We start from the raw sequence: 121896 nt of genomic DNA, 5'->3' as shown, positions 1-121896 counted from the left end.
TAATAGAAAAACAGTGGTCCTGTTAAATATTTCCAGCTGTTTCTTTGAAGAGTTTCATCACTTCCATGCTTTGGAGCGGGAACTTGAAATTTGGAAGGGGGACACCTCAGGGAGGTGTATTTTGCTGTTCCCATTAAAATCCACCCACAGTTAGCTCAGCTATAAACCTCTGAAAACTACCATTTTCATAGGTGTAGTTGAGTTTATTAGCAGCTTACTGCTCAAACCTTTGAACAATCTTAATCTACTGAGCATGTTCTCAGGCACAGAGGTAAAGGGCTAACACTCTTATTATTTATAATTTTTTTATTATTTTTTCCAAATACAACAAATATACCAAAATATCAGATTCATCATAATACAGTGTAACCCTTCTACCCGTCAAGAGTTGGAAGCAACAAGGGCCGGGTTCAATATCTAGGGGATCCATTCCAATAACACAATGCAAACCGGCTCGAGCCCCCACCCAGTGACCTGGGACAAATATATACCACCCCCATTGGGTGCCTCCAAGAGGCAATACTTCCCCTCTCGCAAGCACATAGTCTGAGTGTAGCAAAAAGCCTTTTAATTACAGAGAAAGACAATGTGGCATTATGTTGGGAAACACCACCAACAGGATTCATAACACAACCCATGAGCAAAACAAAACCCACCCCAAGCAAGTTGGGGCATGCCCTTTCTCTTTGGTTCTTGAGTCCAGCAACCCCAAATCACCCAAAGTCCCAAAAGTCCAATGACCCAAAAGTCTCTGTCCCTGGTCAGGGCAGCCCCAGAGTTCAAAATTTTTTCTATAGAGCTTTACCTCCCAACCTGGGTGGAGATGGAGGCGGAGGTAAGAGGCACCTTACATGATCTGAAGCTGACTGCCCCACAGCTCCATAGGCCTTCGCTCCACCAGCCACCCCACGAACTCCTTCCCTCAGCAGCCCACAAGCAGCTCCTGCCGTTCCACGAACTGCTCCGCATCCCACCGGCAGCTCCCGCCGTCCTATGATCTGCTCCACCAGCCTGTCCACAAGGCACTCCAACCATCTCGCAAACTGCTCCACAGTATATCTTCAGGTTCCCCCACTACTTAACACAACGCTCAGTGATTTCAGCTCTTAGTCAGTTCAGCTCTTTGGTGAATTCAGCTTGTAGTAGCGGAGCCTCAGTGCTGTTGCACTGTTAGCCCAAAGTGAGCTCAGCAGTCTGTAACTAGACTTCTAATGAAAACAAAATCAGCTCTGATATTCCACAGTGGAGAGAGGAAGAAGTGCAATTAGCATATAAGGCCCTCACCGAGGGGCCCATGCCACCAAGTATTAATACTTGTCCCCAGCCTCTCTCAATTCACAGAGTTTTGGAACCCATGACCCTTGCCTAGTGAGTGCTACTTAGTTGATGGTGAGTCCCTCCAGCATAACAAAAGGCCAAGTACAGTTCCAAGTACAGTTCCCATAATCAGGGTAATAACAATTTATTCTTCCTGCCCCAATAACAGAGACACTGGGGATCCCACAGCAGCCAAAGTGACCATTTGGGCAGCTATGGCCTCATTCTAGGCGGGGTGGGTGTGTCTATGCAAATGAGATCGGCCCCTGAAGTTCTTTTCCACAACTTGCCACACCTCACCACCAGATGTCAGGGTGGAGCTCATCCTGACACTGCTTACAACAGAAAGGAAATAAAGAGGGTTAGGCTAATGGAAGGGGAAGGAAAGCGACATCTCTCTCTTCAGGGTCTATGTTAATTCCAGACCTCTAAAAAGTCAGCCCAAATTGCTTTGAATTCCCTTTCTGAAGAATGCCAGTCATTTGTTAGCTGTGAGGTCAGCCACATCACTGGTCGGGATAGACTTTTCCATTTTTGCAGGATTAATTTTGTAGGGACCAAAACTGCATGTTAAAACCATGCCGCCTTGTTACTAGCTAATCTCCAGGTATCAGGAATATATCCAGGAATTAAATGTAAGGAGACAGGCTCCAACTTAGCATCCAATATCAAATTGGTCCTTTAACCCACTTCATACAGGAAGTCTTGATGAAGGATCATTCCCAAAACATATGAGCTCATGTAGTACCAAAGGAGTTACATTTTCAACAGGAGTCCGCATTTATGTGGCCCATAACCAATAGCCTATGCGGGGACCAGAGTACTGGAAAAAGCTTTTGGTTAATAAGTTGTAGGCTCAGGTCTATAGTTGCTTTTTAAAGATTAGAGACAATTGTTTTCCAGTGGGTCGCAGATAGTTGTGTATCCAAATTTCTTTTCTAAGCAACTTTCAAATTATCAATCTTCAGCTGAGTTTTTGGGCCAAAACACTGGATACCATTGGCTGAGAAAATCCAGGAAGTTTCCTCCAAAATAATAAAAGTTCTGGAGGTCCCAATGCATCTGGTCCAAATTCATTCCTAAGTAAATGCTTTAACTGAGATATTTCCATGCTCTGGAGCAGGGCAAGCCAAATTGTGGCTGAAGATCTACAATGTTTTAAAATGATCATTGTCAATTAGCTGTGACAGTGTCATAATTCCTCCATGTCAAGGTTTTGTCACTAATGTTTAGGACAGGATTACTCCATTGGACCGTCTCTACATGGAAGAATGGATGGAAGCAGAGCCTTTTTTACCAAGCTCGCCTCACAACTGTTATTGCGAAGCGCGAACGCTGTTGATGGGGATGGTGCAGCAGCTGCCGTTTTGTTCTTATTTTGACTTTTATATTTGGTGCACTCTCGCCAGCTCAGTGACTGGGAGTGTTGAGTTTCGTTTGAAGGCTAGTTTTAGATGGAGGGGGACCCAGCAGGAAAAGCACAACTGACTTTTGAAATGATAAAAATTATTTTTAAAAAGTATGCAAATATAAGCAATAAACAGCAAACATTTTTGGAACAAAATTTCTATTTTTGTATCAGATTAGAGGATTAACATTTTTCTCTCTGTGAAATATTTTACAAGGTGAGATTGTCTTACTTTTGATAGTAAAGGATTATGTCCCCATCCTTGTACTGTTTGTGTACTGTGAACAAGAATTAGTGGTATGTGTATGTAGAAATGGATTTGCATGTGATTTACATTTTCTGTGTAGTATAGAGTTTGTCGCACTAACAAGAAAATGACAGGAGGGTAACACAGAAACTTTATAAAATGAGTGACAGAAATGCGGCAGGACCCTTGCACGATTGAGATTTGTGAAAATATGTGACAGATTCAGGAAGGATGAGCATCCCAGCAGAAAAACACTCCACTCATATAATTTTTCAGTGCAATCCCCATACTGGGATATTTATGTATAGTACCATGCTATGAATTATCAGCAAAATATGAATCACTGCCAGCTTCTGTTTGACCACATACGTGGGACATCTGCAGACTCAGCGATTGCTCCCATGTCTGACTTCACTCTGTAGTTTAACTGTCACATGCTTTTGAAGTATTAAAGGGACACTATCAACTTGAAGCATGATTAATTCACACCCCCGCCACCCCACATGCTCCACAGATAAAATAAATTTCATATTCTACACCTATATACCCCTGCCAGACTTTAGGGTGTTACAATCAGTTTCCTTATTTTTTAGACAAGGTTCTCCCCTCCTCTGTGTGAAAGCATACCACAGCAGAGGAACTCATTATTTATACAGGAGAAACTATGAAACTGGTTGTGCAAAAAGTGCTGGCAAATGCATAAACAAGCAGAAAAATAGAGAAAAAAGTGTATTTTTCACTTGCAGTTACATGTTACTTGTAACAACAGTACGTAAACAGCTTTCTGGCAGTAGTCTATGAGGGTTTTTTTTATGTTGGTATTGCTTTAAATGAGGGGGTGTAGTATGTTTGGGAATGCACACTGCAGATTTTCCAGGTCTTTCCAGGAAAGGGAACCAATGATATAATACCTGCCCTTGGCCCCATCTGAACCAGCGGGAAAAATACTTCAGCATTCAAAGAGTTTAAATAAGGACTTATTTCTTATTCCAAACCTTTATTTTACTGTTGTTTTAAACTAGAACAGGTTGAAGCCTACCTTCTGCAGCCCATTGATTTCATGGGAAAAGGAAATGTTTAACAGACCTGCAGTCTAAGACTTATGTTACATATGGATCCAGTAGCAAAAATGCATGCATGGTACATTTGTTTTAAACAGAGAAATCACAGAAGCAAACAATTGCTCATTAATGGCTAGTAAGATTCAGGACTAAGATCAAAGAGTTTTGCCAAAGTTATTAATTGGTTTTGGTCAGGCTCCTCAAACTTGGGTGTCTGTAGTTGAAGATCTCAATAGAAGACGCCTGATTTTCAGACATGCTGAGAAACCAGTTTTCACAGAATTCAGTGGGAGCGCTGGGTGTTCAGCACCACTGAAAATCAGGCTACTCCTATTGAAATGTCTACCTTTAGATGCCAAAGCCTTAGCTTCTCACAAACTTCAGCATGTACCTAATGAGTGCATGCGAGGGGTCCCATCAACTTCAAAGCAACTCCTCACATGAGTAAAATTAACAAGTGTACCGGGGGGCCAGGGGGATTAGAGCCCAAGTTTGAAAAGTTGTCCCTTTTACTTTAATGTGCTCTCTCTTCAGCCATTCCTTTAAAACCAAACCAAAACAAAAAAACTAAACACGGTTAGGACTTCTCTCCTTAATCCATTTGTATGAACAAATACATATATTTTCTAAAAGTGGGAGACTGAGTCCTTACTGTACATTTGTATGTTGCTCTTAATCCAAAAGTGCAAACAGAGTGGTTCACAAAAGTCCTCTTTTCCCCAGTCCCAGAGATTGCTTTGTAGCTGCTTCCGACTGCCCTGGTTTCTGGAAGGAGCAATGGCCTGCTGGATCTGTGTAATTGTGGATCCATAAGTCCTAGCTCCTCTCCTCTCCCATATTTCCCCCTCCAAAACCCTCTCACATAGAGCTCTGCTCGTTGGTATGCAGAGAATGTGGACACTCTGCACAGGCTTCAGCAGCCTGCCTCCTCATGCAGAAGAACTGCACTGGTTGTGCTGTGTCTAGGTCCCTCCTGCCACCAAATGTTATTACCAGGAATTGCACATGTGTAATTGAAAGCAGAATTTGGCTCTAACACGCCTGCAGGAAAAAGAATGAACAGGGTGGGAGAACAAAGTTCCTGACAGGCACTGGATAGATAGATGACAAGACAATCATGATAGACAACGTGAAGTCATAAGGAAAATGCGTGGAGGGCTAAAGAGAGAAGGTGAAAAGTGTGGATGCTACAGATTGGTGTCCCAAAAACTTAAATGGTTGGATCTTTTGGGGCCTTGCCCTCTTCCCCTCACTTATTTTAGCAAACTACCAGGTTCTTTTTTTGTCCCGGTATCAGCTCCAAGAAAACTTCATAGTTTTCAGCTCAACTGGCTGGAAATCTTCAGTTCCTGAGGCAAACCGTGGAATCTTCTGTAGCAGTGATGCACCAGCCAGCTCCGTGGAATCCTAGGTGTGTCTGAGCTGCAGCTACAATGGAAGCAATGAAGTCTTTTCAGGGATGGAACTGCAGAGAAAGTTTCTGTAGGTAACAGATCACCTCCAGAGACAGACAGCACCCACAACAGTGTATATCTCTAAGCACTTTTATGGTTGAAGGGGGAGTCTAGAGTGACCTCTAGAAAGTGCTGGCTCCAGGTGCATGGAAGTGGAGAAAGAGTCATGGTCATGGGAATTTCAAATGTACTTCCTAACAAATCACCATAAACTTCAAAATTAATTATTTTTCTGTTATTTTAAAGCATCCTCAGGAGGTGTGGTGAAAGCTTGTCTCTCTCACCAATCATGGTTGACTTGAAATACGCCATTCTAGTTTGCTGCGAGATATTCCACTGATCATTTTAGCAGCACCATCTAAAAGGCTGTTTCAGTGTCTGAAGAGGTCTGAACAAAGATAAATTCAAAGACTGCCTAGTGACTATAATACGAATAAACAAAAAGTCTGAAGATTTAATCTAGAAGGTTTTAGGTATTTGGTATAATAATGTGGAAAAGCAGCCACGAAAAACAATGAACAGAAAGTTTTCTTTTTTACACTTATGACAGAAACTTCTCAAATGCTTCAAGGAAATCTGTGGAAGAGTTAAGCCCATCTATGTCCAACAAATTATTCTTGCCATGAAAGTGGAATAAATCAGTCTCTTCTGCCTCTCCATTTTCATGTTCTTCTTGTCCTTCAACGAGGTTGGTCTCGGAAGTAGGAATAACAATGATGCGTGGGATTGCAGTACTAATGATGGAGTCCAGGCCTCTGTTTATGTGAGTTTCCCTTTGTGAGGTATCTGAGCCTCTTCCTTTGCTGATGCTGTTCAAGCCAATGGGAAGAGAAGCTGCTTTTAAGGAACTGGTCACAAGTGCTGTAGGGGAATTCTGTAGGACTGACCTCCCAAGCAGCTTCTGCAGGTAGCTGGAGGAGAGCAAAACCTAGGGTAAAAACAACACTAAATCTTTAGTACCATCATGTGACATATAACAATTGTAGGTTCTCTCACCCCACGGAAACTAGCATTTGAACTCTCTTGTACCAGTCCATTACATTTTAGGTGCCAGTTCTCTTGAGCGGTTTCCCCATTAATATTTGAGCCCATGCCCCGAAATAAAATCAGTATCATGTGATCAATGTATTAAAATTCACCGAACTGTCAGTTTTAGAAATGCACAACATATACAACAAAATACTAAGTGAAGTAAAGAGACACGTATTTGGTCAAACATTTTCAAAAATTTGTAGGTAATGGACACGATCCCATTTTATGGAGCAGCACATTCTTAAACACATTAAAGCATTATTTATCCATTACTAATCTGGAACTGTATTGTACCCATTCTGCCATAAGTTTTTATGGTTACTGGGCTAAATCCTCAGCTGCTGCAAATCAGTACAACTCCATTGTCTTCCACTGGAGCTGTGACAATTTACACCATCCAAGGATCTGACCGACTTCCTGTTTAAAAAAAAAAACAACCTTCCAAGGAACACATTTATATATAAAAAGGGAGAATTTTTTTTCAGGCGTCCCAGTAGTGACACAGCATTATGCTGCTGCATGAAAACTCTTTGGGGATGAAAGCAGAAACTTCCATGTGCTCACTCTCCAGAGTGAGTTTATTTCACAGCATCTTCTATTCTTTCTGTTCTATACAGGCTCTAATACTGCTCTCATCACTGTAATATCTGAGGGTACATCTACCCTGCAATAAAAGAACTGGTGCACAGACCCAGGTCAACTGAATTTGGAGCATGTAGCTTGGACTATGGGGCTAAAAAGTTGCAGTGTAGATGTTCAGACTCAGGCTGGATCCTGGGCTTTGAGACCCTGTGGATGGGGTGGATTTCAGAGCCTGAGCTACAGCTTGAGCCTAAATGTCTAGACAGATATTTTTAGACTTGCAGCCTCAGTCAGATGACACAGGCTCTGGGACTTGGTGCTGCGGGATTTTTATTGCGGTGTAGACATACCTTCAGGGTTTTAGAATAGCCTCTGCCCCCACCCTTACGAAAGTTCCAATCCTGGATCAGATGCCTCATATATGCTTTACATGTTATTTCTCAAACATTTTAACACATGAAACCTGTCACATCCTGGAACCTTTTTTCTGTATAATGAACAAAGAAGGATCTCAGATTAAATATTAATTCTAACAGTTTGATTCTTCGTATCTTTATTTTCTTAAAATTCCATTTTCCCTGTCACAACCACAGTAACAATTTCAATAGTTATGTCCTTGGATGTTTCCCATGTACCTTGTCCTCCCAGTAGGTGGCTCTGTAACCACAGGAAATATAGATAGTACCATATTTAACAAAAATTAGGGAAAAGAAAAATAATTCCACTTCTTTGGCTTCAGAAGCTCTTCACTTTCTGTTCACTCTGATCGATTTATAATTTCATGATGACCATTTTAGTTTACCTGGGACGCTCAAAAGATCAATCATCATCAGGAGAATAAAAATCATAAGAATCACAAGAATGCAAAGAGCAGGGAGAACAGAAGAACGGTTTAATGGGGTGACAACAAAGACATTCGCGCCAGCAAGATACCTCACTGAATGATAGTGTTGTATCAGTCCTTGTCTTTGAAGGCTCATGACTTTCCAAGACTAGGGGGAATTGTTAAAAAAGTACCATTTGGACTAGTGTTAAAATATGGACCTTCAGTATTCCTATATGACAGGTTTCAGAGTAGAAGCCGTGTTAGTCTGTATCCGCAAAAAGAACAGGAGTACTTGTGGCACATAAGCATAGCCCACTTCATCGGATGCATAGAATGGAACATTTAGTAAGATATATATATAGAGATATATATACACACACACACACACACACACACACACAAACAAACACACAGATAAGTTGGAAGTTACCATACAAACTGTGAGAGGCTAATTAGTTAACATGAGCTATTATCAGCAGGAGAAAAAAAAAACTTTTATAGTGATAATCAAGATGGCTCATTTACAGTTGACAAGAAGGTGTGAGGATACTTAACTTAAGGAAATAGATTCAATATGTGTAGGTCTTCTATATATTATTGTTTCTCTGCCACAGGTATTTCTGTAGTGCCTATCTGCATTGTATGTCAGCTAACAATATTTGCCTTTTAATCTACAGATATATAGGAACAGTAGATATTGCTATCTTTTGGGAGCATAGGTGTGCAAAGCAGGTATGGGGACTGCCCTGTGAGATCATCGTAACTGTCTGCATTTTATGATTAGAGCCTCATTTCATACAACCCACATAGCCTAGTCACTGTCACATGACACATCTACTTTCCCGGACCTGAGGAAAAGCTCTGTGTGCCTCGAAAGCTTGTCTCTCTCACCAACAGAAGTTGGTCCGATAGAAGATATTACCTCACCCACCCTTGTCTCTCACATGTTTTACTGTCATTCTAGATTTTATGTGTAATCATGTCAGTCCATTGCCACAGGCCATTCGTATCATTCCTCCCTAACACAGCAAGCACGCTCTCCCAACGGGCTGGCAGCTCTGGGAGGCATTGCCCCTGGGGTGGTGATGAACTACCACACTCTGGCCTTGGCTATATGTCAGCACCCCGCAACAATTTTGCATTTGAATCAACTTACGAAGATAGCTTAGGATACAATAAGTTTCCAGATCTTGACAGGATGGGCAGGTTTTTCTTTCTTTTTTTTTTTTTTTAAGGAGGAGTAGAGGAAAGTGAGATGATTCTCTGCCTCAGAAACTTTATTATATTGATAAATACAAGGACTAAATGATCCTCTGACCTGACTACAACTCACAGCAAGATCAATAATAGGTTTAAAGTGTTGCAACCAAAATCTGTTGTCGACAATCTGGTCATGCTATCTAGAAATCTAAAGTAAATGCCTAAAAGATCAGCTTTGTATTTTTAGGGCAACCAGAAGACCTGATGTTGAAGTGCTCTCATTGATCTTGACAAGAGGATACATGCTGGAAGCTATTGAAATATGCTTGTGCATGTAAGCATCACAAAGAAGCGCTTCACACCCTGCACCTGGGACACTCAGTGTGAATATTGTGAAAGCGCCTATCTGCAGCACTATAAACCCCATATGTCAGTGAATAGTACTGAGAACAATAGAGTGCAGGAACCCAATCAAGGGCTACTTATCAGAACTACCTGACAGCCATCCTTCGAGGACAAAAATCAGCATAGCCTCTGATTCTTCTTGTGGAGAACAGTGTGGCCAAGTTACAGTCATTAAAATAATGAATTACGATGGGTCAACATGTCTATGAAGAAAACCTCAGATTTCTACCCCCCCCCCCACACACAGCTTCTCTCTCAGGAAAAAAAAGAAAGATGGGGGGGGGGGGAAGAAGAGAAGAGATTGAATTTGGAGTTCGGGGTGTCTGGAGGGAATCCCGTAATCCTTCTTCCTCTCCACTGTCTTAGGTGTTATGTCCTGACATGGATCTAGCAAGGGAGCTCTGAAGCAAGGTGAGGTCACCCAGTTTGGGTTCACTCCTTCTGGCAGGAACTGAACATTTCAGGCACCCAGCCCTGTGACTGAGGGTTAGATGGAGACTTCACAGTCAGGCCCTTTTCCTACTTTCTTCTGCACAGAGGCTCTGATCCTCGACTGTTTCCATGGCTTCCAAAGCCAAGGCCTAAATATAGCACCTCTATATAAAACACTAGCTCCTTCCTCACAAAGAGACAGGAACAAACTGGAGGTCTGGGCACAGAGGAACAAATCCTCACCTGTTGTATATCAAAGTAGCTCCATTGATTTAAGCGGAAATATGCCAATTCACAGCAGGTGAGGGTGTGGCCCATGGTGCTGACCGAGGTGGGATTTGGCACCAAATCTCTTGCTCCCAATAGGTCCTTCACTGACACCTGAGGAGCAGACCTACTCATTGTCCACACTGGCTCACCAAGCTGGAGAAAGCTGGCCTAAGTGGTGGCTCTTGATCTCTGTCATCATTGTCTTTTTTTGGTTTTAAAGTGATGAAACTGGTTGATGTGACTTTTGCAGTGGCACTGCCTGGAACGAAAGAAAGTGAGGATTATTCTGTCAATAGAAGGAGGTATCACACCACACTAAATTATTTAATTTACGTTGCCCAAGATTTCATAAAGCCTTAATGTTACTCTGCAGCCAGCAGCAATGTTTTATTGGGCCAGATTCCCATTTACATTAAGGTCCCTTTACACCATCCTAGCAGTGTAAAAGGGCCTTAAAGTAGAAACAAACTGCATTTACACTCACTTTAACTCCCTTTTACATTGCTTTAGCAGCATACAGGGGCCACAAATGTGAATGAGGATCAGGCCCATTATTTATACAGCAGCAACTTTGTGGTGGATACTTTCACGGATGAAAGTGGAGGTCCCTGCCTCAGAGAACATGCAATCTAAACAGACAGCACATAGATGAAGTACAAAGATGGGACTCAAAAGCACGAGCTGACAATATCGTACAACTTGTCAGTGACAAAATCATTCTTATGCTGTTTTATTGTTTTTTTCAAAAACTATTTTCTACTGCCTGCTTTGTCAACATTTATAAAGGGGAGGACTAAGGTTTTCCAGGCCTTGTGGAAGAAGTGACATGAAAGAGACACCTGAAGGTAGAGTCAGTGGATGCGTTCAGGAGTCAGGAGATCAGTTTGCTGTGATTCCCAGGATAGCTTCTCACTTAAAACTATGCTGTCTCTAGAAAAAAGAACCAGAGATCCAGAAGAAAAGAAAGGTGACTGAATCAGGTGACACTTCTTATGGTGTATTGTTCGTTCAGTTAGACATGTCGTAGGTATTGCCATGAAGAGCTGGGTACTGAGAAACCTGGGGGTACTAGCCAACCTATTAGTAGGGTGGGTATTGAGAGTCTTAGGCCTTTGTCTACTGAAGGTGTAGCATTGGCATATTTTCCCATGTGATTCACAGCAGTACTGTATCTGGAAGTCCAGTGAGACTGAAGTGTTGGTAAGAGCTGATTCAGGGGTGATCTGAAGTCATCTTCCGAAGTTGCACCTCTGGAAAAGTGACACTTCTGAGAAAATGACATCAAACTGCAGCAGTTTGGTTTGTAGTTTTATTGCATCCACAAGAGATGCGCTCAGTACTCACCATCTCCAGTTTCAGGGAGAGAAGGGGGGCAAGCTGCCAGACTTTCCCACTCTCAGGGAGAAATGGGAGTTTCTCTCTCCTCTTCCCCCTCAACAAAGATAAAACATTTTTTTAATGTATACTAAAATGAGGGTGCAAAAAAAAGTGGCTTCCACTACTTCTGAATCTGACTTGAAACCCTGATTTTGTAGCAAATGGAGTCGGTCACAACATGGAGGTGGGTTCCTTAGATTTGGGAATGGGATGAGATCAACCAGGGCTGGAGGAGGTAAACATGCTGAGATGAAGCAGTCAGGTTCTTAAATTCATCCCCACTAACTGCGCTACAAGTCAGCATTTGATCTGGCTTTGGAATGGCAGGTTGCTTTTCCAGCTGTCTAAATATAAAGGGAAGGGTAAATCCCTTTGAAATCCCTCCTGGCCAGGGGAAAACTCCTCTAACCTGTAAAGGGTTAAGAAGCTAAAGGTAACCTCGCTGGCACCTGACCAAAATGACCAATGAGGAGACAAGATACTTTCAAAAGCTGGGAGGAGGGAGAGAAACAAAGGGTCTCTCTGTCTGTTGGTATGCTGCTTTGCTGGGGACAGAACAGGAATGGAGTCTTAGAACTTTTAGTAAGTAATCTAGCTAGGTATGCGTTAGATTATGATTTCTTTAAATGGCTGAGAAAAGAATTGTGCTGAATAGAATAACTATTTCTGTCTGTGTATCTTTTTTGTAACTTAAGGTTTTGCCTAGAGGGGTTCTCTATGTTTTGAATCTAATTACCCTGTAAGGTATCTACCATCCTGATTTTACAGAGGTGATTTTTTTTCTTCTCTTTACTTCTATTTCTATTAAAAGTCTTCTTGTAAGAAAACTGAATGCTTTTTCATTGTTCTCAGATCCAAGGGTTTGGGTCTGTAGTCACCTATGCAAATTGGTGAGGCTTTTTATCCAACATTTCCCAGGAAAGAGGGGGTGCAAGTATTGGGAGGATTGTTCATTGTTCTTAAGATCCAAGGGTCTGGGTCTGTAGTCACCTAGGCAAATTGGTGAGGCTTTTTACCAAACCTTGTCCAGGAAGTGGGGTGCAAGGTTTTGGGAAGTATTTTGGGGGGAAAGACGTTTCCAAACAGTTCTTCCCCAGTAACCAGTATTTGTTTGGTGGTGGTAGCGGCCAATCCAAGGACAAAGGGTGGAATATTTTGTACCTTGGGGAAGTTTTGACCTAAGCTGGTAAAGATAAGCTTAGGAGGTTTTTCATGCAGGTCCCCACATCTGTACCCTAGAGTTCAGAGTGGGGGAGGAACCTTGACATGGTGGCAGAGTGGTGGGATTAACCTGAAATCATTTTGAGATCCAGTTGAGATTTTTTGAACTAGAAATACAGATTTCAAAAAGGAATTTTTTTTTCCTTTGTGGCTGCTGGAAAGGAAGTCCAGAAAGCAGCTGAAACTGAAAGCAGCTTGTTTTTTCTCTGTTCGGGGAAAGAGCAGAGACAAAAGGGGATTATCTTTGTGAATTGCAGGTTTTCTTTGCCTGGAGGCAGGGTACTTAACTCCTGCAGGGAAATTCACAGTCTTCCAACCCAGAGTTTTTTTCCCCCTAAAAGTAAATGGGGGGGGGGGGGGTTCTACCCATTTGCCTGGAGACAAAAGTGGCAGGGGCTTTTTTTTTTTTTTTTGGATTTTGATTTTTTTACAAGGAGCACAAGTTTGAAAAGGAAATTTTTTTTCCTTTGGGCTGCTAGTAAGCAGGTTTCCAAGTAGTTGGAGGTTTTTTGCTTTGATTTGGGGCCAGAGCAGAGACAAAGGGACTTGTCTTTTTCTGTAGGCTGACAATCACTATCAGAGAATAGGTATTCTATTCCAGCACAGCAAAATTTTACAGCCAAGTTTTGTTTGTTTATTTCTAAACCTCGGGTGTAAAGTTAGTTAAAAACAGAGAGGTAAAGAAGTCAGGCACAAAGGCACTACACAAATTGGAGTTAGCCAAACTGGAGACATTGAAAGAAACCGAAAAAGCTCTAGAAGCTGCTCACAGGAGAGCAATGGATGCAAAGGAGAAAGAAAGGGAGGCAGCGAGAGAGGCAGAACAACACCAAGCGGCTGCTCACAGGAGAGCTATGGAAGCAAGGGACAAAGAACTGGAAGAGAAGGAAAAAGAGAGGAAACATGTGGAGGAGATGGAGAAGATAAAGGCTCAGCAGAATATCCCAACAAACCCTAGCAATCCTTCTCCAGGTACCACTTCCCATCCCAGAAAGTTCCCCACCTACAAGGCAGGTGATGATACTGAGGCCTTCTTAGAAAACTTCGAAAGGGCCTGCCTTGGGTACAACATCTCTACTGACCAATACATGGTAGAGCTGAGGCCGCAGCTCAGTGGACCCTTAGCTGAGGTGGCAGCTGAAATGCCTAAAGGACACTTGAACAAGTATGAACTGTTTAAATCCAAGGCGAGAGTCAGAATGGGGATAACACCCGAGCAGTCTCGTCGGAGGTTCAGAGCCCTAAGGTGGAAACCAGATGTGTCATTTACCCGACATGCCTAGCACTTTGTGAAACATTGGGATGCCTGGATATCAGGAGCAAGTGTTGAATCTCCAGTAAATTTGCCCTTCCTAATGCAAATGGAACAATTCTTAGAGGGGGTTCCTGAGGAAATAGAAAGATACATCCTAGATGGGAAGCCCAAAACTGTAATCGAGGCAGGAGAGATTGGAGCCAGATGGGTGGAGGTGGCAGAGAAGAAGAAAACTGGTCGCAGTTGGAGCGGAGACCAGAAGGGACCACCCCAGACCACACCCTATTACCGGGGGCCGCCCAAATCCCCACCTACCTCCCAAAGAACCCTCCAGACACCTTATCGTCTCACCACCCCATTCTCCAGCAACCCACCTCACCCCAGTGACCCGTCAGCTGGACGATGTTTTAAATGTAACGAGCTGGGGCATGTAAAGGCCAACTGCCCCAAGAACCCCAACAGATTACAGTTCATTGCACCGGAATCACACCCCAGGTCCGCAGGCCCAGATACCTCCCAGATACCCTTGGAGCGGAGGGAAACTGTGAGTGTGGGCGGGAAGAAGGTCACCGCGTGGAGGGACACCAGAGCACAAGCGTCAGCTATCCATGCTTCCTTAGTGGACCCCAATTTAGTCAACCCAGAGATCCAAGTGACGATTCAACCCTTCAAGTCCAACTCTTTCGATTTGCCTACAGCCAAGTTGCCTGTCCAGTACAAGGGCTGGTCAGGAACGTGGACTTTTGCAGTCTATGATGATTATCCCATCCCGTTGGGGGAAGACTTGGCCAATCATGTGAAGCGGGCCAAGAGGGAGGGAACGGTCACCCGTAGCCAGGCTAAACAAGTCGTGAGGCCTAGCTCTATTCTGGAAACTTCTATCAGGACCCAGTCAGAGGTGATGGACCCGGATCCCAGGCCAATGTCTGCAACAGCAGTAGTGGATCCAGTCCCAGAGACCCAGACGGAACCAATCCCAGAACCGGAACCAGCCGAACAACCAACACCAGACCCATTGCCAGCACTGAATCCAGTACTTGCAACCTCAACACCAGAGGGCCCCACCGAACCTGAACTGGCAGCAGCCGATAACCCTACACAAGAGGCTCAGCCGGAGCCTGAATCCCAACATAGTGCACCCACGGAGAGCGGTTCACAGTCAACAGAAACAGCTCCATCCCCTATATCGCTTCCAGAGGGACCAAGCATAGGTCCACAATCCAATGAGGAACTGATGTCTCCAGCATCAAGGGAACAGTTTCAGACTGAACAGGAAGCAGATGAAAGCCTCCAGAGAGCTTGGACGGCGGCACGGAGCAACCCACCGCCTCTCAGCTCTTCTAATCGATCCAGGTTTGTTGTAGAAAGAGGACTTTTATACAAGGAAACTCTTTCTGGTGGACACCAGGAAGACTGGCATCCTCAGAGACAGTTGGTAGTTTCAACTAAATACCGGGCCAAGCTCTTGAGCTTAGCCCATGATCACCCTAGTGGCCATGCTGGAGTGAACAGGACCAAAGACCGTTTGGTGGGGTCATTCCACTGGGAGGGAATGGGCAAGGATGTTTCTACCTATGTCCAGTCTTGTGAGGTGTGCCAAAGAGTGGGAAAACCCCAAGACCAGGTCAAAGCCCCTCTCCAGCCACTCCCCATCATTGAAGTTCCATTTCAGCGAGTAGCTGTGGATATTCTGGGTCCTTTTCCGAAAAAGACACCCAGAGGAAAGCAGTACATACTGACTTTCATGGATTTTGCCACCCGATGGCTGGAAGCAGTAGCTCTAAGCAACACCAGGGCTAAAAGTGTGTGCCAGGCACTAGCAGACATTTTTGCCAGGGTAGGTTGGCTCTCCGACATCCTCACAGATGCAGGGACTAATTTCCTGGCAGGAACTATGGAAAACCTTTGGGAAGCTCATGGGGTAAATCACTTGGTTGCCACTCCTTACCACCATCAAACAAATGGCATGGTGGAGAAGTTTAATGGGACTTTGGGGGCCATGATACGTAAATTCGTAAATGAGCACTCCAATGATTGGGACCTAGTGTTGCAGCAGTTGCTCTTTGCCTACAGAGCTGTACCACACCCCAGTTTAGGGGTTTCCCCATTTGAACTTGTATATGGCCGTGAGGTTAAGGGGCCATTGCAGTTGGTGAAGCAGCAATGGGAGGGATTTACACCTTCTCCAGGGACTAACATTCTGGACTTTGTAACCAACCTACAAAACACCCTCCGAACCTCTTTAGCCCTTGCTAAAGAAAACTTACAGGATGCTCAAAAAGAGCAAAAAGCCTGGTATGATAAACATGCCAGAGAGCGTTCCTTCAAAGTAGGGGACCAGGTCATGGTCTTAAAGGCGCTCCAGGCCCATAAAATGGAAGCATCGTGGGAAGGGCCATTCACGGTCCAGGAGCGCCTGGGAGCTGTTAATTATCTCATAGCATTCCCCACCTCCAACCGAAAGCCTAAGGTGCACCATATTAATTCTCTAAAGCCCTTTTATTCCAGAGAATTAAAGGTTTGTCAGTTTACAGCCCAGGGAGGAGACGACGCTGAGTGGCCTGAAGGTGTCAACTACGAAGGGAAATGTGCTGGTGGTGTGGAAGAGGTGAACCTCTCCATGACCCTTGGGCATATGCAGCGACAGCAGATCAAGGAGCTGTGCGCTAGCTACGCGCCAACGTTCTAAGCCACCCCAGGACTGACTGAACGGGCATACCACTCCATTGACACAGGTAATGCTCACCCAACTAGGGTCCAACCTTACCGGGTGTCTCCTCAAGCTAAAACTGCTATAGAACGGGAGATCCAGGATATGTTACAGATGGGTGTAATCCGCCCCTCTGGAAGTGCATGGGCATCTCCAGTGGTTCTAGTTCCCAAACCAGATGGGGAAATACGTTTTTGCGTGGACTACCGTAAGCTAAATGCTGTAACTCGCCCAGACAACTATCCAATGCCACGCACAGATGAACTATTAGAGAAACTGGGACGGGCCCAGTTCATCTCTACCTTGGACATAACCAAGGGGTACTGGCAGGTACCGCTAGATGAATCTGCCAAGGAAAGGTCAGCCTTCATCACACATCTCGGGCTGTATGAATTTAATGTACTCCCTTTCGGGCTGCGAAATGCACCCGCCACTTTCCAAAGACTTGTAGATGGTCTCCTAGCGGGATTAGGAGAATATGCAGTCGCCTACCTTGACGATGTGGCCATATTTTCGGATTCCTGGGCAGACCACCTGGAACATCTACAAAAAGTCCTTGAGCGCATAAGGGAGGCAGGACTAACTGTTAAGGCTAAGAAGTGTCAAATAGGCCTAAACAGAGTGACTTACCTTGGACACCAGGTGGGTCAAGGAACTATCAGCCCCCTACAGGCCAAAGTGGATGCTATCCAAAAGTGGCCTGTTCCAAAGTCAAAGAAACAGGTTCAATCCTTCTTAGGCTTGGCCGGTTATTACAGACGATTTGTTCCGCAATACAGCCAAATCGCCGCCCCACTGACAGACCTAACCAAAAAGAAACAGCCAAATGCTGTTCAGTGGACCGAAAAGTGTCAGAAGGCCTTTAACAAGCTTTAAAGCGACACTCATGTCTGACCCTGTACTAAGGGCCCCAGACTTTGACAAACCGTTCCTAGTAACCACAGATGCGTCCGAGAGTGGTGTGGGAGCAGTCTTAATGCAGGAAAGATCGAATCAAGAATTCCATCCTGTCATGTTTCTCAGCAAGAAACTGTCTGAGAGGGAAAGCAACTGGTCAGTCACTGAAAAAGAATGTTAAGCCATTGTCTACGCTCTGGAAAAGCTACGCCCATATGTTTGGGGACGGCGTTTCCACCTGCAAACCGACCATGCTGCACTGAAGTGGCTTCACACCGTCAAGGAAACTAACAAAAAACTTCTTCGGTGGAGTTTAGCTCTCCAAGATTTTGATTTCAACATCCAACACATCTCAGGAGCTTCTAACAAAGTGGCTGATGCACTCTACCGTGAAAGTTTCCCAGAATTAACTGGTTAAAATCGTCCTTGAGATGTGGAAAATATTGTTAGTCTTTATGTACTTGGTAGTATATTTAGAGATGCATGTCTCTTATTAACTCTGTTTTTCCTAGAGCTCCAGGAAGAAATCCCAGCCAGTGTTTCACCCTAGCTGAGATTTGGGGGGCGTGTCATAAATATAAAGGGAAGGGTAAACCCTTTTGAATTCCCTCCTGGCCAGGGGAAAACTCCTCTCACCTGTAAAGGGTTAAGAAGCTAAAGGTAACCTCGCTGGCACCTGACCAAAATGGCCAATGAGGAGACAAGATACTTTCAAAAGCTGGGAGGAGGGAGAGAAACAAAGGGTCTCTCTGTCTGTTGGTATGCTGCTTTGCTGGGGACAGAACAGGAATGGAGTCTTAGAACTTTTAGTAAGTAATCTAGCTAGGTATGTGTTAGATTATGATTTCTTTAAATGGCTGAGAAAAGAATTGTGCTGAATAGAATAACTATTTCTGTCTGTGTATCTTTTTTGTAACTTAAGGTTTTGCCTAGAGGGGTTCTCTATGTTTTGAATCTAATTACCCTATAAGGTATCTACCATCCTGATTTTACAGAGGTGATTTCTTTACTTCTATTTACTTCTATTTCTATTAAAAATCTTCTTGTAAGAAAACTGAATGCTTTTTCATTGTTCTCAGATCCAAGGGTTTGGGTCTGTAGTCACCTCTGCAAATTGGTGAGGCTTTTTATCCAATATTTCCCAGGAAAGGGGGGGTGCAAGTGTTGGGAGGATTGTTCATTGTTCTTAAGATCCAAGGGTCTGGGTCTGTAGTCACCTAGGCAAACTGGTGAGGCTTTTTACCAAACGTTGTCCAGGAAGTGGGGTGCAAGGTTTTGGGAAGTATTTTGGGGGGAAAGACGTTTCCCAAACAGCTCTTCCCCAGTAACCAGTATTAGTTTGGTGGTTGTAGCGGCCAATCCAAGGACAAAGTGTGGAATATTTTGTACCTTGGGGAAGTTTTGACCTAAGCTGGTAAAGATAAGCTTAGGAGGTTTTTCATGCAGGTCCCCACATCTGTACCCTAGAGCTCAGAGTGGGGGAGGAACCTTGACACCAGCCAAGGCAAAGCAGCCGGGAAAAGAGTTAAAGCATTCATAGGGCCTCTAATGGTGGGGTGGGAGAAACCTTCATACGGGTGAGGTTTTCAAGATGTATCCATCTGAGCTTCAAGGCTGAGTGGGTAAACCGGAGAAGACTTGCCAAAGAAAGATTAGACAATAAAAACAAGAAGCAATTAAGTCCTTCTTTTACCTTTTCTTCAGTTATTGCATTGCAGCTGTGTGCCTTCAGAAGCAGTTCCCTCTTCTCCTCCTGTCTCGGACACGATGAAAAAGAGTTACTCCTGGAAGGCTGCAGTTTCTTATGAACTGGCTCCACTGGCTCAAGCTCTACATCACTCCAAGCCTAAACACCAGGTGAGAATTATTTCAAACAATTATATTCTCTCCAGCTTTCTATATTTTCTTTTTCATCTGCTGGTAAGCAGGTTGTTTTTGCATGTAGACAAAATGAGTGTATTCTAAAATGGGTCTCATACCCAGCCCAGATGAATCTCCCATTAGACAAGAATTATTCCACATACTTTTGATTTTCAATCTTTCTGCTCCCCTGAGATTTGTTTCTTTGGAAGCACAGAGCTTGTAACACACACAGTGCATCCATTTTTACCCAGATTTTTTACTCACCTTTGATCTCTGTAGTATAGTGATGCTTGTGGCACCTAAGTATTAGATATCTAGTAGCAGAGAGAGAGTACAGTCTGGAATGTGAGCAGATACTTCACTTATTTTTCCTGTGCCTCACTAGGAATGGAGCTCAGACCTGATTTGCTACAATCTAACTATTCCATTTCTGGACCTATCTTGTGCAAAGATTGTGAATCATGACAAATTATATGTTGATTTTGTGATTCGGACAAAAGGTGGAGACCAAACCGTTTTCCACATGCACTTGTTAGGATTTGAAATGAGGTCTATGAAGGTGTGAAACTAATGCATGAACCTCACTGGATAACTTCGTTCCCTCAGCTACGAACAGTCTTTTCATTTTTCCTTCCTTGTATAATTAAAACTACAGAGGCAATTTTATTTACGTTAGAAACATGCACACACTCAGACAAGAGAATGTGTTCCGTGGAAACAGCTACATTTTCTACTTGGTGCTGCCAACTTGTGCATTAGCAAGTGTGTTCCAAAACTGCCCCACGAACTGCTACCATGCAACACGCAAAAGCCACTGAGTTAAGCTTTTATTTCAAAGGGCATCTACACAGCTGCACTAAACGGGCATTTTAAAACCATGTTTCCTGTCAGTCACGGAAAGAATAATTGCCTCTGGCAGTGTCCGATCAACCCAGCACTGCATGACAACAGCAGCAGTTTTGCTTGAGACCTGTAAGCAAAGGTTAGGCCAAGGGCTGACACCATTAAACAACATTATCCCATGCCTAGAAAGGAGAATACTTTAAAAACAAAACAAAAAAAAATGACTCCACTGAGTTTACAGAAAATTAATGATGACTAACCGAACAAAAGAAATGGCTCAGGTCAGGACATGTCAGGTGCTATAGCATGACTACAGTGAACCTCATTTAGCATCCACTGATCTCCTCATCCATAAAAAAACTTGTTGAGACGGAAATAAAGGAGAAAATGAGAGTCAAGGAAAATGGAAAGGTGAAAGAAACAGGAGGATGCATAGGAGAGGAGAAGAGAAATGAGTTAGAAATCTTCCTTTTTTTTTTAAACTCTTATTTTATCATCTCAAGAAACAACACATTTCCAGTGCCACCATTGCATAAGCGCTATGTACAACTAGTGACGTAGGTCTTGATCTAGCAAAGCACTAAAGCAAGTGCTTAACTCTAAGCATGTAAGTAGTCCCAGTGACTTTGCTGGATATGTATCTTACAGCAGAAAATATACCTGATTTTCCTATCCGAATGCTTCATATATTTTATACAATAGCCTAGGTTTCTGAGAATAATCGTAATGCTTCCACAAAATTTGCTTCAGTGCAATTACATTACCTCAACCTCATGAGCAATACCTTAACGTATCATCCCTATTGTCAGAAACTTAATGGCCGGTGAGTGTAAATTAGCTCAAAGGGCAAAAGTTTCCAAATTGTATTTACATTATTACAGAATTACTTATCCTTTTTTCTAAAACAGCTTCAGTTGCCATAGCATCCGTAGCACTGCACCATAAATACAAAAACAGAAAACGAGTGATTCACAGAGATTGTTCAATAAACAATTGCTGCAGTGTTTCTGCCTGCAGTGTTAAGGTCCTTCATCCTAACATAGTGACAATCAGTTAAATGCCTGGTTGAACAGGGAACCCTTAAAATTTGGCCTGAAGGCTGAAAAACTCTGGGTCACATAGACTTATAGACTTGAAGATCAGGGCCATATGAAGGAGCAAGTTCCCAGGGGATGGTGTTCTGCAGACAATACTACTCCTGGAAAGTTCTGTTCCATTCAGCAATTGTAAAAGCACTGGAAGTAACTGTAATTGTTGCAGTGAGGCATTCAGGGAGAGGCATTCTCTCAGGTAGCCCTGATCCAGACCAGTTAGTGCTTTTACATGATAAAATTTTTGTATGCCCGCTAAAACTTTTCATTTAGCACTGAAGCAGGAAGATTTTTTGACCACACACAAGAATCTCAAAGGGTACATATATTCTCAGTTCAGTGTACGTGGATTTAGGTGTGTAGTTTCCTGTGGCTATGTCTGCGCTAGCGTTTTTCAGACAACTGGTGCAATTCCACTGGAATCAGCTACATATGACAGATTGGTAATGTAAGGAGGGGACGGGTTTTTACTACTTTTTTGTCCTGATTTTTCAGAAGACTGAAACGTTCCCAGCGCACTCTCCTAACAGTTTGGCTCAGGGCAGATCTAAATGACAGAATGATAAAATGACTGTGCCCTGTTTACAAAAGCAGGCACTCCACAACCTGCTACCTGTAACGGTGGGAGGTTCCGCCCAAAATACTAGTGTAGGCAAAGGTTGTGTGTCAAGGACAAACCAGTGTAGAATACTCTCAAATACAACTCTTAGCCTGCAAAATAACAAGAGGAGAAACAACTGCAAGTTGGTGATGCTATGTAATTTAATTTTTAAAATATAGTAACTTAGCATCTGTTGTTCATTTTAATTAAAAAGAAATTTTGCAGTCAATACATTATATAAAAGCTAGGGGAAAAGGTTACCACTTATGTATTACTGAATGTATAGTTCTACAATGAAGTAGCGCTGGCCAACAAACAATTAGTTGTGTTCTATTATATCTGTCACCATGATATTTGAATGCCCTCCAAGAGTGCATTAAGTGATGAGACTAGTGTATGTCACTTGTGGGTCTTGCCATATTATTATTTATTTGTATTATGGTAGCATCTAGGAGCCCCAATCATGATCCAGGAAATCATTGTACTGGATGCTGTACAGAAAAAAAAAAAAAGATAGTCCCTGACCCAAAGAGTTTACAATCTAAGTTAACTGTACTACTGAAAGTACCTCATAAGACAGAATTTTCCATTTCAGTTGGAGGTCCAATTAAAATAACTGCATGGTCTGTCTGGAAGAGCTGCAAAAGGAATGGGCTTCACACATACCTTAATCTAGTCCATAATTTGAAATATGACTGATAGGTTTATTTGATTGTGGTTTTAGATCTTTTCTTAAGGGAAGAGACAAATTATTTCACTATCTGTTCTGTGTTTAGTTTTTAAAAAAGATTGTGACAAATTAAAGGCCTGATCTTGCAATTGACAGTCCATGGGCAGAGTGTTTTGCAGTCCAGAACCCTACTGACTGGGGCTCTAAGCAGATTCAGCAGTCTGCCTGTGCTCTTTCAATTCAGAATCAAACCATGGTGTCCATCATGGATTTAAAGAGAATAAAGAATGTAAGATGCACTTAATGTCAAATATTTGGATCTACAAAGCATTAATATAGACCTAGCTTGAAAGCAAAATGATGGCCAGTCAATTTAGTCTGGAACACCAATGAACAAATACTTTGACTACTCTGAGTGGTTTTCAGAACTGGTTGGAATGTGGGAAGAGAGGATCATATTTTGTAAAACAAAGGAGGATTTGGACTGTGTTAGAAAGTGCAGAGGAATGGTTTCTTCCAATGCTTGGTGCTAACCTCACTAGCTATAGTCACAACAACCAAACACAGCTTTTCTGTTAGTGCTTATGAAGTTACACAGTAGTTCAGTGTGTGCATGGGAAGGTGGGGGGGGAAAGGGGGAGGGAATTCCCTTTGATAGGTGACCAGGAATCTATAACAAAAGGTTTTGTTCATCTCTGCACCCTTGATTAGGATTTCTTCAATATGCCAATGAGTACTGTCTTTTTGCTCATTTTTTGTTTATTTTACCATTTGTTTACAACACAGTTGTTTAAAAATCTTTCTGGTGCTGAGATCAGTTCACTGAGAAGCAGGATCTCACATTCCTAAAGGTGGACTGGAGAATAAAGTAGAAAATAAGGTGCTATATTTTCAGTCTCTACTCAGATATTTACAACTTGAAACAGTTGCAAATCAATTGGTGAACTGGGAAACAAAGTGTTACTATGAATAATTATGAAAGTTCAGTATTTGTTTGCTTTTTGAGAAGTAACGCTACGTAGCAGAAGGAAGCCATTCAGGTGCCTTGATAAAACAGAATGGACAGTTTTTGATCAAGTTTTTGAATAATTTATGTTCTAACCTGTGTGAAAAAGAATCATCTTCAAGCCAGATTTGTCATGCTCCCTGGTTTTGTTGATGTTCATCAACCCACTCCTAGATCTTACTGTTTTTTCAAAATCTATCTTATCTGAAGAATTTAAAGCATCTCTTTTGATATTTGGCTATTTGGTCATGTTATTTTGACTCTGATATTAGTACCCTGAAATAAGTAGCTTGCAAGTGACACACGTCACATCCTTGAGTCCTTATCCTTGCCTAGACTGTTGTCTTCCAGCCCAAAGGACAGTCAAGGGGTAAAAGCCTAACTTACTCTTAGTTCAACCTGTCACAGTGATTATTATCTTTGTGAATGTTCTAGATGATACTCTGAGCTGAGTGAACTTTCTTATGCTGGTTCAGCACAGTGTGAAAGAGCTGAATACAGTAGGTCCCTGGAGAGGGCTAGCACTGGCTGAGTGCATCCCCTATGAAGACCACTGATATGCTAAGTAATGCCCTAATAGGCACAGTGTCAATGCATAAGAGGCTGACTTTTCAGGAGTTGGGGGGAATGCTAAGAGGTCAGTCTGGGGGACATAAGATTCCCCAAAGGGAACTTTTTATTTTTAGTACTATTCTGTCTGGTCCTACGGATATGAAGCCTACAAGGCTTGGGTTCTACTGAATTCTACCTGACAGATAAAGAGTGAAAAGACTGAGCGTGCCATTTTCATAACTTAACAAAAAAATTATACATTTTTGTAAAATTAATGTGAATTTAATGTGCATGATTTTTCAGAGGTATACCCCAGGCAGAGCACCAGCTGCTATGACACCCAAGATTCCACTTCTACAGAACAACCACATTGGAATGCACGGTAAAAGTCAGATCAATAAGCCAAACGATAATATTCCTGAACCACAGACAGTTAATCTCCTATACAGAAACAACTTTATTCTTCCAAGGCTTTCAGAAACAGATGCAAAAGTATGACTTTGGATCCATTTTTAGAGAATTAACTGGGGACCTGATTTGTTTCAGACAGGCAAGTTTTATACCCAATTTCCTCCATGGAAATAAGAAAGACTTACTGCTTCTCCAGTGGAAACTGATGAAACACAGCTACTCTTGTTCCTGGAGGCAAAGGAGCGACGACTGGAGACAGAGGACCTGAATGATGATTCATTTATAGAACCTGATGAGAGATCACTCTTTGATATCCGTATGAAAAATCGCAAGCAGGGTACAGCTCTGCGAATGGTTTTCCTGAAGGGGAACAGGAAAGTAAAAGTTACAAGCTGCATAACACCACAAATACTAGCAGCACTGTTTGGAAAATGGTCTGACAGCAGTTCTCTCTCTTTTGGTAATCTCAGTATAGCTTTTTTTTTTTCTTTATAAAGGTTAAAGATTACTTGGAAGTAGCTTGTTAGGGCTAATGTGAACCGTTAACAAGACAAAAGGAAAGACATCACGTGGATTCAGCGGCTTTAAACCAAAAGGTCCATTGCAAGGATGCGTGGATGAGTAGTGAGAATTGAAAATACAATGAATTTTTAGTAATATATTCAACTTAAAAAACAATTAGTTGTTAATTTGATTGCAAATAAAGGATTAATACTGCAAACATACAAAGCTATTTAACCATAATGGGTCAGATTCTCTCCTGTGATGAGATCTGTTCTGCGCACGGGAGAATGGGAGCAGCATTGGGGAGCTGATGATTATTTATTTGTATCATGGTAGTGTCTAGGAGCCTCAGTCACAGACCAGGACCTTAATATGTTAGGCAACATACAAATACAGAACAAAAAGATGCTTACAATCTGCATAATGTTTAGTAGCAATCTAAGAGCCTGTCTACACAGCATGGCACACTAGACAGAGTCAGATTATGGATTTGTGGGGCCCTGGGCCAGAGCAAGTGGGCCCTGCCCCCTTCCCTGGGGCTCCTGCAGGGGAAATTGAGGTGGGGTACAGGGGCTTCCCCCCCCCCGCCCAGCACTCCTGTTGGGGAGTGGAGCCGGCAGGACTGCCGGGTGGGTGGGCGGAGTGGGGCAAGCCCCTGCGCCCCAGCCCCTGGCAGGAGCCTCGGGTGGATGGGCAGGCAGAGGAAGTCAGGGCATAGAGATGCCCATTTTTCTGGGCCCCCCCCAGTTGGCTGGGGTGCCTGGGCATGGGCCCAGTGGCTAATCCGCCACTGACACGAGAGGAAGTGCACCAATGTGTTGTGCACGAACAAGCCTGTACAGATCTGCTGGCACGAACTAAAAGTTCCCCAGCATGCTAGCGTAGCATGGGGCTAGTTAGGGTACATGGACTTTGCAATAAAAAGCCTGTAGCCCCAAGTGTCAGAGACCATGTCCATTTACCTGGGTTTGCAGGACTAAAAACTGCAGTGTGATGTTTGGGTTCAGACTGGTGCGTGGGGTCTGAAACCTACTGTCCTCAGGAGGTTTCAGAGCCCAGGATGTAGCCTGAACCTGAACATCTACACTGCAAGTTTGTAGCCCATCAGCACGAGCCCGAGTAAGCTGACCCAGGCCCACTGCAGCCCTGCTGCATGTCTTTATTGCAGTGTAGCCATATCCTTAGCGTGCAACACACGGGCGTGCTTCAGAATTCACACCCCTCTCATGCACATTGCTGCAGCATGTAGACAGGCCTTAAGTAACAGTTATGGCTCCCTGAGCTTTTGGGCTGATCTTGTGCTGGCCTAGCCCCAGCATGAATTAGAGCAGCCTAGGGGGCTCGACTAATCCATGCCAATTGGCTACACTCCACAAGGGACCATATGCCAGTTGAAAACTGGCAGATGAGAATAGGCAGAGCCTTTGGTCCTTCGCCCAACAACCCCCACTCCCCGTGACGGGGTGGTCAGTTGGCACAGGAGCCAGGCATGTTGACTTGAAGCGAACTGACCGTTCTTCCTTGCGGAGGGAATTCTCAGCTGGTTAGCGATGACTAGATTCCAGCTCCTCGAGGCTGCCTGTGCTGTGCAAAGCAGATGGTTCAAGGGCAGAGAATGTGGCCCAATGCCTTTGTACTTGGCATAATAAAATCTAAAACCTCAGATCACTCCAGATTAATTCTAGCACAATCAACAAAATACCAGCAAATATTGCTACAGACAGAAATGCACAAAGACCAGGAATAAGATAGGACAAGCCACACATACAATGGACAACCACTACTGCTCTGTGCACTTGTGAATCACATATCAGTGAAGGAAGCTAAGACATATATTAAGCTCCAGAAGCACATGTTAGAGCTGCATGAATATTGCATCAACAACAAAAAATCGCTTGAACATTAATTCAACTTTTTAAACAAATTTGTTTGACTATGTTTGATCCCTTGTTCCCATTGCCCATTTCCTGTAAGTTTAACAGTGAACAACTTTGCATGCAGGAATGTGTGAGGAAATAGTGAATTTTCAGCAAATACTCCAATATTCAAGAAGATACTACATTTGTAAACGTGCACATAGGCCTCAGACATCTGATTCTGAAAGATACTCTCACATGAATATGCAACAAAAATGTACCATGTGATCTGGGAATCCAAGACAGACGGCAGTACATTCAGTAGTCTGAGGACCCCCCAGAGCTTTGTCTGCACCATCTCTGACCTGGCTGGGACAATGGAATGGATGCCTTAATGTCTACAGGAGATTTGGGCCTGAATGAGTGCTAGCTGGCTGAGTCTTAGATTCCGTTCTTGCAACGAGACCTGCCTATGCAATTGCAGAGCCCCTCACTGACTTCGGTAGTGCTGAGTGAATGCAGGGACCTGCCCCTGTAGAGCTCATTGCAAGGTCGAGGCCTTAATCCAGGTAAGACAGAAGTAATGCTGATTGGTTGGAGGAAATAACTGGAAGAATTAGCAACGGTTTCAATGGTAGCTGAGGGAATGCAACCAGTGACTGAGACACAAGTTCATGGTTGAGGTGTTTTCTTGGACCCCAGGTGGCTGCTGAATTGTCTGATAGGAACTGCGGCCAAGAGTACTGTTTTCTGCCTGCAACTAGGAAGAGAAGTGCAACCACTTCTTTGCTACCATAATTCATGCCATTGTCACACTGGGACTAGATGTTGTAATGCACTCTCCCATCACGATTCAGTAACTAAAGCTGGTGGCAACCTGCTTATTAAACACTGAGCTACATGAACTGCACTAGCTGCCTGTGAATTTCCAGGAAGAATTTAAGGTCTGTTGTAACCTTCAAAAGACCTGAATGGCTTAGGACCAAGTTACCTGGGAGACCACCTGTGCCATTCTTCTCTCTTCTACTGCCATCAGGACAAACTGCAAAACCAAGCTTTTTCCTGAGGCATGTGAGGAACAGGTGGATTGAGGAACAGGATTTATGTTTATGTTGGTCTTCTGGAGGTGATTAGAATGGGACATTGAAGCTAACATGGATTTTGAAGTGCGCTTTCATAATTTACATTTTAAAATTTAAAATGGATGCAGCTAGTGATGGGTACTTATGGGATGATGATTTTACTGTAAATTGAAATAAAAGAAAGTAATCAAATTTCATATATTGAGTACTCGCAAAGAACTACCTGAGAATAAGCTATAGACAAAACTTCTTCATGGAAGTTATTTGGTGAATAATTTTGAACAAATCCATTTGAGAAAATTGTGATCTGCTTGACAAAGATTCACAAACACAGAAAAGAAAATTTTTGTCATTTGTTTTGAATGAATGAATCATTTAAAAAAATCCCTCCAAATCACAGTGAAAGTAACAGCAATAATTCTAAAATGAAATGAATGCTGAACTCTTTTTTATTAAGTAATATTTGTTTAGCTTTGTTTACAGTTTTTTTTCCATATTTAGTGGGTTTCAAAAAAATAATTGTTATTTCCAGTGATCTCTATCATGGAGAGATGGTTTATTCCAGGCCATCAGAATGAACATTCAAACTTCAAGTCTAGTTCTTTCAAGTCATACTATAGATTATTGTACTGGCATGGAGAAAAATGATGAGATGTATTAGGAAATGTAGCTGTTCATATCTCGAGTGAAGCTGGTTCAAAAATGAAAAACATTTTGCAAAAAAAATTTTAAGTTTTGGTCATTGATACTTCAAACAACAAATGGACAACAATTTTAAAATTTGAAAAATTTTGACCAGTTGTAATATTGAGATCCTGATTTAACAGCAAGATAATTCTGGATACAAAACCATCATTTCAAATTGATTGCACTCCTGGTAATCCAATAATGAGTAAGCCAGTGTTCAGATATTGCCTTTTCAGCAGGTATCTGCAGTTTAAAAGTTCTAGGAATAAACACCTGATCAGTCCAACTAATGAACTTCCACAGGATTTACTGGACCTCAGCAAGGCTAAAAAGAACCTAATGCCATGATTATTAAAGAAATTCCTGACGTTGGTATGACTGTAGTTGAAGTCAGCACTATTTTCTCTGTTCTATGCAGTCATTTTTTTGGCTTACAGTAAAAATATATCATACACAGGTGTATTTCATTTCTTTGATTTCTTTTTTAAATTCACCCCATTCTCACCAGCAATTCTCAGCACCAAGGAAACATCCTGCACTGTGAGCATCACACCATCATTTTGAAGTGTGTGTGAACTCTTTAGTTCACTATTCCTGAACTCTCTGACTCATGTGTACCATCCAAACCTATCACAGTCAAAAGGGAAAAGTTAGTTTCACTCTGGTCAGAAGATCAAAGACAAAATTGTTTTGTTTTGTTCATAGTCAAAAACTGAACAAAATGTCTCATCTCTGTGATATTTCGAGCTGGATGGATGATTTGATTAATCCAACCCATTTCACCAATTGTGAATTATCCATAAACAGACTTTGATCTTGGAATATTTGCTCATTAGTCAGACTTATTGGGGAATGATATATGCAAATATATTTCCACCAATGAACTGCTTGCAAACTATTCATTGTGTCTACTTATTCACTATTTGTAACTTTCTATTTGGTCTGCATGATTTATTCTCCTAAGTGACACAATATTACTTCTACTGTCTGACTAGATGATTCTCAGACCCATAAAGTGCTTTCACAATGATTTCATGAATACTTTTGGTGTCAGCAGTCATGGAAATACAGATGGGAAAGAAGGGATGGGATTTGTAAAAGTGCTCAGTGGTGACCTAACTTTTCTCCTATTTAAATAAATGGGACATTTCCATTATCTTCAAAAAGAATAAAATTAAGCCAATGCTGAGCACGTTTGAAAAGACCCTGCCCCATAATATTTTTGGTTCAGGAATTCGACTCAATGTATAAAGACTCTCAGAAGCAGTTCCTACAGTATAGTGCTTATTTTGGGAACAGTCATTTACCTCTTTCCAAACATAAAATATAAATATGGAATCAAGGAAAAAAAATAACTTTGGGTCAGAAATTCCAGCTTCATACTATACTTCCCTCTATTTCCGCAAACCACTGGAGGCTGGTGACTTCTGAAAGTAGATAGGGAAGTCTGACATATCCCCTATAAGCAGCCTGGGTAGATGCCACTCCAAAAAGATGTTGGCAATTTTTGATTCTCCACTAGCTCTTTATTTTTAGTAGTTATGTTTCCTGCAGCAGATAGATCCCCTCTCTGTGTATGTCTCTCTTCCACAGGCTTTCAATAGTTTGGTCCCCATAGTCAGAGAAATGAGCGCAGAAGGGCTAGTCACCTCTCATGAACACCAGTTAAGATGTAAACTGGTACAAAAACATTTTTACTGTACGTTCCAGACATTTGACAGTCTTCTGAAATTAAGCAGGAACTCAACATTTTGGGGGTGCAAAATTGTCTTATTTGGAGTGGCAAACATTTTCAGAAAAATATTGTCTCATTTTTCTATCAATCAATCTTTTAATTACATATCAGATATTCAAAGTAATTAACTATCTGGGTTTTCCCAGCCTGCAACTGTGGGAAAAATCAGAGCTCCAAATGAGACAATGTTGCAATTTCCCCCTTACAACAATAACATCTTACAGACAGGTTTCAGAGTAACAGCCGTGTTAGTCTGTATTTGCAAAAAGAAAAGGAGTACTTGTGGCACCTTAGAGACTAACCAATTTATTTGAGCATGAGCTTTCGTGAGCTACAGCTCACTTCATCGGATGCATACCGTTTACACTGCCATCTAGTGATACAATTCTTTATATATTTACCGTCACCTCACATATTTACTTTGTTCAAAGGCTTACTATTATATATACGGCTGCTTTGCAAGAGATACTCCTTGAAAGAATTGTTGGTGAGTCATGTGAAATATTGCAAAACAATTATGGTTAGAAGAAATTCTCCTTCTAAAAAGTCACATATTTTCTGTTGAAAATGGGTATTTGGACAGAAAGTTGTGTGAAAAAGAAGTATTTTCACAGGATTCTTGGAAATCAAACATTTTAGAATTTGTACAGGTGGAAACCACCCCTGGACTCTTTCCTACCAAGTTAGAAAACAAAACAGAAAAGAATAGTGAGGAGAAAAATATACAATGGAATCTTCTGCTTTCCACATCCCAATTTGGTAAAAAAAAAAAAAAATATTGCAATCCTATTCCAATTTAGGGTTTGTTTTCAGTTTTCATGGCCCTCTTCTTTTAGCCATGGAGATGAATCTTGTGTTGATGGGTATAACACAGGCTCAATATCTTTGAAAGTGCTGAATTTGAGCTAGTGCTTGATCTTGATTATATCTGTTTGTAGTAGGCAAAACCTAAGTGACCATCATCCAGTGAGCTTTCCCACTGTTAGCTGGAACAATTATACAATATCCAACATAATCATTGATGAAAACCAGACACAATGGGTGTCCTAGGACCCGCGCCATCCTTAAGGCCAGTGGTCTATCTGGAATGAAATTTCACAGCAACTCTCAACAAACCGTTTGGTTTAAAGGAAGTCCAAGGCTTAAGCTGCTGCTGGGAAATGCAGTATAAGTATGTACTAGTTTGGCACCATTCAGCTGGACACCTCACTCACCCACCCTGTGATTTAGTGCTTTCTAATATCTTTTGAGACTATACCACTGAAAGGCCCCAGCCCTTTGATATATTTTGTCTTGTATAAGATGAGGCTGTGCTTTTGTGGAACAGACTCCTTTCAGACTGCAAAAGGATTTTCAGTATTTTAAAAATCACCTATTATGAATCTTTCTAGATTCTGACTGGTTGGAACAGCAGTGTTTCTACCATTTATAAATCAAAGACCAGATTTAATGACCTTTACGAAAAGCAAGATGTATGCTTCCCCAGGCTTTTCCTATGGTAGCAGGGGAGGAACAAGTTGGATCTTGTGGGAACTTTTGGAGGCCATGAAGGAATCACCAATGGAGATTGCAACAGGGCTTGTGCTGAGAAGCAAAGAATTTCTGGTTCTTTGGAGATCTGCCTCAGATTTTTTCACATTATCCTCCACCCACTCCTAAGTACTTCCCTAACCCACCTGCTCCTCTCCCCCATTTGTCTCCATCAGTCTCACCCTAATTTTATGGGTTTCCCCATCCATGTGACTGGGTAAAATCCTTCCCTTCACCCTCCCCCTCCTCTATCACCTACATAATGTTCTCGGCTCTATGGGAATGGAAGGTCACTATACTCCCTCAACCCCTTTTTCACTGAGGTCAGAGGTGGTGGGTAAAACAGAATTCAGATGCCTCAGCACAGAAACCCATAAACCAGTTGTGAAGGAACCAGCAAGGAAATAAACAGGAGAAAAAGAAATAAATCAGGAAACAATGCACAACAAGCACACAGCAGATTTACTGCACTTGGGTATACTGGGATTTCAAAAAGCAAGATGGCACAGCACAAATAGTCCATCCCCATTCAGAAAATTCTCCACATAAGATTTATTTTAAAAGATACAACAACAAAATAATACCCGTATTTTCCAAGCAAATTCAGTGTGAAGTACTAACCCTGGGACTGAAAAGTTCTCACTTGTCATGTGCACAACCTGAGCCTCTAATCAGTGTTTCCTCCAACCTGCGCAGCTGCACAACATGCCACCAAGTGCCACGCACTTGATTATTACAGCCGCGTGGGGCTGGGCAGGGCCCCAGGGTGGCCCGCCAAAGAGGGCGCTGTGTGTAGGTTTTGCTTGAGTCCCATCTGACCTGCTGAGAGCCAGTTGGCCTCACGGAGGACCAGCCGAGCCAGGTGACTTCTCCGGTGCAGGGGTGCCCCTCCTCTTGTTCCCGCCCCCCTCCCTCCCTTGGCCACGCTGCTCCGGACTCGGAGCTTTCCTCCTGTGTGCTGGGGAAGGGGGGAGAGGGGAAGGCTGACGCTGGGGTGTCCCATAGAGCCGAGAACATTATGTAGGTGATAGAGGAGGTGACCATCCGTTCCCCCTCCCCCCGCCCATGTATCCAGTCTCCACTGAGCTGGGGTGACATGACAGGGGGAATCAATGCCAGCTGCTGCATCTGTGGGTGCAAGAAGGAGATGAAGGGGTTATAGGTGAAGGGGGCACAGTGCAGGGGTTCGGGGTACAGCAGGGGAGTGTAGGGGTTGAAGTGAAGGGGGCACAGTGCAGGGGGTAAGGAGTTCAGGAGGGGGGGCAGGGACATCTGCACATAACCTTGATATTGGTATACATAACAAAATTCATGCCACCCATGGATGGAAAAGATAAAAGGGAACATTGTGCAATTGCAATAACTTCTTTATCTTGTGGCCCACATTTTACAGCTATTGGGCCATATACACCACTGACAAAAGGGGGGCACAGATCTATTGATTTCAATGGCGCTGTGGCCACTTACTCCTGCAGTAAAGTGCCCTCAATAGAAGGAATTATTATTAATGTATACATTTGCATGTGTACTGACAGACAATTGCAATGTGTTCACTGTACCTGTATCTTGGGTGAATTATTGCATAGATGATAGGATTGTAGATTGCAGAAGCTTTGGCGATAACAGCTGGCACAGATTTAGAATATGGAGTTAGAGTGTTGCCATGGCTAAAATTAAACAAAAACAAAACACAAAGGTATTTTAATGGATGTGTGTTAACTAAATTACCAAAACATACTCCTCTTCCTTGATTGATTATGTCCTCTGACAACAAATAGCTTTGAAAAGTTAATATGTTTCAGTGCATTCCTTGCTGAGACTAAGACCACCATGATTTGGTGCCATACTGGTTACATTTACTTGGAGAAGCTGAATGGCCATCAACCAATGACTTCTCTGTTTCTAAGAATGATAAGCAGCCGGAACAAATACAATCGCTTCTTTCTCTGTTGCTCTGCTAGTCAGAAGCAGGAGGAGAGATTATTAATGTGGAGAACAAGGTAGATATGGAATGGTAACAACAAAAGCAGATTCAGAATGAAAATCTCATATTGCCACCCCATTGTATCAGTTTCATTCTGCACACCAAAAGGCATCAAGGAGACTGAAATTCCAGTGTCCAAAAAGAAAGGGAGGAGAGTGAAAAAGGGGAAGTGGGCTGAGATCAGCTTTAGCTGTTTTTGCCTCAAACTCTCTCAGCTGCTAGGAGGAGTTGAAAGTGCATCAACAGGAGAACAGGTCCCCCTACAGGGGAGAGCTGGGAAGGGGAGAAGGACATGATCTCTGAATTTAAAAAGTTGGGAAAAAAAGCCTCTTGACTCTCACTCTACTAGTCACTGTCTTGAGGAAGGGGATTCTTGAGAGATCAGATATGAGGAGAGTAATCATCTGCTGAGATGCCTAGGATTACTCTGCATAAAATCAGAATACACACATAAAATAGCAACATGAAGGAAGTGAAAACAAAAATCTGTGCTCAAAAAAAAGAAAAGAAAAAGAAAAGCACACAAAGTTTCATGTAAGAAATGAAATAGACACTAGTTAATCTTGTTCTCTTTTATCCAAAGGCCTATCCTGAGGAATGATACATCACCTCTAATCTGGTGTCTATTTTAACGCCTTTTAAAAGGAAGATACACTCCTTATGGGTGAGAACACTGAGTACATCTCATTTACAGTCCAAGGAGGAGTCAAATTTCTGTGAAATATCCCAGGGCAGCTTCAGGCCTTGCTCCTCATTACTAACTTATCTTGACTAAGGGTCACCAGATTTCTACTTACCCCGCCCATGCAATCATCGTGACACAAGCATATGGAGACCAAGAAAAGACAAACACAATGATGACCACAAAGGCAATTTTTGCCAGCTTCCATTCATTCTTCATGGAATGCGAGAGGTAGGATTTATGACCATAGGACCCTAGCTTCTGAACATCCCTGTGAGAAGAACAACAAAGGAAGTCACCCAGTGTAAGAAAATGTTTGGTGCAAGATGCACAATGCATTATTAGCAATAAATAAAATAGAACACACACTTTATCTTTCCCTGCCCAAATATACTCAATTATTTAATATCTTAAGGATAAAGATCCTACTTTGCTACACCCTGCAAAGGGGAGTAAGCATGCAAAATGGCCTCAATACAGCCAAGAGGAGTAAGCAGGAAGAGAGACACTGCTTCTGCAACATGCTCACTCTTCATCCTCAAGAACAGCCCAGATGGGGCTCTGCCGTTCTGAGGGATGGGGCTCACACAGCTGGGGAATGGCACGGTCCTTTTGGAACCAGACAGATCTCCAGTAGTGAATGAGTAGGAAATCCCACTCCTTGCCCTCTGCGACAGTGCCAGAGGCACAAGAGGGTTGCTCAATGGCAGTTCAATTCCTTGAGGAGTCATTCTGCCAGGGTTGGGTGGGAGGCCAGAAAGCAAAGCTGTCATCAAGGCTGATCTCATCTCTGTATTATGAGATGTATTATGCATGAATTCACTCTTCCCAAGGGCAGCACTCCTTGCCGCCTCCATACTTCCCCTTACTCCTCCTCGTCTCTTGAGGAGATGATGTCATATGAACTCAACAGATTCCTACTCACTGAGCCAAGTATATTGGTATTGTAGGCTGGCTACTTTGCAAAGCAAGAGCGCTGGTGAACCTGGCACGTAACATTTAAGGAGACTATTTTACACTCCAGCACGTTTATCCATCAGACAATGGTATTTGAGCCAATGAGAGATGACATTCTTTTTGCTTGGAGATAATTTTTGGAGATTGTGGTTTAGCTGCAGATATTCTGAAAAAATCATTAGTACAAGCCTGAAGAAAGTCTCACAGCTATTGTGCAGGGACTCTTCAGATACCATCCTCACTTTTTTATGCCAGCAAAATCAGCTAATATCCTGCAATTTACAATAAACTGGTCTGACAGGATTTAGCATAAAAACAAACAAATTTTAGTGAAGATTTACTTAAAAAGGAAGGCCACTATGCAAATCAGCAGCGTGATGAGCTGCTTCCATAAAATGATAATACACAAATAGATGCACTATGGAAGAAGCCTACAGAAGACACTGTGTTAGCAAGTAGAATACATATTCAATTCTTGCAGCAGCCATCCTGAATGCTCACATGTAGCGATATTGCTTTAAGGACCAAGTCACCATTCCTTGTTATCAAATTTGCAATTGCAGAGAGCATTTGCAAGCCCCCATTCAGAAAAGCACATAATCAAGTGCTTAACTGTAAGCAGCTATGTGAGTCCATCCCTGTTCAGCAAAGCTTCTTAACCATGTGCTCAAACCTCACTGTAGTCAATAGGGGTTAAACATGTGTTTAAAATTTAGGCATGTGATTAGTTACTTTGCTGAAACAGAGCAAAAGGGCTTGATCCCATTCAGATCAGGGGAAAGATTCTGATTGACTTCAACTGGATTTGTATTAGGCCCTGAATGAGTAACATGCACATATTGAGAGGAAAAACAAGAGAGAGAGTTCCCTTTTTGATCTCTGATCAGGCCAAATTTTTAGTTCAAATATTTACAAGAAAAGGCCAAGAGTCATGTGCAAAACAATTTGTACCTGCCCGTACATTTGCATGACATTTGGTTAAATACATGCACAGATAGGTATGTGTGCGCATTGGCCTGTCTCATCTCCCTGAGTTCAGCTGTAAAAACTGCCATCTCTGGAATGTCTACAATAAATGAAACTCTTGAGGCATAAGGACTTTAATGTCTGTGGAGTGCGCCAAATTCAGGCGATGCCCATTTTGCTCTGTAACGGGTTTATACATTGTCATAATCTCCCAGGGGCTTAGATGATGAACCCAAACACTGAAGAAAATGAAAAATAGCTGAATATGAGAAAACAGCATTTCTGCTTCTATTTATCTAACCTGACTGTCTATTTGGAGCATGTAAGCAGGGAGTTCTCTGTATTGTAATTCTGTAGGACATCAAAGGAGAATACAGATTCAGTGTAACCAGCATCATTAATATATCTACCGCCCAGCTCGATTTTCAGCCAGGAGCTTTAAAGTATGCTTTACAGCAAGAAGACAAGAGATTTAACTACTCTTGCTACCCTGCTTACCTGCCAGTACTTCTTACGGCCAGAAACATGAATAAATAGCAATGGAATATTATAACCAGGGGAATGAAAAACACACAGCAACATAACATCATGGTGTAACTTCTGTTTGCTGGGGAATAGGTTACATAGTCCCATGTACAAGATATCATCAACCCTTCTGGCACATAGGAACCTAAGAAACATGAAAAGTAAATAAATATATACATATATATATATACACACACAGTTTGTACAATTACTGGTGAAGGTCTAAGAACTGGATAGTTAACAAGCAGATGGTAATACTATACATGTGACCCTCACTGGCCATCCTGTACTGCATAATCACTTAACTGCTGTATTGAACAAGCCAGTTCTAGAATACGGAGAGCACCGATACAAAGCTGGCATGCATCTTGTCTCCACACTAGTCTGAACTCATTAAAAAAATTGCATCATGCACAGACAATAAGAAAACTGCTAGAAATCTTTGAGGGGGTCAACAAGCATATGGACACCAGGGATCCAGTGGATATACTGTCCTTAGATTTTCAGAAAGCCTTTGACAAGATCCCTCACCAAAGGCTCTTAAGCAAATTAAGCTGTCATGGGATAAGAGGGAAGGTCCTCTCATGGATTGGTGACTGGTTAAGAGATAGGAAACAAAGGGTTGGAATAAACGGTCAGTTTTCAGAATGGAGAGAAGTAAAGAGTGGGATCCCCTGGGAGACCAGTCCTATTCAACATATTCATAAATGATCTGGAAAAAGGGGTAAACAGTGAGATGGCAAAATTTGCAGATGATACAAAACTACTCAAGATAGTTAAGTCCCAGGCAGACTGAGAAGAGTTACAAAAGGATCTCATAAAACTGGGTGACTGGGCAACAAAATGGCAGATGAAATTCAATGTTGATAAATACAAAGTAATGCACATTGGAAAACAATCCCCAACTAACACGTATAAAATGATGGGGTCTAAATTAGCTGTTGCCACTCAAGAAAGATCTTGGAGTCATTGTGGATCTTGGAGTCTGAAATCATCCACTCAATGTGCAGCGGCAGTCAAAAAATGAACAGAATGTTGGGAATCATTAAGAAAGGGATAGATAATACAGAAAATATCACACTGCCTCTACATAAATCCATCGTACACCCACATCTTGAATACTGTGTGGAGATGTGATCGCCCCATCTCAAAAAAAGATATATTGGAATTGGAAAAGGTTCAGAAAAGGGCAACAAAACCGATAAGGGATATGGAACGGCTGCCATGTGAGGAGAGGTGAATAAGTCGGGGACTTTTCAGCTTGGAAAAGAGACAACTAATGGGGGGATATGATAGAGGTCTGTAAAATCATGACTGGTGTGGAGAAAATAAATAAAGAAGTGTTATTTACTCCTTCTCATAACATAAGAACTAGGGGTCATCAAATGAAATTAATAGGCAGCAGGTTTTAAACAAACACAAGGAAGTATTTCTTCACCCAACTCACAGTCAACCTGTGGAACTCTTCGCCAGAGGATGTTGTGAAGGCCAAGACTATAACAGAGTTCAAAAAATAACTAGTTACATTCATGGAGGATAGATCCATCAATGGCTATTAGCCAGGATGGGAAGGGATGGTGTGCCTAGCCTCTGTTTGCCAGAAGCTGGGAATGAGCGATAGGGAACGGATCACTTGATTACATGTTCATTCCCTCTGGGGAACCTGTCATTGGCCGCTGTCGGAAGACAGGATACTGGGCTAGATGGACCTTTGGTCTGACCCAGTATGGCCATTCTTATGTTCTTAACTGTCAGTCTTCCATGAGCAACCTTTTAAAGTACACTAAGTGGTATATGATGGCATTCTGAATACTGGCTAGGGGAGAGACAATCTATCCAACTGCTCCCCCCACCTCTCAATTACTTGTAAGAAGGTCATTTTCAGCAGACACGTTTAAGAATCTTTAATAATAGCAGACATAAATTAAAGGCGCATCCACTGTAACTGAGGGTCTTTTGAGATTACCTTGGAGAAGGTCTCTCATTTAAAAGGATTCATAATGTTACCTGTGCAGATTTGATACAGGCTGAATCCTGGCAAAGTCTCATCCTAGAAGCTACTTCCCTTATGCCTACTTTATAAATTGATATGTCCTAAAAAGATATGGGCTGGATGTGGAGGGGCAGGAGGAGAACCAGAGATTCTGAAGAGGTATTTGTGATTGATCTCAGCAACCACCCTCAGGAAAAGGCAGGTGAAGGGGCTGTGTGTGGGATAGGTATGTAGTGGTTAAAACTGGACTCATTTTACACAAGACAAATGCCAAAACTAATCCCAATAAAATGTTCAAACCCCCTCTGAAGCATTTCTAAAGCCGCAACATCTGCGTATAGAATGCATAATGGTGTGGTCACTAGGCGGCTTTTACTGGCACTTAATTAGGATTTTGGACAACCTAAATTGGTCAATGTGTGTGCTCCACTCTTGCTCCCCACATCTGCCACATGCCTGTGCTGAGAGTGGAGGGGGAGAGAATGGCACAAAGCTGGCTACAGCAGCTTTTTGCCAGCTGAGGATTTCCTTGTGCTGGGGGAATCCTCTGCAGCTGGATTGAAATGGCTGCAACTGTACTTTGCACCAGTGGAAGAGTAAATATCTGACCCAGGATATTGTATTAATTCTGGGTCTATATACATGTGTATTAGAGCAGGAGGAGCAGTGACTGCTGTAGTTAAGACTGCATAAGCATTTCCTAACCCTTCCCTTCCAGTCACTCAGAACTTTCACCTTAGTTCAGTGGAAGGCCTGAGCTCTGCATAGGCAGACTCTTACACCCACATGGAGTTCTGCTGAGGTTTATGGGACTCTGTACCAGTGCAGGCATGTGCTCATACAGATTCCTTGGCACAGTCAGGGGCTTAGGCCCTGGTCTTGCAAGCGGACTAGTGGAGTCAGAACCTTATGCTCAAGCTGAGCCTCACTGAGCGTATGTCTATAGTGCAAATGTATGTGTGCGTGTAGTACGGGTAGGCATACTTGTGTGTTATCTTTAATCTAGCTGGCGCAGGTAACAATAGTAACGTAGATGTGGCCGTATAAGGTTCGGCACAGGTTAGCAACCACAGGAAACTCTACTTGTTAGCTCCTTGCCACCATGGCAACACTGCTCTTTTCACCTCTGCTAGCTTGATTGAAGCTAGTGTGTGCACCTGAGCTGCATTCACACCATCACCAGCTGTGAATACATACCCTGAACAGGGTTCCATGCAGGCTCATGGATCAGCCTGACGGATTGGGCCTTAGATTTTAAACACTTTATAAGACACAGCAGTCCCTGCTTAGGCTGTGTCCCAGAGTGTGAAGCATACCGTCATTGCTTAACAAATAAGAAACAATCCTAACAGGCCATGCAGTAAAACCCATTACTCCACCTAACTCCTTTTCTTGATTATGAGCTGTAAATATAAGACACACAGTGCTGAATATCAAAAGCAGAGCTGTGGTGATTAGAGAACAAGTGCAAGCTTTGGAATGGATATAAGCAGAGATGCTAATTAGAAGAAAAAAAAATCAATGAAGGCAAAGGAAAATAGCTTGAAGATGCTCAGTATAATTTTTCTTCACTGCATGTTAAATGAGATTTCTTCATTGTCTGACCCTTTTAGCATCAGAAAATCCTCTTCACGAGATGAAAGTAATTCAATTAGCATTTGCATGCTAGCTATTTTATTATGCTAACAGAATTTAGAGTATTCTCACCATCAGGGTTAAACTGTACTGTTTTTGCTTTCCAGAGACAAGTCAAGGGAAACTTAACATATCAATTAAGGGATTTTGTTTTTTTTGTTCTCACTGCCCGGCTTTCCCTACCAACAACAAAAAAGAAAAATATTACTCATTACCCACTTCTATTTCTTCACTCAGAAAAGCTGAACAGTGGATGATGTCAGCTGCACTCTTTTAAAGTTTTTAGAGAAAGATCACAAGTATATCAGTGTATTCCTCCCTGTGCAGGGAGTAATGATATATTGATATAATGCACATCTAACAAAGGCACAGTCACAGTCACTGCTGTGAAGGATGTGTGAGATGCCTGTAATATTTTATGAATATTAAGTGTTTGATTTTTATTTTATTGTTTGCTATATGATTTCAAGGAGGTAATTCAGGCATCAGCTCACCTGCATGTAAGCAGGAAAGTAGTCAAACACTTCTGACAGACACCTGTTTACCGATACGCCTTAAAAGACCACGCAGAGAAGCAATTGCTTTGAAGTCTATCCTTGACTCCCACCTAGTGGGCCACATAAACCAGTTTAAACAGGGTGAAGAGACACAGGGGGACAAGGGGCAAGTCTACACTACAAATAAGTTGACTTAAGTTACGTTGACATACAGCCACTGCAGTAATTGAATCAGTTTTACACATCCACACTATATCCTTGTGTCTGCAGTGCACATCCTCACCAGGAACGTTTGCACCGATTTAACTACCAGGGTGGGGCATTGGGGATGGTTTCTGAAAGGCAATCACAGTTGACATAAGCAATGCAGCATCTAGATCGACACTGCAGCAACCTAACTACATTGACTTAAGCGCTACACCTCTTGGTGAGGTGGAGTTATTAAATCAGTGTAGTGGGTAAGTTACATCGGTGAGAGCTACATTTTAGTGTAGAAAAAATATAGAGATGGGTTGACGTAAGGCAGCTCATGCCAATCTAACTCTGTAGTGTAGACCAAGCCAAAGGATTTTGGGGGTGGATAAAGGAAAGCAGTCCCTAGAGGAGGGAGACACACACAGACTGCAGGGAAGCAGACTGAACTCCAGTACCAGATGTGGGAGAGTCGAGATAAGTTAGGCCTACCTAAGCACTATGCCCCAATAGCAACTATGTGAGTGAAACCAGACAATCACTATGCTCTTGGATGAACTCTCAAAGGAAAATGATAAAAGACAAAACACCACATCATCTGTGGGTGAACACGTCTCACAAAGTGATCACTCTGTATCTGACCTATCAGTCCTCGTCCTCAAAGGAAACCTGCACAACTCTTTCAAAAAACGAGCCTGGGAGCTTAAATTCATAATTTTGTGAGACACTAAAAATCATGGATTGAATAGACACATTGGATTTATAGCTTATTACAACAATCTATAACCCATTATCAGTAATCACCCCCAGATGCTTCCCCCTTTCCTTTTCTCCCTATTACCAGAGCGGTGTTAACAGGTCACTTTATCTTGAATGGTCCCATGAAATATGTATTAACTACTTATGCTGAACCATCTGTTCCATCTTATATTTAGCTGTGACTTTCTGATTAAGTTTCCCAGACCTGAAGAACTCCATGTGAATATGAAAGCTTGTCTCTCTCTCACGGACAAAAGTTGGTCCAATAAAAGATATTGCCTCACCCACCTTGTCTCTTTCATTTCCTGTGACAAGCACAGCTACATGTATAAGCTTTAGGCAAGGCAGTTACACACATTGACAGGTTTTTAAATTTAAAAATACTTCACTCTTGTTATTCTTTGTTCTTACTGTTGAGATTAAACTATGCTTTGCTTTGGAAAGGCTGTTTTATGTTGTCATGGTATCCCCTCACTGGTAGGGTGTCTCCTCCTGGCTACTCTGGGGATTAGCTCCTTCCAGGTCCAACAGCTCCTTCTGTCACTCGTTCATGCACTCTGCTATCCCGTGCAACTCAGGGTGAACGCTCTTCATGGTTTGGCGCTCCCAGCCATTTCACTACAGTGCCTCCCTTCCGGGGTTTTAAAATCTGATCACATGACTATCCCAGAGCGTCTTCTGCTCCCCTGCCCAGTCTGTGCCACTTCCCCCAGGGGCTGGTAGGGGAACCCGAGCCCACCTACTAAACCAGGTTCCAGACCAGGGACTATGCTTAGCCAACTGTGTTCTGCTTTCTCCCAGACCCTGTTGCTCTTCCCCTACACACCTTCCTAAATCTTCTAACTCTCCTCTCTCTGAGTCAACCAGCCCACACTCCCTCCTCCCACAGAGTAACTGCAGACTACATAGCTCTGTAACTCTCAAACACACCTCTCTTCTCCCAGAAGGAAACTGCAGACTACCTCCTCTGCAGCTCTTTTCTGCTGCCCGCTTCCTGGCTTTATACCAGCCCTGCATGTTCCTTCTCAGCTGGGTCCCATCATCAGTCAGCCCCTCAAACCATAGCTCTCCCTTAGGTGCAGCCTATCAGGTGAATTCACCTAATTTACCCTGCTCTGCCTTGTGTGGGGGTGAACATCCCATCCAATCTGTCACTGTGTTCAAATACTGGTCACTCCTGAAGGGAAGACTTGTAGGGCTCAAACCATTCATGCCTGCTAAGGAATCATTGTTGCTACACACGGTGTTGTACTCCCAGTCTGAGAGGAAGAAAATTGTGTGACTCCACCCTGAGAAACAAAGACATGGGCTTGTAACACAGAGGGGGCGTGCTCAGAAAAACTAAGCAGCTTCCAAGGTGCAGATAGCCCTGGACAATGACAACTGTGTTTTGAGAAATCATCAGATGTGGCAACTGCAAGGCTGATCTGGTTTATTTTCTTCTACTGATAGCATAATATTGTTTTAACTCATATATTAGGAATTAGAGATAGAAAAGAACTATCAGGTCACACTGTAATTACCCTGTCAGTGCAGGACTGTTCTACTTGCTTTGCCCAGTTTAATTTTACAGGACTCAGGTGATGGAGCTTTCACTGAGAGACTATTTCACATCTTAACAGACCACATTAGTAAGGATTTACTTCCTGACAATTGGGCATCAGTGTAAATTTCAATGAAAAACCTCTCGGTGTAAATGGGACTCGCACCCAATTTTTATTGTTGTTGTGTTGGCACTTACAATGAAAGACCTTGTAAAATTTTACCGCAGGCTAATGAGTGAGTAAAATTTGCAAGCCTGATTAAAGGCAATAATTTTATGTGTTATTTTATTGACATATCCAAGGCTTTCAATTAAGCAGATCATTACTTACTATTACAAGAATTAATTGCCCCAGATATCTATGCTAAAGCCTTATTCAGAGTTAAATCCTACACAGTATACTCAGCTGTAAAGCTATTGATTACAGGCAGATGTCTTTTGCAGTGTAGCTCAATGAAAAGCCCAACTGCAGGAAAAATGCCATATTCTATGTTCACAATAATTCAGTTTTAGATACTGGTAACAGAAGAGTTGTAAGACAGCAACGATGATACAAAAATGTGATTACTGGGATATCTAATAATAGCCTCATTTGTTATCTTTTAAAATAAAGCTAGTTAATAAACAAATCAATGCAGAAAACTTGAACAGCAAAGCAAGGCATGGAATTGTTATCTTAATATTAAAGCAAGAAGGCTATTGTCAGTTGTTATACTGCAAGTTCACTTGCAGTAAAAGGAATAACATGAGTTTAAATCAGCACTTCATAAGATTCTGATGAAGGGGATGAGAAGGCTAAAATGCCTCTGGATTTATAGGAAATTAATAGTTTAGGATAATATTAGGTCTGTTCCAAAAATGGAAAGCATTTTCAGTGAAAAATTAAGAAAACAAAATAAAATGTGGATTTGTTTGTTTGAAAATGTGGCAGGTTTTAATTTTTCATTGAAATCAAACAAAAACATTCATTTTGATTCAAAAATCAAACATCTGAATTTGATTCAAACAGAAATCATTTCCTCCCTTCCCATTTTTGGTTCGACACTAGAAAAGGGGACAAAAGAGAGGGAAAGGGAGAAAACCCAAGAAATCCAGATTACCTTTTGTTTTGACCAAAAAAAGATCAATTCTAAAAATACAAACAGATTTTCAAGCAGAAAGTGGCATGCTTGTCTCAGTTCCTGAAGGGGAAAAATGAGTAAACAGATTTCATTACTATTTGTGATGACATTATACACTCCTGTTCAGTATGAAGAGGTTTTTCGGCTTATTCAAACACTCAATGCACTCATTCAAAATATTCAAGTGTTGCTCTACTCTGAAAAGTGTCTGTGAACACAGTGTCACGGTCTGCCTGTAAGTAAAAATCCATCCACATCCCTGCCCCCAACTACCAGCCCTGCAAACTCAGCCTCACGTTTCCCTTTTTTTGCAACACCATCATAGAATCACAGCATCACCGAATATCAGGGTTGGGAGGGACCTCAGGAGGTCATCTAGTCCAACCCCCTGCTCAAAGCAATAAATCAATAAATGTCCTGCTGGCTAAATTATATCCTGTGTTACATCCCCATTGCACAGATTTAACCAGATGGGATTTAACAAAACATGTCTGTGAATGATGCACAATAATAAGCAGAAATCCAGCTCATCCATCTGTTTTGACGCTACCAGGCTCAAAAGTAGTAAGATGCTATTTCTGTCACTCAAGTCAGTAGATATGACTGAATAAACACAAGGAGCCAGATCCTCAACAAGCGTACATCACATTAGCTCCACAAGTTTATGTCAACTGAAGATCTGACCCAAGGAATATTTCTGTTGAGTAAGAAGGTATAATTTTTGCTAGGTCATTTCTCACAATGGAACCTCATTTTAAGATCATGAAGTAAAATCCCAGAAGTAGAGAAATTTACAGCCAAAGGGACAATATCATCAAAGTTTAAGACCAAAAATTTTACTTGTGATAAATATCTAAGTTGAGACCAAGATTTTCAAGAGGGCTTAATGACACTTTAAAATCTGTAAAGCACTTTGAGATCCTCAGATGAAATTTTCAGAAGACCAAGCTAATATTATTGTTGCTTAAGGCTGACATTTTCAGAGATGACCTATAATTCTGAGTGCCTTGATTTTTGGATGCTTTAAAGAGGCCCAATTTTCAGAAGTGCTGAGTATCCGCCCACTAAAAATCCTTTAAGATGTCTCAAATTGGGCACACACAAAAAAATCTAGCATCCAAAAGGGATAGTCATTTTTGAAAATGTTGGCCTTCAGAAATATTATTTTCCTCCACTGTAACACATTTAAGCTGAGGATTTTAGAGTGTTTAACAAATATCAATAAATGATAGTAGCCCTGTGAGATAGGTAAGTACTGCGATCCCATTTTTACAGACAGGAAAATTAAGAGACTGAGGCCAAGTGATTGGACAAGATCCGTCAGGAGTGGGGAGTCTAGGAATAGAATCCTTATCAACTGTGGCTCTCTGGCTCAAAGGTTTGTGCCTTAACCAGAAGACTATTCTTCCCCCGCTTTTCTCACATCCCCCTGCCTACTTAGCCAGGCTGTCTGAGAAGGGGTAAGGAGATGCCAAGCGGGGGAGATAGATACTTATAATGTCCCAGCGTAAGAGGTTGAGGGTGGAGAGAAATCTGTGTATGACCCAATAGATGATGGAAGTCACGACTAATGGGTGATTGGATGTATGTGTGGTGGGGAGGATATTTGGCAAGTGATGGATCTGTGGGTGTGGGGACAGGCAGGTATGCGGTGTAAGTGTGTGTGTGCATGTGTCCGGAGAAGTTTAGTAGCAGAGAGTAAGAGAAGGTTGTGGCAGGCAGTGGAGAAAGAGAAGGGAGGGACAGTGGGAAGAGAAAGCAGGGAGAGATCAAATGGAAAAGAGAATGAAGGAAAAACTGGATCAGGAAGAAAGCAGGCCTTTAAAAAAGGAAAGAGAAAGGAAACTAAAAGCACAGGAAGCTAAAATTATTTATGATCAAAGTTTAATTCCAAATTAAATAAGTGGAAGCAAGTAAACAGTGATGGATTTTAGATGTAAATCTAAATTTTCAGCTTGGAAAAAAGGGGACTAAAGCGAGGATATGGTAGAGGTCTATAAAATCAAGAATGGCATGGCAAAAGTTAATAAGGAAGTGTTATTTACGCCTTCACATAACACAAGAATCAAGGATCACCCGCTGAAATTAATAGGCAGCAGGTTTAAAACGAACAGAAGGAAATAACTTCTTCACACAATGCACAGTCAACCTGTGGAATTTGTTGCCAGGGGATGTTGTGAAGGGCAAAACTATAATGGGGATCAAAAAAGAATTTGATAAGTTCATGGAGGAAAGGTTGATCAATAGCTATTAGCCAAGATGCTCTGGGTGTCTCTAGCTGGGGAGTGGACAACAGGGTCCATATTTGCCTGTTTGGTCATTCCTTCTGAAGCAACTGGCATTGGCCACTGTCAGAAGACAGGATAGTGCTAAACAAGATTAGAATTGTCAAACACTTCCAAGGAAAAGTTTAGGAGCCAGACTGAGATACATTAGCAAAGACAAGAAGGTAGGGGAATTTAAGGTCCTGATCCAAACACCGTTAAAGTCAATAGACAGAGTCGTCCTATCTTCAGTGGACTTTGAAGTAGGACTTAAAAAGACTTTAAATATTGTATTATGATTTTTTACGTAATCTCTATTCAGGCTGAAATGGAGATGACAAACTTCTCATTGAATAGGAAGACGTACTATTTTTCAGTATTATCTTTCAAAGCTACTTGTTTTAAAAGTGGGAACGCTAATGTTTTACTCCTCCTGAGAGAGTCACTTCAATTTATTTATATAAGGCCAGTACAGAAGGAATAAAAATATTAGGGGTTAAGTCTCAGCCTTGCCTCAACGTGTCCGCCCTTTTTGCGCACCCAATTTTGCATGTGCAAATAACCAAGGTTGCTATTGATTTAATGTAGATAACCAACTACCAGGCTGCATCTTCACCTCAGATATCTACATGACATTAGTCACGCCTGCCTTTATTTTCAAGCTCAGAAGGGAAGGCAGGCTTTTGATAATATGTCCCTTAATCTCTTGACGTAAAAAATGACTATCTGAGAAAGTAAGAGTGTGCTGACAACTATTGCTGAAGAGAGAAGGTACCTACCCTTTCTGACTTGAGAAGTACCGAGATAAGCCTAAGTATGCCATTGGGGTATTTGTTCTGCTTGAGTATACCTGGAAAAAAAGAACACTTGCACTGCAATAGACACAGATATACTATATTATAGCAACCCCCCAGGCATTGGCTATATATATATACACTCAAGAGTAATGCCTACGGCTGTTTTACACATCTCCAACAAAGCAAAATCGCAATAATGTACAAACACACACACAAAAGAGTAAACAACGTACTCCACCCAAGAAGTGGAGCCACGCTCCATCCCAGCGAGTAGAGCCAGACAATAACAATGATCTGCGATGTGTGTTTCTTGGAAGTCCACCGCATGGATTGCAGAGGCTTAGTGATCACAAGGTATCGATCAATGGAAATAGCTAATAAAGTCATCATTGAGGTTATTCCAAAGAGCGCCCCGCAAAAAGCATACAGGTCACAACCTAAACAGAAAAGTGGAGCGAAAGATTTTTAGTTTTCTAAACAAATGTAGAACTCTCTCTTATAGCCTGATGCAATAAACTTCCCATTTGTGATCACACTGTTCTTGACTCAAGACACTTTCCTCATCATAGGAATTTATACAGCCTTCCTGCCTCACCAATTTATTTTTTTTTAATAGGGCAAATATAAAATTAATATAAAAGGAAGCAGGAAAAATGTCCCACCTTGTACTGTAGGCTATGACTGAGAATCATTTGTCAATGGAAAACTGCCTCAAGAAAAATCCAATACAATTAAAGTTACATTTTCCTGGAATGCTGCCCAATATAATGACCTTAACTATACTGAAATAGACATTTGTCTCCTAGAGACAAAAGGATATATCAAAAAATGAACATTGTTTTACGCAGTGTTGTTGTACCTCTGTTGATCCCAGGATATTTAGAGAGACAGGATGGGTGAGGTTAAATCTTTTATTGGACCAACTTCTGTTGGTGAGAGAGAGAAGCTTTTGAGCTACATGGAGCTCTTCTTCAGATCTGGGAAACCTTACTCAGAGGGTAAATCTACACTGCAATTAAAAACCCATGGCTGGCCCAAACCAGTTGATTCAGGCTCCCAGGACTTGAGAAGAGGGGCTGTGGTATAGATTTTTGGGCTTGGGCTATCCTTTGGAACCCTCCCACCTTGCATGGTCGTAGAGCCTGAGCTTCTACACTGCAATTCAACAGCCCTTCAGCCTGAGACCCGTGAGCTCAGTCAGCTGGCACAGGCCAGCTGCAGGTTTTTAATTGCACTGTAGACATACCCAGAGTGTCACTGCTAAATACTAAATACCGGGTGAAACAGATGGTTTAGCATAAGTAGTTAACACCTATTTCAAGGGACCATTCAAGGTGAAGCGGCCAGTTAATACCTCTCCAATCTAGGGGGAAAGGGCCACCCAAATACCCTGAGAGAACCTGCTTCAATACAGAAATAAAACCCTCCGACTGCCACCCTACAACTGGAACCCATGCGGGGTATCAACAACAATTACAACCCACACTCAGTGAAGACCACATCATAAAAGAAATCAGGATGAATCCACTCTTTAGGCCTTCAAACAACCCCCCAACCTCTCCAAGCTCACCATCAGAAGCAAGCTCCCCATAGGCCACGATATACCAACTTTTAATGGCACCAGACCGTGCCAGAACAAGATACAAAACCTACAGACCAGTGGTGGGCAACCTGAAGCCCATGGGCCGCATGCGGCCCATCAGGGTAATCTGATTGCAGGCCAAGAGACATTTTGCTGATGTTGACCATCTGCAGGCATGCCCCCCTCTCATCCCACAGATCTCAGTGGCCACAGTTCGCTGTTATAGACTTAGTTTCACTGCTATGATGATCAACACCCCCCACAACACACCTTTCAAGATCCATGGGTCCAACACACGCCTATCACAACATGTGGTGTGCCTCATCCAATGCACTAAATGTCCCAGTAACAACTATGAGAGTGAAATGAAAATCACTATGCTCTTCAATAAATTCACATAGGAAAATGATAAAAGACAAAAAACACCGTATAACCTTTCACTTTTCACAGAATGACTGCTCTGTATCTGACTTTACAGCCCTCATCCTCAAAGGAAACATGTACACCTTCAGAAGGAGAGCCTGGGAGCTTAAATTCATAACTCTGCTAGACACTAACAGTTACAGACTGAACACAGACACTGGAATTATGGCTCATTTAAACAATCTGTAACCCATTTAATCCCGTGCAGTGATGCTGGAACTCTGTTAATAGTGGGGGTGCTGAAAGCCAGCCCCCCTACTCCTGTCCTTCCCCCACCCCAGCTGGGGCCGGGAGCAGGGTCGTGTCTCTGGGAGAGGGGGACCCAGACAGGGGTAAGGGGGCTGAAGATAGGGTCACAGCTGGGGGTAGGAGTGGGAGCGGGAGCAGGGCCAGGAGTGGAGCCCCAGGCTGGTAACTGGGACCCGGGAGGGTGTGGGGTCGGCAACTGGGAGCCCCAGGCAGAAGCCCGCATAAAACCTGGGGGTGTTGCAGAACCCTCTGCACCTCTAGTTCCCGCGCCTATGATCCCGCACCTCCCATCCCAGACTCTTTCTCCAACCCCTTCCCTGTATGACTGGAGAGGGGTTAATGGGCACTTCACCTTTAATGGTCCCTTGAAATATGCCTTAACTACTCATGCTAACGATTCATTCCATCTTGTGTTTAGCTGTGACACACTTGTACCTTTCCCAGACCTGAAGAAGAGCTCTGTGTAACTTGAAAGCTTGTCTCTCTCACCAATAGCCGTGGTCTTATAAAACTTCACCCATATTGTATCTCTAACTTTGTTTTATATGAATTAAAAATGCAGAGGTGCTTTTGACTTCATGCCTATTTAAAAGCCTTGATAGAGAAAACAGCCACTGGTCCTATGAAATATGGTACAAAATGTTCTTTAAAGTTACAATTTTCACTCTGAGGCAGAATGATTTTTCCTTTGTATATTCTGCTAATAGACAAAGACAGACAGAGTTGCAATTTGAAGAATTTGACCTGGAAATCAGTGTTTCTTAGGATTTTCTGTGACACCGTGTTACCACACGTGATGGTACACTAGAGAAACATGATCGTATGCTAGAGACAGCACATAGTTCAAAATGACACAATTGACACCAAAAGTAATGTCAATGTCAGGAGCATGGAGGTAGTGGACCAAAATCCAGATAATTGTCCCATTTATGATCCTGACAGGCATGGCAGGATTTGTACCGATATCTAAATAGCAAAGTGGGAGAGACAAACAATATTGCAAGCCCAATGAATAAATCTCTTCTGCTGGTACTAAATAGGTTGTTTCAGGACCTGATTCACCACTGTGCTACTCCAGTTTTATGCTGATTTATTTCTATTGCTATCAATGGAATTATGCCAACCTAAATGCAGAACTAACACAATTGTGAATCAGGCCTTTAATTGGAGCTTGCAATATTTTCAAAGGAGCTACAGTTTAGACCTCACATGCTTCCTTGTTTCGGGAAAGAGAGAAGCAGTTGAGGCCATCATTTGGCTCTCTTATTTTGCGATTCTCTTTACTGATTGAATTCTCCCAGGAGCCTCGCACTAGGTTCCAGGTATACATTTCGAAACAAATAAATACATAATTCACTGTCAATCAAGAAAAAGAAAAAAACTCTATATATGGCTTAACAAATTATGAATTATTCTACCCATCATCAAGCATGGTAACTGGCTTTACATGCTAAGTGGTCATGTGACCACTATGGTGTTACTCTTGAAGCCAGAAGTTTGATTCCTTTCATTCAAAGAACTGGAAGGGGAAGGAACCAAACCTATAAAACACAAGAGGGTAGGGATTCAGTGACTTTCTGCCAGTCCTGTTGGTTGATGATGTCAAGACTTTGGCTTGTGCCTCAAGAGTCTTGTGTGACTGCCTCCATGCCACAAGCTGATGGCTAAGATAGGTTCCCATGCAGAGGGAGATATGAAGTAGTATTGAAAAGTACCTATTTCGCCAAGTATCCACTCTTTGTGCAAACTGTTGATAAAGCAAATGGGGGCCTGAGAAGCAGACATCAGGAAGTCACTCACAGCCAAATTCATTATAAAGTAGTTTGGTGCTGTCCTCAGTTTCTTGTTGCTTAAAAATAATGCAATAAAATAAATAAATACAAGCCAGAGAGTTAATTTTGTTTTTACTGTTTACTTAGTCAAAGAATCTGACACTTTCTAGGTTACAATTTTATGCTTCATTCATCAATCCATTACCATTCATCCATTATGGATGTCAGGATTTTGGAACAATGACGAGGGGAAGAGGAAAGGATCTATTTTCCAACATTTTATCAATAAATGTAGAAATATATTGAATATACCCATACTTACCACACTCCATTTTAACAGAATAGGAGAGAACTCTAAATTTCCCGAGAAACATGTTTTTGCTCAATAGAGCCGGATCCTGACATGTGCTGAGCACGCTCAGTTACCATTGACAGCAGTCGGTTGAGAGTGCTCACCATTTCACTGGGTCAGACCCTAACAGAGAGTACAGCATCAAAGGCTGCCCATGGGCGATCACTGAATTTTTAATAGCTGCTGTGCTGGTTTAGTCAGTCACTGTATTAGCAGGATCTAACTCATTTTTTGCAAAGTGCTTTTTGATAACCTAAGCATCAAAGGAGATACACAAGACCAAATGACATTTTATTCATCTAGAGTCTTAAATTATAGAGCTGTTTATAAGAAGCAAACCTCTAGACTACATACTTATAACTAAAACAGTAACTGGGGTGTAAAGAGACAAAGTACCACAAGGTACAATTACATATTTTCTTTTCGTCCAACGAGCACAGTAGTATTTATAACATTTGCATTAACTTGTATGCCACATTTCTGCCTGGGAGAATTGTTACATCCCAGCTATAAATCCTTGAAGATATACATGCAGAATGGAAATGCTGAGACAATTTTAACTGCTTCAGTGCCACCTAATGTAACAGGTACATGGGGCAAAATACACACTCACCACTGCTCTGTGTACCTACCATAATGATCACAGATGGGTTAATATTGCAATAGAATCTCCTTAGACGTTTTTAAGGTCAGGCTTGACAAAGCCCTGGCTGGGATGATTTAGTTGGGGATTGGTCCTGCTTTGAGCAGGGGATTGGACTAGATGACCTCCTGAGGTCCCTTCCAACCCTGATATTTTATGATTCTATGATCTTTATGATGTGCTTCATCAAAGAAGCTGAAGCAATGAAGCAGTTTGCCACAATGAGCTACTGTAGTTATAACCATAATTTTATCTGACCCCTCCATTGTAAAGAAGTTTGTATGCAATGCTGATTCTACTCTCTTGGCTTCTAAAATCATTAAACTGGAAAGTGACTGTAAAAGTGGCACTGTGGAGCTTTCATCTCAATGATTTTCTGTGCTGTTTCTCATTTGCATATTCATTTAAATTCAAGGCATATGCCAAAAGTGGCACTCAGCTTCCCCAAAGCAGTGACTTGCATAGAAAAGCCTGACCAAGGTGTAACCTACATGTTCTGCCTACTGTAAATACTGCTGTCTCATCTCTCGCTCTCTCCACTCAATCTTTGTTGAAAATTTTAGCTGCGCCAAATGGATCCACCCTTCAGCTATCAGAAAGTGCTTCAAAGAAGCCATATACTAACTGTCCAACTGCAAAGAAAAAAAACCCCCACATTTTAAATGAAAGCTTAGATTTTGCAGGACACTGCAGAATGCAGCAAAATGTGTGAAATTGCTACAACTGCAGTTTTCACAAAACCAGAACTTTCTTCTGTCCCTGATGTTAAACACTGCCAATTTAAAAAAGCTATTTTTAAAAGAAAAATGTGCGTTATCTATTTTACTTGTAACATATCTAATGAGCATGCTCAAAAGTGATTTTCCAAGAGCATATAGTAATATTATCGAACCAATATTTTTTTCAAACTCACTGGCTGATGGAGCACTATTAACAGGTCAAGTCTCAAAGTTGAGCCATTTTTAAATTTCTGTATGAAGGGCAAAATAGTAAGTGTTGCAATAATATTTTGCTGTGGGAAAAGTATATCAACATCAGTCTGTGGGAATCAGTATCAAAATTCAGACAGCCAGGGCTGGATTTACACTTTATGTGCCCCTCGGAACAGCATCTTCAGCCCCCCTGGCCTCCGCCCACCTACAGCTGACCCTGCATCAATATGAATGTGAAACTTATTGTGTATTGTGTCAAATTTGTGCCGACCACAATATACTGGTCCCTTTCCTCCCTGCAGCAGCCCCTCAAAGCAGCGTTGCCCGCTCCTAGCCCCCCCTCTCCGCTGGTGGAGCAGTCCCAGGGCAGTCGGGGCAGCCAGGGCACAGCCTTCCCTGGAACACACGAGACCCTCTGCTATGCATGGCATTCCCAGCCTGAGCCGGGCAAGGTGCAATGAGGGAACTGTGCCTCTCCCCACTGTGAACAGGCCCTGGGTGTCTTCCGTCCCTCATGCAGCCCAGCATGGCAGCCACGCTCCTGCTCTGCCTGTGCAAGTGAATGGGGCACCAGCCACTCCAAACCCTGTCCTTCCCAGGCACAGGCAGCCGAGATTGGGAAGTGGCTGGGATGCTCCCAGAACCTGCTGCAGCCACCCCTCCTGGCCATGGCTCAGAGTGCCCTCATGTGGGCTGACTTGGACGCTCACCCTGCTCCAGCCCCACATGTTGTGCAGCAACCAACCCATGCCAGGAGACAACTTTTCACTTTTAGGCACCGCTACTGTGCCTAATTGGAAATCCGGCCCTACAGACAGCTGACCCAGATTCACCCCTCTGCTGCTGTGAGCAAAAAAGATGATGAAGCCCTCAGATCTTGGATGGGAAGGTATAAAGGCTGTGAGTGCTGGCTCCACACCATGCTCTGCTTGTCTCTCCTGATGGCAGGAAAAATTTCTCATAGGTGTCAGGCCCTTGGTGTGGGATGGGACCACTTCCCTGTGCCATTGTTCTCCACTAAACCAGCCTTTCCAGACGGGTGTGAAAAAACACCCCCAAGTAGCATACGTTTTACCAGCCTAAACGCTGATGTGCACATCACTATGTCAGTGGGAGCTGCTCTCCCGCCGACACAGCTACCGCTGCTTGTTGAGCTGGTTTTATTATGTCGACAGGAGAACTCTCCCTGCTTTACATTGTCACGAGCCATCAAAGTATAAATACAGACAGGAATCCTACTGTCTGTCTGCAGGCATGGAGAGCATTGATGGCATATCCTCATTTCATGTACCATGGCGCTTCCTGGATCCAAATCCCCCCAGCCCCAGCACCTTCAGGTGACTGTATGAGGCAGTCTTCATAGTATCTTTCACATATTCTTGGGCGGTAGAGGGTGAAGGGAGTTGGGGACAGAGCAAGAGAGAATATAATGGTGCAATTAAGCATTTCTTCAAATCTGTAATTTTAGTCCATCATAAAACAAATCCCATGTGTTTATTTTCTCATAGTTTTTAATTACTCAAAGGAAAAGGAATTTACAGTGATGCTCCTAGTGATAATATGCACATGGTCATTTCTGCATCTCACATCATCAACAAATATGTGCAGAGAGGAAACTGATTCAGAATATTCTCTCTCTCACACACACACACACACTCTACTGAACAAACTCAAGTCATTGGGCTTGCTAAATCAACCATGTCTGGAACTGAATTTCTGTACCTGTAAAATGCATAAAAAACCAAAAGGTTTCCTGTAACTCCAATAGATCCAATTATAAGAACACAGGTTCCAGTAGCATAAAGGATATGATCAGGAACGTCTGCTTTTGTCACAGTGTGGTGACGAGTTCCCGTATCCAGGATCTGAAAAGAAAAGAAAAGGAAAAATAAAAGTTACTACAATCAGTGCTTTTAATCAAGTTGACAATTAGTCTATACACTGTACCTCCCTAAACACATGCTGCAAAATAAAGCCAGATTCTTACATACCATTGAAGCACTTTTGTAGGGCTGTGTAAAAAATCTGGCCTTACCATTGGCAATGCTATATTCGTACTATGTGTAAACAGAGCACTTCATTCTCCAAGCCTCTCTACCCAGCACCTTTCACAAACAGCATACAAAAAATGTAAGGCAAAAATGAACTACTAGACTGTGGGAGAGATTGCAAGAACAGTCTCATATTTAAGATAAGAAGCTGGCACTAAATATATCTAGATACTTACTTTTTTGCTGGGGGACATGTGGATAAAGCTAAAGAATATGGAGTTTAAGGAGACTTCCTTATAAAATCCTCTTTTATTTATATTATTTAATATTTATGTCAAGTGCCATGATGCTTGCAAATCACTACATATTTGGATAGCAAGCTGAGGCCTCTGCTTGTCTGCGAAGATTTGTAACCACATCCTCTCAACCCACCCCCATCCTCTGCCTGTTGTCTCCTGTCTCACTGTAGATTGTAAGCCTTTTGAGGTAGGGACTGACTTTTTTGTATGTGCCTGTACAGTGCCTAGCACAATGGGGTCGCAGTCTTTGACAAGTATTCCTAGATGCTACCATAATACAAATAATAGTTTTATACATGTGCATGTTGCTTTACAGAGGGAATTGAAAGTACAGTACCTGCCCAAAGGAACTACGAAAAAAATACAATCTTTTAAAAAATTATTCAGGTCACCCGTTAATGGAGTTAAATTTCCATCATAATCCTGAATGACCTTTTTTGGGTTAAATAATACAGATTTCAAGAAGAGGAAAATATTTTAAAAATTGTCAGAGGCACAACATACATGTTAGGAATTATGAGATTAATCTGATTATATGAAAAAGGCAAAGATGTGTTGGCATATAAATAGGCATCATATTTTCTGAAACAACAACCCAATCTAAATTAGTGTGCATTCTATATAATGCAACATAAACCTCAAAAAAACCCCAAAAAACAAAAGCTCATCATGCCTCTGCTTTTATAAGTAGCATTGCCAACTGTCAACATTATTTCTAACCTTATCCCTTCAGTTGACCTTGGGAATGACAAAGACTAAAGTTTCCTTTGTTTCTATTCCCCCCCCCAGTCCTCTTGACTGATGGTGCTGAGAACTCTACATGGAAAAATTTGAAGAAAAGAGGAAAAACAGCAGCTGTAGCAATGATTGTGTCAGTACAAACTCATTAAATAATTTTGACATTCCCATTACTGCCAAAATCACAAGTGCATTAATAAAAAATGTCACCAATTCCCTGTGTATGTTTTTTTTTTACACAAGTTTAAGTCTATTGCTGACCAAATTCAGCAAACAAGACAGCCTGTGGCTAATTCACTCAGATCTTATTAGCATTGTCAATGAGATGATTGTGAATTGCCAGTCTAACAGATTATTTACTAATTGCTAATAGTGTGTTGCTCCATCTATAGCCATATAGGGGTCTTACAAACTAGTTCAAACACTAACAGTTTAGATAGTAGTCTTTGGACCTATGGCAATTTTACACCAGCAGAGGATCATGCTCACAGAGCCAAATTCTGCCCTCATATGCACCCAGGGTTACACAGGATGTAAAGCAGGGCAGACTGTAGCCCGTAAGATCAAAACCAGGCGATAATACAAGCTCAAGAAGGTCTGGACTCTTCACCCAAAGGTATCACAGACCTAGTGGATTTGAAGAAGGTGAGTGAAGCTCCTCTTTTCAATTTGCCTCTCCCTAGTTCCACAGTCCTCCTTGATCTCTTTCTGACCTTTTCTATTACATGTTTTTCACCTCCTATTGCCTCAGTTCTCCACACAACCACCACCCTCCTCCCTGAAATTAATGGCAGGCCTGCACATAAACACAGATAATTGTGTGATCTTGTTAGTGTCACCTTATCTGTGCCACCCACTGCTATCCTATTATTTACTATGGTATTGCTCATTGCATCTTACCTGTAATGAGATAGTAAGCTCTTTGACACAGGAATTTTTGTTTGTTCTATGAGGTGTCCAGTACATTTTGGGATGCTGTAAAAAATATAATTATAATAGGGCAGGTATGGGATGTGTGGGAAAGAAAAGGGCATTCGAATATAGGGTCTCCAAAGGACAGATAGCATTAGCAGAGAGACCTTACAGTCTAAGTCTAGAGTCAAAGAGGAGAAGCCCTTTTCTGGAAAGCATTTGTTTTCTCTGTGAATAAACCGGCAAGAACTTGGACAGGCTGGGAGGAGGGTTTAGACATGGGAGATTATTTTATGGAACATCTTGGTAGAGAAGCCTCACCAGAAGTTGTAAGCACACTGTTGACTCATATTTAGCTTGTGATCCACTATGACCCCCAGATCCTTTTCCACAGTACTCCTTGCTAGTCATTTCCCATATTGTATGCATGTGACTGACTGTTCCTTCCTAAATGGAGTACTCTGCATTTGTCCTTCTTGAATTTCATCTCATTTTCTTCAGACCATTTTTCCAGTTCGTCCAGATCATTTTGAATTTTAATCCTACCCTCCAAAGCACTTGTAACCCCTCCCTACTCGGTACCATCTGCAAACTTTATAAGTGTACTCTCTATACCATTATCTAAATCACTGATGAAGATATTGAACAAAATTGGACCCAGAGCTGATCCCTGTGGGCCTCACTCGATATGCCCTTCTGGCTTGACTGTGAACCACTGATAATTACACTCTGGGAATGGTTTTCCAACCAGTTACGCACCCACCTTAGAGTAGCTCCATCTAGGCTGTATTTCCTTAGTTTGTTTATTAGAATGCCTCTCCACTAGTAGCTTTCTCCACCTTCTGAACTGAAAAATGAGAGCTGTTAACTTATGGTACAGCCAATGAGCAGGTACTGTACTGTACAACTAACCCATTAGCAAGGATGAGCAGAAATGCCATGCCCGATATACGGTTTAGACCCAGGCCGATATTGATCCACATTGTAGACATAAATTGGGTGATGGCTCTCTTATGGAACTATAAGAGGATTTAGTCCAATCCTGCAAGGTGTGGGTTCCTGCTGTTAGTTCCTGAGCAACCTCAATGCTCCTTGGCCATGATAGGAAACTAGGTTGCTCAGAAACTTTTAAGACACACTAAGGACCTTGCAGGATTGGACAGAAAATGAGGACCTGGGAGACAGTGGGTCCTGGAGAATTTTTTTTAAAAGACAGAAGTGGTGAGTGGATTTGTGGCTTCTCTTTTGGATTTGATTGGGTTTCTGAGCAGAAATCTTAAACAGTTAAGAAATTCAGTTAACTGCCCATATTGACTGTGGAAAAAACACAGAATTTGAGAAGCTGTCAGAATCATCTGAGGCTTTTTTTCCCTTGTTATACAACATAGGCTTTTTATGCCAGAGTACATGCTCTTGGGCTGTAACTGAACTTCCACAGCAGTGGAAGAAGGTACTCCATGTTTGGCGTTGGGATTCATAAGTTAATTAGGGACAGATTCTGTTTTGTGATTTCTGAGAGGCACAGCATAGAAAACTCATCCCGAGGACTGGGTGGGGACAAAGGCAGCCTTAAACTATTTTTGTGCCTCCCAGATTCGGAGCTGCTGCAAGGACTGAAATAACATGCTCCACTCTCCCCTGTCCACCATCACCTCCACAGCACAGGTTAGAGCAGCCTCGGGGGCACAGTTAATTTGGTCACTCATTGTTATGATTTTATATTTATCACGGTAATTGCTTCTTTATGAAAAAGTGGCTATAAACCCACTTTAATTTACATTTTCTTCCAGTTCCTCTGTATCTATGTTACAATATATAAGGGATATTGAACTCCTTTATATATTGACAAGTGGATGCATGTGGGTCTAAGAGAATCTAACAAAGTGCAACAGTGGATTAACTATTGCCCAAAAGAAACATACAATCTAAAAAATTTGATAATGCCATAGGAATAAACCAGTTATATTCTCAACATCACCTATCAGTAACCCCAAGTTCCCGGCATACCCAGTCTCATGACTCAATGTGGGGAGGGAAAATTACTAAATTCAGTTGTTTTGCAATTAATAGGACTTGACAGCTAGAATGTGATTCACATGAAGGCCTCACAGTCCACAGAACTAATCAATAAAAACAAAAATGTAATGATTGGTGAAGTCTATACTTTTGTTTTGTCTGTTACAAAACTGTCTAATTTTTCCACATTCATACTTCCATGCCTCTGAAGTTTGTCTAACAGCCTTAAAGTGCAAATTCTACTCAGAAAATTATATAAAAATGGCATCAGATCTGCTTTCTGGGTGTATTCAGAATTATATCTGCTGACAGTAATAAAAATATGTTTTATTTCTATTATTTCTGAAAAGTCAGCACAGATAGGAGAATTATTTGGATTCTATTCCTTCTTGCACATCATCTGCAGTATTATGACAGGAATGTCCAGATGGTGCTGTGACATCGTTTTACAAGTTATTTTTCTTTGCATATGAGCAAGTTTCTAGTCCTGGAAGAAATGCTGTGTTGTTTGTTCTGTTGTGGTTCCTTTAGGGGAACTGTGGCAAGCAGCTACAGAGTTTGCTCTCTGCCTTAATCTCTGTAACTATAGTCAGTTCTTGAGGCAGAGTCGCTCCCTGAGAATTGAGCATTGGTGTTTGTCTCAGAGTTCTTAAAGAGAAGATTGTTTGCATGCTGTTTGTGACCACTTCTGTTTCAAGACTTGTGTATATGTGTAAAAAAAACCAAGTTACACTAAGAATATATTCAAAGTCTGCACCGCTGATTTCTCCTCCAATCGGAAACTGACTTGTAAGACCCCAACATTTGTTACTACTCGGCAGAGGCATGATGATAAAATTCTTCATTAAGTTCCAATTACACAGCCATTAAACCTGTATTAACCAACTGAAAGCGATATGGTGGCACAGATTCTACCTTAGAGCCAAATCTGACCTGCAGAGCTTTTATCATTGGTGATGGTCTGTGAGAAAGAATTAACTCAGATTTATCTGCAAATCCCAAATGGAGTTTCTGAGGCCGGCAATTAGGGAAAAATAAATGTTTTTCCATGGAAGCATATTTTATCTGGAAATCATTGAGACAAACACAATTCTATACTGTCATTTTTTAGTCACCATCCAGAATAGAAGTGTACTTTAAATTAGTGACGAATGCTAAGACTCTATAAAGTACACAGAAGATATTCTCTGTTGAGCAGGATAAGAAAGAGGACTTTTTAAACTGTACATGCATTTTTCTATCTTCCCTATATTTGATTAAAGTTTATGCCTATTCAGTAAATAAAATTGGTAACAAAATGTGCTTTTCCCTGAATCCCTCCTGCACTATTTAAGGATATGCACACAGGTTATTGTGGGGCAGAGTTTCAAACATTATTATAAGCCATAGTGTGCACAGGGTCCAACTGACTAGGACCGTATGGCTTCCCTTTGCAGCTGGTTTTCTATGCAAAGCACTACAGAAGCCTTGCTTTGACTGTTCTGGTTAACTGGATGTTCCATTTCTCAAAGTACATATACACAGATGGACAAGCATGTAAGAAATGTGGTAGAGGGAATTTACGCGTGGTGGGGTCTAACATAGGTAACAGACTTGCAGTACAGATTTTGTGGGAAAATGGAATTAGCACATTTCCTAGCCAATTTTCAAGACTACAACCCCACTGAAGGGTTATTTTATATTACAAATAAAAACAATTTAAATGATCAAACATTTACTTTTCGGCATGTCACATGCACCCATCCAGCTCAAAGAAATTGTGCATAAAACATCCAAATTGTACCAAAGAATACAAATAAACATAATCTAAAATGCACTTAATCTAATATGCAGTCAGCACAAATTTACAGAAAGTCCTCCTTCATCTTGAAGCAACTTTGCATATATTTTTAACTCACTCATCAAAACCTAACCCAACACATAGCAAAAATTATAAGCATAGGAACAGAGTCTGAAAGTAAAAACTCAAGCCAAATTAGAAAAACAATACGATCCATTGCTATCTATACTTGATGAATTGGGGACCCAATCCAGCTCCCATTACCAAAACTCTCATTGACTTCTGTCATAAACATAAAGGGAAGGGTAATCACCTTTCTGTCCACAGTGCTATAAAATCCCTCCTGGCCAGAGGCAAAACCCTTTCACCCGTAAAGGGTTAAGAAGCTAAGATAACCTTGCTGGCACCTGACCAAAATGACCAATGAGGAGACAAGATACTTTCAAAGCTGGGGGACGGGGGGGAACAAAGGGTCTGTCTGTCTGTGTGATGCTTTTGCTGGGAACAGATCAGGAATGCAGCTCAGAACTCCTGTAAAAAGTTAGTAAGTAATCTAGCTAGAAATGCGTTAGATTTCCTTTGTTTAATGGCTGGTAAAATAGCTGTGCTGAATGGAATGTATATTCCTGTTTTTGTGTCTTTTTGTAATTTAAGGTTTTGCCTAGAGGGGTTCTCTATGTTTTGAATCTGATTACCTTGTAAGGTATTTACCATCCTGATTTTTCAGAGGTGATTCTTTTACCTTTTCTTTAATTAAAATTCTTCTTTTAAGAACCTGATTGATTTTTCATTGTTCTTAAGATCCCAGGGTTTGAGTCTGTGTTCACCTGTACAAATTGGTGAGGATTTTTATCAAGCCTTCCCCAGGAAAGGGGGTGTAGGGCTTGGCAGGATATTTTGGGGGAAAATGTCTCCAAGTGGGCTCTTTCCCTGTTCTTTGTTTAACACGCTTGGTGATGGTAGCATAGGGTTTATAGGGCTCAAGGACAAGGCAAAGTTTGTATCTTGAGGACGTTTTTAACCTAAGAATAAGCTTAGGGGGTCTTTCATGCAGGTCCCCACATCTGTACCCGGGAGTTCAGAGTGGGGAAGGAACCTTGACAACTTCTATGGCAACAGGACCAGGACCAGGCCCTTGAGGTGGAAGCTAGGGCATTTCCCTCATAATAAGCAGCATTGGATTTCTAGTCTTTTTGCATCTGATATTACTTTCAGATGCATCCCTGCAACTGCTATTAAGCTAGTAAGGGTTATGCATGCATATATGAGAGCAGAGTTGTGTGCTCTGACAGACCTGATCAACTTTAACATCATATAAACAATAATGCTAACTATTATTATGATTGCGGCTCTCTATCCTCTGTTTTCTTTTACACAAGTGTCCTACCCAGGAAAAGAGATGCTGCATCCTGCTGCCATACAAAATCTTTGGGATTTTCTCTTAGAATTTCTGTATAGATTGTTTTCACGTTAAATTAATACATGCTTTAGCATCCTGTAAGAGCCAACACCCTTTAGCAACACTTGCGGAAAGTGAGACATGCTAATTTACCAACAGACCTTTTCAAATTAAAGCACCAAAGTTTAGAGAGAAGGTTCACTTTTTCTATGACTTTTCAAGGCATAAAGGGGAGGAGTATTAATAAGTGCCAAGTTAATGGAAGAAAGAGCTGGTTTCCCAATGGCATAATTCACTTTTAGTTGAGATTTTCATTAAATTTAAGACATTTAATAGGAACTTCAAACTAAGGATAAAATGTTAAAAGTGCTTAAGTGACTTAGGAGCCTACATTTCATTGAAAGTCAGTGGGGCTTGTGCACCTAAGTGCCAAGGGTGCTCCCATTGGTATTGCAAACATTTGGTGTAACATGTTCCCTTGACCCAACCTGCCCTCCAGTCCCATTCTCCCATCATGGCCTTCCCAGACTCTGTAGCCCATTCTTTCAGCTTCTGCAGCTGCCTGGCCTGCCAGCTCACCACTGATTCCTTTCCACCTGACCTCCAGTCAGCCTCTCCCCTACACAATTCCAAACCAGTGTACCCATCCCACTCTGAACCAGGTTCACAGGACTTGCTCCCTTCCAATATTTTACCTGATCCCTCACATCCCATCAGTCCAATCCACTGCTGCTACATCCAGCTGCATGCCTCATGACTGCCACTCTAGCTGGCCTATTCATCTCTCGCTGCAGCAAACCCCCAAGATTTTTCTATTCTACCTAACAAGGCAGCTACAAATTCAGGCAAGACTGCTTTCTCCCCATCCCTCCCCCACTTTCCTGTTATTGTTTTCAGAATGTGCACACAAAGAGCAGAAATTCTGTCAGTAAGTGTGGTACAGAATATACAGAAAAATTCAAGCAATCCTCAAAATAAAAAACAGAGGCAATAATATGTATTTAATAATGGGGGGAAATGACTATTGTCTTGTTTCAGAATATACTAAAACCACTTTCCAGCTGAGCCTTGGAGGCCTCTCCTGCAGCCAGGGATGTGGAAGACCCACTCCAGCCAAAAAGGAGAGCTACTACTGGCTTCCCAGTAAAGGACAACAGTCCTTCCGATTAACCTCCATCTCCACCAGACAACTACGGCTTGTGGGAAGACACAGGGGGCCTTTTTGTTATTTTACTTAGTTTATGGGCATTTTGTGTCCGATTATTGCTGTGGGACAGGTTGCTTATTCATCTGTTTGATACATCCTTAATTCCTTTGCCTGTCCTCTTCCCTTTCTTTTATTTTACCCCTCTCCTTTCTGGGAATAAAATGTTGTTTGTCCTTATCTGTTGGGCGTTGATTTCCTCTCATTGTGAACAGTAATGTCCTAGAGGCCACAGGGGTTGTTTGTTTATGTCGGCAGCCAGTAGGTAGAGGCACTGAGCCTCAAGAACCCAAGGCCCTGGACCACAGGGCCACTTGGAGGAAGGACTTTACTATGCTTGGGGATCAAGGCTGCCCCAGAGGTGGAGTACGTACTTATGTCCTAAACAGAATATATTTTCCTTGATCATGTTCCCTTCCAGAACTATCACTATAACAATGAACTTCAAAAATGGGAGATATACTGTCAAATCCAAGTGACAGATTCAATTATTTAAGAACTTTAGAGGAAGACAACACTGTTGGGTTAATACAGAGTGATGAGAATAAATGAAGAGTGATCATTCTGTGAAATAAGAAATTGCAGGTTATACATGGAAAATCTCTGGTATCAGAAGAAAAAAAATCTTCTAAAACCCTCCCAACATTAAAAGAATACTCCATTATTTTAAACCTGTACCTTTTATATTATTACTATTTGAATTATCATAGTGCCCTATTGAGATAGGCACTGTATCTGTATAACCTGGGCTGAACCATGGCTCCTTCAAGTGAGGAACTTGGAGATTTTCCTACGCTACTTGACTTCAAATACTACTTATATATTCAACGTACCAAGTAAATGCAGAGGTAAATAATATTTTAGTGCTAGAAGATGTTAAAATACTTGTCACGGGGCACCTCTGTTGCTATCCAGGGTCCTTCATTGCCTGGCCACTTTGCATGGTCACAAACACACACTAGGTTTGCACCCTTTCACCAAGCATGTATTTACTATTTTATTACAAAGCAACACAGTGTAATGCAAGCTTGCAGCAAGAGGACTCTTCCACACAGCCCTCACTTCTCAGCTGAGGCTCCCCCTCTGAACTTTCCTTCTCAGTCCCCTGCTTCCTGTTCCTTACATTTATATCGCCCCAATTAAATCATTAGCCCAGTGATTACCACCCAGGTGCTCATAATCCACCAATGGAAAGTGTTTAATTGCTCACAGCTAAGCCTGCACCTTCTTCATGCTGCAGCAACATCAATGATCCGGGGACTACTAATAGTACCCTGTCACAATACTGTCAAAAGAAACTGGACTGTATACCAATATAAGAAACAAATCCAAGCAAGCTATAATATGGACTGAAATATATTTGTCCCAAGCCATTTAATTCTTCTGTTTCCTTGGCTTGCCACTAGACTTCAGCTTTTTTGGTACCAAGAAAAGCCCTGGCCTCAGCTGGTGATTACAAAAATGTTACCACAAGTTCTAATGACTGATGGAATCTATTTTAGGATATCTTTAGGTTATGTGATGAATACGATACATGGAATTCTAATCCGGTCATTATTACTAACAGCTGTGACAACCCAACAATTTTTAATGAGTTAAAAGCATCTTTCAATAGGTAATTATTTCATCCATTACAGAACCCATGTGCAATAACACATATTCCTTTTCAATCCCCATTATGTTTATAACATACTTTTGTAGAAATTTTGAGGGGTCTTTTCCCTGGACACCTAGACTACATTAGTAAAGTAAGTGTAAAAACAGGGGTTAAAAGATTTCACACATTCCATTTTTGAGTTAATTTTTCCTTCACCCATTAGGCTCAATTGAAGGACAAAACTTTTTAGTTTAAATATATATATGGCAATAAATAAATAAATACAGAATAACAAGGCGTTTGGTTAGCATACAGAAAATTATGAGAGTTTAACATAGAAAAATCATAAAAGTAAACATTTACTAAAATACTGACCTTCTTACCAATTTTGGATAACCCAGAAAGCCATGGCTGCAAAAAATGTTCTTTTCTACCTATCACTGCCCAGGAAATGATGGCATATTCTGACAGATTTGAACTTGGTCATGGTGTCCATGCATTTATGAGTTCCAGACTTCACTACTGTCATGCAAATCTAGGGACGACACCACTGACCTGAACAAAGCTCCAACTGGTTCAGAACATAGCAGCCAATCTGCACAACAAAAGACCCCCAAGAGCATTTCCACCTCTGCACTGGCTCCAAATGAACACCGCATCAGATTCAAGGTTTCAATCTTTATCTTCATAGCTCTCCAGGTGATTGGCCCAAGTTACCTGAGGATCTGCCTCACAAAGCATCATGATCATGACCATCCATGACAGCTACATTCTACTGGAACCAAGGAACTGTTACCTTCAAGAATGAAACTTGTGTGACCAGGAAACACAATTCCCTAGGCAACAGGCTTAGAACTGTGGAACTCACTTCTAGGTGAGATCAGAATGACAACCAACCTCAAAGTCTTCAGAGCAAAATGATCTTTCTCTGGCCTATCTTTCCCATTGTACCCCATCACCATAAACAAAAAAAAACCCTTGTGTACTGTCTGGCTAATGGAGGGGAAAACAAAAGAATTGTGTATGTTCACTTTAATACATTTGTAAAGCTTTCAGGCATTACATTGATTGAAGGTGCTGTATAGAAAGATCGATTTGTTAATGCTACCAAAACCCAGAGATGGAATTGCAGTTTTATAGGAAGAATTATGGTGTATTCATCACCATAATTTTGTCTTGTTTCATTTAACTTGTGTAAGCTAGTGGTCTCAAAGAGCTTTCCCCTGCCATCTATTGATGAACTGGGGAAAAAGGGCTTGAGTATTTGCATAGACACCTATTCTGCCTAGATAAGTAGACATGCTTGCTTGCCAAATATATCATTTTAGACTGTTTTGGGGTTAAAATTCACTTAAGTCATGCAAAGGGTAATGAAATGTTATCCTTATTGTATGACTAAAGGGCAGCAGGACGGTACATAATATACCCAAAGTGAGGGGGAGTCCCCCTTCATTTAACCTCACTCACTCAATGGGTTTAGTGATGCCAAATCCAAGAAAAAGTTAGAGGGGGTGGAGACAGGTGTTCTTATCTGGTTGCGCACACTCTTTTAGATGCCATTTGACCCTCCCCTCTAATGTTTAAAGTCAGAGCTGATCAGACTCAGTTGGGAGTCCTTGTTTCTTCTCAGTGATCACTGGAGCTGAAATCACTGATAAGCTGGTCTAATGGTCTGAGCCTTAGGCTTTGTCTACACTGCATTTTCGTCTGTTAAACTTTTGTCGTTTAGGGGTGTGGAAAAAACACCCCCTGGAATGACAAAAGTTTTACCGACGAGAAGCGCCAGTGTGAACAGCGCTTTGTCGGCCGGAGAGCTCTCCCGCCGACAAAGCTACTGCCTCTCGCTAGGGGTGGATTTATTTGGTCGGCGGGAGAGCTCTCTCCTGCTGACAAAGAGCGGCTACACTACCCGCCTTTTAGTGGCACAGCTGTGTGGCTAAAAGGTGCATCACGTAAACATAGCCTTAGATCTGGTGTGGGGACAGCACTGCAATGAAAGACAACTCAGAAGAGGCATCAGTGAACTTCTCCAGTACCCAGTGAAATGACGAAGAGCTGAAATCACGAAGGACTGGGGTAGGTAATGGAACCTCAGAACAGACTGCAGTGAGCAGTGGTGGCAGCAGCATGCTGCAAAAGCAACAGCTATAGAGATGGGAGCGTCAGAGGCAGCACTCAACTCCTCATGGGCAGGAGATGAACCCACTTGAATATGCCCCTGGACTCTGGGATGTTGCTGACCTTGGACAACAAACCATGAATGGGAGGCAGCACAGGGAAGGGAGAAATGGCACGTTACAGGGACATTCATCCATCAGACTTTCACACTGCAAGGAGGGAAACTGAGACAAAGGACTACTGCCAAAGATATCGTGGGGTGGGTGTTTACTTACTGTTTGTATAATTTTGAATAACTGTTGCTGTGTTTCCCAAATTAATGCTGTGTTCCTTTTCTTCTTAATAAAAGTTTTCTCTTCTTGTCCACAGACTCAGTGTTTGCAAGTGAGGAAGCAATGGGACTCACACGTGTCCAGGAGTGGTGTTTAGTTTTCCCAGGTTTCTGGGTGGAGGCTCGGCTAATTCTGTTTTGCAATGTTCAGAGGAAACCCTACTCATTGAACCCACCCCTTGTTGCTGCTGACACCACGTGACAGAAGGGTTATTCTTGTAGCAGTTTCTTTCACTGTAGCTTTAATTCCGTAGGCATGAAGGGCCAGATTTTCAAAGGTATTTAGCAAAAAGAAAAGGAGTACTTGTGGCACCTTAGAGACTAACCAATTTATTTGAGCATGAGCTTTCGTGAGCTACAGCTCTGTAGCTCACGAAAGCTCATGCTCAAATAAATTGGTTAGTCTCTAAGGTGCCACAAGTACTCCTTTTCTTTTTGCGAATACAGACTAACACGGCTGTTCCTCTGAAAGGTATTTAGGTGCCTAAAGATGCAGATGAGATTTTTCTAAAGTGCCTAATTCTTTTTGAGTGGGGTTAGGTGCCTATCCTGCCTAGGCACCTATCTGCATATTTAGATGCCTAAATGCCTTTGAAAATCTGGCCCCAAGTGATTTTTATATATATAAAACTTTGTATGGTCTTAGACTAAATAGCATACTGTCCAAGCGACCTTTGGTTTAAGGTCAATGGATGCTCCAGCAGCAGTGGACAATGTTATCAGTCTAGAAGGCTGAATCAGCAATTTGTCAGGAGATGAACCATGCTTATTTATATGCAAATTTATACAGGATTTTAATCTGAGAAGAACACACAGTTATTTGTTTTTCGTTTATATATTTAAATTTCAAAACTGTTCTCCTCCAGAAGACAAAAGGACCTCTAGGGTGAATTTGTAATTAACATGTTCAAGGTCTAGGTCATGCCTTGGTGCAAGCAGATTATTTTGCATTGCCATGGGGAGAAAGAATTTTATGGAGAATAAACAAGTGTTTCAGTGAAAACAGGCAAATTTCTTTTAAATTAAAAAAGCTAGCAGTATAGAAAGTATAAAAGTAAAATGTAGCACCAAAGATACTTTATAGAGAAAGTTTCAAACAATGCTGGTAAACAGATAAGGAAATTAAACTTGTGTGTATTTGGGGAATAATTTAAAACATAAGATAGATTTGTAAGGATGGTTAAATCAAATGGTAAAGTGGACTTTGACACCTCTTGTAAGAGTGTCTATATACATAAATTAAAACTGACTTCTGTATAACTAAGAAAGCTTTATTAGCACACAGACACATTCCTTTTGGAGGGACATGTGACACTTCATATTGATAAAAGAGAAAGAATGGCATAGCTTTGAGCTGGGGAAGCATCCAGATAGCCCTAAAGTAACTATGTAGGGGACATGGAGGAATCCTTATTCCTGCTATTGTCCAGTGCAGCTGTGTTAGGGCTAGGGACAATCTAGCCTATAGTAGCAGAATTCTAAATGGGTGTCTAACTTCAGTAATTCAGGCCATTTCTATTGCTTCATCATAATAGGAATTTGGAATCTATATCTCTGAAACAACTCTTGCATTAGTTTTCCAACATCAGCCCAGAACTTATAACAAAATGCTGGAGGGAACACTATGATGGAATCCATCTTCTATTTTTGTAAAGCTCTCGGGTTTACCTTTTAGATTAAAAAAAATGAAGCCCACATATCAATTCAGATAGAACCTGTTTTTATTATAGGACACATCACAAAACCCACAAGCCAGGCAGTAATTTCTGAGATTCCAACACTATTTTATAGAAACAAGGTGGGTCAAGTAATATCTTTTATTGGACCAACTTCTACTACAAAGTGGAACAGATTGTTTAGCATAAGGAGTTAACACATATTGTAAGAGCCCATTCAAGGTGAAGTAGCCACTTAACACTTCTGTAGCAGTAGGACAAAAGAGGGTGATTAGCGGGTTACAGATTGTTGTAATAAATCCATTGTTGTAATAAACACAGTGTCTTTATTAAGCCCATGATTTTTAGTGTCTAGCAAAGTTAAGAATTTAAGCACTCAGGGTCGTCTTTTGAAGGTGTGGAGGTTTCCTTGGAGAATGGGGACTGAGAGATCAGATATGGAAATAAAATATTTATTTTGCAAAAACGGTTTCATTCTTCTGTGTGAGTTCATTTTAGAGTGTAGTGATTGTCTCATTTCACCTTTCTCCCCCATGCATTCTCAGAGCCCGAGCTCCATTGCGAGCCCGAACATCTACACTGCAATTTTATCGCCCTGCAGCCTGAGTGCAATGATCCCAAGTCTGCTGACCCAGGCCAGCTGCAGCCATGCTGCTGATCTTTTATTGTGGTGTGTACATGTAACCTCTGAGTACCTTTCTCAGACCTGAACAAGAGCTCTGTGTAAGCTTAAAAGCTTGTCTTTCACCAACAGCAGTTGGTCCAATAAAAGATATTACCTCCTGCATTTTGTCTCTCTAATATCTTGGGACCACCAGGGTGTAACTACAACAACATTGCAAAAAAATATTTTGTCTCAGGCAGAAACTTACTTTACATTCAACCTATTAGAAACAAATGGGCAGGCAAATAAGCAAAAAGACACATCATAACAACCACAAGAATGTGAGAAGAAACAAATCCAAAAGGTTACACTAAGGTTAAAATATTACGGCCAAGGAATCAGTTCAGCTATACCAGTGACAGACAGGTATAAGTAAGAGGAAAAACAGGCCCTTAATGCTAGCATAAGGATCCTCTGTATAGTATTAAAACTTAGAGTTCAGTCCATGGAAGATTACTCAACTCTTCAAAGCAGTCCTTCCAGAATTTTCCAGTAGCATTCCTAACTCAAACAATCTTAGCTCAAAAGCTAAAGGACCTGGAGAAGACTGACAAAAACTTACCAATGAACGTTCAGTTCTCAAAAGAAAGCTCAATCAAGATTCCAGCATGTACTGGGCTTGCCTTACCATAACTTTCCCCAAAATTCCTGGGGAATTCACAGACAGGCATTACATTTATTGCTTCCTCTCTCCTGGATGCAGACCATGTCCCTAGGTTCCATTGCCATGACATCCCTCACCCACACTTCCTTCCTCCACCTGGCTGCCCAGTCCATACCTCCTTCCTGCACAGTCATCCATCAGATTTTGGAATGTAGGAGGAGAGATATAGATGGAATGAGACTCTACATCTATGGATTATAAGGGCAGAATTTGGCCCCATTTATTTAACGGAGTACTGTATATCAGCTCATAAGAAAGGATCCTATTACAATTTTAAATATCCACCAAGCTTCGCTAAAGGCTTGCACATTAACAGTAATTTTTTGTCACTATTGCAAGTGGTAATGTTAATAGTGAACAAATGATGAATTTGTAAACCCTGTTTCCTGGAGATTACAGTATGATTATAGTTCATGAGGCTGAATATAAAATAGACCAATTGCTTACTGATTGTCTAAAGGTCTAGAGAGTTACCCTTAAAAGCCACCAAGTGTAGTTGACACACTGTTAACTACAAATATTTATCCCTGTCACTTGCTTAAACCACTCAGCATTCCTCACTTCTTGCTTTAGTAGCATTTTTAACAGAGAATATGATTGGTTTCCACCCGGAGAGAGACTGCAGTGCTGTACATCTTTCTCAAGTGATGCTGTACACAAATTCTGTGGTGCAATGGTTTTGAACTTACTTATCAATAATAGCCTTTTCCCCTCTAACATTCCATCTTCTATGTGTTTATCTTTCGATGGCAACAGTGGGATTTATGTTGACTTTAACGGGAGCATAGTTAGGTCAATCCTGGGCATTTTTGAAAATCCCACTTTATGCTCTTCAGGGTGAGGATTATCTTTTGTTTTTAATGTACTGTCCTGTCACAAGAGCATTGTCATTACTAATAATAACTCTTAGAGTGAACATTTCATCAACAGTGCACATCTAATGTAGGTAGAAAAATTAAACAAATTATGGCACATGATACTTAATGTATTAAAGACTATGTCAAAATACTACTCCCAAAGGGTAAATAATCAAAAACTAATTTCTCTTCATTGGATGATGAAATTTTTGCAACTTGTTTCACACAACTATTTTGTTCTCTAATTTTGTAATATAAAGAAACAAAACAAATGTACATCCATGAAACTCTCTCTTCAGTCACTGTTGATTAGCCGAGTCCAAGAAAGAACACTTTAAAGTGATTCTTTCTCTTCCATTCCAGTAGTTCTATAGTACCTTTATTTATTTAAAACTAAAATGTTCATGCTATTAGTCCATCATACGGAGTAACTACTTTGGCTAGTTGGACTTTTTTTTTAAAGGTTATCTCATTTTAAATAGGAAGCACTACACAGCCACAACATATATCATAGAGCATTATTGCAGACACACAAAGGCTCCAATTCAGCACATATATAACTTTAAGCACACGCTTGGCACTTTGCTGAACTGGAGCCTTGTTGTACTCACACAGCACTTACTCAGATGTAGAGCTGTGCTGATTTTATACCAGCTGAAGATCTGGCTCACTGTACATTTACCCAATAGACCACAAAAGCTTTGATCAGGTCAGAAAGCTGCAAATTAGAAGGTCTCTAAGTAGTACCATCCATTAGATGGAATACCATAATCTGGAGCTGTACCTGCCATTTTGGGATTCAAAAGTAAAACTTTTCGGTTCACATATTTATCTATTCTGGTTACTATTAGGTATCTCAAAACTATATAATTATGTACCTATTCCAGCGATATGATACACTTACATTCACAGTTGCCTATTTTTTTTTTTTTGTGGCAGTTACAGAGACAATTAGGTCAATTCACAAATAGGGGCTGGATTCTCCAGTCCATTGAAGTTGCTCTGTGATGCTCTGATGACTCAAAGTTGCCATAAGATCACCTTAACTAGCCAGCAGAGGAGTTCATCAGCTCCGGGGAATCCTCTGGTGGCATAGGGTCACTGCCTGGGGTCCGATGCCCTCCCCTTCTTGGCCTCTGTCCACTGAGAAGGGCACTAGCACATCTCTATGCCTTCCCCTCAGCTCCTTTAATGGCTCTTCTGGGCCACTGACAGCTGGTGCAAATACCAGCTTGCTTTTTGTTTGTTTTATTTTAAATACCGTAAAAATTTGAAAGAACTTAAGCACCAATAAATAAACAAACAAATTTAAACTGTGTCAATTTTATTAACAATCTGATTTGATCACATAAAATCAAGACAAAATATAAATTGCTGATCTGGGCCCAATCCTGCAGTTCCAGTGAAGTTTAGTTGGAATTCTGATTGACTGAAGACTGTTGGAACAGGCACAGCATCTTAAACAGACCCCTTTGTGGCTTGATATTTCAGCACATAGAAAAACATCATGCAATCACCTGAGACAGCAGCAATCCTACATGCAAAAGGCAATAAAACATGGGCAAAGACTTCTTAGCTTTAACTCTGATTTTGTCTTTTAGGTTTGAATTCTACCCTGAAGTATTCAAATGGATTCTTATATAGTTGAATTTATAGAGGCTGCTAAGAAATAATAATAATCAATGTGACCTGTTCAAAATAGAATGAAGAACATAATGACCTGGAACAAAATGTAGAGATAATTTTGCTAGGATATTTCATTCAAAACGTATTAACAAATACACACCATATTATAATAAAGGTCTGATACAAACTGATAAAACCAGTTAAATAAGAAGTGAAGACCCAAAATCAGTTTTTAGTGGTGCCATTGTGATTACAGGTGTTCTTGGGATTGGGGCACTTGGTGCATTTAGGCACTTTGGTAAGTGGTCTGGTTTTCAAAAGTCCTCACTTCAGTGTGAGCTGCTGAGGGCTCAGCACTTCTGAAAATCATAGATTCATATATACTAAGGTCAGAAGGGACCATTATGATCATCTAGTCCGACCTCCTGTACAACGCAGGCCACAGAATCTCACCCACCCACTCCTGCGAAAAGCCTCTCACCTATGTCTGAGCGATTGAAGTCCTCAAATTGTGGTTTAAAGACTTCAAGGAGCAGAGAATCCTCCAGCAAGTGACCCGTGGTCCATGCTACACAGGAAGGCGAAAAACCTCCAGGGCCTCTTCCAATCTGCCCTGGAGGAAAATTCCTTCCCGATCCCAAATATGGCAATCAGCTAAACCCTGAGCATATGGGCAAGATTCACGAAAGCTCATGCTCAAATAAATTGGTTAGTCTCTAAAGTGCCACAAGTACTCCTTTTCTTTTTGCGAATACAGACTAACACGGCTGTTCCTCTGATACCCAGGAAAGAATTTTCTGTAGTGACTCAGATCCCACCCCATCTAACATCCCATCACAGGCCATTGGGCCTATTTACCATGAATATTTAAAGATCAATTAATTACCAAAATCATGTTATCCCATCATACCACCTCCTCCATAAACTTATTGAGTTTAATCTTAAAGCCAGATAGGTCTTTTGCCCCCACTGCTTCCCTTGGAAGGCTATTCCAAAACTTCATTCCTCTGATGGTTAGAAACCTTCATCTAATTTCAAGTCTAAACTTCCCAATGACCAGTTTATATCCATTTGTTCTTGTGTCCACATTGGCACTGAGCTTAAATAATTCCTCTCCCTCTCCGGTATTTACCCCTCTGATATATTTAGAGAGAGCAATCATATCTCCCCTCAACCTTCTTTTGGTTAGGCTAAACAAGCCAAGCTCCTTGAGTCTCCTTTCATAAGACAGGTTTTCCATTCCTCGGATCATCCTAGTAGCCCTTCTCTGTACCTGTTCCAGTTTGAATTCATCCTTCTTAAACGTGGGAGACCAGAACTGCACACAGTATTCCAGGTGAGGTCTCACCAGTGCCTTGTAGAACGGTACTAAAACCTCCTTATCTCTATTGGAAATACCTCGCCTGATGCATCCCAAGACCGCATTAGCTTTTTTCACGGCCATATCACATTGGTGGCTCATAGACATCCTGTGATCAACCAATACTCCAAAGTCCTTCTCCTCCTCCGTTTCTTCTAATTGATGCATCCCCAGCTTATAACTAAAATTGTTGTTATTAATCCCTAAATGCATGACCTTACACTTCTCATGATTAAATTTCATCCTATTACTATTACTCCACTTTACAAGGTCATCCAAATCTTCCCATATGATTTCCCGGTCCTTCTCTAAATTGGCAATACCTCCCAGCTTTGTATCATCTGCAAACTTTAGGTGCCAAAAAATCACCTTGGTGTAATTTTAAAAGCCCATTTTAAAAAATCTTATCCACAAAGTACTCATCTGGGTATGCTATGAAAACAACCTATTGAGATTAAATGACATGTGCCTTAATTTGTGCCTCATTTTTTAATTTCTTTCACTTTAGTAACTGTCAGAACCCCCTCTGTTACTAAAATCTTGGCTTTTATAATAGTAGTTTACAGAAAGACAAGAAAATATTTATCCTAGTGGATGCAATGATGGTCATTTTGGCGAACAAATTTAGTTTTGTGGGAACTTTTAAAGATCACTGCGTTTTAGAAACATTTTATTCTAAAATATTTATAAAGCAACATAAATGTATTTAGATGGGAAAAGCATACATAAATTTATAGAAAGAATCATATAAGTAGTTTGGCAAAACTACCCCATTTCCCTCCAAAGGATTAAAAAGCAATTTGCAATCCACAAACAAATCCCCTTTTTGTTATAAGTTTATTAAGCTGTTATTTGAAAATTTTCTTAAACAATGAACAAACGTTCACACGGGTTGCTTAGCAAGACACTTCATTAATCAGCTTCACACACAGATTGCAACTCTGAAATCTGCTTTGGGGCTTCTAATATATATTCTTTTCTCCATCAACACTTTCTGGCTATGATCAAAAAGGTCTAATAGGCGCAGATCCTGCAGGAGCAGCAGGTACCTGAGTGAGACATCACTTGGTGAATCAGTCCAATGGGGAGGGTTTAACTCGGAGAATCTTTCAGAGAGCCTAGGGCTCTCTAGTTCCATACTAAAAATCGTTATTCCTTATGATAAAGAGAGCAAGTTTTCCTACGGGAAGATTCAGATTACCACCTCCTAAGAAGAAAAGGAGTACTTGTGGCACCTTAGAGACTAACCAATTTATTTGAGCATGAGCTTTCGTGAGCTACAGCTCACTTCATCAGATGCAGTATCTGATGAAGTGAGCTGTAGCTCACGAAAGCTCATGCTCAAATAAATTGGTTAGTCTCTAAGGTGCCACAAGTACTCCTTTTCTTTTTGCGAATACAGACTAACACGGCTGTTCCTCTAACACCTCCTAAGAGTAGCAGTCAAAACGCATTGAAGCAGAACACCACCGAGAAGATTCATCAGAAAATAAATAAATAAAATGAATACATTTTAGCATTAAGAAAGCAAAACAGCACAGAGGAATCTGTTTACACAACACACACCCCGCCTTCCCAAATCCCACTCCTATGGAAGAGGACTCCCGCGCCTTTAAACTTTAAAATGCTGGGTTTTTTAACGTCTCTCTCGGATGGAGGAGGTCTGCCCTGTGTTTCAAAGAGGCGTTTAACAATAAGAAAGCAAGAGCCCTCCCTCCAAGTGACACCACCGCCCGGTGTGTAGGTGGGAGCACCACTTCAGCGGCATTAGCCCCCCACAAACACCACGCCCGACAGTAGTCCGCCTCCCCCACTGAACGTGTGACGCGCCCCAGACCCTCTGGGCGGGGAGGCTCTGACGGCAGGACAGCGGCGATTCTTTCCAAACCCTCCCCGCGCCCTGCACTTCTCCGCTCTGCCCCGGCCACCGGAGCCGCTGCCTGTCCCACGCGCCCTGCCTCACCTGCTCCTGCGCCCCCGCCATCCTGGGCTCTGCGCCCCGGAGCATCCAAGCCGGCCGCGGGCGCAGGGGGCCGGGGCACTCAGCCCAGCCGGGCAGGCGGCGGGGGAACCGGCCCTACTGGTCCCCCAGCTCCATCCCGCGGGGACGCGGCCCCTGCTGCCCCAGAAGCCGCCGCCGCCGCCTGCTCGTCCGGCCGCGCCACGGCTGCGGGAGTCGGGGAGGGGAGCGGGCGGGGAGCGCGTGTGAAGGGCCCGCCGGCCTCTGGCAGCCGCCCGCTGCCTGTGCCGGGAGGGGGAGATGGGACTGGCCCGGCGCGCTCGCAGCTATTTAAGCGGCTCAAGAGGAGCGTGGTGGGGGTTTCCCCGCCCCCTGCTCCCCACGCCAGCCGGTGACCTCGGCAGGCAAGAGAAAGCGGGCTCCGCCGCTCCCCCGCAGCCTTAGCTCTGGGCCACAGGGACCTGTGCGCACCTGGAGCTGCCCCCCTCCGGCACTGGGACGGCCGAACCCCTTGAGCCTCGCTGGCTGCAGTGCTCCTTGTCCTCCTCTCTCTCTCTCATGCCCCTGCTTTAGGTTTTCCCTTCCCTCTTCTCTTGAGTTCTTTCCTCCTCAGCCTTCCCCTTTTCCGTTTCCTTTTTCTCATTTTCCATCCTTCCTCTTCTCCTTTTTCTCCCACTTTCCTTCTCCCAAGTTTTTCCCTCAGGCTCCGCCTTTTCTTTCTCTCATCCCGTTTCTTTCCCGCTCTTTTCTTTCTTCTCTCTGCCTTGTCTCCCTCTTTGCCTTCCAAGTAACCCTCCCCCTCCACACCTCATTATCCACTGTGCCTGTTACCTAAAATGCAAATCGTTGCTGCCGTCTGTCCATGTTCCAGACAGCAAAATCAAAAAGGATTTGACATTGTGGATTGACCTAATTCTCTCCCCTCCCTTCCCTCAAAACATAGGCATGTAAAAGAAAAACACAAAATGTTTTTTGATGTATTTGTAGTGTGGTAACACTTAGGAGCTCCAGTCATGAAGGGTATGGGGCTAGGTGCTGTACCAACACATCAGATGGTAGTCCGTGACCCCAAAGAACTTACTGTGGTGCTGGCAGACCAGGTGCCAGTTCTTGCCAGGGCTTTAGGCCTCAGCCAAGAACTGACAAATTCATTGCTGGAAACCAGCCCACCTCACCTGGGTGTTAGTATAGTTAAGATGGTTATTGGACTTACAACAATGTGTTTAGAGTTGATTGAATGCTTGTAAGCTGCTGCATACATTAATCTCACTTATGTCTTTATCACATGCTATAAGGTCACATTTAAGTTTTTGCTTTGTAATAGTAATAAATATTTGCTCTTAAACTGTGAACCCAGTCAGGAGGGATCCTCTCCTGCCCCTCAAGAAGGACTATCAAATCTAAATGGGCCATTGTGGGACATCATAATACAAAGACTTTGTTAGTTGCCACCTCACACCAATGAAGAGGCTACCTGCAAAAGGGCTCATCCAAACAGCTTGAATTCTGGAAGGAGGAAATAAAAATAGCTGAAAACAATTTTTTTCATCTTTTTCTGTTTGGACTCTCACAGGGCTAGACCTACAAAATAGAAGCAGAGATCTTCACCGTCCAGCTGGGTTAGCCCCAAAAGACATTCGGAGCTGACAGATCACTACAACTCAGTCACCTTTTGAAACCACAGACTAACTCATTTGTGTATATATGCTCGCCTGCTTTAATCTTGCAATAATTCTCTAATTTCTTTTCCTAGTTAATAAATCCTTAGTTTACTATAGGATTGGCCACAAGCCTTATCTTTGCTGTGAGATCTGAGGTACAGATTGACCTATGTTAAGTGACTGGTCTCTTGGGACTGGGAGCAACCTGAATATTTTGTTATCCTTGGTGCATAGCAACGATCTATCACTAAGGCTATATCTATACTACCAATTATGTCAGCAAAAGTTTGTCACTCAGGGGTGTGAATATTCCATCGCTCGAGCGATGTAAATTACACCAACATTGCGATGTTGGTGGGAGAACTTCTTTGGGGTGGGTTTTTTTATGCCGATGGGAGAGCTGCTGCAGCTCTGTATGAGTAGACATGGCCTAAGTCCAGCTTGCCTGGTGGGGAAAGATACACTGAAATGCCCAAGGAGACTTTCTGTTACTCCATGGTAAGACTGTTATACTGCTTTAGGAGTTCACACTTGTGACTGGGTTGGTGAAATCTAATGATAGAACTTGCAGTCAGTTTGGGGTTTCTGCCCTGCTTCTTGACAGTCTGCCCTGAGATTGGCATTCACAGTCATGAACCATTCCAGACAGCTTACCGAGGAAACATTGGGTATGTTGACTAGAGGGGTGAAATCTTGCTTAAATGCAAAATTCAAGATATAAAAAAGTGGATTTCTTACTGCATTTTCAAAGTTTAATGTAAAAAGAAGAGGGAAAACTCCACCCTTATATAACCAAACCATTATGGCTGAGATTTTAATCACAAAAAGTTAAGAAATTCAAAATTAAGATTCTTGTCTTGGGCATATTTAGTACTGTGTATTAATACTACTGCTACTCACACTAATACTCAAATCTTTCAAGGTAAATTTTCTGGACAAATAAGGTTCACGGGGGGGAATTTAGAGAGGGGAAAGGGACATGACCAGCGGATATGTGATTTTCCAGATCAACCAATTACACCATGCCCAATATACAGAGTGATACCAAGACTGCAGTATACTCCCATGTATAGTGATGCTATGGTTGGAAGGGGGTAGGAGAATTCTGTCCTCTAGTTACCAAGGGTTTGGGCCTGAATCCACATGTATGACTGAGTTACAATAGCTGTGGGAATTATGGGAAGTCAGTGGAATTATCCCCAGCAGAGACTTTAGCCATAAAACTTCAAATGTCCTGATTTCCTGATGAGGGTGATTAGAATTACAATGTTAGGGTTTCATTAACAGGGTTTTTTTGTTTGTTTGTTTTTTTTTCATAATGTATTGCTGCTTCAAAGCATTTCTCATGTGCTGGGACCCTAGAAGTGACAAGGGCTGTCTCAAAGTCAACCTTCAGTACATCTCCATTCTAACATATGCAATCCTCTACAAATGCATGGACACTCCTAATGTGTTGAATAGTCACCAAAAAAAAAAAAAAAAAAAAAAAAAAGGCACACATCCCATGGAGTAGAGTTGCAAGTGCTCGTGTTGCCCAATATAGGTTAGGACTTTCTCACCTGACAGCCTCTCTTTTATACTATACTTCCATAATTCAGATTTGCTGAGGTACCTGAGCTGGATGTCTATATGTATGGGGAAGGAGGCGAGGAGCTGGTAGCAGGGCATTCTTTGTGAAGGCCCTTTCCTTTGGAATCTGATCCCTCCAGCCCTGTTTTGTCTATAGTAACCTACATCTGTTGACCTTCAGAGCATATCTGCAAAACACATCCTTGGGCAGGGAGGGAGGGGGAAGCTGTGAAGAAGCAAATGTTATTGGGGATGATGTTTAGGAAAAGTGGAAAATTAAATGTACTTTTGTGCTGTCTGGTTATTGTACATTATGGGTATGCTAGGGTTTTACTTTTTGTTTGTCTGATTAAGTATTTGTCAGACAGGCACTTCTGGTTATTTTATATATCCAAATAAAGTAATACATAAATATGGTGTATGATAAGTATATTTACTTCATTTGTGGATATCCAGATATATTCACACTCATTTAGTTGGCATCTACAACATGTGGTCAGAGTGCACTGAAATCAGTGAGGAAGATGTACTGAGCATTATTTTTGCTCTTTTAGAACTTTATCTTGCAACCAATTTAAAGGACACTGTCAACCTGAAAGTAACATTTGCTTGAAAATCTAGCATTGAGAATAATTTGAGAGGTTACTTCTAACTATGGATGACAAAGAAATTAGCACCAAAAAAAAAAAAACCACCCTCAATTTTTTCTCTTTGTGTATTTAAAACTGATTTGGATATAACCGGGTTCAATGCTCCCCTGTTAAATAAGGTTTGTGCATACATGTTTGCAGCACTGGGACCTTAGTTAAGTCTTTTTCACCAGGGGAGAAATCAACAGGGGAGCTGAAAAATCCATGCAAACATTTTTGTAACTGTATTTAAAGAAAGGATTCAGACACACTATTTAAAAGGAGCTCTACCAGAAACTGGGATTTTTCTTAAAGTTAACTTTCAATATTTTATTAAATGACTAACAGTATTCCTGTAAGGATAGCAAAGCAGGTTTCAGAGTGGTAGCTGTGTTAGTCTGTATCAGCGAACGAAGAGTCCTTGTGGCACCTTAGAGACTAACAAATTTATTTGGGCATAAGCTTTCGTGACTAGAACCCACTTCATCATTCTTTGCTGTTAACTACATGCATTCTAGTTGCAGCCTGCTACTTTTTTTTTTGCATACAGAACTCCTGCAATGGGGCCTGATTCTGCAGTCAGAATCTGGGCAAAACTCCTATTGACTTCAGTGTCAGTTCCAATGAGAGTTGCATGTGCAAGAACTGCCATTTTTCTCCTTTTCTACCACTCACATCCTCATCCAGCCTGGCACCTCCTTTCACTGATTCTCACACTGTCCCCCTGCAATCGACCCAGAATTCAAATGGCCCAAAATCATTTTCTTCCCCTGCTATTCAGTCCCCACTCAAGTCAATTGCAAACCTCACGCTGACTTCAATAGGGCCAGGATTTCATCCAATCTGTCTCAGTTAAGTCCCTTCTCTAACTACCCAGCATTTTCTGTATCAGGAGTTTAAGTTCTTGATTCTTGCCTTTGAGACACTGCATAACTTCGCTCCTGTCTACATTTCAACACTTATTTCTTCCTATTCCCCCTTCTCATAAGAATGGCCATACTGAGTCAGACTAAGGGTCCATCTAGCTCAGTATCCTGTCTTCCAACAGTGGCCAGCGGCAGGTGCCCCAGAGGGAATGAACAGAACAGGTTATCATCAAAATGATACATTCCCTGTCCCTCATTCCCGGCTTCTGGCAAACAGAGGCTAGGGACACCATCCCTGCCCATCCTGGCTAATAGTCATTGGTGGACCTATCCTCCATGAATTTATCTAGTTCTTTTTTGAACTTTCTCTGCTTAACTCCACTCAAGCTTTCTGATTAACCAGTCCTTTCATTTCCTTCTCCCCCTCTAATCTTCATGCCTTTCCTACACTGCTGTATAATCCTGGAATGTTCTCCTTTCCTTTGTGCACCACATTATTAGTCCCTCCCTCAAATCTCAATTTAAAATTCACAAGGCCCATCAGCTCAACTTTTCTATTGTAGCTTCAGTCATTACTTTGAGGAAAGGTTGAAAGTTTGGGTATGTTTAGTCCAGAGAAGAGAAAGCTGAGAGGGAATAACAGTCTTCAAATAAGTAAAAGGTTGTTATAAGGAGGACAGTGATCAATTGTTCTTCATGTGTACTAAGGGTAGGACAAGAAATAATTGGCTTCGTTTGCAGCAAGAGAGAGTTAGGTTAGATATTAGGAAAAACTTTTGAACTGCAAGGATAGTTAAGCACTGGCACAGATTACCTAGGAGGTTGTAGAATCCCAGTCCCTAGATGTTTTAAAGAACAGATTAAACTAACACCTGGCAGGGATGGTCTACATATACTTTAACCAGCAGGCATGGATTAAATGACCTCTATAAGCAGAAATTCATGATGAAGCCCATCTTATCTCTCACTCACTGTGCCCCCTCTGGCTGTATCCAGCTATGCACCATTATCTCCTCATCCTCCATGTCTGCTGTATCTCTCGTGTAACTTTAGAATGTAAACTCCTTTGGCTTGGGTCCTCATTTTTTAATTTTGCCTGCAAAACACAAAGCATACCATAAACAATTAAATGAAAACATTGGGCTATTCAAGTGCACAAAAGCTTCTAAACAAGTTTTTAAATGGCTGAAACCCCCTTCTATCACAGCCACCATCATCTTTTTCATGCTCAGATGACTCAAATACAGTTTAAGGAATTTTGATTTGAAGAATGAGAAATTCTAGCCCAAAACAATACTTTGTGGTGAAAACTTTATCTTAATGGTGCATCAGTCATACGGAATAACAAACAGGGAATCAGAGAAGACATTTTGATTACACCACAAATGTGTGTGTGGTACAGGAACTTGTCTAGTTGAATAGATCGCAAAGGTTGAAAACAATCATTGAAAAGATGGCTCTCTCCTGTTAGAGATTCATTTTCAATGGTCTTCCACTGAAGTCAACGAGCTATTGCTATCAATAATGAATTCCACCAACACAATGATTAGTTGAAGTAGCAACAACTATTTAAACTTTGTCTGGTCCTCATCATGCCAACACATTTCAAGAGACCTTATTCCAGAGTTAAGGGTTTAAAAACTGATCTTGCAGAGTCTAATGATTTAAAATCCTTTAAGAACAAGTAATAGTATATATTTAGTTACCAAGCAGAAGCTAGACACATTCATATCAACAGAAAATGGGCTATACAAAGTTGATACTCAAGGCCTAACAGAATGCATCCATAGTAATGCCATTTGAGTTAACATTTTGTTGATTAACTTTTCGTAACTTCCATTTACCAACTTCTGTGGAACACTATTGAAATTAATCCATTGAGTGCTATCAGACTTTAATATGGTCAGGAAAGAGAGAAGCCTTGTCCTTTAAAAAAAAAAAAAGAGAGAGAGAGAGAGAAAATACTAACTTTTGTAGTCCCTGCAGTAAAGAAGAAATAGCTACATGATATTTACATCTTGTGATGCATGACCAGAAAGGGTTAAGCATCCTGCGGGATGAATAACTCAAATTCAACCCTTAAAGACATATGGGAAGATAATGTTTGTGTTTTTGTGTATTTACATATAGATTGGTAGTGGTCAACAATGTAATCAACAGTCCCTGTCTATGCTGTATTCTGTTAATTCAGAGTTCAAAAGAACATCCTAGCATTTAAATTAACTGTAAACACAGGATATCGCTGTTTTCATCTCTCTTTGAAATGTATAGCCAATCATCTGCAAATGATGGAAAAAACAGTAATTGCCTTACGTTAATTTGTGGAGCTAATTACCGGTGATGGACCTACTTCAAGTCATCCTGATTGCCCACTGTAATCCAAGGCACTCCGGCCTGTAAAAGAAGGCCTGAAATTATATAAAAGATCCTTGGGTCCTGATCCTATCATCTCAGATCTGCTTAAGCTTCATCTGGGGAAGTTTGAGTCACAAGATGAGATCCCAGTTGGTATGCCCTGAATATGACATTGAACTATAAGCTATGGATGAAATTCTAAAAGAACTCTTTGCAACTACAAAGCTCTCCATCTCTGCTATAAATCTGAACCTCAAGAATTGAACTCATGTCTGTATGTATATTAATCTTTTAACCATAGTCTGTCTCTCTCTTTTCTTTTTTAAATACATTTTAGTTTAGTTAATAAGACTTGGCTGTAAGCGTGTATTTGAGTAAGATCTGGAATATTCATTAACCTGAGAGGTAACGTGTCTGATCTTTTGGGATTGGTAGAACTTTTTTATATGATGAAATAAGATTTTCATTAATCCTCATCATATTTGACTTGGGTATCTCGGTGGAGGCCTGAGGCTGGGTTACTTTAAGGGAACTGTGTTTTGGACTTCTGAGTAACCAATAAGGTATAACAGAAGCTGTTTAGTGCTGTCTTGGTAAATCAAAGCATTGGAATATCCACAAGATTTGAGGTTGTCTACCCCATTCTTTACAGTTCACCCTAATAGAGTGACCTCAGCTGGGTCCCCTGGGATCTCGGTCAGACATATACACAGATAACTGTCTCTCTCTCTCTCACACACACAGATACATGGGAAAATAAAATGAAAATAGAAAAGGGTGTCAGGGAACTGAGAACAACACTGATTTAACTTTGCTTTTAATATAGTTCTTCATTTGTGACAATAGCTATCATATGCTTACACAGCCTTTTTTCTACTCAGAGTTAAAATATATGAATCACATATGTTCAGACTCAATTGTCCAGCCCTCCAAGTGGTATGAGGCCTTCTTCAAGACCCAAAATGGTGCTAATTCACTGATAACATGCCCAAGAGCTTACTGATTTCCAACTACTACAGTGCTGAGGAAGCATATAAAAAACCTAGATAGACAGAATCTCGAATATGAAGCATTTAACTACTCATAGATATATCGTTAAAAACTTGACACTAGCTCAAGTATGTTGTCATTTTTAAGAAGGGACCACTCAAGATGGCATGAAGTAAATATTTATTAATATTAAGTTATCAGTAAGATCTTTTTCCCAAAGACAAACTTGGAACATTGACAAAAAATATGGAGGAAAATACTCTTCTGAACTTTCCAGTGAGTCCTTAATGTAGCTACTTGAAGCTGTAATGAGAGACACTTTCTGAAGGATTTTAGGGCATATAGCACTAAGAATGGGCATCTTAAAATTGTAGCAATGGACACATTATGAGTCTGTGGATGGGATGTTAGTTAACACAACAAACTTACAGAATGATTTTCACCACTTCTCTCCACTATAATCTTAATTTAAATCATTAGCTAAACAATCTAAAGTTTTAAAATGATCTTTTGTGGGAAGGCCAGTGGGTAAACTGAATATACTAGAGTGAGAACAAGGTATATTCTGGATGCTCCAACTGATATTTTTTCTCAGGGAATATAAATATTGATTTCTTTTTAAGCCACTGTGACATTTAATTAGAACACGTACAAACTACAGGGGCTGGATAACAAATGCCTCTGGATACTCTAGTCAAGTCGACTGCTTTAGAATTTTAAAATATCATCTGACTACAGAGCTGGTAATAGCAGTGATCCTGTGTGGGGAGAATTTAATCTAATTAATCCACAGATGGATTAATCACTTTTAGGTGCTTATTCACCAGCAAATATGAAGAATTCATTCAGCCAGTCAGCTTAAAATCTTCCAACAAGCCTCCCATAGTGCTAGTGACCACCTGGCCACATCTCAGGAACTGGTTCAGTGAAGTGTTAAGTAGTTCCCCTCAGCAGAATATGACCATCAGCCTTTTGTTCTAAATACATCGCAGTCAGGTGGCGCTCATCCTAGAGCCAGGAAAAAAAACAAAGTGCAGCTCTCATGCAACATGCAGCAGTATAAGGAGCCTTCGCTGAGATCCAATTGTATCAGGAACCTCCTTAGGAACTTCCCCAAAATGTGTCATCGAGACCTGGAAAGCACATAAGACTAAAACTCTATATGATACCTCCTTGGCCCAAAGAAAAGAACAAATGTCCAATTCCAAAACTGGTTTCATTGTGTGTTATTTTTTTTAAGTTGATAGGAGGCAGGGGGGATTTCCCTCTCACCAATAACAGAAGCTTTGTCCACCCTTAAAGATCAGCTACGACTGATGTTAGTAGGTGATGATGTGGAGATAGATCGTGAAAAGGGAGCTTGTAGAAGTGTTACTGGGTGGGTTCCATGTTTGTCCCTTAAGGCCTGAGCTAAATCCCATTCAAGTTAATAGGAGTTTTTCTACTGACTTGAGTGGGAATTTTCTTGGGTCCTTAATGACAAGCACATCAAGTTGGCTCAGTTGACAAGTGGAAAGTGGAGTTTTTAACTGCCAGTCCTACAAATTCAACATGAGATACGAAAGTCAAAATTCTGTTCCTTTTGAGTTAAGCATCACCAGGAGAAATAAAGATTCCAATGCTGGAATCTATTTAACACATCTGTTGAGGATACATATGGCCAGAAAAAATAATCCAGCTCACTCTCTTTCAGCTGTATTGGATCTGCATTGCTAGCAGGAGTAAAGAATAGCAAAATGTACTCTTCACGTTGGTCAGTAGACAACTACTGGAATACACTTAAGGGCGAAGTTAAGGGCGAAGCCCATGTGCAGTGGGCTACCGCAAAGCCAATGCATCACTTAAGTTCCACTAAGTGAGCTTAAGTGCTTCCTAAGCCTGGTGCTGTCCCTTAAGGGGCAGATTTATTGCTGTTTTATAGAGCCAATTTTCCAACCACAATTACATTTTAAGGTCATAACTCTTCATTATTGTAAGGCACAATTGTTCCAGGTACTTCAAAGTATATGAAACATTGAATGCTAAGAGAAATTTCTTTTAAGTATCTCTGTTTCATGTATTTTATATCAAGAGTAAATTTCTCAACTCAGATGCCTGTGGTGAACCTGGCATTCAATATCCTACTTTCCCCGAAGGGGTTAATGACACGTAGAAAGGGCAGAATGTCACAGCAGAGATCCTCCATGTGTAGTTGAGAGAATTCAGACCCTCATGATTATAAGACCAGAAAATAGACAAAATCTTTCAGTAACTTTCATAAACTTGGGCACAGTGTTTCCAGAAGTTGGACGAAATAATCACATTGCTGTTAGCACCTAAAACTACAAAGGGTACACCAGAGTGTCACCAAGTTATTTTATCATCCAAGTTTAGATCATCAGAAATTAGGAAATGCCAGAATTAAGGTTCCTGTTCCTGCTTTATTTGGCCCCTTGTGCATATGCACTATGATATAGTTTTTAATTACATGATCACATACTATATTTAGCAGAAGAGCCCTACCTCATCATTCAGTGCACAGGATGGATGGTGCTCAGTTAAAGAGCAGCTATTCAATATTTTGCTTTATTCTCATTCTTCCGGGTGTAGCCCCATGCTTTATTTATTGCATTCTAGTCAAACCCTGCCCTGAAGACAGAATTAACAATTTCTTCATGGTTTTTCTCTGCTGATCATTGTAGCATTTGAGTACTTCACAAACATTAATTAACTTATTTTCACAATACCCCTGTGAGATGAGGGGGTATTAGTACCCTCGTGATAAAGATAGGAATGTAGGCATAGAGAGCAGAAGGTCAAAAGTATCCACTAATTTTGTGTACCCAATTTGAGAAACCTAGGACCTGATTTTTCAGAGTACTTAGCATTATACAGTATTCTATATGTTCAAAGCACATCTCATTGACTTCTGTTGCAGCTGTGATTCTTCAGCACTTTTGCAAAACTGACCTCAGGCACCCAGAAAATGAGGAACACACCGTTACTGATCACCTGAGAAAAGCTTGGTTTAAGTGACTTGCCTAGCATCTCATTAGAGTTCTAAGGCACAAGCAAGAATAGAATCCTATTCTACTGCGTTAACCAGGAGGCCATCCTTTCTCTTCTTGCAGTAGCCCGCCTCCTTTACAACTCTCCCCCTCCAGCCCCTTGTCTCATTCTGTTCGCTGAGAGTCCCAGTTCTCCTCCTGCAACCTAGCTCCTCATCACATCTCTCTTCCCACCCCTGCTCCCAACGGGTTCTCATTCCCAATCTTTTTGCCCAGCCAGTCCCAGTCTCCTCCTAGCTTCTCATCTGATCTCAGGACGCCCCTCCCAGTTTTCCTCCCTGGTTGTCATTCCCACTTCCACCTCAACCGAGTTTCCTTGCTTATCCCCCTTCCCCTCAGCTCTGTCTCACTCCCTCTGACCTCCAGTCATCCCCTCATGTTTCCCAGTCCCAACCTCCTAACCCGGGCTTCTGATCCAATCTCAACATCCCCTCCCCGGCTCCTTGTCCTGGTCTTTTATCTCCAGCCAGTCCCACTTCTCCCAGCACACTCTGGCGCCTCATCAGATCGCTCTCTCTCTCATAGATTCATAGATATTAAGGTCAGAAGGGGCCATTATGATCATCTAGTCTGACCTCCTGCACAATGCAGGCCACCAAATCTCACCCACCCACTACTGCGAAAAACCTCTCACCTATGTCTGAGCTATTGAAGTCCACAAATCGTGGTTTAAAGACTTCAAGGAGCAGAGAATCCTCCAGCAAGTGACCCGTGGTCCATGCTACACAGGAAGGCGAAAAACCTCCAGGGCCTCTTCCAATCTGCCCTGGAGGAAAATTCCTTCCTGATCCCAAATATGGCGATCAGCTGAACCTTGAGCATATGGGCAAGATTCACCAGCCAGATATCCAGGAAAGAATTCTCTGTAGTAACTCAGATCCCACCCCATCTAACGTCCCATCACAGTCCATTGGGCCTATTTACCATGAATAGTCAAAGATCAATTAATTGCCAAAATCATGTTATCCCATCATACCATCTCCTCCATAAACTTATCGAATTTAATCTTGAAGCCAGATCGGTCTTTTGCCCCCACTGCTTCCCTTGGAAGGCTGTTCCAGAACTTCACTCCTCTGATGGTTAGAAACCTTCATCTAATTTCAAGTCTAAACTTCCCAATGACCAGTTTATATCCATTTGTTCTTGAGTCCACATTGGTACTGAGCTTAAATAATTCCTCTCCCTCTCCGGTATTTATCCCTCTGATATATTTAGAGAGAGCAATCATATCTCCCCTCAACCTTCTTTTAGTTAGGCTAAACAAGCCAAGCTGCTTGAGTCTCCTTTCATAAGACAGGTTTTCCATTCCTCGGATCATCCTAGTAGCCTTCTCTGTACCTGCTCCAGTTTGAATTCATCCTTCTTAAACATGGGAGAACAGAACTGCATACAGTATTCCAGGTGAGGTCTCACCGGTGCCTTGTAGAACGGTACTAAAACCTCCTTATCTCTACTGGAAATACCTCGCCTGATGCATCCCAAGACCGCATTAGCTTTTTTCACGGCCACATCACATTGGCAGCTCATAGACATCCTGTGATCAACCAATACTCCAAGGTCCTTCTCCTCCATTACTTCTAATTGATGTGTCCCCAGCTTATAACTAAAATTCTTGTTATTAATCTCCTTCCCCCTTCCTCATTTGTTCTCACTTCCAGGCTTCTTTTCCAGCCAGTCCATTTCCACCCAGCTCCTTGTCCAATCTTAGTTCCCCCCTTTGACTTACTGGCTCCCAGTCTCCACCAACTAATTTCCAGTCTCCTCCCACACCCCACCAGTTTCCTTCTCCCCCTTTCAGTCTCAGTTTCTGACCCACCCATCCCAGGCTCCAATTTACTCACTTTCTCTCATATCCAGCTCTTATCCCATCACCACTGGAATCAGGCAGCTTCTTCCTCTATGTTGCCTGGGCATCTGCTGGGAGTCCATTAGGAAAGACAAGCTCCTTGCTCTTAGTTCCAGTGTGTGGACCTGACATGCCCCATAACAGCCCAGAGGAAAGTCCAGGCTGGAGCATATTTAGAGTGATTGGAATCTTCAGAGATTTTAGCTGTGAAGTTCTAGCAACTCTTTGCTGAGCATTTTTTCAAAAGTTTATAATTTGGGTACAATTTTCATGGTGATGGCAAAAAGGCATAACCCTGACATAAAAGACACTCCTGCCAAATTTCAAGTCCTTGCTCCAAAGCATGGAGGTGATACAGCTTCTCAAAGCTTCTCCAGATTTTTGTAACACGGGCAAAACAATGTATTTTCTCTAACTTCATGCTCAGAAATGGCTGAAATATATTTAAAAAAAGAAGAAGAAGAAAAAAGCCTGAAGCTGACAACTAGCATGCAAAAATTTAGCCTGAATGGTTAAAGTTTGGCAAAGTGATAACAAGCAACTGAAAACAGGATTTTCAGATGTGAAGTATTAAGCAACCTTAATAATAGGCAGTGTTACCTGCTCTGAATATAATGCATATAAAGGTAATGGGAATTCAATAACAAAAAGTCATATAATGTTTTAGAATCCTAGAGAAGATATAGAGTTTTTATAGATGACAAAAATATCGTAGAGCCAAATATGTTTTGACATTTAAATTTGCAAGGTGAGGTTTGCTCTGGTCACAACATTTATTAATATCACAAATATATGTTAGGTGTATGAAGATAGATATAAGCAGGCATACTGACAGTGTTTAGAAATAAAAAGCTTCTCTTTATGTTGATGGTATTTTACTGTCACAAAACCAAAAATCTTTACAATATATTTTGCTGGAAACAGAAAAACACATTCTGCAGTTTGCAGTCAAATTCATTTGCAAAAATCAAATTCACCAAAGGTACCTAGGAAATATACAGACATAAGTATACGTGAAATGTTTAAAATACTGTTCGGGATGTCAATTAATCACAGTTAATGCATGCGATTAACAAAACAAATTAAACTAGATTTTAAAAACTGTCAATGAATGGTAGGTTTAATTGCACTGTTGAGCAATAATAAAATACCAATGTAACTTTATTATAAATAATTTTGGATGTTTTTATACATTTACAAATATATTGATTTCAATTACAACACAGAATACAAAGTACACAGTGCTCACTTTATATTATTTTTATTACAAATATTTGCACTGTAAAAAAGATAAACAAAAGAAATATTTTTCACTTCACCTCATACAAGTCCACTCAGTCCTCCTCCTTGTTCAGCTGATCGCTAAGGCAAAAAGGTTAACAAGAGATAATGCTGCCTGATTCTTATTTACAATGTCACCTGAAAGTGAGAGCAGGTGTTTGCATGGCACTGTCGTAGCTGTCATTACAAAGTATTTATGTGCCTGAAATGCTAAACATTCGTACGCCCCTTCATGCTTTGACTTGTACGCTCCAACATTTTAGATTGCTTTGTTTTTGAGTGCAGTTACGTTAAAAAAAATCTAGCTTTGTAAGTTGCACTTTCATGATAAAGATTACACTACAGTACTTGTACGAGATGAATTGAAAAATACTATTTCTTTTATCTTTTTTACAGTGCAAATATTTGTAATAAAAATATAAAGTGAACACTGTACACTTTATGTTCTGTGTTGTAACTGAAATCAATATATTTGAAAATGTTAGACTAGCTGCTGACAGGATAAAACAGCAGCAGGTAAAGGAGTTCCCAAAGGAGCTTTCTTTAAAGTGAAGGAATGATAAATGTGGGTCAAGATGCTGCTTCCCCAATTAGGGGGCTAACCAAACTAAACAGATATTTCAAAGATAAAAAAATAAAAAAGGCCTAGATGGCACACAGAATACTGAGAGGAAGTATGAATTTTTGGAAACTAGAACACACTAATTTAGGAAGTATAATGGAATTTTATATTTATATAGCACCTTTCATCCCAAAGGTTCCTAAAGTGCTTGGCAAATCTAACAAATTGATGTACACTATATACCATACATAGGAATCATTTTGTCTGCCACTGAAAGGTATCCCCACTGGGGTGAAGAGTTACAGCTGTTTAACAGCTTAGGCTAAGTTGTGAAGACTACTGTATCAAATTAAAGCTGCAGGGATCTTCAGTAGGCATAATATAATTAACACAGCTGGAATTTGGTCAGAACCTGGGGTCGAACATCTAACTCTTGCAAAAAGCATTGCAGGATTTTTAAATGATAGCCAATGGTCAAGACCTCAGTTTTATACTGACTGCTTATATAGCCCCCATCACGACAGCATTTGAATATTACTCTCATTTTACAGATATGGAGCAGAGGCACAGACAGTTAGTGTCAAGGAACAAATTAAGGCAGAGGGATAAACCCAAGGTCACACAAAGTCTGGCAGAGCTGCAAACTCAACTCAGATCTCCAGCGTCCCAGTCCAGTATCTTAAACACAGGATCATCCTTCCTCCATCTCATCTGAAGGATGGCAACTCCAGAAAAACGTTATCCCTCCCCAGCACCATAATTGGGCATTAGTTCACTGGCGTTTCAGACAAAAGAACAACTGAAATAGCAGCACTGCTTCCCGTGGAACCTAAGCCTGGAAGCACAGTGCCTAACCAACACATCAAGAAACCCAGAATACTGTTAATCTAGTGAGCAAAGGCAGACAGGATGGAGTGCACAGCTATGGAATGTCAAACAGATTGGACATCAAAGGAGCAGTGCAAAAACCACAGAAAAGATCCTACTGGGTATAGATTCAGCAGGATGAATAGTTTTCCTTTCAGATATTAATGTCAGGAGTCTCAATCCTTTTAAGGAAGTGGTGTTTGCCCATGGTCAATTATGCTATTTTCACTGGTGGATGCAAGACAATGTGCACAAGCAGAGCCTGGTTATTCATTTACAAAAAGCAGCAGTAGAATAGTATTAGGTATGTGAAGTGCATAGTCATGGAATAGGTGCATTATGTTACAGAAGGAAAAGAAATGGCGTCTCCAGACATCGCAGGATGTTTAGTAGTCAGAGCCAGAAAGGAGCTAGAAAGAGAGTGCGAGAAATGTTACATTGTCAGAGATCACAATATAATCTGGGATCCCTTTGTTTTCTATGTGCTGTACCACATGGAATTATAAAGCAGCATATTTGGAAATTCATCTGTTGATTTGTAGCCTAGAGCAAAAAGAAACATAAAATAGGAGTACCACCCTGCGTCAATGAGCCAAGTGGATTGACCCAGTGGTTGGATTTGCTCCAGATGAAATTTGTCAGTGCTTTAGGAAAGCTACAGGTTGGCCTGCCAATTAGCATGAGCGTTATTTCTGAGTCACATGGCAAATGCTCACAAGTGACAAGGCTCACATCGTCAAGATAACTGAAAACTTGAACCAGAGGAACAGCCGTGTTAGTCTGTATTCGCAAAAAGAAAAGGAGTACTTGTGGCACCTTAGAGACTAACCAATTTATTTGAGCATGAGCTTTCGTGAGCTACAGCTCACTAAAGCTCATGCTCAAATAAATTGGTTAGTCTCTAAGGTGCCACAAGTACTCCTTTTCTTTTTGAAAACTTGAAAATACTTCTACACATTTCAACAGGTTTCTACCACATTTTCATTTCGAAGAAGGAGAATCGAGAGCTGACAAGAGCCAGCGTGCCTTACTTGATGTGTGAAAGAAGTAGGGAATTGGAATACGTGAAGGCCACATTCATTTTTTTGCCTTACAAAGAGCTAATTCCTGAGATGCATTCCAAGTCACTGCTGCATTAGAGAGCCAGCCGGATGTCCACTGTGCGACAAGGGAGAGTATTCATGTAGGCTGGGTTTTATAATCAAGTAGCCCCCATTGAGTCATCAAGCTGGATTTGGCTGACTTCTGGATATCCATCAGGCTATACCCTATGTCCACACAAAGGTATTTAAAAGCATATTGAAAAGCATATGCACCTTTATTTTTACGGATGCAGATCGGACAACTCCCATGCCTAATATGTAGTCAGTCAAGAAGGCAAAGTTTAAATCAGTTTGCATTATTGGATAGCTGACAAATGGATATTGCTATGTTTAAAATAAAGGATTTCGGTCTCCTCACGGCATTTTTACCAGCATGACCCACAGCTTTTGATACTCCTACTGCACTGAGTGTACTTAGCTTACAATCCACTGATATACTTGTTAAAAAGTCACTTCAGTGTACAAAATTAATCCAATAACTTTGACTATTTAGCAGCTTTCCTCTCATCCCATCTACTGAACTCTCTCTCTTCTAGACTTCTGACAAATCTGAAAACTGAAGTATTTCTTTGAGTTTTGATGCAAGGGGTAAAATGCTTTGTTGCTTTTTAGTGTGTATTGATTGCCCATGTGTGCCCTTTTCAGACAGCATTCCATGAATAGCATTTATTGATAAGGAATTAATTTTCAAACGTGGATGCCTCAAGTTAAGCAGCCAAATCCATCTTTCAACATTAAATACTCATTTCAGGCACCCAAATTAGCCCCAGGTGCTTAGTTATGGATGTAGATGCCTAACTTTAGGACCCACTTTTGAAGAATAAGCCCACAGGATGCAATTCAACTCAGTATGAAGGCCCTTGCAGTACCCTGGGCATTATGAAAAAAGCCATAAAAGTCATAATCTCTGCCAGAGCAGTTTTGACTGTGACAAACACTTGTGACGGTCATACTTTCAGCTTCCCTACTGAAGTTTTCGAAGCCTAGGCAAATGTTCTCATACTGCAATATTTTAATTTTAATTATTTTATTTAAAAACAAACAAACCAACCAACCCTTGCGTAGAGACTAGGCTAGGAAAGTTTCACCTGAAAGGTGAATGTTTCAGAATGCTATAAACATTGAAAAGGGGCCTTAGCAATGGAAACACATAGGCTACCTTATATATATATATACATACATACACACACACACACACACACACACACACACACTTACACTTACTCCAACTACACTGTGACTCTACAGATTTAATTAGGAGCAGTGGAGGGGGGAAAAAAGAAGAAGACAACGACGAAGAAGAAAAAAAGACCTACCTGGAAAGGCTTCAAGTTCTACAGAATAAAGCAGGTGGAAGTATATTTGGATATGAAATAAAAACCTCCAGTGTGTCCTTGAACAGACAGATTGGCAACAGTTAAAATCCCAAAGGAATATACCTTTAGTAGCAGTGATGTATCACTTCTTGAATGGCTTAGCCCAGAACACTTAGCAGAAAAGCTTCTATTCCTGTTAAGTGTGAACTCTAGAGAACTTGAAGTATCACCTAAGAGATCCCCAATGGAACAAACATCCCAAATGTTATGGCAAAACACCAGTTACATGTGTAGTTCTTTCACTGTATACCCACCAATAACAATCCAGCATCTTCTAAATGTGCTACTTTCCAGAGAAAGGTTATAAAAGTTCAAGTACATCCAAGACCTTCTTCTTGAGGCTTGCCCTGACGAGTATCTCAGTGTTCAGACACCAACTCTGTTTCCATAGTCCCTTCACTTTTGCAATTCAGTAGGAGATGGGCCATTTGCTATGGTGCACTATAGGATGGGGAACTCATTTTCCCCTTGACGTTCATCTCAATGAGATTTTCAAATCTACCTAAGGGATTTGGACATGCAATTTCCATTAAAAATAATTACATGAAATGGCTACAAACTTCAAAGTCACTACCAACCCATGCTGTTTTGCAAATTGGATGTGGAAGTGAAGAGTCTCATAGAAAACATTGAATTCCCTGAGCCATATAGTACTCATAAAGGCTATGTTAGAGTTGATCTGTATATTATCCTTAAACCAAAAGCAGAATGAAAACAAGATGCCCTTGGAAGGCCAACACATCTATTCATCCCAATTTTTTGCCTATATTTTTCACTACTACAAGGAGATCTGTCTCCTGTTGGCTCTCTCATCTCTCCAGGAAACCAGAGAGGGAAAAAGGGAGATTTTGGTGATAACATGTCCTCCCCTCCAGGGGAAACAGGAGAGCCTACTACCAGATTTCCTTCCCAAATCCAGAACCTGTGAGCAACAGTAGAATGGCCCTTTCAGTTGCTGCTCCTTTCTTGGCACCCCAGAGAAGGGTGTGTGGGAGCCCAAGGAAGCACCTTGTATATCAAGCTTTCCCAAACTTACAAAAACTGAGGCTTCTTCAGGAAAATGAACCCAATTATGGATCCCTTCAGGCCTGCCATGTGTTGTTGAAGGCCTACACATCTTAATTTATACATTCTCCATGCCCCCACAGTTAGTCCTTCATCTTCTCCAAGGGGACCATGCCCTTCCCAGTTCCACATTCTATATGTTGTGTGCACGCAAACACACACACACACACGTCTGGCTGGACGTAGGCCTGATTGACGGCATGGAGTCCTTTCAGGTACGTTTATTTCCTTTTGCCCATTCTTTTCCATGTGCTATATATTGCCACAGATTAGTTACATTGCCACCTCAGCACATGATTTCAATACCCATGACATCATAGTAGCACCAGAATTGGAGTGTTCCCCCTTCCTTTTTGATCTACTGTAATCACTGTGCCTGTTGTAAGTAGAACCATTTTAGCTCTTTGTACTAGTCCTTTGGGGAAAAACAGGATCATGTGGGAAACATTTGTATGTATTATCTGATGGACAGCTGTAAGTACAGTGCATGTCAAACTGCACCCATGGCACTGGAAATATACTACATCAACGGATTACATAGGAAAGCTCTGGTGTTTTTTTCTCCCTCCTGGTAGATAAATGTAACAGCATGTAAACACACATTAAACTGCGTTCCTAGTCACAGTAATGTGGTTTAGTACATGTACTTACATTCAGCAGGAACAAATGAAGGCTTCTCAAATAATCCACTTCTCCTCTTCACCAAGCAGACGAGCTCCAGTATATAAACTGTTCTCTGTCTGTAGTTTTAGTTTCTGGGCTTTGCTCAATCTAATTCTAATGAGTTTAGGTCATCCTTATTCCATCTGGCACAGCACTCACCAGTACAAGTTTAACTTGCCCAGCAGAATAGCTGAAAACACCACACTTCCCCAAAATGAAACACACAGTATCAAACCTGCTTCAGGAAAGCAAAGAATGAACCCAGCAGTGCACACAGGTGTAGTGTATGGGCATCGTATCCCTTTAAATAATTTGTGAACCCTCTAGAAGTGTTCACTATGTCCTATGTTTTAAAAGCCACCAGAATCCTGCAAGAGCAGTACTATGCATATATAGCCAGGCCCTGCAAATTGTGTGTATTCAGTAAACAAAGTTATTTGGACCCCACCCTACCTGTGTGGTTCCTTCAGCTTATGTTTGTTGCATAAAGAGCAAAAGATGCAACAGGTATATATGTACAACTTCCACTGTCTCCAGTAAAAACTACACAGATTGACTTGAGAGCCTCGAGAGCCAAGTATAGCAGAAACAGTAAAAGTAAAGACAGAGAGAAACTGACACACAAAATCCTTCAAAAGAACAATACAAATTCCCCAGAAGAGGGAGAATGGAGAGTCCTAGAATCTTTGGTTAGACAGCATTTTCCTGCTTCAATGAACTCTCTCTAATCCATCCCTCCTTTGCTGTGGGGAGGGTGATTCGAGCATCAAATCAAAGCATCCCTGGCGGGTGGGAGTCAGCCTTGACTGTCTTAGTGATAGCTACTCCACAGCCTCACACAGTTCAAAAGCAGAAAGCAGGTGAAACCATGATAACATGACAGAGAAGCAAGAGAATAAAAGAATGTTTTTAAGGGCCTGTAGAGAGAGGCTGTGGGATGAAGCAAGCAGAGACACTTCCAGGACCGAATAAGGTACTTTTTGTATCCTGCTTTCCAAGTGAATTGTTGCTTCCTTACTTAATACTGGGGGTCTGAATCTATATATTTAAAATAGATTTTAAAGACCCTAATTATGGTCCCAGATGCACAGATGCTATTGAACATTTTGGACTAAAGCTCTAAAAACTCATAAGGCACCCTGGGCAGCGAGCCCAATCTCTGTGTGTATGTATGTTGGAAAGAAAATAATTACAATACAGTCTATTTCAATGTAAACTGAAACAGAACCATTAGCACGGAACAGTCTTCACACACACAGTAGGAAATCCATAGATAAAATCAGTGATGCCACTCAGTTCAGACTTCTCCTTTTCATTTTGGCAAGAAAAATAATTTCCTACTGTAGTGCATTTTCCACACTGTGATGTTTGTTGAAATCAAAAGTACTTACACCTCTATTCAATAGAAAATTACCCCTGGTCTTTCAATGGCTGCTATTTTGGCTCTTCAATTTACTGATCCTATTCAACTGAAAGCTGGTTGGCCTTCAGAAACCATGTTGTTTACTATTTTAATTTCCCATCCAGAGCCCCAGGCCACTGAAGAGTTGGAAAACTCAAGCCTTCAATCTCCCTATATGAAATTGAATCTGAATCAGTACAACCCCTTAAAAGAATTTCTATAAACACAGAAGACTTTAGTCCTATCTCGAGAGCAAGCAATACTGCTGCATGACCATTCTTAAGGGAACCTTAGCCTGAGGCTCTTAAAAGCCAGGGGTTCTCGTAAGGCCCAAGAATTTCTTTTGCTCTTCCACCCTAATTTTACCCTGCTTCCCCTATCCTCAAATGAACCACATCATAGTGATGCTTCCTACCACCTGACCGCAGCTTCCTCTATCATGCCCTTTTGCATTACTTCACATGTCCTTCATGTGGTTCATTCTTTGGAGCAACAGCTCCCCTTTGATCTCCCAGAGCTGGGATTGGCTTCTCCACACACAGCATCTTCTGGATGAAAAGGAGGTAGCAGAAGAATTATGAGAAATAATAGAAGTTAGAAATGGAAAAGACCTATTAGATTGTCTAGTCCAGCCTTCCCACAGCTTTCACTGTCAGTCAATGCAAGGCATATCCTCCGGGAGAACATAGATATATGTTGTTTCTTAATTCTCTCTGAGTCCCAGATACAATGTGATTCTCCAAAATAACTGAAATAAAGCAAGCAGCTTGTGTTTTGTATTCCACATATACTAACACATGCTTACAAACTGCCAAGTGTATTTAAGTTAAGTGTCCCAATTCTGTCAGCGGCCAATAGCTGATGCAGCAGAAAAAGGTGAAGTCATTCTTTCGTCTTATCCCTACCTGTTGTTTTCCCTTTGATTTTAAGGTGTTGGTTTGACCAATTTATCTAAGAGATCATGTCTCTGCCTGTGAGATACTGCCCAGTTGTGATCATGGCAGCTGAACTTGCATTTGATTGACAAAAGAGAAAAGGGTCTGCTGGCAGGGCATTCACCATTACAGTGCCAAGGAATTTACTCTCCCCCTTGGCTTCTAATATTCCAAGCATGTTATTCCAATTCCATGTTCATATTCCAATTTTCAGGGAATGCTGCAAAGCCCATCTATTTTTCTTGGCTGGTAAGGAGCGGGGTTAGGCTGGGTAGTGGAGTCCGGGAAGGATTCTGATGAAGTGAGCTGTAGCTCACGAAAGCTCATGCTCAAATAAATTGGTTAGTCTCTAAGGTGCCACAAGTACTCCTTTTCTTGTTGCAGGGTTGTTACATTTATGTTATTGGCAGTGGTATTACAATCTGTGGGTAGCTGACGTCTGTTTACTTTAAGAGTTCATTTTTAAAGCCAATGTCAAGGGTGTGCAGAGCTTGGGATAGGTGCTCGGCTGTGGTTGAGTCGTACAAATTGCAACAAACAAATAAGTGGTTGGATCTACCAGTTCTACAGCTAATTAGTGTCACTACAACATTAGCTCCTGACAACTGAAGCAATCTTGGAGTGCAATTAAAAAAAAAAAGTTCGTGCACCCACTTTCTGCACCATTCATAAGAGATGAACAGCAGGGTAGATTTAAAGAGAACTTTGACGTCAAACATGGCATACTTTCAGATGGCCATTCTGCACTGCCCCAGGATCCTGGTGAAGGTTGCTTCTAACAAACTGCGTTAAATAATTTTTTTGCACAGAAAATTCACTGACAGATTTCCTGAATAATTTTTTGATCTATGAAGTGTTTGGATCATACTTATGAAACCTCTTATGGCGTGCAAAATTTGTAAGTGAGATGGATTCCATTTGAACTAGTTATTAATTGTCTAGATAATCCAGATTAAAGTGAGTTTCCAAAATAAAAATCCCAGTTTCTGCACAGCTTTTATAACCACTGACAACACTTCTGACCTACGCATTTTACGGTTCCATCTTTTTCTGCTCCTTTCCTTTCCTTGCCAGAACTTCCCCACTATCTCACACCATCCCCAGCTCCTGATTTTTTCAGATGATGCCTTCTTTTCCTGTTAAAACTCCCTGAAGGTTTCCTCCTCTCAACGTCTGCCCTACGTCCCCACCTGAAACTCAGACATCAAACCACTGAGAATAGGCAATAAGGGTACGACAAATAAATCAGGCTTTGCCTATTCTAGCATTTTCTTGACCATCAATGAGAGACCATATTGATCTGGAATCATTCTCGGTCATGACCAAAACAGAGAGTTATTCTAATTGAATGCAATACATGGTAGTCCTGTTCCTCCATTTTAAACTAATTTTGCTCACAATCATAACCTGGCCACGTCGTGCCATCAGGACTTTAAGCTGAATTTCCCACTGAATTGAATGGTGAGTGCTGCTTGAAAAACAATAGCGCAACACTGACCCGATTTCTGCAACACATTTGCATAAATTAACAGCACAAATGAATATTTCTACAGCACCGAATTTTTACACACTTGAAACTTAGGCAGTTACTAACTATTTCTAAGATTAAAAGCCAGTCATGAAATAAAATTTAAAGTAGTAAGGTTACGACCTCACCTCTGTAACCAGAGAGACACTGCTCCTCCCACCACTCCCCTCCTGCCCCACCTCTGTGAGGTCACTGCCTTAACTCCCTGTACCCAGAAGGTATGTCTAAAAGGGCCACCGCAGCAAGCCTCCCAGCCTGGGTTGCCAAACTTGGGCTAGAGAGGCTCATGCCAGTTCTCTAAAAACAGCTGTACAGACAGTGATTTGAAGGTGTGGTTCAGGCTGGAGTTTGTGCTTTGAAGCCCAAGCAGGGGAAATGTCAATCCTTGATCCACACCAAAGCTGCCTTATACCATTACTGGTCAGATGGCGGTCATCCTTGAATAGGTGCTTCATCAGAGCAAGACCCTCAGCTAGTCACCTGCAGAGTCAGTTCTGGAGAGGGGGGTTAACATGTGAGGGAATGGTTAGGGGTGGGATTTCTGGAAAAGGGGAGGGGATACCCTGGGGGCATGGCAGAGAGCTGGGAGGGGACTTTCAACTGGCAAACTCAGGAGGTTCACTGCCTGAAAGATCTGTCAGTTCCAATAGCTATTAAGCATGACAACAATACTGAAAATCCATCAACTGTGCCACACTGGCACATAACGGATTGAGCATCAATTAATTGAACACCAGTGCTTAACTACAAATTTCAAGGGTATCTTGCACCCTGTCATTTGCAGGGGTAAGCTGTGGGGCTCATATGATTGAGGCTGAGTTGAGCGTGTGCCAGGGTATGCAACACATTCACATGGTGCTTGCAGCATTGAAACTTTAATGCAGGTAAGCATTGTAGGAGTTTACTTGAAATCAGCAGCCAAATTTGACTCATGCAGGAATGAATCACAGATGTTAGAGATGGACTGGATCGCTTAGGCCTCCCAGACAATCTCCCTGCCAGCGCAGGACATTAATGTTTTGATCAGTCTGGCTTTAAACATTACAGGTAATGGAGTATCTACCATTTTCTTTAAATCATTCCAGAGCCTGGAATCACATTTCACTCCCAGGAAGTTTTCCCTGTTATGCAGTCTACATATTTCTATTCTTCATTTCATCACATTATTCTTACCTGCACCCCTGCTTTTAAAATGTTCAGTGCAGAAATTATTCTTTCGTCAGGAATTCATTTCACAGGAACAGAAGACATAGAAGTAAATAGGAAGGGGTTTGGTATTTTGAGAGACTAGATCAGATAAGCACCTGATTCCTTTACCTGGTATGCATTTCAGTGGGCTCAATAGTATAGGGCTTGGAGTTGAGCATGAATCCCCAATATGAACTGCTAAAAACCTCGATCTCTGGCAAGAACATTAACAACAGCGTCAGCAAAACACAACACCAGATAATGCACTGATAATGAGATGGACTGAATGACCTATTTTTTGTAGATCTTTTTCATCTCACGTGTGAGATTTGGATAAATGGTAAGAAAGACTATTTTCATTATATTCCTTTGATTCTCAACAATCTTAAATTATATAAAAAAGAAAACCAACACCAGTTAATGTCAGGAACTAAATAAATGAGAAAAACACAAATGAATAGAGGGGAAAGATTTATATTTAAGAAAAGCAATTTGGAATCCAGTTACATACTAAGGCCTGATTCCTAAGCCCATTGAAGTCCATGGGCACCTTTCTATTGACTTTGATGGGATTTTGATCAAGGCCATAACTAGCCAGTGTAAACAGATGTTCTTATTAATTAGTTACCCCACCTGCTTTGGGGTGCCATGCATGTCCAGGAGATTAGGGATAGATAGACCAGTCCCTGCACTTCTCTTTGTTCAGACATTGCCTCCACAGATCAGAAGACAAAGCTACCAGAAGAGTACACTTGTTACCATCTATTTACTTTGTTCAGGCAGCAGGAGCACTTCAATAAACATCTGGTTAACAATTAAATGCCACATTTGTGTTAGCTGATTGTCTTGGGAGGATTGAAAGAACCCAGGATAGGGGATAGAGTACTGTAATGTCAGGACCAAAGAGGCAAACTGGCAAGTACAGAACAGTCAGTCATGTAGCAAATAAACGTTAGTATCTTAAAACAGCTCAAGGCAAGTTTGCCACTTGTTGAAATTCAGAATCTGAAATTGTTTGACATTTCAGACATTTTTGGTACAGAAACAAAATTGTTGATATTATTATTTATTACTTATATTGTGATAGCACCTACAAGCCCCAGTCAGGGACCAGGGCCCCAATTGTCCTAGGCACTATACAAATAAAGAACAAAAAGATGGCCCCTTCCCCCAGAAGTTTAACAATCTAAGACAAGAGAAAACAGGTTAATACAGACAGATAAGAGAGCACAAGGAAACAAGGAAAAATATGCATTGCTTAAAAGTTTAGCAGCAAGCCACACAAACTTTTTTTGTATGTAAAGATGTTTTACTGTTTTGCTTATAGTGAAGCACAAATAGTTGAGGGAGCCCATGTGAAATATGCAATGTCTATCAGATATTCCCCTCCATATTCCTGACCAGAACTTTGGAACAACCTAAGCGAGAGACTTGCTCACAGAGAATACATTCCAGATTTTGCAATGAGCCCAGTGCATGCAGGTGTAGGACTTTTGGAGCTTAATGCTGTGTGAATACACCTGCAGTGAGTGATCAATAAAGTTCAGCGGTGTTCTCATAGTGGCTCCGTGCATTGTTTTATGAGGCTCTCAATGAGAATAGAGACAACAAAATATGTGCAACTATGCTAATGGCACAACTAGGATAACGACTTTCATCCAACAGAACCCCAAATCCTTTATGAACTATGGCCTCAATCCTGCAGTGAACTCAGGGCATCCAGATACCTGCACGTGCATGAAGCACTATTGGTATCAAGGAGAATTTTACCAGACACATGCCATGTATCACTGACAGACACACGTATTTTTGAAGGAGGCCCTTGTTAAAAATGGGACTCTATGGGTCTCTGCAGGGACATGCTGCAGAACTCCCAAGTAGTTAAGCAGTGGCAGCATCTTGATCCTACCACCTTTCCTACTTGTGCACTGGTGGAGAAGTGGCAAGGAAGGTGGGGCTGACTCGCCAATGGGAGACACAAGGTGGAAGTTCCTCTTACAGCAACTGCTTCAGCCACAGCAATAGCAGGGACACAAGGGGAAGCAGCTGCCTGAGTCAGCAGCAACTGGCTCAGCATTTTAACAAGCTTTATCCATTTTGGACAGAGCGGAAAATACTCCTTTTTTGTTTGCTATTGTTCCCCTACTTCCTGACCCCTTCCCATTCTCCATGCCCACCCTCAAAAAATCTAATTCCTGTCACCATGATCACATCACCGTGCACCACTGGCTGAAGGTTTTGGGAGAGGGTTGGCAAAACTCTTTTTTGGATAAACACTAAATGTAACTACAAAAAGAACAGGAGTACTTGTGGCACCTTAGAGACTAACAAATTTATTAGAGCATAAGCTTTCGTGAGCTACAGCCCACTTCATCGGATGCATAGAATGGAACATATATTAAAATATGTGTGTGTGTATATATACATACACAGATAAGTTGGAAGTTACCATACAAACTGTGAGAGGCTAATTAGTTAAGATGAGATATTATCAGCAGGAGAAAAACACACTTTTGTAGTGATAATCAAGGTGGCCCATTCAGACAGTTGACAAGAAGGTGTGAGGATACTTAACTTTAGGAAATAGATTCAATATGTGTAATGACCCAGCCACTCCCAGTCCCTTTTGCAGATACAGACTAACACGGCTGCTACTCTGAGACTAAATGTAAATGACTCATTTTTTCATTTCAAGTATGCACGTAGGGTGGACAGGGTTAGATATCTTATGTGTTGCCTGGACAACACCCACCGCTTCCTGCTACAGAAGTGGAGCTCAGCTCCTTATTCCTTTTAACCCCAGCAAGTGATTTCCATTTTCAAGTTTTTAAAGGGCTGGAGAATTATTTTAACAAATCAAAGTCAAGATTCTCCTTTGCGGGATGTAGGTGCCAGTTTTATTAAAAAGGAGTTTACATAACCCCTCTTCTGATCATCAATACCTTGAATATAATGACAAATTCTTTCCTTTGGCTGGTGTGTCCATGTATCTCCTCACTAGGACCTTACTTTGGGGGGAGTGACTTAAAGTTGGCCCTTAAATATAGTCCTTTGCCTTCAAGGGAATTAATTAGTTAACTGCTTGCAATGTTTCATGACAATATCAATTAGTTGGTCCCTTACTTCAGAGCCTCTCAGGGAAATGAAAACAAGATCAAACTCTTGACCTCAGGGTGGAAAAAAAAGTCCCTAACATGCTCTTTCCCCAATACCAGCTTCAGTCCCAGAAAAACCCAGTCTCTCTGGGTCAATGAGGAGACAGAGCACCTGATATTTCACTGTCTTGCCTATTGTCGGGTCACCTCCGCTTGTGTAAGGTGGATGTAACGCCCCTAAAATCAGAAAAATAGTGTTTTTCACTAACACCACAGAGGTGTAAATGGTTACCAGAGGCAAGGTATTAGAGAATCAAACCAAGAGTCTCTGTATACAAGCCAGTTTGGCCCCTTACTCTAAGGCTTCTTAAATTTAGGCTTCTGATGGACAGGGAGAAGAGAGGTTCTGCTTTTCTACTTGAAAATAACCAGGTTAAGACTTCTTAACAGGCCTCATCTGAAAGGCTCTCCTTCTATTAACGGCAGATTATACAGTTTCCCTAGTCTAAGCCAAATTCCTTTTCTCTCTCTAGGATTTTAGCCCCTAATTTGCTTTGCATGGGTCACACTGACAGAGCTAGAATCCATGCATATTTGGGGACAATAAAATGTTAACACAAAATTTAGATTTTGTTCTGGAACACAGCCAGTATTTAACAAACCCTGACAGTGCCACATGCCCTCTGAAGATTGTGACCCACTGGGTAATCATCTCCAATATATATTATGTACATGGAAAGTAACTGCTGGCCAGCACAAGTAATCACACTACCAAAACCAGACAAGTCTGTCCAAATATGAACTGATTATAAGGTCAAAGTAAAGCAGTTCAGTCACAATAAGAGCTCTCTTCGACAGGTCAGGCAATCTGGCCCAGCATAGAGATGCAGTACTAGCCTCCTAACTCATCCTTGCAGCCAGACCAGGTGGGTCCTAATAATGCCGGCCTAAGACTACAAAATGTGCTGGAGAGTTTCTGTGCGGCAAAGAGAACTTGGGGGCAGGGACAGAGACAGAACAGTTAGAAGGAGACAATCTTAGAAACTGACAAGTTCAGGCTGTAATGTATATTGTTTGTTAATTAAGTTAGAAACAAAGGAAATCCCAATAAGAGGATACATTTGAACAATATTTCAAGTGTGTATGTGTACTGTGGTAGGAGCAGGGGGAGAATGACATCTGATTACACTATTCTTTGTCCACTATGGGAGATTTATTTGCAATGCTAGCAGGGATCACTTATGTAAGTAACCCAATTTGTCAGAAGGCTTATGCAATGTAAACTAGATCTGGACTCAGAGGTGTAGCGGACGGTAAATATTTACTGAAGACTGTACCACACCCTAGACTGCTGTATAACTTTACAAGTGTGCCTGGCATGTTTCAATTGGTTACATACAAGAACTTACAAGGACTTGATTTTGCCACATGATAATGGTAAAGAATTACAGATTGTCACTTTCTACTAACAATGAAAAAGCAGCTATATCAGAATAAGGAAAATACCAGTATCCTTAAACCAATTCACTTGCTGTCTGCTTCACTGCCTGGAGCCTTCCCAAAACCCTTCTTCCTGGAGACCTGACACAGATATAAAGAAACAGCACATACCCTTTTAGTTTCTTTGACGATAAATTAACTGCAAGCATGTCTGTAGAGAAACACCTCCAGATTCCAGAGAAGTGCTTACTTTCCTTACCACCAAATATGTAATATGGTGAGCCATGAATGCTGAAGCTGTTGCAGTCGTATTCCAGGCATTCTAGGCAAAAACATTTCTGAACTCCACTCACTTTCAGGTGTTTTCATTAAATGCATTTTGGTACTTTTAAAGCCTTTCATCTGTAGTATGATAAGACCTTTATACTGTATCTATAGGTACAAAGTGGCAAGCAGTGGATATGGCCAAAGGTGTGCAAGATTGCTTTTAATAAATGCAAACAACAGTTATTAAGATTGCTGTTCACCAGTGCATTGTGACAAACACAAACCATTCTGTCAAGCCTTTGACAAGTTGCATTGTGCAATGGGAGCTTTGGTGCAAGGTGATACAAAGAGAGACTAACTGGCTTGGTCTCTATAACTTTAATCATTAGTGAAAAGAACTGCAATTTGGAAAAGAGGTAAAAAACTTGGGTCCAAACTTGGATTTGGAACCAAAATTCAGGTTCCAAGGTTTTGTTTCAGACCTGTCTTTAGTTATAAGGATGGATCTGGGCAATCTCCTATTTGAATATTGTACCTCAGTAATCACTCTGTGTGGATGCAGAAAGCAATGATCTTTTCAAATAAGTGATGTGCATAGAAACAAAGACTTCATCTTGTCAGGACACACAGAGTTCTAACAGGAATTTTAATTCAAATCAGGTTAGACATTTTGGCTTTGAATAGAACTTCCACAGTTATTTTTTTTTAAATTGCAGCCAAATGACAATCAAAAAGGTATGAAATTATTTCTGCCTTGGCAAACAATTTACAAAACCCGACCTCTCCCACTTTGAGTTACACCTTTGAAAGCTTTGCTGATCAGTGTACTGATGAAAATGCTAACCGCAATGGAAACTTGCTTTCGGAATGTAGTGTTTGCTCCAAACAGTAGAATGATCACTAAAAGCAGTGGTCAGTGTAACCAGATTACACTCTAAATACCAATAAAGTGCCACGAGCCCAAGAGCAGCTTTGTAAAGGATTACTGAATGTTATTGTTATGATGTAACCATGAATGAACCAAATCTTAAATTAATTTAAACCCATTGAGCAAATTCTAGCAGACGACATACCTGTCAAATTTAGCTCATGCAGAGAGCAGCAGAAAAAATTAAATGTCACATTGCCATTTTCTTACCCATCACCTTTCTGCAAATGCATGCAAAAGCTCCTGCCACAGATACCTTCACCACTGGAAGGATGGTTTCACCACTGGAGGGGGGGTGGAGGGTGACTCCATGTTTCTGTTGCCTTTTCTGTCTCTGCTCGAGAAGTCAGACATTTAGAACAGTTATTAGTCATCTTGTTAGGAGAAATTTTGAAGATGGGAGATACAGTGTCTCTTGCCATGCCACCCTCACCATCACAAGAGAAAACGAATATTTGGGTGTGACAAGGGATCATCTGACAATAGGTTGACTGATACATAACAAAACCTGCTTTCCTTGGGCCAGAATGTGTGTGGGGGGGGGAAGCGGTAGACGTGGTATGTCTGGACTTTAATAAAGCTTTTGATACTATCTTGCATGACCGTCTCATCAACAAACTTGGGAAATGCAATCTAGATGAAGCTACTACAAGGTGGGTGCAAAACTGGTTAGAAAACCTTTCCCAGAGAATAGTTATCAGTGGTTCACAGTCATGCTGGAAGGACATAACGAGTGGGGTCCCGCAGGGATCAGTTCTGGGTTCTGTACTGTTTAATATCTTCATCAATGATTTACATAATGGTATAGAGAGTACACTTATAAAGTTTGCAGATGGTACCAAGCAGGGAGGGGTTGCAAGTGCTTTGGAGGATAGGATTCAAATTCAAAATGATCTGGACAAACTGGAGAAATGGTCTGAAGTAAATAGGATGAAATTCAATAAGGACAAATGCAAAGTACTCCACTTAGGAAGGAACAATCAGTTGCACACATACAAAATGAGAAATACTAGGAAGGAGTATTGCGGAAAGGGATCTGGGGATCACAAGCTAAATTTGAGTTAACAGTGTAATGCTGTTGCAAAAAAAAAAAAAAAAGCAAACATAATTCTGGGATTTATTAGCAGGATTGTTGTAAGCAAGACACAAGAAGTAATTATTCCGCTCTACTCTGCGCTGATTAGGCCTCAACTGGAGTATTGTGTCCCGTTCTGGGCACCACATTTCAGGAAGGATGTGGACAAATTGGAGAGAGTCCAGAGAAGCGCAATAAAAGTGATTAAAGGTCTAGAAAACATGATCCTATGAGGGAAGATTGAAAAATTTGGGTTTGTTTAGTCTGGAAAAGAGAAGACTGTGTGTGCATGGGGGGGGGGGGGGGGGGAGGAAGCGGGGGGGGCAGGAAGGGAGACATGATAACAATTTTCAAGTAGATAAAAGTTTGTTACAAGGAGGTGGGAGAAAAATGGTTTTTCTTCACCTCCGAGGACATGACAAGAAACAATGGGCTTAAATTGCAGCAAGGAAGGTTTAGGTTGGACATTAGAAAAAACTTCTTAACTGTCCAGGTGGTTAAGCACTGGAATAAATTGCCTAGGGAGGTTGTGGAATCTCCATCACTGGAGATTTTTAAGAGCAGGTCAGACAAACACCTGTCAGGAATGGTCTGGATAATACTTAGCCCTGCCATGAGTGCAGGGGACTGAACTAGATGACCTCTCAAGGTCCCTTCCAGTCCTATTATTCTACGAATATGTCACAATGGGAAAATGCAATTTAACGTTGAACTGGCATGAAACAAAGCATTCTGGGTCACTTCAACAAATTGAAATGAAAAATTTCAAGAATGTCAAAATGTGGTGTTTAGATTGAAAACGTCAAAACAAAGCATTTAGACATTTTTTAACTGAAATTTTGTGGAATTTCCATTCCATGAAAAATTTCAACGTTTGGACACAATTTGGGACAAAAAACAATATTGAAATGTTGGAGTTTCCCAGGACAGAACTTCTGAATTTTGCTTAGCTCTAACAATGATATAAAAGACATGCGGGAGAAATAAATATTGAAATCAAAATCTGTTTTTGTAAATTCAAAGGGTTCATCTTCCTCGGGAATGTTCAGACAAAGATTATTAGTCTAGTACAATTGCTAAAGTGGTCAAGTTAATTCACTGAAGGCAGTGTGCCCTGTCTACACTGCACTGTTGAAATGTGTTAGCACGTTATCTAGCGTGCTAACATGAAACCTTCAATCCAAGTCTAGACAAGATCTTGAGACCAGACATGGCAGGGGCTCAGGCCACATCAGGTAACAGTAAAAGGGATCTGGGATGGCTTATAGCACAAACTTTATAGATTTCTGGAATATAAGTGGAAGTCAGTCATTCATAATTAATTCCTCTTGCTCATTTCCTTGTAAAATAAATCAATGGTTAATCAGAATATGTATTTACACAAAAGTTCCATGGTACAGGAACTCTTGAATATAAAAGAAAAACACTAACATGATAGATAATAACTCCTTGGCTTGCAGGGGTGGAATGGGAATGACTGTTATTGCACATAGTATCTCATATTAATAGGGAAGAATTAAAGACAAGAAAAAGACAAATGGAAAGGGAACTATTTTACCATCACAAACATCTCCAGTGATTATTTTGAAGCTCTCCTTACATAGTTCTTATTTCTGAAAAGAATATAGCAGCAAATCATTTAGATTAATAAAATCCCTTGAAGGCATTTTACAATTGTGAAAATTTCACAATTTCTCAAAACAAACATCCCCCTCCCAAAAAAGCCACAGAAATGAAACACCCCCCTCTACCCGCATTTTTGGGGGGCTTAGTAGCCAGATGTGAGCAGGGACCTTGTCAATAATAAACTTTCTGATTAGTTATTCAGTAAGAAAGAGGTATTATGGGCCAACTTCTCTGCTGCCATAATTCCACTGAAGTGAATGGACTTCCACCACCAGATATGCTGGCCAAGTAATTTGATCAATAGCTATTTTCCCCTGTCTAATACCATCACCTATATAAAATGGACTCAAGTAAAGCTGTCTCATATGTGATCAGCAAAGAGATTTTTTTCTCTTTTTCTTCTAAGCAATGTGCTCAATTTTCAGAAAAGTCTGTTAAGAGAGTAAATTTTATCTTAAACATCAGGTTTCCATTTACCATTTACTTTTATTTGTTTGGTACTTTTCCATTTGGAGGACCAGACTTTTTCCATTATGAGGCTTTGCAAGCTGCAGTTAGTTTTATTTGCAGCTAAGAAATGTATCCTTAATCACTGGGCGAAGGATAGGAGGACCCACTGATGAGCTTCTCTTTCAATACCTGATCCCCATGCATGGGATCACATATCAGCGCTGGTGAAGATGGGGACTTCTGGGTGAAAAAAGACAAGAGTGCTTTCAACTTATTCCATTACTTGGCATTCAATTTCTTTAAAGTCTAACTGTTCTCTCTTCATTGAGCTAGTCAGTCAGAGCTGTCAGATGTATACATACTTTCCTCAAATAACCCTCTACCTGCGTTCTTTAGAGAGAAAGAGTATATTTTGCTAGTTCACATGACTATGCAGCATGGTTACTGGGAAGGGACTTTTCTTATTTGTTTAGCTGAAAGAGGGATCCAACAGAACTTCACAAAGCCTCCAGAGCCAGCTGCGAGTCATTGTTATTTGGCTGATAGATACACTTTGGTGAAGTCAGAAAGGAGACTTGATTTGACCAGTGGTCAAAAGAACAACAACACTAGAAATAGTCTCTTAGCAGCCTGGTCAATAATGAAGTCTCCAGTGAGTCCCCCATTTTGGGGACAAAAGGAAACTATGAAGTAATTGTACGGGCCTCAGGTCAGTAAAGATGAAAGTTTCATGGTGTGTTAAACTTGCAACGTGTCTCTCAGAAAGAAGTTGTTCCAAACATAGGCAGGTGGGACACAGTCAAAAACAGAAAGAGTCAGAAGAAGCAATCAGAGGGTAGGTAAAAAGGAGGGTAATGGGCAAAAACACAATATAGGGCAGAGTCATGCAAAGCACTGAAGGTGAGAACTTGGGAACTTGATGAGGAAAGAGCATGTAATCTAATAAATACTTTTGTCCATAAATCCTGAACAGGCATGCTACAAATCTACCTGTTTCTCTCTCTCTCAGCATTGAAGACAATGGGCTAAACCCACCCTAGGATTTGTGTAAGTAACCTTGCCTTGCCATCCTTCAGAGTGAAAATCCGCTCCAACACTCAGGCTCAGGAGGCTAGTCTGGTACTTGGTGGTATCATTTAAACTTCCCTGTGCCAGGATCTCTGCATATGGTCCCACAAGTGCTAGAGGTCTTAAATGGAGGCTGCTAAATTATGTCCTGATCCTTCAAGCAAGTCAGTGGGACGGGCTGAGGAGATGTAGAGCAGCTTTCAGGAAGAGGGCCCTGATGATCTTGGACTCCTCTCTCCCTAGTTTTTGTAGACCTGTTTGTTGAAGCCACTAAGGCAACAACCAAAAAAACCTAACCATAAAAAAAATTAAGGAGCTGCATTTTCCTTGACCCTATTTTACTTGAAAATAGTCTAGGAGCTACATTTGCATTAAACAAAGAACTCAGGAGTCTACCACTACCTAAATTCCTTCTGCATTTTACTTTTCTACTTCTGTCCCTCATTATGGCCCTGATTCTGCAAAACATAGAGGCAAGTGCCTAACATTATGCCTGTGAGTAATTTCCCAGTCCTGTTCAGCAGAGCATTTCACCATATATCTACGGCTATGCACATGCTTAAGTGCTTTGCAGTCCCATTGTTTCCATCACTATGAGTCAAGTCACAACAAGACAACAATGAGGTTTCATACAGTATTTCAACACAGAACCCTAAAGTAACTGACAAACTCCAGTGACAGGTCTTTCTAAGTAAAACTTACTAAATTATTGGAGTGCAGCTAATAAAGCTAATTACTTCTTCGCTAATAGCTGCTGGGCTCCAACAAACAGCTAATGGCATTGATCCAAATGAGATCAGACATCAGTTCCTCTATACTATCAAGCTCTATTTGATTTCATGGTTTATTAGAAAATCAATTCATTGCTTAGTCATTTTAGGAGTTATTTATAAAACATGTGCTGGACATTCAAAAGATAGTAGTCAGCCAAAATATTTTGTCCAGCTAAATGTGTTTTGGACATGCAATTGTTTGTGTGTGAAAAATGGCATTAGTTTCAAAGGATGCAGTAGCCATGAAATGATGCCGGAAATCAGAGTTTATCTGGTCAATGCAAAGCCTCACAATCACTTGGACCAGCCATCAAGCATTTCCTGCATACCTGCTGTTTCACAGAAGCTTCAAAGACATATAGATATATGGATATGTGAATGACATACCCTGTCATTCATTTATTTTAGAACGGCACGGTATGTCATTCACATACACATCCTCCTCCTCTCCTTTCATCTCACAATCTTCCATAGAAGTCTCTAAATCTGTTTTCTGGGGTGAACGACATCTGCTCAGTGCATTAGATATATTTTAGAAGCTAAGTAAACCTAAGCATGAAACAACAGTCAACATATACGCATGAATAAGACACACAGACCTTTAGGGGATACGCCACACCAAACAATGCTGAGAGCTTATCTGTCTTTGCATACTTCAAAAGGAATTAAAAATACTAAAGGTATTTAATGTGGATGATTATGGGAAAATATGCCATATGCACAAGTAGGACTTTCCAATTGTCTTCTAATTTCATTTTGAAGGAAATGATAATGGTACTGTACTGTACACTGGCATGTTTGTCATTTAGGCCTGGATTCAAGGAAGCACATAAGCATGGGCATTCTTGGCAATCTCAAGCATGGGTTTAAGTCCCATTCAAGGAAACAAAACACTGATACATGAAGCCAACATATGAATTTAAAATGCACTTCCTGTGAATATTTACCAGGAAAAATTAATGTTAGTATTTTATGAAAATAAGATTCTAGAACTAATATTAGCCATCAGCATAGGGAGAACATTAGCCCTTGATCCTGCAAACATCTAGGCAAATGCTTAACTTGATTTAAAGGTATGTCTACATTGCACCTGGGAGCAAGCCTCCCAGCCCAGGTTCACAGACCTATGCTAGTCTTAGTTCATGCTAGTGCTCTAAAAACAGCTGTGAAGACATTGTGGCTCAGGCTCAAAGCACGGTCTACAAGTTATTTTTAAAGCTCTAGCATGAGCCCCATTATCACAAGTGGACCTAGGCTGGGCAGCTTGCTCCTAGATGCAGCGCAGACGTACCCACTGAGAGCTGACCTTGAAACCTAGAGCTGGCTGGAAAAAGAAATGTCCCTTTTGGGGGATATTCTAGGTTGCTGATGTTTTGTTCCACGTTGGAATAAAATGCTGACATCCCACGATTGCTGGCAAAATGAAAAAATCCATTTCACTGACCAACCTGTCTGCTGCCTGCTGGGCAGTCAGCTAACAGGCCAGAGCGCCAGACATCCCACCCGCCCACCTGTCAGCTGGGGAGCCAGCTTGCCCTACCAAGATGGCAGCTGGACAGTCTGCCTACCCACCACATGGATAGCCGGGGAACTGGCAAACCAGGCAGCTGGAGCTGGTAAGCTGGGCAAAGCCCACCCTACCAGCCAGCCTGTTTTCCATCAAAAGTGTAGACAGAATTAACAGGTTCCTGGAACATTTCGATTCTGCCAAAGCAACTTTTCCCAATGGAAAATAGTTCTGTCAGAAAACTTTCACCATCCCCTACCTGGGACTACTGAAAGTAAGTAAAGCTAAGCATCTGCTTTTTTGTTTGCAGGAACAGAGCTTTAGTGCATATCTAAAAACTCTAAAAATCACCTGAACAGAATAAGAGAAAAAATATTTCCAATATCTGGATGGTCCAAATAAATCTTTGCAGCAGCAGTAACCTGATTCAAATTACTTTCCAATTTTGCCTCTATTTCCTGCTTATGCTACGGCACCTCAAAGGTTCTAACTGTTCAAAAGATAAGTTTAGCTACAGAATTTAATTCAGAAATATAAAATTTTATCCTTGATAAATTACTATTAAAATTAAAAAAAAAGCTTCAGAATTCAACAGACAGAAACTGGATCCTAATACTGCAGGCTGTTGCCTTCTACTCTGGTGGCATAAAAAAAATATTAAAGTATCTGAATCCATCAGAAACAGTTCTGTCTGGAGGACGTGATTTCAGTGGAATGGGAAATGCTTTCTCTATAGCTGTCATATATTGTTCCAACAAGTTTATCTACATACTTATATGACCCCACCATGGTAGTTTCTCGAACATTAAAATATATGCAAACATTAAAATATATGCACTCACTATACCCCTGTGAGGTATAATTTTGAAGTTGAGTTACAGATTCAGTTCAAATTACTATGCACAATCTAGAGTTTCATTACATTTTGTTTTCCTGAGTTAGTGTACCCATCCTTGACTGTTAACTTGATCGGAGGTATTCAATATGGTCTAGCCACTACCCTTTAATTTTACTTGTGAATCATTTATCTTATTCTCTACTTCTGTGACTCTTAAAATATTAGTCAGGCATCAAATTTAATATACGGAGATTGTACTAAAACTAATATTTATTTCAGGGAAATATATTAATGTTGTACATCTTCTGCTGAAAACTTATCTTGCATAAGGGAGGTGCAGAGAGAGATTGTCTATTGCAATGTCCCATTCCTTCAACCCTGCCCTTTTTTAAAAGGTAGAAATCATTTCTCCAACCCCTGTTCACAGTAGTTCTTAGATCTCTCCCCATTAACATAGGAGTTGCTATACTGAATCAGACCCATAGTCCATCTATCTCAGTAGCCTGTCCTTCATAGTGACCAGTATCACCTGTTTAAAATGAACTGTGCTTTGTGAAAGCTACCTGGTCATTGGTAAACACAGTCACTTTCCCTTGAGAGAAAGCAAATCACAAGGGGTGGACTAAGGTCAGATCTGTTGGGACAGTCCCAGTGAATTACAGTGGGACTGAAAGCCCAAATCCCAGGTCTGGAAGGGAGAGGGACATAGGTCCCTGCCCATAGAGAGATGACAGCTGGAGGCCTGAGACCGAAAGGGGCACCCCTGCACAGGCCATGAAGGGGCAGATGGGCAGTTAATTCTGACTCTATGACAGGGTACACCCAGCTTTGTTCAGTAGACAGCACATTGTGCAGCTAGCTGTGCTAGGGCAGACCTAGAGTTAGGTTGAGTCTTGAACAGGAAGTAAAAAGAAAAGGAGTACTTGTGGCACCTTAGAGACTAACCAATTTATTTGAGCATGAGCTTTCGTGAGCTACAGCTCACTTCATCAGATGCATACCGTGGAAACTGCAGCAGACTTTATATATACACAGAGAATATGAAACAATACCTCCTCCCACCCCACTGTCCTGCTGGTAACAGCTTGGGGTGGGAGGAGGTATTGTTTCATATTCTCTGTGTATATATAAAGTCTGCTGCAGTTTCCACGGTATGCATCTGATGAAGTGAGCTGTAGCTCACGAAAGCTCATGCTCAAATAAATTGGTTAGTCTCTAAGGTGCCACAAGTACTCCTTTTCTTTTTGCGAATACAGACTAACACGGCTGTTCCTCTGGAACAGGAAGTAGCAGATTTGCCATGATTCACTTAAAAATAAATCAGTGTATTGTTAGTAAATCGCCATGAATTTGTTCATGGATCTTGTCTAGGTGGCTAGAAAACATGACTGGTCAAGTCAGATATATTTTTAAAGGAACAGCAGTAACTACAGAGAGCCTGATGACAGAAAAATCGTGCTACACTGTGCCAAAATCATCCTGAAAGTATTCTCATTTGCTTAACGAAATCCCTGGTGAATCAGGGTTGCTTGTCCACTTACAAATTAACATAATTCCATGGATTTCTTCGTACTTTATTTCAGCAGCCATCAGCGTTTCTATTATTAAAAATAGGAAGCACAAGTAATATGATGAAAGTCTGATACAATATACAGATTATATATCAGAATAGTTCCACATTATTAGTACCTTTATTGTAAGTTTGGCTGTCTGGAGAGTCACATACGAGAAAGTGTTCAGATGCACCAGGATGCACGTCCAGTTTCAGAACTTTCCTCCTCAGTTGAGAGTCTGGACATGAGGTGTGCAGTTGCATTTGTTTTCCTTGGGAAAAGAGAAGCTAAGCAACAATGCATTGTGGTGAGAAGTATTTTGCAAATCCTGTGTTGCTAGATTACTCACTCAAGCAGACTTTCTTCTTTTCTTTTTGTCTGAATGAAACAACAGCGCACCCGTCTCTAGAATTAGATAAATCTACCCTTGACAACAATTTGTGAATGGCCCAATCTAATATGAATCCCACACTTCACTCATGTCATTGAGAACTTCATACCAGCCTTCGTTCCAGGCCTCTGCCTTTACTATTACAGCATCAATACAGGATGGTTGAGTACTTATGCCTCTGTTTGATCAGAGAGATAGCCAAGTCAATAAATTTAAATTCTGAGAAAAGATTTCTGAAGGGTATTGTTGCCCCTAGGGAAAGGCAGACACAAGAACTATATACTTCTTCACCATTCAATTGTTTTCATGTAATTTATTGACTTCTGAAAGCTTTCAGTTTCTATAAAATGATAACGTTCCCTCCCCTATAGATTGTTTCATTTAGTGTCTCTGTAACGAAAACCCAAAGTGCCAATTCCTACAATGCTAATAAACAGAACTAAAAATTCGCCAGAGACTCCAAAGCTGCAATTAGATCATAAACAAAATGGAGATCAGGAAAAAAAGCATCATCTGGGGAAGTCTGCAACTTCCCCAAGACTGTAAAATTAAAGAGACGAGGCTGTCAAAGCAATACTGCTTTACCTGCAAACTGACATTGTCATCATGACAACTGCTCTTTAGACCTCTGAACTGTCTCCATGTTCCAGCATTAGAAGCAATGGAGCAAATCCATCTGTAATATAAATCTACTGACTTTGGTGGGGTTACAACAGAGACACATTTTCTCAGTGAGTGTCACATTAGTTGGTTAACTACACATTTATATTAGGGCTGGCTGAAAAGCAACAGTTCCGTTACACAAAAATTTCAAGTTTTCAATATTTCATTTTGTGCTGCATCAGAGCAAAACCTAGACCCTTCACGTTGTTGTAAAAATAAAATAAAATGAGACTTCCCTTCCTCTCTCCCTCCCCCAAATTAAAAAAGCTAATAGCTCAGTGTTGAAGGTGCTCACCTGGGATGTGGAAGAGGCAGGTTCAAGTCCCTCTTCTGAATCAGGCAGAGTGCCTGCATCATCAGGCCATAGAGTTAGTCTCTCCTGTTGGAACTGTTCCACTTTGTACAAATAATTACATATTTATTCTGAGAGAGACAGACTCACTCTACATCCTAGTGGGTAGAGCATTCACCTGGGATGTGGGAGATCCACTGCAAATTAGGCAGGGCAGTGATTTGAACCACATCTTAGGTGAGTGCCCTAACCATAGGGCTATTGGCTATTTTGATCTCTGTCTCTTTGCTTTTGTCTTTCCTTGACCTGAGGAACCTTCCCAACCCAAGTTTTGTTGAAACAGATACGTTTTCATGTTTCGATGAATCCATGTGGTGTCAAATAATTTCTGACCAGCTCTATTTTTATGTATATTTTTTGTAAGAATTTTTTTTTTTGACAAAGGTCTTTTGCAATAAAAAAAATTTGTATCTGGCCAGCATTCTGAACAGGTGAATGGTGCCAGTTTAGACAACATTACAAGCAATCTCCTTCAAGGAAGTGGTAAACCCCAAAGCAATAACCATAATATCAGGCAAACCTGTTGGACGGTTACGATGACGACACTTCAGAAAAAATATTTCTAGTTGTCAGCTAATTTGGGATGGTGGGTCTGGGTATTTACAAACAGGCTGACTACTTGTAGATTACAGCGGAGTACCTTAGCAAAATGAGAAGCCCTTTCTAGGGCTCAGTGCTCTGAAGTGCTGGGCACTCTCAATTTGCATTGGCTTCTGTAAGAGGTGAGGGTGTGCCAAACCTTACAGAGCCAGGTCCTAAATTTGGCCACTTCACTCAAACTGGTGGACACTAATGAACTTTTTGCCAGGAGCTGGGCACAGCATAAAACCCAATTTCAAGAAAAAGCACAGTTTCAAGTGTTTTTATTAAAACAAACAAACACACACCACTGTACTTGGTAGTACCACAACGAAACAAATATAATATCTGACCTATGACAGTTCATTTTCTTGCACATGCAAACACATACGAATACATTGATTTTCACATCATGTGTAGCTTTCACTGTAGTACAAGTAACAACAATTAGTTCTCATTGATTAGCTCTGAGTTGGTGGGTAATTTCAGGAATCTAGGTCAAAGATAGCTGCAGCAATGGAACAAACCTGTCATCTGCTGCCCTGCTGTTCAGTCAAATTATGTGCAGCCAAAGTCATAAAAAGGTCAGTTTCTTTCTTTCAAAATAGCACACTGTGTTGGAAGGGGTTCCCTCGTGATGGCTGGTGATTACATTGGCTACAGAGCATACAAAACTCTATGTTAAGTAAACCTTGCCAAAGCTGTGAACCATGAGAGTGTGTCCTATAGAGTGCCTGAATATTTGTCATGTTTTTTCTGAAGAAAGAATACAGATGCATGTTAATTCCTGAGTTAGAAAGTAATTGGTCAACTCATGTACTTCTGCATGTTGAGATCAATCAGGGCTGGCCTTGCCGTGAGGCGAACTGAGGCAGCCACCTCAGGTGCCAGACTGTGCGGGGGAGGGGGCCACTCCCAGGGTACAGAAAATTGTGTCTGCTGCTGGTGCATATGTATTCTCTCCGCTCTAGATGCGCAGAGACGGCGGAGTGCTGTGCTGGAGGAAGGAGGGCACAACAGGCAGGCAGGAGAAAGGGCGAGAAGGAAATAACAGAAAGTAGCAGGAGCTGCAGGGAGCGAGAGGAGGAGGAGCCTATTATGTATCTCTCTAGCACCTCCAGGAGCCTGAACTGATTAACACCAGCTTCTCAGGGAGCGTCCTGTTTCCTGCTGCTTCCCTGAACCCACTTGAGGAGAACAGGCAGTCCACTGAAGTAGTAGGAGTCAGTTAAGATGCTGATCTCTTCCTTCACTCAGGCCCTGCGACCAGCCTGCTTATTTGTCCCTTTCCATTGAGTGTTGAGAACCACTATAGCTGGCACAGAACTGCAGTCCTGAGTGAAAGAAGAAAATGCCCCTCTGGGGCAACATTCAGAAAAAGAAAGCAAGCAAAGGAAGCTTTTCTATCTAAGAGGAAGGAGCTCTCCTGAGATACACAGACACAAATGTTCACGGTGAATCTTCCGGCCCCAGTGAGGATGTGAGTGGTGAGGAGATGCCTGATCTTCCCATTAGTCAGAGTGCAGGTGACCTGGCAGCTACTGCAGCATCCATGTCTCCATCTCAAATGATATAACCATGCACATTCGTGAAGAAAACTGTAGATCAGAGAAGAGTGTGGTGGAGGCGCAAGAAACAGCTGCTGCTGAGTTTAGTTCCTTAAGTCGAGATGATCCAGGACTGTGGATCCACTTGAGCAATAGCCTCAGGAACTTCCTTGTACTGCATGGGCCACAGCAAGTGAAAAACTTCATGTTCCCCAAAGACAATGAAAATAGAAGTTTCCATCCAACACATTACTGGTGTGAAATCCCCAATGGTGACAAAGTGGAGAGGTCATGGGTTATGTACTCAAAAACCCAGAATGCGGCATACTGTTTTTGTTGCAAACTCTAATGTTCCAGCCACATTAGGTTGTACAGGAACAAAGGACTGGAAAAGCCTGGCTAAAAAAATTGGCATGCTATGAAAAGACAGCAAATCACCAGAGAGCATTCCATAGATGGAAAGACCTTGAGATGAGACTAAGGTTAAAGGCCACCATAGATGATCAGCATCAAGAGAAGACTGCATCAGAGTCTCTTTACTGGCAAAATGTTCTGAAAAGGCTCATTGCCATTGTGAGAACTCTTGCAACCCAAAACCTAGCACTGCGTGGCACTTCAGATCAGCTGTAGGTGCCAAACAATGGAAACTGCCTTAAAACTGTGGAGCTGATGGCGGAGTTTGATGCTGTAGTCCAGGAGCATCTAAGAAGAGTCACCACCCAAGAAATGTACACTCACCACTACCTTGGAAAAACAATTCAAAATGAGATCATACAGTTCCTGGCAACAAATGTCAAACAGAAGATTGTGGCAGATCTGAAGTCAGCAAGATGTTACTCTGTTATTCTGGACTGCACACCTGACATCAGCCATGCGGAACAAATGACTTTAATGGTGCGTTTTGCAACAACAACAGAACCTAGTGAAATTGTCCCTACAATGGTGACAGTCAGAGAGCATTTTCTAGAATTTTTTGACATTGATGATACTACAGGAGGTGGTATTACAAATGTGCTTCTTAAAAAGCTGAAAGGTACGGGAATTGCGATAGCTGACCTCAGAGGTCAGGGCTACGATAACGGTGCCAACATGAGAGGAAAGAACAGAGGAGTGCAGACAGGGATCCGAGAGTTAAACCCTCAAGCTTTTTTTGTCCCATGCAGTTCTCATTCATTGAACTTGGTGGTCAGTGATGCAGCATCAGCTTCTAGTGAGGCTGCTGAATTTTTTAATGTAATTCAAAGCATCTATGTGTTTTTCTCTGCATCAACTCATTGATGGAAAATTTTGAAGCAACATCTGGGAACATCCTCTCTGACACTGAAACCACTGAATGCCACAAGATGGGAAAGTTGAGTGGAGGCGTTAAAGCCTATCAAACACCAAACTGGGAAGATAGATGATGCCATACTTGCCATTATGGAAGATAATGCTATGACAGGAACTGTTCATGGGAGAACAGTGGCAGAGGGAAATGGAATCAGCAGAAACACACACAACTTCAAATTTCTGTGTGGCTTAGTGTTGTGGCATGACATACTGTTTGAAATAAATGTTGAAAGCAAGAGACTCCAAGGTGCTGACCTTGATATATCTGGAACAATGGAACAACTGGACAAAGCAAAG

The 121896-nt window shown here is 41.4% G+C and overlaps 1 protein-coding gene across 3 annotated transcripts; it reads right to left on the bottom strand.

Annotated features, from left to right (window-relative positions):
* Window positions 1-288: 288 nt before the first annotated feature.
* On the bottom strand, window positions 289-77487 carry LOC125635606 (melanopsin). 3 transcript variants are annotated; one of them, XR_007356313.2, is made up of 11 exons: window positions 77189-77487; window positions 55716-55858; window positions 52010-52143; window positions 48274-48477; window positions 37213-37384; window positions 34907-35062; window positions 33685-33792; window positions 24917-25091; window positions 19388-19540; window positions 17428-17601; window positions 6339-6415 (listed from the first exon to the last, which is right to left on the bottom strand). XR_007356313.2 is itself a non-coding variant. In XM_048847490.2 (10 exons), exons 1-10 carry the CDS (start codon window positions 77231-77233, stop codon window positions 6029-6031), a joined length of 1677 nt encoding a protein of 558 aa, XP_048703447.2. In that variant the 5' UTR covers window positions 77234-77487; the 3' UTR covers window positions 289-6028. The 3 variants fall into 3 exon arrangements, 2 of the variants coding, with proteins under 2 accessions (XP_048703447.2, XP_074983630.1); XM_048847490.2 differs by lacking the exon at window positions 17428-17601 and having other exon boundaries at window positions 289-6415; XM_075127529.1 differs by lacking the exons at window positions 17428-17601; window positions 48274-48477 and having other exon boundaries at window positions 289-6415.
* Window positions 77488-121896: the final 44409 nt, after the last annotated feature.

The sequence above is a fragment of the Caretta caretta genome, chromosome 4, assembly GCF_965140235.1.
Source record: "Caretta caretta isolate rCarCar2 chromosome 4, rCarCar1.hap1, whole genome shotgun sequence".
Taxonomy (NCBI): domain Eukaryota; kingdom Metazoa; phylum Chordata; order Testudines; family Cheloniidae; genus Caretta; species Caretta caretta.
The sequence above is the reverse complement of the archived record's forward strand: the minus strand, read 5'-3'. Positions and strand labels throughout refer to the sequence as shown.

Coding starts and splice junctions, on each gene's coding strand:
- LOC125635606 (XM_048847490.2), bottom strand. CDS start 77,233: ATGCTCCGGGGCGCAGAGCCCAGGATGGCGGGGGCGCAGGAGCAG. Junction 48,478..52,009: donor GTGGATACTTGGCGAAATAG/GTACTTTTCAAT, acceptor TTTTCTGTTTAG/GTTGTGACCTGTATGCTTTT. Junction 25,092..33,684: donor ATAATTCACCCAAGATACAG/GTACAGTGAACA, acceptor GTTCCCCTTCAG/GAAAACCATTCGCAGAGCTG.